This window comes from Poecile atricapillus, chromosome 12 (genome assembly GCF_030490865.1).
Source record: "Poecile atricapillus isolate bPoeAtr1 chromosome 12, bPoeAtr1.hap1, whole genome shotgun sequence".
In the NCBI taxonomy this organism is placed as follows: Eukaryota; Metazoa; Chordata; class Aves; order Passeriformes; family Paridae; genus Poecile; species Poecile atricapillus.
The window spans coordinates 3,114,261-3,257,911 of record NC_081260.1 but is presented as its reverse complement, the minus strand read 5'-3'; the positions used below and the strand labels follow the sequence as shown (position 1 = coordinate 3,257,911).

Sequence of the window (143,651 nt, the reverse complement as noted above, 5' to 3'; positions counted from 1 at the left end):
ACACAGCTCACACAGCTCACACAGCTGCACACAGCTGCACACACACAGCTGCACACAGCTCACACAGCTGCACACAGCTGCACAAGTTCACACAGCTGCACACAGCTGCACAAGCTCACAATCTGCAGCTCCCCCATCTCGTGTGCTGGTCACCTCCTCTGCCTTGGGGACAGCTGCAATGCATCCCAAAGTGACATCTGCCACAAAACCTCCCCACTCTGACAGCCTGGCAGGGTGAGGAAATGCAGGTAAAAGGGGTGGAAGTCAGAGGGATCCTCGTGGTTTGGGTTCTCACCCAGTTCTGGCTCCTTCTGCCTCATTTCTGTGGCACCTTCTCTGTAAATTTGTGCTTCACACATTCATAAATTGGAGATAATAATTTTTGCCCCCAACACCGCAGAGTTGGGGTTATGCTCATTCTTGCAGTTTCAAGCTACTCAGGTGAGGCAGGACCTGTAAACTCAACACAGCCCTTCCCAAACCCCCAAGCAGTGGGCACAGGGACAAAAATGCACCAAAAGCTCCACTGCCCAAACGCTTGGGGACTACCCTGAGGGTCTCAGCTGAAAGGTGGCACTTGCTTGTGCTCCAGACAGGAACCCTGGCAGCCCTCACCAGGTAACCCTCCCCAGGAGGCACAAAACAAAAAAACCACATAGAAATAGAAATAGAAATAGAAATAGAAATAGAAATAGAAATAGAAATAGAAATAATATAGATATATAGAAATAGAAATAGAAATATCATTTAAATAGATATAAAATAAAAATAAAAATAAAAGTAAAATTCAAAAAATAAAATAAAAATAAGATAAAAAAGTAAAAATAAAAGTAAAATTAAAAGAAAAAATAAAATAAAAATAAAATAAGATAAAACATCAAAAATAAAAATAAAAATAAAAATAAAAATAAAAATAAAAATAAAATAAAAATAAAAAAGTAAAAAATAAAAAATAAAAAAAGAAATAAAAATAAAATAAAAATAAAAATAAAAATAAAAAAAAATAAGAAACCCCCAAAAACCAAAAAGAAAACACAAAAAAAACCAAAAAAACCAAACAAAAAAAAAAAAAAACACAAAAAACCCAAAAAACTCATTGAACCCCCAGAAAACGACAGAAACTCCTAAGCTGCCCTGCTCACGTCTCACTCCATCAACAGGCAGCGCAGCCTTGCAAGCACGAAAGAGTTAATCCTCGCCTGGCAGAAACTTTGCAGCGAGCGGAGCTCAGAGCCTCCCTCCCTCATCCCCTGCCTGTTGCCCGTGGCTGCCGGGGGAGGGCTCTGCCTCCATCCCGGCTCCCAGCTCCGAGCCCCTTCCTTCCCCTGCTGCCTGCGGGGACCCAGCGGTGCTGCCGCTCTGCCGCCAGCCCAGCCCCGGCAGGGAGAGCCCGGGACATCAGCAGCAGAGGGGAAAAGTGCGCTGGGCTCAAAGGATGCTGTCCTGACTCCGGCCATAAGGCAGCAAATCCCAAAAGCTGCGGGATGCTCCCGGAGGAATCGCCAAGCTCGTGGTCTGAAGCAGGGACTGCTGCCTGCTCTGAAAGGTAACTGAAAAACTAATTTTATTCTTATTTTTATTTTATTTTTTCTTTGAATTTTACTCTTTGAATTCTCTCCTCTCCCCACGCACCGCCACAGCCAGCACTCACGCATGTTCAGCATGGGAACAAAACATCTTCTCTGCCCCTGAAAGAGGAGACTCAATCACCCCCCTGGCTCTCTTCTACCCCTCAAACCCTCCCTGGATCTGAGGGAGAAAATGCCAGCCATGGGTGGAATTGATACTTTCGATGTTTTCTTTGCGTTTCCTCAGTGCTGATATTTTTCTGGAAAGGTGACCTAGGCAGAGCACACCTGGTGCTGTGTGTTCAAACCCAAACCACACTGGCCAGCCAGCTGGATGCACCTGAAGGAGCTACACAATAAATTGTTCCATTTTGTCCCCCTGACCTGTTGGTAAGGACCAGAGTGGGAGGAGAAGCAAAGGGGATCGCAGGAAAGTTGCCTGCACTTTCAGAGATGCTCACACTGAGCACGGGAGTAGAAGGAAGCAGGAGGGCAAGACAAAAACATTTCTTGCAGCTGCAGGATCAGTCTCTACTGCCTGTGTGCACTGTTTGGGGGAAAATCTTTTCTTTCTGCTCCCCTGTGACCTCCAAATGTGCAGAGCAGAGCAAAGCAGGGGTCATAAACCCAGACCTGCAGCTCCCCACACCCTGACAGCTGCAGTGGGAGGTTGGTAATGTCAGTGCCCATGAAGTTCTGGCTGATGAATTTCCTGGCTCAGCGACACACTCTGGGAAAAAAACCCTTCTCCTGTTGTGTATGAAGGCTTCTATTTTCATTACAGATTTTTATTAAATGAAATGTGTTGGGTTTGGGTTTGGCTTTTTTTAATCCCTGATTTAAAAAAGCCACAAACTGATAAAAAAACCCCCAAGCGTCTGCTGGGAATCAGTCTGCACCCACTGAGCACCAGCAATCACTCAGAATTGGAGCATTGTTCAGCCAGAGAATGACTAAATCTTGGAAACTGAGATCACAGGGAATGTTCCTGTGTCCATGAACTTGAGGGCTCCTCACGGTAACCAGTGAGGTTCTGCCTCCACTAATCTGAGTCATACACAGTTATAGTCTGACCTGCTTCACACACAGAATTATTGTGTGCCGCCTATTTTCACACCATGTTGGTCTCTACAGTCATTCAGCTTCTATTCCGTAAAGGGGAGTGTACAGGATCTAAATCCAAAGAGATGTGCTCAATGGGATAATTGGTAGATTGAAAAGCAAAAATCTTTGGGGTTGCCTGGAGCTATTGAATTATTTCTGGCTCATTTCTGGAGAAGATGCAGTTAATGTTGCAGCTTTCAATAGTCTCAATAGTTGATTGCTCCTGACAAATCTATAGTTGAGCCTAAAAAAACCCCAAACAGTGCCAGCTACCCATTGCTAATACTTCTTACTGCTCCTTTTATCAATAAATGCCCAGCTGAGCTTTACTAATTCAACATCTTGGTTTGTAGTTAATTATTGAACTTCAGACAAATGTCCTTAGCATTCTGCAGTCTAATTTTATGAAGGATATAAAGCCATTAGGCTCTGTGCTCGTTAAGGAGAGAAAGCTCTGGCTTTTTCTCTCAGTAACAGAGCAGATGGGATGGGCAAAGACATTGCTCTGTACTTTAACTCACACAAGTGTCAAATTCCAGACTGGTTGCACTTCATTATCAGCAGAGAAATCATATTGTAAGAACAGAATTTAATCCAGTTACCTTCACACCCTCTATTTCCCACCTGCTGTGTAACATGAGAATATTCTTCACGGGGGAAGAATTTCCATTTATAGATTCCAAGTGTGAAAAATCACAGTTATTGCCCTGTAATTGAGAGCAGAAGAGCCTGGCTGCCCTGCCCATACCTCTGCACCAAATTCTCTGCCAGAGTTACTGGCTCCAGAGAAACACTGAGCTTGCCCAGGGCAGCTCAGAGTCCCCTGCCCACACAGGGACTGCAGGAGTCAAATCCCCAGGCCACTTTCTCAATCAGCAATTTGGGCCAGTTTATTACTGAGCAGGATCTGGTCCAGTTTATTCCCCAAACTGGATAGCTCTTACCTCAAATGCTTTGGCACTGAGGAAGGAACTGGGAGGCAAAGTGTTTCCAAGCTCCCATGTCCCTTCTCCAAAAACTCAGCAAATCAAATATTTCCTCATCACAGGAGCCAAAACAGGTCTTTCTTGCTTGTAGTGCAAGTTTGAGTCCTTTGAAAGTCAAAATCTTTTGCAGCAATATGTCATTAGGGTGAAATGTCACGTGTCAGAGCTTTTATCGTATTGACCTAATGTTTCATTTATTCTGATTATCATAGTATATTACCATGTTAATATTATTACTCTTTTTACATCTCATGGAGGTTTATAGGCAGTGGACATTATAAATGATTGCATCAGTTTGTTCAGTGTTTTCATTTTTGTTTCAGCTAAAACCAAAATTCTGGTCTTATCAGAGCAGAACAGGATGCTTTTGTACATTTTGAATGCACCATTTACAGTGAAATTTCAGCATTTTCATTTTTTGTTTCCAGCTGGAAGGACTGACACTGCTAAAGCATCAAGATTCCCCCAATTTCTGGTAAGTTCTGCTGCCAGGAGGTGAGGGAAGTGTCACATCCTGCAGCAGAGTTGCTCCAGGGGGACAGGCAGGGCTCTGGACAGCTGCCAGGTGTAATTTCCCTTTCCTTGCCTCCTTTGGGCTCAATTCTCTGTGGATACAACTTTTCTCTAGTCTCTCAGCCTCCTTTGGGCTGAATTCTTCTGGGATCCTCCCTCGTGGGGAGTTCCACTTATCTCAGTCCTTATGATTGGAAGAAAACTCCCGAGCTCGTTAGAATCTTGTTTCTCGTGTTTATTAACAGGTGGTCACAAAACTTAACAGGTTTCTCTAGGCTGGTTACACAAGGTTAATCTTTGCAATTTGGTACATTTCCTTCTTCTGATGGTACAAGGCTTTGTGGCACACTCCGTGTCTGATGCACAAAATGGCCCCAAACTACGCAGTTCTTTTATCTTTATATCTATTTTTACCCAATTAACAATAGACATGTATATTATTTTTCTTAATGACCCAATGACCCATCACCTCTGTGATGCACTGCGGCATTTTCTATCCAATCGCTTACTACTACCCAAAAACCTCCAGGAGAACATGAAGAAGAAAGAAGAAGGGACAAGGGACAACACCCTAAATCCTCCATCTTGTCTCCTGTTCTCTAAACTACTTTTTCACCCAGTGATTTAAGAAACTTTCTAATCTACACACTTACACTTTTAGCTTTTTCTATTTAATTTCAACATTTGTTTTCATGTATCACTATGAAAACATGCTCATGAATTTCATATTATATGAAATTCAGTGTTTTCTTGAATCTTAGAACTAAATATTAAAAACAAGGGCACACAGTCTGTATCTCAGACTCCAACACCAGGTGCATCCAGCCTCAGAAAATGAGGGTGCTGATACACAATAAATGAGACACATGGTGAAAAACACTGATTGGATTCATATCTCCCTCTCTGATATCTGATTCCTCAGCCTGTGGGGCCTTCTTGTACCCTCAAGTGATGTGTTACCAGAGGACATTAGCAATTAGATTTGCATGGTGCTTTTTCTAAAGTTAAATACTCAGTGCTCCTCCTCATCTCAAAGGAGCATGAGCAGGGTTTTCTTACCTATTTGCTCTAAAGATTCCACATCCAGGCTAGGCTGTTTTGGTACCTGGTGTCATTTCTCTCTCTCACACACACTTCTTTCCCTTTAGGAAATCGACTTTTTGACCGTTCCTAATGAGAAACTCAGAACTCCATACTCCTTACGCCCTGAATTAGGAGAGAAGAGATCCCCCAGAGGTTTGGCAAAGCGGAGAACAACCTTCCCCAGCTCACCCAAGGACAAACCACCTGCTGTGGGAGAGAGAAGCTGGCAGAAAGCTGATTGCTCAGTCTGCCTGGAGAAACCAACACTTGCAAGGACCAAAGCTGTGCAAACCTTCGCAGCTCAGCTTGAGAGCAGGACCAAAGCTTTTCACCATCCAAAGGAAGTGACCTACCAAAAGGAGACCCAAAGTATTTTTAGGACGGAATAAAAGCCAGAAGGAAGTGTAAATCACAAGTGTGATGCTCGTTGTCATCATGACAGAAATGTGCAAAATGGTTTGCAAAGGCCTGTCCCTCGCAGTTTGCTCAAGGGTGTGAGCAGCAGCCTTGGCACCGACAGGATGGAGCATCTCTTGCTGAAGCCATCATGCCATCTGTGCTAAGTTCCCTCTCCTGACCTCCTTTGTGAGTCTGGTGAGGGGAGGAGGCAGGAGATCCAAAGGTAAATGCAGAAAATGGACCAAAGCTGACAGAGAGCAATGACTGAGATTTATTTCAAGTTCCGCGGAAACCTGACGGGCCGTGTCCACCTTCCAACTCTGGCTACTGAAGTAGACACAACAGCAGACAAATATTCTGGCCTCTACGTGTACGTGGGATTGTTCCTCACCCTCCTGGCTCTCCTCCTGATCCTGCTTTTCTCCATGCTCCTGCGCCTGAAGCACGTTGTGTCCCCCATCACCTCCCCAGAGAGCACCGAGAACGTGCAGCAGTTCACAGACGTGGAAATGCACAGCAGGATCCCCACCACTTAGGGAGCCCACAGCAAAGAGGGCTCCGTGCCTGGGAAAGGTGTTTTCTTCAGCAAAAGGTGGTGGAGAGAAGCTCTGGCTGCCTGTTGAGCCCCACGAATTCCTGCAGAACCCTCAGCAGCATCTGGAGAGTGTCACTGGCTGTTGGCACTACAGGCAGCATGTGTGCAGCAGCCTCCATAAAATCAACGTTACAGAAACGCACTGCTGTCAGGGAAGGCTCACACCCCTCTAAAAACCTTGCAGGAAATGGGAAAAGCCACATTAATGACAGCCAAAAGCACAGAGAAACACAGCAGGATGTGTCCTGGAGCCTGTGCTTGCTGCCCTCTCTCTCTGAATCAACAAAGTTCAAGTGGTGTGAGTGGGAAGAGCCCACGGGGCACGCAGAGAAATTGTCAGTGGCTTGAAAATTCTCAGGCATTTCTCCCATTCAAGAAGGAAAACATGAAATTGTTCTCTTTTTTCACTTGAATGGCAATTTGGAAATTAAACAACGGATTTTCACAAATATAGAAATGTTTCATCACCCGTTGAAACTCCTTCTTTCTGACATTAGAAGCCATTTAGTGAATAGTTGCACACCAGATATCAAAAAGAGACAGAACTTTAAAGAGGAAAGAGAATAAAGCCAAAATTTAAGGAAGGTTTAAAATAAAAAGACGCAGCAGCAGCAGGAAATGAAAATAAAAAACTTAAAAGACACTCTACCTCTTCCTTTGTCCTCCTTTACATTAACTGGGATGAATATAAACATTTTTATGCCTTTTAGGCTCCCCAGTATCACTCAGTAATTAAAATGCAGTGTAAGTTTTGGGAGCCCAATTGACATTGCTCTCCTAACAGACTCGAGTTCATAATAACAATAATATGTTCTCTTATATCCATATTGGGTTTTCTTCCTTTCTTCCAAAGTTTTTCTCATTTTTTTTCCTCCAAGGAAAGCTGAGGAAATGCCCTGGCCTGGCACTGCAATAAGGAATAGTGGGAACAGCTTTGGACACAGAGAACATGCAGATGGAAAATAAACTCACTGAGCACTGAAAGATATGATTGGATTCAAATATCCTGGTGGAATCTCACGGGGGAAGGAAATGTTTATTTGAATTTATGGCACAACAATCTGACCCAGTCCTATGAGTGACATACAGAGGTAGGCTTTGCTTCTGTGGATGGAAAAGATGGAACCAAATACAGCAAATCACTCCTGGGAGAGCCACTGCCTCTCACAGGAAAACCTTCAGTGAATTGTTTCATCTCTAAAGGGCAGGTATTTTACACAGCTAATACTCTTTATTACAGTCTAGGTCAGCAATAAAACCCCCTGGATGTTTTCCACATGTATATACACTCTTATTTGCCAATTCTCCTCTCTCCAAGGGCTTGGAAAGTGTAAAGTCCTCACACAAACCCAGTGCAAAATTAGAGAAGACACCATCACATGGACCTGTGATGGTAGCAGGAAAATTTTCTTCAAATGCTCTGTGTACAAGAGAGTTTTTGGTTACCTTTAGAGCTCTGGGTGAGCTGCTTGGACTGGGAATATCTGGGCTTTTACAGGTGGTTGCCAGGGGGGAAGCAGAATGACAAGTAACATACACTGGATCCATGGGCAGGACCACTGCTACTCCTCACTGAGGTATTGAGTACAAAACCAGTTAAACATTGCTTCTCTGTACTGACTAATTCCTTTTTACTTCATTAACCCCCACATCTGTGAATGACAGAATCCCAGAATGGTTTGGGTTAGAAAGGACCTTAAAGACCATTTTGTTCCACCCCCTGCCATGGGCAGGGACACTTTCCCCTATCCCAGGTTCTCCAAGCCCCATCCAACCTGGCTTGGGACAGTGAACCAGAACAGTGATTGTGTGAGGAAATACAGCAAAAGATTCACTCTCAGCAGTGTCTCTCTGTGCCATGCTTGGCTGTGTTTCCCTGGAAAAAGGGCAGGATTCAGGTTATCCTCCATGGGGACAGCACCAGGCAGGATGGTGGCTGAGATTGGCTCCTCGACTCTCAGTACTGCACAAGAGACAAAATTTTGTGTGATGATCAGGGTATTAATCCAACTAAGACAGATGGCTGCTGAGTTAGTCAATGACATTTAAAATGAACAAAAATCGAGCTGCTCAAATTGGTTTGGTATGTGTCATTCATGAGGCAGCCTAGCCCAGGCTCAACATGTGATTTACCCTGGAAAACTCCATTCAAAAGCTACAACTTACCTAGACCAGGAATGTTCTAACATACTAAATCAGCAACTAAACCACATTGGCTTCCCAGCACAACTATCTGCAGAAAAGCCTTATGTCCAAGAGTCTGCAGGACAGACTAGACTTTTATTGGCAGACTTTTATTGATATAAAATATCAGACCTACCAATGGAAAATGACAGTATCAAATTCTGAGTGCTCTGATCTCAGCCAAAGTGGCCCCTGAGGTACATGTCAGGAAGGACTGAGCTTCTTTCCATCACACCAAGGAATGTTAATTCAGAAGACTCTCACAACACTTTAAAACTTATTCATTATCCTTTAAATAAATGAGTAATCTATATGTCAGACAGTATCTTTGGGCAGACTGGGGATTTTTATATAGTACTCTTATGGAAGTGAGCCCTATCTTCTCACACGAAAATGACAAGTTTTTCTTTCTAAAGCTCCATTTCACATAAAGTCTCTGTCCCACTTGACACACTTGAGGCACTCAGGGTGCCTCATTTTTCTGTACAATGCCAGTATATTTTAAAACACTGAGAAGAATGCCTTTCCCCTCTTCTCATTACCATTTGCAGTGTCTCAGGCCTGAGGGATGTCTGGGAAAAGAGACTGTTGGGATGTGTTGGATGTGTTTGGTGAGTGGCCTCTAGTGGAGTTTGGCATCCTTTGGCTTTAAGAAGTGGTTGTTGGAATTTTGCACAGTTTTGCTCATTCTTGGAGCACTGCAGCTCTCACAGCCATGCCCTGCCCCTCCTGCAGGCCGTTCCCTTCCCACTTGTCCATCTGCTACAGAAAATGGGGGTTTTTCCACATAAATAAAGAGGCACAGTGGTAGCAATGGTGAGTGAGTGACTGCTCTGTGCGTTCCCACCCGTGGGTCTGAAGGACCAGCTCACAAAAAGGCTCAGCTGGTGCCACTATTCCAAACCAGCTGCTGGCCATGGGGACTGGCTGGGCAAGAAAACCCTCCACCAGCCTGTGTATTACCTAAACCAGCACGCTTTGCCCCATCCTTACTCCCATCAGATATTAGAAACAAACTGAGTATTGAGTAAATTCCTCGCCTCCTCCGTGCCACCTGTTGTTCTGATGGAGCAGAAAACGCCCGAGCATCACCGCCCCTGGAGAGTGGAGCTGTGAGGCCAGAGCCAGCCTCCTCTCACCAAAAAACCACCAATGCTCCCAAATCTCCCAGGATTCCTCGTCTGGGAGCTGTCAGGAGGATGGTGGGACTCCCTGTGAAAAACGAGGTTCACATATTTTTCTTATAGAATTTAAAAGTTTAATAGAAAGACAATTAGGAGATAAAAATAAAGTATACAGATACGGCCGGGTGTCTCTGCATTCACCTCACTGACAAAGGATTGTCCCTTAAAAACAGAACCCTACTACATATCCATAAATTCTCATATGTGATTCAAACTTTCTTCTTAAGGTTTGGATGTTTCTTTAGTTTTTAACTCGCCCCCTTCACAATTAATCAATCTTCTTGGCTCCACCGAATTTCCTGGTAACAGAAATGCAATAAATTCCTCCCCCAGAGCTCTGGTCACTGTTGTCTTCATCTGGCTGAGATAATCTAAGAATAGAGGGGGTCTCTAACCATCTTTTTCAGTCTTTGGGTTATACAAACAAAAGCAGTTTTTGTTTTAATACAATGTCATAGCTTAACATATATGTATTATACTACTATTTCTAAATTTCATCAATAACAGAAATAAAGAAAATTATATTAATACAGCTAAATTTTCTAATCTTACACGTATAACATTCATGATAATATTTGCAAAAAGCCGATAATATGATATGCATTTATAACATCCCCAAATCATCCAGGATTAATCTTTGAGTAATCTCACCCACATGATTTCCATCCACAAGCATGAATTTTCTGTATTAACAGACCCTTTAAGTATGGAGCAGAAAGGGTTGAGATGCAGAATGTCAGAATAAACGTAAATATTTTCATATCCTCTCAGGGCTGAAGGGAAAAACTTGATTTTGCAAACAACATAATTCAGCAGAAGATCAACCTTGATCCTTGATCCTTCCCAAAGGACCTTTTTTGATTTTACTTGAAAAAGAAATAAAAAATGTTTGAAACCCCAAAATTACGTGAATCACCTGCTTTGCTACAGGCTGGGCAACAAGTGAGGTGAAATCATGGAATGGTTGTACTTGTTTTCAAAGAAAATACATCTTTGTGTTGTGTCTACACTCCGGGTTAATTCTGCTATGGAAAGGAAGTTTGCTCACAGTCTGTTCAGGTGCCCTGCAAAAAATGGGCAGTTGTACAATGCAAATGGCATGAGTAAAAATTCCATGCAGATATATCTGGGAAAGGGAAATCCCAAAGAGTGTTTTGTTGGTACATGAGCTGTAGACTCAAATGTTGACATTTTGGTAGAAAAATAAAGCTAGAGATGGTGAAGTCTGTTCTGTCTTTGCAGTGGGCTCAAAATAAGACTACACAGAATGTTAAGGGAGAAGGAGAAATACTTGTGGATTGGGGGAGGTATTTTCAGTTATGGTTCCTGACACAGATTTCACATTTGTTCACAAAAAGGAGCTGCATGTTATGCATTCCATCTGCCAAAAACCTTACCCCATAAAGCCCTCTCAGATCTTCACCTTCCTCAGGCTTTTCTAGAAGGTTGTGAAGTTCCAGCACGAGTAAGAGCAGTCTTCAATTTGTGGTGTTCACTCTGAGGGCACAGATATCAAAATAAAGCCTAAAAACCCCACAATGCTCATTTGGCTTCTTGCACACTTGCTCTCCAGAATGTGATATATGAACATTTCCTCCTCAGTCCTTTCATTATCAAGAATAGTTAATGACTGATGCTAAGAGTGAAAAAATAAACTGGATTTGAATTTTGATGGATTGGGTTTTTCAAAGGTAGTTAAAATTTCTTCAGCTGAAGGCAAAAAAGAATTTGTCCAGCTGTAGTCAAAGCTAAGTTGTGAAAGCAGATCTGGCTGCAAGAGGGAAAGGTCTGTGCAATTCATATGTAATTAATAAATAACCCACTCCTTATACACCCACCTGCATTTCATGGCTATGTAAACTTGTCAAACAAATGATGAATAATTCAAAAGACCTTCTCCTCCCTTCCTTCTCCTCTAGATTTATTAACCCATTTTCAAAGTATAATTTGATCAAGCTAATAGCCACAGACTTCCTAAGCCGACTCTCTCTGCATTAATTCTCTCTGCATGGCCATAGTCCTACTCTCACAGTACCATTTAATAAAAATCAATTACAAGACAACAAAAGGCACCTGAAAGCCAAATGAGAGCTCAGCAACATTCTTTGATGCTTGAAATCTGTTCTTCTCTGCAAGCAAGAAATTTATCTTATTTAAGCTGGGCTGTTGTCCTGAAGCCAGTTCCTCTTCAAGTCCTCAAACACTGGCACCACAATAGCTACTGGATGAAGTTTATTTATGGAGTTTCATGAAAAAAAAAAAAAAAAACAACCAAAAAAACCCCAAAACAGAAAAAAACCTCACCCACATCCCTACCAACAACGCTGAAGGATCAAGTAGGACCTGTCTGGGATATTTCTGTGTGCCCCACGTGTGAGCAAACAGCAGGCAGAGGAACTCTTCCTCACAATGCAGGGGAGATTTGGAAGCAAACTGGCCCTGGGCTACCCTCTGAATTGTGTGGGCAAGCAAATGCTGCATGGGAAACTCTTTACAGGACAACACAGAGCCATGAGCTGGATTTGAGTGTACCACAGGCTTTGGCATCCTCCAGCTTCCCATTCTTCTTCCCATATCAGAAATCTGTCTTTGGCCCACAGCTCACAAGTGAGTGTTTCCAGTTTACTCCTTCTACTTTAGCAATCCTAATTCAAACTAATTCATGCTCACAGCAGTTAACTTTTTGTAATATTAGTCTGTAACCTTTAGGTGATAAGGATTTGTCCAAGTTGCTGTGGCATGACCAGTAATGCCCCAGGAAGCTCAAATCTGGGCCAGGGTGAGGTTGCTGCAGTAGACTCAGTGGCAAATCTTACAGCTTGTCACTGCAGAATCAAACTGACGTGGGTTTGCTGTTGTTCACAAATTTTTCATGCTTTCACACCTTGGGAAGGCTCCCAACAGCCCTTTCAGCACTGACTGTCAGGATGGGAACACCACACCAGTTTGCACTTCATGTTGGCACCTAGAGGGGAAGAAATGCGACTTCTTCTTCTTCTTCTTGTTTGTTTCCAACAAAACAGAGGAAAGTGGGAAGCACCCTGAATACACCTGTTTTGGGCTAATGCTGTGCTGAATTTCCAAGCTGTTTATTGTTTCAGAGCATGACCAGCACTGAAGGGATGGGTAACAGATAACCACAGCACAGCAGTAATCTCCATGTGCACTTCTGCAGGCTTCTCAGGAAGAAAGAAACCCCTAGGATCAGAGTGCTGAGGCTGCTTTTCCTTTATTTGACTTTTGCTGGTAACTATCCATCAATTTACTATAGATACATCATTGTTCTGCTGACCTGCTTCCCTCCACTCACACAGATGAATAACAATTTGCTGCAAGGCAATTTGGAAAATAAATGCTGACAGACTGAGTGTATATTTAGCCTAGGTGAGATTTTGTTCTATTTCTACTTTCTCAATGAATTTTGCTGGCTTAGAATTCTTAAAACATCCCCAAAAGGAAACTCCAGTGCCTTCAAGGCTCATGCTGGACAACAGCAATTACAAAGAGATTAGGAAAAGTTTATCACACTTTGAGGTAGTAGGATGTCTTGAAGGCCTTTCTCTAGAAATCTGCTTTCCATACCCATGAGCAAGTGATAGTTCAGACATAAAGCTTGTAGACAACACCTTTACATTTGGTGTCCCTTCTGCCACTTAAAAGCTCAGATAAGCCTTTCCATCTTATGAATACTGATTAGTTTGGCATCTTTGCCTTTTATTTTTTCATTTTTTTTTATCCTCCTGAGGAAACTTGAGAACACAAGAATTATTCATACTTCAAGAGCAGGGGGCAGAGTGAGAAACTTATCATGAAAACTTTAGGTCAGGGTGTTCAGTTTATGCAGGCACACAAGTACCCATGACACAGAGAATATTAATCCATGTGAGGTGAACAAGGCCAAGGAAGGTCTGTTGTGGATGGATTTGTGACTGTAGCTTTCTCCTGTTGTTTTACTTATGATCCAGCTGAATCCAAACACAAGAGCCACACAGTAAATCACAGGAATGAATCTCAGCAGAATGCCAGTGATGTTCATAGGGAGTAAAAATACACGTTAGGATATATCAGAGCAAAAAGCCCAGTCATTTCTCACTTTAGAGCAATGTGACCTCCCTCACAGCAGGCAGCAGACGCTGAGGAAGCAAAAACAGCCAAACCAAATGCAGCAGTCCAAACTGCACAACCAGCCTAGGACTTGGGAATGCAAACAGACCATGAGTCTGCTTTTTCTAGGTATGACATGCTTTGAAAATCTTTTTGGACAAGCAGCCCCTTCCACTGAGGTCAGATACAGCAAACGCAGCTTGGCTGTGCCCAGCTCACCTCTGAACATTCCATGTGCTGCTCCTTCCATCACCTTGGCACATCACTGGGACAGCCACTCACAGAAGAACACAGGAAACTGAGAGCAAGGATTATCTAGATCATTTTTTTTTAATGTAATTTAAAGGTAAAAATAAGGAGAAAACTACCAGCTCTCCCTGCACTGCTATTACGTGGTTTGAGTTCAGTGTTATTGAAGCAGGAAAATCTGAGAGTTGCAAGGTTTTGCCTAACAGAGACTTTGTGTTTCTGGGTGTATAAATCCTTTCAGTGGTTTCCTTGGAGGAAAGGCAAACATGACAAACAAACATCTGTACAGCCAGGAAGCCATGAGAGCTGTTGTCACTCCCTCAAGTGATTAGATCCAGTTGTACCAGGTTTTCACTTCCCAAGGTATCATCTTTCAGCAGTAATCATCATTTGCTCTGGGTTTTTTTAGCAGACCAATCTGTAAATAAATGCAATCTTGCTCTGGGGAAGGCTGTTTCTTCTTTCTTGTAAGTGAGTCTGAAAGATCTTTCACTCAGTGTTATGAAGTATGAACATATATTGCATTCAATTGAAGGAAAATAAGAGTTTGGATTCAATTTCACCAGACAGCTGGGGAAGGCAATTTCAGTATTAAACATTGCCTCTTTATTTAATACTGCTAAAATATGAGTCTTATGAGTTTTAAACTTATAAGAGAACATCAGTCAAAATAAAATATGTGTATGTGGAGTTTTCATCCCCGAGTGACCATGGCCTAATCTTTGTGGTTCCCATCCTCTTTTGTGCCAAAGAAGCCATGCAGCTCCTTTCTCTGCTGACTTTTTTGTTACTCAGCAGTCTTTTAACAACCCTCAGCAGAGCCTTGCAGCTTAGTGAACCATCTCAGAAATCCAATCAAATCAATGCTGGAACTTGGGCTGAAGAATAGGACTGAGAGTGAGGAAATCAGAGTCTTTTCCTTTCTTGACCACAGGCAAACCATTCTGGGATGTAACATGCCTGGTGACAGGACTCCTGGTCTCATTGTCTCAGAATTTCTTAGTGGTGTAGAACATGTTTGCAGCCATTTTCTTCCCGAGTTTCTCTAATCCAGCAATATTCCTTGATTGTATGTCAATAAATTGACAGTAATATTTCATAGATCAGTCATTTTATTTAGTACAAGCCTAGATAAAGTATGAGAGGAGTTTATACAAACTATTACATATTCCTTCTTTGTCACCCAGGCTAGCCCTTCATGTTTTTCTGGGTTTTTTTGTTTTCTTTTTTTTTTTTTTTTCCCCTGTGGCTGGCACAGGCTCTCTTTATCTATTGCAAAATTCATTATAATTGGAGTTCTTTAAGATTTTTAGCATTTCTAGGGGGAATTAGTTCTATACAGAGGAAGGGTTTATCCGTTGTGGGATTCATACCATAATTAGACAAAATGATGGGCTAAGTCCCAGTGGAAAAAGCACATTGTAATTGGTGTTCATTTTTGTTACATAAACCCATGGAGATCATGCTGGTTCCTCCTATTGCAGCCACTTCTGAAGCACAGAGTTCAATTTAAACCTGATGTATCATTATTATCTAGAACCCACAAATATCTTCAAGACTTTCATCCCAGTCTGATGTGAACCTTCTTCCTCTGAGCAAAATAAAACTTAAGATCAGTTTAAGGCATCTGCATTACCTAATCTCAGCAGCCACAGGTTAAAACCAGCCATGATTTGCCTCCTGTTTGTTCAGGCATCCTTGAAGTCAGAACAGAAACACCTGGCATGGCACAAATGATATTTGTATGTCAGAGTAAGGCACAGAGAAGAATTTCTTCCAGCCTGCACAGCGCCTGGAACAAGAAAATAGCTGATGACAACTGTTGGAGTCTGAGACACAGAGTGTGTGCCCTTGTTTCTGATGCTTAGCTCTGAGATCCAGAAAAACACTGAATTTCCTACAATATGAAATTTATGAGCATGTTTTCATGGTGATACATGAAACAACTGTTAGATAGAAAAGCTAAAAGTGTGAGTGTGTAGATTGCAGAGTCTTCTTAAGTCACTGGGTGAAAAAGTTAAAGTTTAGAGTTTAGTTTAGAAAGCAGAAGACAAGATGGAGGATTTAGAGTGTTGTTTCTTTTCCTTCTTTCTTCTTCATGTTCTTCTCCTAGAGGTTTTTGGGTAATAGTAGGTGATTGGATGGAAAATGTCACAGTGCAGCACACAGGTGATGGGTCATTGGGTCATTAAGAAAAATAATATATATGTGTTTATTGTTAACTGGATAAAAATAAGTATAAAGATAAAAGAACTGCATAGTTCAGGGCCATTCTGTGCTTTCAAAGCCAAAGTGAGCCACAAAGTGAGCCACAAGGCCATTCTGTACCATAAGAAGAAAATGAACCAGATTGCAGTGAACTGAACTTGTGCAGAAAGTTTGGAGAGACCTGCCAAGTTTTGTGATAACATCCCAATAAACACAAGAAACAAGATTCTAACAGGCTTTGGAGTTTTTGTCCTGGCCTGGAGGACTGTGATAAGCTTGACTCCCCATGAAGGAGTATCCCAAAGGAGCTCAGCTCAGAGAAGACTGAGAAATCCAGAAGTGGAAAAAAAGTACAGAAGAAGTGCAGCAGAATCAGAAAGAGAAAAAATAAATGAAAAAGAATTTTTTAAAAAAGTTACCACAACCACAGAACAAAGGTACCAACCCCCAAGAGCAGATCCTACTGAGTACAAACAAGATTTTGTGGAAGATAAACAAAAATATTTAAATGTGTTTATTGCATCTAACAAACCCTTAATGAGGATGGTTGTTGTTAAGAATTAACCAAATATTTGCAATTAGTTTATAGGTGAAAAATACCAGTCTCACAAGCTTTTGCTATTACCTTGGTGATTTTGGAAAACAGAGGTTGTTCACAATTAAGCCAAGTCACATCAACCCCAATTGTTTCAGAGGAACAAACCAGTGCTCTGTGTACATGCAACTCCTCCAGCTAATTAGCACCTTGGGGTAGGGTTGTTCATAAACAGAAAACAGTAAGGGACCACTGTATCCCAGCAGTACCTTGAGTAATACCAATCTCAGAATCAATGAAGATTTTACCTGAATCCTCACCAAGTCACTGCCTCACAAAATAAAAAATAAAAGTCCAGGTTCAGAGAAACCAAAGGGAATGACTTTGCCTATGATGACAGAAATCTAAGGCCCTGGAGGGACATGGGACACTCCTTCAGAAGACACTTCCTTTTGATCTTAGGCATGAATCATTTCTTTAATATCAAGCTCATTACCTCTGGAGAAATTAATTTATTTTACTAGTTACGCCAGAAGTGTCAACATACAAGTGTGGGTGCTGCCAGGCAATTCCATCCCTTTGATAAGGGACAGAAAAGGAACATTATTTGCTTTGTGGAAAGGCAGTGGGTCAAGGTCAGCAGTGTCAGCAGCAATCTGATGCTGTTCTACACAGCGGTGACCCAGCAGCCTGCAAGGGTCCTCAGTCCAATTTCTGATGGCCAGCTGCCCATACCCACCCTGAAACCTCAGAGCCATTACCAAAAGGATGAAACATGGACCATGCTGGGAAGTGGGAAGAATTTTTCAGCTTTAACAGTTCCTCCTTCCAAGCAAAGCCCATAAAGCTGACCTGTCTGTACATCTGCCATGCTTTACCCCACCTCTGGGCAGATTTAGGGCTTCAGTGTGCCCTCAGCCAGCAGCCCAATCTGGGATACACTCACAAATCAAAAAAGCAAAACCAAGGCCCTTCACTTGGATGGATTTAACCATGAATCACCATTTTATGATGGCACAGTGACAAGAACAGTGTTTTGTAACAGGAAACGTTGGTACACAAAGCTTTGCTTAATGAACACAAACAGTCAGCAGCTGAACAGCTCTTGGTTTCAGCAGGGAGAGGGAGAGGGAGAGGGAGAGGGAGAGGGAGAGGGAGAGGGAAAGGGAAAGGGAAAGGGAAAGGGAAAGGGAAAGGGAAAGGGAAAGGGAAAGGGAAAGGGAAAGGGAAAGGGAAAGGGAAAGGGAAAGGGAAAGGGAAAGGGAAAGGGAAAGGGAAAGGGAAAGGGAGGATTACTGTGGATGGAAGTACAGGTGGCCATGCATAAGCATACTAAAGGGTGAAGCAAACAGCACTAATTGAGTTCAGAAGGTTTCTCTAGAGGCAAGATAATGAAAAATATTCTTGTTTTGACATTAGTGTGTGCAGTAATAATAGCTCTCCCAAATGTAACACCAAGCTCAGATTTAGATCTAAACCAGTTCAGTCATACCTGGGATGAATCTGGTCCAATATTTCCCAGTGAGTTGTAGAATGATGATTTATTTTAAACAGCTTAATGTTATCCTGGAATTATGACACAAGAAATCCTGAAAGAAGATTCGCCAGTATATGTTGATACCTAAATAAGAGGATTTATTTGTAAAGTACACATGCACACACACTCAAAATAATTTTCCAGATGTAAATATTACTTTAGATCTCTCTTACATGTCTCTCTCCATATATCCTTAGAACATTAAAATATAAAAGCCACAATTTTTCATCTTTGTGAAATTCACTGCATACCATTAACCTCCTGGTTTGCCTCTGCATAAAACATTTCTAGCATTTCTGGTGATAAAAAGACAGCCATAAACAGGAAATGCATTCAAAGATGTTTCTGGTATTGATTCTTCTCAGTATACACTGTATATCATGCACACAAAAAAAACTGGTGGCCCAGAGCTGTTAAAGAATCTCCAAATTGAGCTCAGTGGTTTTGCTGAGTATCTTGTGGCTGCTGTGATCCCTGATGTCTAATGGAAACTAGACTGCTTGTAAATAATAAGCTATCATCTTGTTAGCACAAACAAACAGCAGAGAGAAATGAATCATGACTGTCACTGCTTTTAGCACCCCTACTGCTGTTGCAAAGCAGCAGGGGATGATGCAGAGGGCACAGTTCCTCTGAACAAGGAAGATTCAGTCCATGAAACATCACTGGGTTTTCAGACCTTGATCTGTGGCTGTGGATCGGCTGGGAAGTGAACCTCGAATGCTTTCACTGTTTTGCTTTGGTTCTGAGAGGCAGCTTGGCAATTAAAAACAGGCATTGCAAATGGGAAGATGCTAATGCTGTGCAGAAGAGATGGAGCAAAACGGAGCCTGCAGGCTGGGTGCCCTCACTGCAGCGAAGGCAGGCAGCCCTCTCCTGGTATAAACACCACTGCTCACGTCTGCCCAACACCCCTTTGCCTTTCTGGCACAATTAGAGCAGCTTTTCATTAATTGCAGAGAATATTCAGCCAGCCCACATCTTTCCAAAATCCATTTACTTCATCAGTGGACTGACTTAAGTGTCTCTGAATACTTCAGGAGAACAGTTCAAACTGTTTACATAAATTGCTGCTGTCTCAAGCCAGCTCCTGGAGAGCAACAGGGAAATGGACAGAAGTGAAATTTAGTCTGAGTTCACACGGAGTTCACCTCCTTAACCTATTTTTATGCTGCATGGCAAACAGAGATATTTGTATGTACTTGCATAATTGAGATTGTCTGGGAAAAGGAATTCAACTGACTTGAGTTCCTTCCTAAAGAACTAAAACTGTTGGTTTACTTGAGCATAATATTCTAATTTCCTTCAAAAATGCACATCAAAAAGAATAATTGAAACAGGAATTCCATCTCAGTGCTTGTAAAAATGCATGCAAGGCACCTCAGGATTTGATTATATTTGCACCAGCACAAGCTGCCCTCAGAGAACAAAGCTCAATTGATTTCAGGGAGTCTGATTTGCCTGGGTGAAAATGAATTTTTAATAGATTTGGTTGTCAGAGGGATTAAGTAGGAATATGAAGCGGCAGGGTGTTCACACAGTGGACTGCTGTGGAGGTGTTTGCTGGTGGCCAGCAGGCAGGAATGGTGGCGAGTGTTTTCCACAGACAAGGAGCTGTACTGGCACAGGATCCCAGAGAAGCTGAAGGGACCAGCTGCCAGGAGACATCACAACACCGAGTTCCAACACACCTCCAACTCCCTCCTACCTCTGCACACTGGCCTGCCTTGCCACCACTCTTCCAATTATTTCCTTTAATCTCCCAATAACCCAAACACTACTGAAAATTGCCAGCTTTGAGAAATGTTATTTGATATGAAGCCCATTTTCTGGTTCTTCAAGGCAAGAATTTCATTTGTGACAGAGAACAAGCAGAGGCCTCGAGCATCAGTAAGGATCCAGCTCCAGGTACAAATCAGCCAAGCCACAGTCCCTGAAACAAGGATTGAAACACAGCATGTGCTGTCTCCCAGGGCACAGGTGCCCTCCTGCTTCACCTGAGAGCAGAGGCCAGCAGCACTTAACTTTCATAAATGAGTGAACTCTGAGCTTCCTGGAGCTCCTGTTGCGATGAATCATTACATTGTTTAAGTACAAAGCAAAGCAGGAGTAACAAACAGATACATAGTTATAGATCTCTAACAAATACTGTTTGTGTCTTCAGGGCCCTAAGAGTCACTGGGTAGTTTTCTATCTCCTAATCAGAATCATAAAACCTAAAAACTGTGATTCCAAAATTCCAGAACCAGGGGCTTCAAGGCACATGATCAAATGTGGCAAAATTCAGAAAAATCCATGAGAGCTGTCAGATGGTGGACACTCCTTCTGGCTGAGCCACAGCCTCCTCTTCCACTCCACGGGAGATATTTAGTCAGCAGAGTTCCTCCGTGTGCTTTGGTGTCTGTCTGCTGCCAGTCAGCCCCGAAGAGGAGGTGATCCAACATCTCCCTGTCCCCAGTCAGTCTGAACCTTTGTGTATCCACCTGTCAATCCAGCTGCTAAATAACAAACCCACAAAGAGACAACCCAAAGGATGTAGAAATGGGATGAAATATTTCAAAGTATACTATTGACATCTGCCTGGCAAATTCTACTCTGTTATTTTCCCAGGCCAAGCATCTCCGAATCACAGAAATGTGAAGGAATTATTATTCCCCAATAGATCCTCCATCTGATTTTCAAAGCTCCCTACACTAACAAAACTATCAACCCTCATAGGTACAGCACTACATCTCAATGACAGAAGAAAAGGAAGCAAACATTTTTTCAGTTCAAATTTATATAAAGCAAATAGTAAAGAGAAGTAGGACTATCTTTATTCTTTTTGCACATTTATAAACATAGAAAAAGTACTGAAATATAACATAAATTTAGTGTGGAGAAATCCAATTGCTCTCCTGTGCCTCATGTCATCCACTGCAGCATTATATCACAAGCCATATGGAGAATCAATCTGTGCACAAAATACAAGGGAAAGGAAAGTCAATAACTAGCCAGTCACTGGCTTTTTTCCTTCAAAAAAAATATCAAATTTTGTAGCCTTATACAGGTTTCCTGCCTTCCTTTTGGTGTATATATTTTAATGATTCATTATTTGATACACTGTGGCCCATGCATTTCAGGGGTCATCAGAGCTTTATCTCCACAGCTGTGAGGCTTTAGATTTCAAGAGCAAACTGAAGGCAGGATGTAGTTTTCAGAAACAAAAATGTGAGCTGACTAGTTTATTTTTATGTACTTTCTTACCCCTGAATAATATAATTACTGAGCTTTCTGGGCAAATTATGGTAAGCTGAACTGAATACAAAGAGACAGTGCTCAAAACTGAGCCACCAGAAACATTTCAAATACCAGCTAAGGAGAAGAAGGGAGGGATATGTCATTCCTCTCTCAAAAGAACCAGCTTGCACTCATGACATCTTCACTTTCTCACCCAGATGTTGTCACAGGAAGAAAATATCAGAATATAAATTATGCCCTCTAAAGCACAGATGGGAGCAAGCTCTCACAAAAGCCATCTTCCATTTCAGCCCTTTCCTAGCCGCTCCCTGGGGTGCAGGACCACATTATGTCAGATTGAGCCCCTGTTTCTGGACTGTCCCTGGTAATATCACACAGATACTGGTTAGAGAGGGAGAGTTGGCACTGCAGAGAGACTGCCCAGCCCAAGCAGGGTGAGGTTCACACAAGGTTTGCCCCAAAAGCTACAGGCTCAGAGAACATGCCTGGAGTTTGTGACAACGAAGGGGTGAACAGAGGTGCAATCCCCCGATGTTTAAGTCAGTCTAAATCCGAGGTACCACAGCTCTGTCACCTCCCTTGTGCTGGTAGTGCTGCTTCTGGAGCTCAGTGAGCTGATCTAACTGCAAACAAGTCACTGGCAGGTCAGTTCTGTGAAGGGGATCACTGTGTGGTTTATCTGCAGGAACACAGGGCAGAGGCAGCAATGAAACAAGGCACAGCACCAAGCCTGCATTACATGACCTCTACCTGCCTTAAAACTGCACAGGATCAGCTCCAAGTAGCTCATTTTGAGAGTGATCTGTAGTTCTCACAGACTACAGCATAAGCACTCATGGGCAAAATTCTACTTATGCCCTACACAACTTCTAATTAAAACAGCAGGTACAAATTAGCATGAAACAGTCCCTTAATGGATGGTTTTCCCTTTTCTCTTCTGTTTAAAATCACCCTAACAAGCCTGATTCAATCTGCAAGTAGAATGTATCCTCCAGTGAAAACTCCAACACAAATTTAAGTCACTGCAATTTTACATTTGAATATTTTTTCTTCTAGCCCCTATACAGCATGAAGCTGGAAGTGCAAGCTTCGGAGGACACTGATTTTCAGTGACACATGAAGAAAACCAACCAAAATACCTAGCATTTAATTATCCTGTCCTTTACCAGGCGCTGAACCTCATCTCCAACATCTGAAAAATTCTGCGTTTTCCTTTCATCACAAGTCTACCTTCTTGTCCAACAGCTGTCAGGGCCCTGACTGCACTAATAGGTTCTAATTGCCCAGACCAGTTTCATCTGGGGCTTCCACTCACAGTCTTGGACAGGGACTTTATTTAACCTTGGGGTTTAAATAGAACCATGGTTTGGGTTGGCAGGGACCTTAAAGTTCACCTGGTTTTAACTCTCTGCCATGGTCAGGGACACCTTCCACTATCCCAGGTTGCTCCAAATCCCATCCAACCTGGCCTTGGACACTTCCAGGGATGCAGGGGCAGCCCCAGCTTCTCTGGTCACCCTGTGCCAGGGCCTCAACGCCCTCACAGGGAATAATTCCTTCTCAATATCCAGTCTAAATCTGCCCTTTTTCAGATTAAAGCCATTCCTCTTTGTCCTGTCACTCTAGGCCCTTGTCCAAAGTCCCTCTGCAGCTCTCTTGGAGCCCCTTTAAGCACTGGAAAGGATTCTAAGATCTCCCTGGAGCCTTCTCTTCTTAGGGCTGAACACCCTGAGCTCTCCCCACCTGTCTTCCCAGGAGAGGTGTTCCAGCCCCTGATCCTCTTTGCCCCCTCCTCTGGACCTACCTAACCATGTCCTTCTCATGCTGGGATGACAGAGGTGACTTGTGGGTGTCTTTGCTGCTAATTCTATTCCTGAGCTGCTGTTTGGGTTTCCTGGGTTGACATTGTGTCCATGTCTTTGCTGGATGGTCACCAGACCATGCCGTGTTGGGGAGATCTTTACCTGGCTCGCGTTGTGGCCACACTCAGCTCCCAGATTCCTTTTCCTGAGGGACAACAGCAAGAGCTGGATAAGGCTGGGCAGAGTCACTAAGTCACTGTGTCTTCAGGACACCAGTATTGTTTTATTCCACTGCATTTTTCCTCCAGAAAGTCTCTGCTGTCAGCACTACTTGCTTTAATCAAAAAATAAAGCACATTTCAGCGTGGCTCATTATGCTAAATGAAAACAACAGGGGGCTAATGAGCATTGTGAACAAGGCATTAGCATGGCAATCAGAGGTATCCTCAAGACAGCTGCATCCTTCTTCGAACACTGTATACACAACTGTGTATACAGTTGTGACCCCATCTACTGAATTTAATTCAGGGAATAAACAGATTTAAATATCTAACTTTGGTTTATCTTTGTAGCATTGTGCATTGTGTTACTTACTATTAAGAAACAAAACTGCCGGCTCCTTTTGTGGAACTCTTTAGGGGTCATTCTTACTCTTCAGTGAACAATGTGTGTTAACACATTTAATATTCATAATTTTGGGATAGAAGTTAAAGTGTTACTCCCCCAGTCAGTGTCGTGGGAGGCTGGGGACAATGTCAGTCTGTAAAGGGAAGGTGGCTGTGGCCCTGCTCTGGCAATGGCAGTTCTGAGCACACCCACACCGGCTGCCCGCGACTTATGTGGCTCCCCAGTGCTGAAATAACACGTGGACACCAAAACTTTCCGAATCCCTTCTCCAAATTTATTTCTTTTTTATCTCTCCTCCTTGACAGTCTAAAAATATGAAACAGTCTTGCCTACCCCTCTAAACGCTGCCGGACAGTGGGCTCGTTAGCGCGGCCACCACCCCCTCTGGTGTGGCACCGTCGGGGAGAGCCCCACCGCGCTGTGGCACCTGCCTCGCCTGGACGGAGCCAGCGGGACGAACCGGGTGGGGAAGCACCGGGGAGAGAAGCGATCGTAGTAACAAGGAAGGACGGGGAAGGACAGGGAGGGACGGGGAAGGACAGGGAGGGCCGGGCCCATGGGGGAAAGGGGCGTTCCCGCCCGCCCCGTTCCTCCCCTCCCCTCAGCCCGGCCGCCATTTCGGGAGCGCAGCGCGGGCGCGCGGCGCCCCCTGGCGGCCCCGCGGCCGGCCCGTCCCTCCCCGTCCCGGCGGCCATGAAGTCCGTGTTCGTCACGGTGGGCACCACCAGCTTCGACGAGCTGATCGCCGCCGCCGGCTCCCCGCCCGCGCTGCAGGTCAGCCGGCCGAGACACCGGCTCCGGTTCCGGCCCGGGCCTGCCCTGACGGCGATGGCGCCTGCGCGCCATGAGCTGCTCCGCCCTCCCTGGCGCTGAGGGGGCCGGAGCGGGGCTTCGGGGGGTCCCGCGGGGAGAAGTGTGAAGTGTTGGTGGAGGAATGGGAGGGACGGTGGGAAGGGGAGGGGGCAGCGGCATCCGGGCCGGGGTGGTTGGGAGCTGGGCACACCCCTCACACACCCTCCCTATCCCCGCCTCATCGCCTTATTCCACTCCCGTCGTCCCCTCTCCATCGTCCCCCTCTTCTCCATCCCTCTGTTCATCCTCCCACCCGGCACCTCCCCATCATCCCCAGCCCCGTTATCCCCTCCATCCACCCCTGCCGTGCCCCGCAGGCGCTGCGGAGCCGCGGGTACCAGAAGCTGGTGCTGCAGGTGGGCCGGGGCGCGCTGCCCCAGGCGCAGCCCAGCAGCAGCTCGGCCGTGGCGGTGGAAGTGTTCCGCTTCAAGGACTCGCTGGCTGAGGAGCTGCAGAGGGCAGATCTGGTCATCAGCCACGCAGGTACAGCCCCGGCTGCTTCCTCGGGCTGCGGGAGGTCGAGGGGTGAATCTCTCCGGCTCCGGGGTGGGCTGGCTGGGAGTGCTGAGGTCCACAGCCAGAGTTGGGTTGTTCAAGAGGCTCCCCGGTTTCAGCAGCAAGTAGGGGGATATTTCATCTCTCACCATGTTTTCTGTTTCTTTCTTAGGTGCTGGTAGCTGCCTGGAGACTCTAGAGAAAGGAAAACCACTAATAGTAGTAATAAATGACAAACTGATGGATAACCATCAGCTTGAGCTGGCCAAACAGCTCCACAGAGATGGCTGTGTCCTCTACTGTAACTGCAGGTATGGGGCTGCTGTGGCTGCTCCTGCTGGACAAGAACATTCAGTCCATGTAATTGCAGAACTGAGAATGTAACAACGAAATGTACATCCTTCTCTGTAATCTCCATCTGGATACTAGATTTTCCAGAGTGAATACATTAACACTAGGTAGTAATTTACCACACTTACCAAGCCTTTTGACCATGGCCTCTTTTAATTATTTTTTTTTCCATTTGAGGGTACGTGTATTTAGATTAAAATAAGAAAAACACTTGAATTCAGGGAGATTCATAAATCAGATATTATCTGGTTAGTAACTTTAAGTACTTCTGCTTTTCAAGTACTTATTCAGGCTGCCCTTTTAACCAAGCTTCCTGAATCCACCATACCCTCTGACAAGGGGTGTCACAGATCTACTGCCTGTCACTTCAGGGGAAAAACCCAAATGAAACAAAACACACCAAAAAAACCCACCCCACAAGCAAACAACACATGAAAAAATCCCACAGTCACCAAAACCACCTAGCTCCTTTTTTTAGAGTTCATCCTGACTCCTGTTGGGTTTATTTCTTCTCCAGGTTTTGACTGTGTCTTACTGTTTTCTCTTTGCTTGTGACTGGCTCCACTCTTAAAATAACAGATGACTTTTAAACTGAAGGCAGAGAAAATGTCACTCCCATTACTTAGTCTTCATCTTGTTCCTTTGCCCTGCCAGCAGAATTAGATGTTTCAGAAGAGCTTTCTGAACAGAGCAGGCCTGGCATTCCTTTACACTGAACAAGTTTCTTAAACTCATTATCTTGGTGCTTCTGTCAGCTTTGGAATTTTTATTTCTTTGTGTTGGGCGGTGCCAAGCATTTGAGCCTTATTTGCAGCCTGATAATAGCAAGTAACAGATTGACATAGCTGTTCTTTCTGGCTCTCTGATCAGGGGAGAACTCTGCCATGTGTTCAAATAGGATGGATTTCCTCCTGTGCTTTATGGAGAAGAGCCTCAGATCTTGTTCAGACTCCCAGCATTGCAACCACAGAGGATTAAAAAGTTTAAAAGTTTGAGTTTGTCTCTGCAAGTTGATAGAGAAGTGTGTTCTCAGCAGTGCTGCATACAAGCCAGTGCTGGCTGGGGCTGCTGCTCTGTGCATTCTCTTCCTTTCCATACAGACCCTTATTTAATATTTCCATGCTAAGGAATTATGTATGGATGAATAGAAAGAAAATTGTATTAAAAAAATCCGATGGGATGGATCTTTCTTCTTTAATTTTTGCTTTTTGTCTGCTTTTACAGCACTCTTGTGGAGACACTGCAGTCAATGGACTTGTCAGCTTTGAAACCTTTTCCTCCTGGACAGCCAGAAAAGTTTGCTTCATTCTTGGATAAAGTTCTTGGGTTGCAATAAACAAAATGGAGAAATAAAGAAGTTGGAATAAAATGTCTCATTTCCTACGCTTAAGATCTAGCAACTGGGCCAAACACTCAAAAAATAGATAATTTAATATTAACTGAGATTAAATGGTTCCATTTTAGTGCCAAACTCGTTCAGCTTTATGCTTTAAAGAGTACAATGCCAACAAGGGGGGGGAGCATGGACAGATATTTTTATCACAAAAGCTGCACTGGGATGGTAATTCCAGTGATGAGGACAAACAAAACTGCTTCTTTACAGGCATGGCATGTGTACAATGGCCTCTTGACCATTTTTGTCAAGTACAGGCGGAAATAAATTGTCTTTGTTAATGTTCCTGTGATGTTCTGTACATCCCTTCGGCTCTTGTTTCATGTGTTTACAGAAACACTGAAAAGAGCTTAAAAGTGAGAGATTTAAGCTTAAAAAGAGAAGAAGGCACATGTGGTGAAAAAAGTCACAAGCAGCTGCCAAACTGCTGCCCTGTGTTTGGGTGATTTACCCACAAAGTAAAACAGGACAGGAATGGGCTTGGCAATACAATTTCTCCTTTTGCACGGTGTTAGCCCATCCTAACCCATCTGTTTGGACTTCTCCACACCCAGTGTTTCCTATTTCGATTACATGTAAGGAAGAAATTCTCCCCTGTGAGGTGGGCAGGCCCTGGATCTCTGGAAATGTCCAAAATCAGGCTGGACAGGGCTTGGAGCAGCCTGGGATAGTGGAAGGTGTCCCTGCCCATGGCAGGGAGGTTGAAACTGGATGAACTTTAGGAACCCTGCAAACCGAAGCCATTCTGGGATTCTTTGATGCTGATCAGAGCTTCTCATTTAAAATATTGATAATGATGTTGATGCTACATTGATTTCTTCAAGTATTTTGAAAACCAAAGGGGGTTTAAAGTTTAAAATGTTCATGCATGTTCTTAGGCTTCTAATGTTCTAGAACTTTAGATGTGTATAATTGGTGCTAATTGCCTTTCCTACAAGGACATTATTCTTTTTTTTTTTTGGGGGGGGGGTTGCTTTTGTTGTTTAAAACAAGAAAATTAAACTCCTTAAAATTAAACTCAATTAAATTGGCCCATCTAATGTCTAAGTACAATTTTTATGAGGAAATTGAATGTACATAGAGGCATCCAAATCAAGCATAAAGGGCTACAAGTGGAATAAATTAATAAATCAGGCCGCACAGTTGTGCAAGGATCAGTTTTGCCAATCCCCCAAAGTTCACCCCAAATACTCGATTAAAAGCGACTAAGATTTTTTTTTTTCCCCACGATTTCTATGGAGTTATTTCAAACCCACTGCTAGAAACTGCCCTGGAGGCCGGAGCGCAGCGGGGATTTCGGATGACCATGGGAGCGATGTTCGGGCGGTGAAGGTGACGGAGCGAGCTCAGCCAAGGCAGGTGCGGGAGGAGCCGCTCCCCGCCGCTCGGGATGCGCTGCCCCGCCGGGAGCCGGCCACCCTAAAAACCGGCCTCAAACAGTGTGAAATGGCCCCGGCGGGGGCAGCTCCAGCGGCGTGCGAGGGGCTGGAAGCCGGGGGCCCGGGGCCCGGGGCCGGGAGGTGCCGCAGGTGGGCCCGGTGCCTCATTAGCGGCTCCTCATTAGCGGCAGGCGCGCGCCCAGCGCCTCGCGCCTCGCCCGCGTCTCCGCGCGCGCCTCAGCCGTCCCGGCCGGGAAGATGCACAAAGGCTCCAAGAAGTACTTCGGGCAGAAGTCCTTCAGTGAGGTGGCCATGGACGAGTACCTGGGCAGCCTGGGGCTGTACCGCAAGATGACGGCCAAGGACGCCTCCTGCCTCTTCCGAGCTGTCTCGGAGCAGGTGCGCAGCCGGCCGGGCTGGGGGGCAGCCGGGGCGCCTCAGGCCCGGCCCGGGCTGGGGGTGGGCCGGGGGTGCCCCCGGAGGGCTCCGGGACACCCGGCCGGGTGCCCAGGGCGAGGTGGTGGCAGCGGGGATGGATGGGGATGTGTGGGAATGTGTGTGGGGATGGGTGCGGCCGGCTCCGGGAGCTCGGGTTTCCCGCAGCCCCAGGTGTCCCCAGGTGTCCCCCAGCCTCGGCACTGCCGCCTCTCGTGGTGGCGTTAGTCTGGAGAATTCGTGCCTAACGCCCGGCCTAAATTAAACTCTTGCTGTCTTCTCTTTCATTACCGTTACCTTTCCAGCTGTTTTCATCTCAAATTCATCACGCAGAAGTTAGGAAAGCTTGTGTCTCGTTTATGAGGCAGCACCAGTCGAGGTTTGAATCCGTGAGTAGCGTGTGTTCTGTATCTAAGTTGGGTTTGTGTGGTTGGGAAATGCTGTGGGAGGGGGTCACAGTGGTCTAGCACTGAGAACACCGTGCTTTGCCACTCTCGGTGCTTGAAGGACAGGAGAAATGACACGGTGGCTGCTTCCTTACCTTGAGTTGTGTAAGTTTTATTTGACTTTGGTTCCACAGTTCCTGAAAACGAGCAAGTTACTAAAATCTACACAATGAGTAGGATGAGTTTTTTGTGTGTATTATCTGTGGAGCAACCACTGCAGAATTTAGGTGGGAAATCTGTAGGATTTTGGAGTAAGAAACTAACATCAAAAGATGGTGGGAAATCCTGGAGTAATTGACGTAAAGTGAAGTTTTGGGTTGGTTTTGTCTGTGGCAGTTTGTGTGAAGTACAGGTGGGTGCAGTGTGGGTTTGTAGGGTATTGATGTGTTTTTTGAAGGTTTTTTTGTTTGTGTGTTTTCCCTGTAATCACATTTAAGTGCTTCATCTAATCTAGGACAGACTTGAGTATTGCTTGTCCTTAATTTTTTGTTTTAGGATCTCTTGGAGTTGTCACATTGATACCCCAAATTATTCTTATGTTCTATGTGTCTTGCCTTCTCCAAATCAACAGCTGGTAGCTGTTAAGTAGTATTTAGGTTTAATTTTAACTTTGTTTTCTAACTAAGAGCCTAAGTTTTTATATTTGTTTTCTTGTTTTGTTAAAAGTATGTGGAAGGCTCATTTGAGAAATACCTAGAACGACTAGGAGATCCAAAGGTAAGCCTCATCTAAGACTTACTAAGAGATTTAAATTTGAAGTGACTAGAACAGGAAGGTGTTTAGGTAATTATTTAAAATGTGGTTATTTGAGTTTGTGGAGCTTTTTTAGACCCAAATATTGGGGAATCAATTGCATTAGTTATACTAAGGGTGAATAAACTGTGCATGTAAAAACAATACCAGTTTTAGTGGGGAATTTGCATGGGTTCAAAGGAGCAATCTCTACAGGCTGGACAGTAAAAGCTTACTCACAACTGTAGTTTTTCTGTAAGAAGAAAAAAGCAAAATATATGAAGTATACCTTAAATTAAATGTCTGTCAAGCTTTAAAATCCCATACTTCTTCCTTTACTGTTCAAACTTCTATTTCTTTAGTCTTTAACCAGTAACTTTGGTGAATGCAGCAGCTTCTGCAACAAATGTGGATTTAAAAAAAATTAACCTAAAGTGATGTGTTGGAGCAGCTCTGGCAGCAACTCAGTCTTACTAATTATGGGAACTGTGGCCACCCCATCTAGCAAACCCCTTTCCCCTCACTCTCCCCCAGATCTTCAGTGCATTATTTCTTTAACAAACTGATGAGCTTGAATGGGTATTTTAATACTACAGAAATGTAGAATATAGTTGTTGATGTTTAGATGCCTCTGTTATCTCACATAATCTCCTAATCTTGTATAGGAGAGCGCTGGCCAGCTGGAAATAAGTGCTTTATCAATGATGTACAAGTAAGTACCCCTTTCTTGAGGTTTGTTTTGTTCAGAACTTGGTGTGGGGGTTCTGACCCCAGAACTTTCTTTGTGTTTGCCCCTGAGAGGTGAATGTTTGCAACATGATGAGAAATGCTTTCCTAAACCTAAACTTAACTGACATGTAAATGGTGCTATCACAGCTCCTGTTCTGACGGGGATCAAGGGCAGGGTCAGTTTCCAGAGATGCTTATTTGTTATCTTTTTGCTGCTATTAAACTTGAATGTCAAGTGTTTTCTTCTAATGGCTGAAGACTGGAAAATGGGGGAAACCAAGGAGCTGTGTGCAGTGGAAACACTGTGTGGTAGTTAAAAGCATGACTAAAACTCATGTAGGTGTTCTTGAAAGCTCCAGAAGTGAGGAGTATCTGCCCTACCTGGTGTGTAAACACTGCTATTTATTTCAGAGGTAACACAGAACTATCTGTAAAAAAGCAATCTGGCTCTCTAGTGGTATAAATTAGAGCCCACCTTTTGCAGGCTCATTCTGTCACAGTACTAAAGGAACAACTGAACCCTGGCAAGAATTACTAGCTCCCTGCACTGAGGTTCTAGCCCTTTTGCAGGGTGCCTAAATCACTTAGACTGAATTGTCTCAGTGTCTGAGCACTCTTCTGTAAGCATAAGTATTTGACTTAATCTGTGAGTAAATATCATGAGTTTTCACAGATAATTTTTATTTTCCCCTCAAGATGGATTTGCTCACCTGGCTGTTGCTTTACAGTAGCATTCATTTATCAGAAGTGCTTTGCTTGATTTTCCTGCAAACCAACAGCTCTGAACTTCTCCCAGGGAACTTCTTCACAGCATGCTTCTACTGAAAGTGTGCTCTTGCAAGTCTTGTTTTCCCTCTGCTTACCTAGGCGAGACTTCATTGTGTACCGGTACCCCGGGAAGCCACCCACACATGCTACAGACAGTGGCTTTGAAGACAAGGTCAGTAGACATGAGGGCAGTTTCCTTCTGTTCCTCTGCCAGTCTGTTTTCTTACTTTTCCTGAAGCTGGATGAGTTGTGCAATTTTTTCCCCTGAGAAGGGGAAGTTAATGGGAGGGGATGACTGTAACAAACAGGTTGGTTTTTGTGACCTACAAACTGATCCCAGTTCACAATGGGAGCTATTGGAACAGCGTATCTACATCAGAACTACTGCTGGGGGCAAAAGGAAGGAGCATAAAGGACAAATACTCTGTATTACCTTGCATCTGACCCCTCTGGTGCTTTCTGGAGCTGTGTAGACATGGGTGTACAATAATGTGGCTACTTCAGGCATGATGCCAGTGGAGCTGCTGCAGTGTGGATTTCAGTGTGGGCTGCTAGATTTGCCAAGGTGGCCAGTCTGCTTTGAACCTGTGCTGCTGCAGCTGTTACTGAGCTGTTGATGAGCATTGCTGTCTTCATTTACATGTGCTTCATTCTTTATCTACACAGCTTCCTGTGTAGCTTAATTTAATTCCAAAATGAGCTGAGTTTAAAAATCAAACAGCGTGGTCTAAATCTGTGTTTGCCCTCCAAGGCTTTCCCACCAGAGCTCTCATTAAGTGTTGGCAGCTGTCTGTCATTACAGTCTGAGTTCAGGCAGCAGCTCCTTCTGGTGTTGTTCCTCCTCACCACAAGAGGAGAGCTTGTGTTGGCAGAATCCACAGAGCTCACAGAATTAAGAGTCCTGGCTTTCTGGGAAGCATCGTGCTGACAGCTGCCTCAGGGCTTCTGCCCATTGCAGCTGCCTGTGGTTGTGTGCCAGAAAGCTTGGTGGGACATGTTTACATGGTGTGTCAATGCATGTGTTGCAGAAAACATCTCTTCTGCATCTTAAAAGCAAGGTTTTAAGGGCTAGAGAAGTAAATGCACTTCTAGTCTTTAAGGTAGAGAAGGATGAAATGTGCCTTTCACACTTGGGACAGTGTGTCTTGGGGTGCTGCATTCAATGGGTTGTGTTTATTTTACCCTCTGAGCAAATGGTGGTCTTGGAAACAAACTCCTGTTTCATGTTCAATACAGCAGGATGTACAGATGGTTTTCTTTTTTCTTTGTATGATATAAAGTTACTTGGGGGCTTTACCTAGATTTCAATTTTGAGCTGATGCTACAGCTTTTTCATATTTATATAGAGAATATTTACTGTTTTTCTGATGAGTTGATGTCAACTGTAGAATGAAAGGATGGTAGAATTTGGGATTATATCATTCCAGCCTTAAAACTTTCTTTTTTTTTTTATTTTCCCAGATTTTACTGTGTTGTTCCAGTAACGGCCATTATGACTCTGTGTATACAAAACAATTTCAGGAAAATGCTGCTGTTTGTCAGGGTAAATTTGAAATAATTTTTCTGTGGAAGAGAATTGTGTGTTTTCATATCTTTAGAGGCAAGTTTCAACTTTCAGGTGTGGGGAGAAGAGAAATGGAAGCTCACTTATGGTATATTTTTATGCATAGACTAATTTTTTACCTCTTAAATGGGTGTAGGGCCAAATGACTTCCAGAGGTCCCTAATTCCCAACTAAGTTATGATCCTGTCCTTAGCTGCATTTGATGTCACTACTGTCTTGTAACAGTAGATAATACCTGAAGATCTGCCTGATGAAACCTGCAGGAGTTCTTATGAAATTTATATTACCAAGCTTTGTGTTGGTTTGTTCAGCTGTATTATATGAGATCCTCTACAAAGATGTGTTTGGTATGGAAGAGGAAGAATTAAGGTCTGCAGTTGAGGTGTTTCGAAGTAGATCCAAGAAGAACAGAAACAGTGCTCCTGTAGAGAGTGAGGATGCAAACTTTGGTTGTCTCCATGAAAAAATGCCCAGAAATCCATCTGAAAAGAGGTAGTGTGCTGGGAATGGGATCTGGTAAGAGGGAAGCAAAAAAAAAAAAAATACAAAACCTTTAAAACCTTGCAGAGGACAATTTTTCCAAGTTTCTATGAATTTTTATGGAATATTAACTCTTCCTATGTTATGACACAAACACAAAGCTCAAGTATATCATGGAAGAGAGTGTGCTTTCCTTGGAAGCTGGAAAGTGTCACATAACTGAATATCCTCTGCTGCAGGCTGTTATAGTTCTGTGTTACTCTGTAAAATGACAGCTTATTTGTAAGTAAAATTGCTCCTTATTTGTTATAGCTTTATTATAATTTTTATTTTACTCTTGTAAGCCTCCATAGCTCTGAAAGGCTTGAGAGCTGCCTCCCAATGCTTGCAGACAGCATTGGTTTGATGGTACCTGGCACAGAGTGTCTTTTTGTACTTGACAGTGCATGAATTCAATCAGTGGGATCACTTTCATCCTTTCCTAATGCAAACAGTAGCCCTCATTAAGGGTGGGTTTTGGAACAGGCAAAGGTCAAGTTCTTAAAACTTGGAAAAAGCTTGTCCTGCACTGCATTGCACCTTGCTGATGTTTAAAGCAAAATGTGCCACTTGATGGCACCATGGTGCTTTTTCAGGTTGTATGAGGAGTTGGTGATATTAATCCTCGCTAGAAATCATGTGTTGGAGCTTTTGTAATCTTATTTTTAATTTTTTTTAGACTGGATGATTGGGATGGCAACGATACTGACAACCCACAGGAAACCAAGTTCAAACAAGGCATTGAAGAACAAAAGGTTTGGCAGTTTGGGAAAAAATCCTTATGGTTTTTTTTTTGGGGTTTTTCTGTTGTATGATGCCACCCTTGTTAGGGCTAAATCCTCTTTACCACTTTCTAAAAATGTGTTTTTGACAAGTGGATGGCTTATTTCTTCCATCTACTTGTCTTTTGGTTTTGCCTTTGAGTTTCTTTTAAATTGAAAATGCTCTTTTCCTTTCTGAAATTCTCTAGTTTTTCTCTAGCTGATTTTTATTTCCCCCAAAAGATGGAGCTTAGCAGATGTTTCCTGATTTGCTGTTTATTTTTCCCAGAATGTGGTTTAAATTAGTTCACTTTTGTCTTTGACTGTAGTATAAATTGCTTCAAAATACTTTTAGAAGCTCTACAGAAGTAGAGTTTTCAGATACAATAACTGAAGTTCTCACCAACTTTTGAAGCTGTGGCTTCATTGAGCTGGTTGGCTTCCTTTGATTCCTTTTGAGTACAGAACATGCCAAGTGTTACTCTTGAGCCTGTTCTGCTTTCCAGAGTCAGTTTGCTCAGCACCTGAGTGCCTGGATCTGTTTTCAGACTCTTGAGTTTTAGTTTTTAGGGAAATACAGTGGAAGTGAATATTTTGGAAAATAGCATCTGTACTTTTTAAAATGGTGCACAGATGCTGGCAGGATAGAGACTGCTGAACACATGAAATGCACTTCTTAATGCTCCATTCCAATTCTGTTTTTAGCCTCCAGAAAATCCTCCAAAGATGCCTGTTCCTTATAAAGTGCTAAAAGCACTGGACTCTACCATCTATCGAAATGTGGAGTTTGATGTTTGGCTGGACAGCAGAAAAGGTATCTTTGGAAAGGGAAAAGCCAAAAAACCCTTCCTGTAGTAGGGTTAGCATTAAATTTATGCATTTAAGTCCTGTCACCTGTTTCTTCAGCTGAAATGTGAAGGGCACAGGTGAACCCAGCACATAGCTGTAGGTAAGATACGTTCTCGATTTCCTGTCTGGCATTCAAAGTACAAAACACCCAGCTTCTGATACAATATAATGGTACAAGGTTGCTAAAAACTTGATCCCTGCTGCTTATTGATTGTACACAGGAAATAGGAGGATTCAAAACAGAGCACAGAACTTTCTTGCCATTCTGTTGTATTGGAAAGCATTCAAATGTGAGGTTTTTGTTACAGCATGTGTGCAAAGACTTCTTTTTAGAGCACAGTTTTGGCCCCAGAATTGTATAATAATGAAGATCTTAAATTTAGCATTGAGATCTGTCAGATGAGTTTTTCTCCTGCCTCCCAGCCCTCTTGGGCTCAAACATTCTATGGAGATTTCATGGTTCTCATAGCTTGGGAAAGGTTGGCTGCTTTTTGGCATTCACTGTGGCTGATCTGTAAAGCAAGAAGTTACCAAGAAAGATAAGTTTTTAAGTGATACTTGATGTCTGACCCAAAGTGCTTTGCATGCTGAAGAACTCCAGCATTTTACCACGGCGTAATCAGTAATGAGGATCATTAAAATTCTTGGAACAGAGTGTGGTAACCAATTATCTGTGTAGAATACTGACGTGCAGAGAAGCCAGGCAAGGAACAGAGGTAAAAAAAAGCTGAAATCTAACAGCAAGGAGACTTTAGGCAATGTTAGCTTTTCCTGGATGACATTTCACATTTGCCAAGTGTCAGCGGAACTCTGGCAAGATAAGAGATGTCCAACCTTCTTAATTCCAGGATTTGTATTAAATGCAGGGTTAGCTCAGTGCCACCACAGAAGCTGCAGTGTTGTAGTAGTGCTGCTTGCTGCATTATCTGGCTATTCCTGGCCTCATGTGACTTAGCCTGGTTATGGTTTATTGCAAGAACATCTAGAGTTACTCCACAGTTAACTATGGGGAATGTTGGGGTATGCACAGGAAAGGATTTAACTCAGTTGGCCTGAAAATTGTAGTTGGATGCTGTCGTGAAGTACTTGTAGGATGTGTGAAGAAAGAATGGTAGCTTAAAGGCTTTTTTCCCCCCTTTTATTTATTTATTCATTTATTTTTAGAGCTTCAAAAAACTGACTACATGGTGTTTGCTGGGAGACAGTACTATTTAGGAGACAAGTGTCAGGTTAGTACTCAAAGGAGACCCAGTTATGATCAATTGTTAAAACTACTTTAAATAGACTATGATAAACCATGAAATCATTTGATTTCATAGAATTTTCTTATGCTTTTCTCATTCTCTTCCCTGTAGATGTTCTTTTAAATGTAATTTCTTTCTGAAATCTACCTTTAAACTTGGTAGTGTGATAGAAAAGCAGTTTGGGGATTCATTGTAGACCAGTCATCCTCATTCTCTGAGTGTGGAAGTTCCAGGCAGAGCTCAAAATGCACAGGGGGATGCTTTTGATGTAGCTGTCTTTAGATTTTTTTACTTGGGCCAAGCAACAATTCTGGATAGTCTTACCTCTCTCAACAGTGAAGTAGCAAAATATTTTTATAAAATAAAAAGGGAAGAGCTAAAAAGGGAGGATTAGAATGATCTGGACAGGAGATGCTGAAAGGAAGGTCAGTTTTTTGTCTTTTGATTTTGTATGTAATAAAGGCGGGGTGTTTTTTTTATCACTCTTTAAGGCAGTGCTAATGATTCACTCAGTGACTTCTCACTGAGCAGGGCTTTCCTTTTCCTACTTTACCTTCTCCTCAAGTTCTTAAGCAGCAGTCTTCCTTGGTACTTACCTGCTGGACACAGGGGATAAAAGGAAGTTAGGGAGCAGCTGTCTTGCCTCTCAGCTGTTCACAAGACTGATTTTATTTCTTTTTATCTTCCCTGAAGTTAGTACTGTGCTTTTGGTTGCAGTTTTGAAGAAGTACTTGAGACTCCTGGGCCAACTCAGTAACATGGGGCTGGTTAGGAGCAGCCTTTGCCATTAGTGGTTTATGGACAACATTCTGATGCAGTTTGGGGTTTTTTAGAGCTTCCCTTGTTCTCTCTCCAGGTGTGTCTAGAACCAGGAGAAAAGTATTACAATGCTCATATCCAGGAAGTTGGACAGGATAGCAACACATTGACTGTATTTGTTGAAGAGCTGGCAGAAAAGTAAGCAGTCTGGTGATGACTTCAAGTTTCAAGTCTTTCTGGGGCTTGTTTTTCCTCTTGGATTTCTAATGACCAAAATCATTACTGTAATGCTTTCTGTGAAATCTTGCTACTCTTCCTTCACTGGAATGTAAAAGTGATCTTTGCAGTTTGGGATTAATTCACAGAGAGCAAATTACCCTCTGCTGTTTGGTTTCTCTGGAGTTTTTATGTTGTACCCAAGCAACAAAATAATTGGTTCTTCTGGTGAGTGTAATCACTTTCTCCCCCTTGCTGTTCAAACATTCACCCTCCTCTGAAGCAGGGATTGACAACATCCTGCAAAAATTCTGTGTTATCCCTTGCTTTTAGGTGTACCGCTGGAGGCACACAAATGCAGGCAGGGGAGAGAGACTTGACCAAGGAAGTAAATGTTGTTCAAACTAAAGCCTAGCTTTTCTTTTCTAATTAAACAAGGAGCAGTAATGTGTTCTTGGTGCCAGAGAAACAGATTATTTATTTTCACAAACTATTTTCCTCTGTCTTGGTGTTGCTTCAGCTTATGTTGTTGTGTAGAATGTATCCCTGGGGCACTGCTAACGTGGGTGTCCTTCCTGCAGGCACACAGTTCCTTTGGCAAACTTAAAGCCAGTGACACAAGTGGCTCCTGTCTTTGCTTGGAATATGGCTCACAGCAGAAGAGGAGGAGCTTATCAGAAAGCAACAGGTGGACACTTCTCAGGAATAGGTTTGTACAAGGCTTCCAGAAGCATTCCTTCCCTGGGGAAGTAGGGGAGGTACTCATGACACTTGGAACTGTAGCAGACTTTGGGTATGGGAAGCAACTTAATTCACCCTGTGATGTAAAACTTGGCCACTGTGGGGGTTTGATGGAAAGGTCTCTTTCAGACAGTGATGGATTTGCCTTTGCAGAAGAGCAAATCCATTGAAATACAAAGCAAATTTGGTATTGCTCAAAATTGCCCAGGACAAATTGGCCACTTGAGAACCATCTAAAAGACCAGTGAACCAGAGAACTTGTCTGATCTGGCATTAGCAGAGATACACAGATGGACCAGGGCTCCCCCAGTCACTTAAATATGGATTCAATTGAATTTGAAGGAGGAGTTGTGAGGGTTTTTTACTTTTAAAAATAAGCCTGCATAGAAAGATTTTAACACTGAGCTGGGAAGCTAAAGCTGGGAAGGTAGTCCCATGTCAGAGAACTGTATCCTCATCATGGAGAATTCCTGCTTGAATTTTTTAAAGAAGGGTTTATAGCTTCCATATTTGCAATGCACTTTTTCTGGACTAGGCCCCTGGCTTTCTTTTCTATGGGTTCAAATATTAAGGCTTCTCTTTATCATTTGTGACCATAGCTCAGGTTTAAGGTGTAAATCTCTTTTCTGTCCTCAATGGAAACTGCAGAAATGGACATGAAAACACGGAAGAGGATGCTGAAGAAAGTCCGTGGGAAGGAAGTGTTCATGGCTGTGGCTTACAGCAGGGGACAGCCAGTGCTGCCACCCCGGCTGCAGCACAGTGCTCCCTCAGGGCGCTTCCCTGCCATCCACTGCTCCCAGGGAGGGGCAAGCATGGCACCCTATAAACCCTATCACCCGCAGAATCCTCCCAGGCACCACCGTGAACCCGGGATGCCGAGGTAGGAAGCTTTGGAAACCTGAGTTTTCACTTGTTGCCTGTTTGATTCTGGCTGCAGACTGGTTAGGAGTTCATGCTGTTCAGGTAAAACTGCAGCTGAGAGGCACTTCTGGTAGTTGCACCTTTTCCTCTTTAAACTCAAGGGATCTGCCTGATTTATAGACAGGCACAGCATGCTTGGCCCTCAAACAGCATTCTACCCCAGCCCAGGGAACAGAGGCTGTCAGAGTTGTGACAGCTTCTCCTGCAGGTCCTGGTGAGCGACAACAAACCTCTTCCACCAGCAACTGCTCTGCCAGGCATTGGAGAGGATGGTGGGGCATGAATTGCCTGTTTGCAGCAGAGTGTGAAAGAGCAGGTTTCTTGTGGCTCTGCAGAAAGAACCGAGCTAAAACCGAGCAGCCAAAGGCAGGTGGAAGCGCAGGTGGTGCCGATTGCTCACCTCCTCTCTTGTTCCCAAGCTCGTACAGCCGCAGCCGCCGCCCGCTGCCGTGTGTGAGCAGGGAGTACCAGTACGGCTTTGTGGCAGGGGCTGCAGAGGAGCCACAAGGGCCAGAAGAAACTGTAACTTTCTGTGAAATTGAAGGGGACGATGACACCGCTTTTCCTACTCTGCATGTGAGTTATGAACAAAGGGTAAGCTGAAGCCTCTCCTAGAGAGAGGAGGCGGGGGAAACTAAATGCACAGTGACTCTTTACCTAAATATACAACAGCTTTTTTTGGTTTTCTTAGAAGAGTTAGCAATGAATGCATTTTTGACAGTGGAAGACTGAAATTAGCCTAGTTCCTGTAAAACCTGCTTGAAACCTCAGTTTTTCTACATATTCCCCTTCTTTTTATTCTCAGTAGCAACACTTGTTTGCTTTTAAGCATATTTTCATAAACATAATCATGTTTCTCCTTTCTACTGCAGTTTGAAAACAAAACCTTTCCTTCCTGTGCATGTCTGTCTAGCTCTAAATATTGTGGGAGAAAGCTTTTCACTTGTTTGCCACACTATAATTTATAGTTTGGGTAGCAAGATTCAGAAACTAGGTAGTGATAGCCTGGATCTTTTCCTGTGAATTTGTAGTTGTGATGTTTTGGATTAACTTGTTGTTCCTGACAGTTTCTCTTGCTACAGAAACAGAAAAAAAATTACAAACCTAGACTTTTCTTAAAGCAGTCCTTTTGTTGAGTTGTAGATAAATTGGCAAAGTGTACTCTTAAAGTTTAAAATGCCTTTTTTTTTTCTTTATCTGTAGTCTAAACCTATTCCAAGGCTGGTCATGCTAAAAAAAACCAAACCAAAACAATTTATACATAGGTATCTGAATAGGAAAACAGATTTAAAAAAAACAAACCAACCTGGTGTGTTTTGAATTTTTTTGCTGTGTTGAAGCAGTGAACTTAACTAGTGTTAAACTTGTATTTAAATGAGGCAGAGAGAATGTGCTTAGGGCTGTTTCAGCACCAATCATTTTTTCTTTGCTCTGATGTACTAGATCTGTAATCTTTGCTCTGATTTTTTCCTCCATGAGTGCCAAGGAACAAGGACACGTTATCTTGCAATTTCTTTTTTCCAACACGAAATCAATACAGCTCAGTGGCTTTTTCTCCCCCTTTGCTAGACTTGCCTGCAGCTCCTAATGAATAGGTTTTCATGTTCATTCAGTGACTTTATTGTCAATGCCAAAGCTTTTTCTCTGTCTCTTCCTTGTCTTGTTTAGTAAAGGAATGTGACATTTCCTGGGGAAAGATGCATCTCACAGAGGACTCTGCCATGCTGCTAGAGGCCTGGTGGGAGAATCTTCTGACTTACCACCTCTGCTTCAACCTTGGAAATCTTTCAAGCCTCTCTGAGTACTTTATCGATCTCATAGTCACCAGTGCCTTCTGAGAAGAGTTTTGAGTGTCACCTTAGCCATCACCAAAGAGTGAATCAACTCTTACTCGAGCATCTCAATCCTATATTCCTCCTTCAGAGAACTGATCTTTGAAATTGGGGTGCAGCCAAAGACTGACTTCAGTGCAGCAACGAAGGGCATGTAAAGCATTGAAGGAGTGCTGTGGGCAACCTTGGGATGTGCTGCTCCCTGAAATAGTCAGGGCTGTGTGTGTGGGTCAGCCTAGTGCAGACACTGCTGTCTATGCCAGCAGCCACCTTTTGGTTCCACTAATTGTGACTAAAGATGATATTTTTCCATGATCATCAGTGTTAGGATGGTCTGATCTGCTGCTGCTGTGGGAGGAATGCTCTAGAATGAGGACTGCACTAATACATGTTGGGGGGTAGCAGCCTTGTCTGGGATCTGCTCCCTCCTTTGCAGCTGTGTTAGAGCTTGGGATCAAGCTGGCTGAGTTCTGGGAGGGAGCAGCTTGACTGCATGGCACAGGACAATGGTAAAGCTTTGAAATTCCCTTAAGTATGCATGGCAGAACAGAAGGGAAAGGGAAGAAATGTTTGTTGCTTTGGAGTGGACACACAGATGATGCTTTGGTTGCAGCAAGCTGGGTCTGCCAGCCTGTTTGTGTGTGTCTGTCTGCAGAGCATGGAAATATTTTAAATTGTTTCTAAATGTGTGCTTCTGGCTTGGCTTTTCAGAGCCACAGTAGCCCTGCTCCCATTGTCCATGGTCCAGGGGCATTCTGGGTAGCAAGGAGAGGTCCAAACTCTGCTCCATCTAACAAGCAGAACCTGAGTGCCTTAGAGGATGAAGAAGCAAGTGAAAATGGTGAGTTCCTAAAGGATTGCTAGGCAAAAAAAAAAAAAAAAAAAAGCTTGTCAATGTGTTTTTCATTGTCAAAAGTAGATTCCTTACATCTCCTAAATGAGACAAAATGAGATGATACTGAAAGCAGGTTATTAATAGATGCACTGAAATGTAATTGCAGTAACTGCAGCTTTAAGCTTTTATGCTCCCCCCTCTTTTTTTCCTCTTAATGAAAACTTCCTGTTCTCTCTCCCTTCTAGGGAAATTTCATGAGGAATATATTTATGCACCTCCTGGTAAGTAAATACCTGTTCAGAATTTAGTGATGGAATATTTGGTGAATGTAATACACTCAAATTATGGCCCCTTTGTAAGTTTGTGAAGGATTAGATTTAATGCAGCTCTTTTCAATTAATTTTGCCTGTATCCTCCAGATCCCAACTGTGAAACTGCAACAGTGTTTAGTTCAGCAGAACCTACAGCAAACCTGGTAAGTTTTACTCAGACTGTTCAGATTTCAGATCTTTGAGGTGTGTGGCATTCATGGAAGCTGTCCTTGGATGCATAGTAGGCCAGAGACTTAATAATAAAAGAAATTAAATTAGCATTCCTTTATATATTCACCATCCTTTTTCTCCCTGAATGATGAGGTTTTTATCTGAGTCTGCAAGTGCAGTCTGAATTGCATGGGATACATTAATGATTTTCCTTCTTTCCCTCTGCAAAGAGAGTGTGTATTTGAGTGTTGTTTACTTTTCTTTCTCTGCTCCAGAGAGCACTTGCTTTTATCAGGCCACCCTTCAGGTTATACACCAGTTAATCTTAGTCCTTCTCTGTGGGACTGGAGAGATCTCATCTGTGATAGAACTTATCTTGGCGTTTTTAATTTTTTTTTTTTTTTTAACTTGAAACTAAATCTTTAGTCACCTGCTGCTCCACAGTGGGTGTGAAAGCAGTCCTGAGCGTGTCAGAATAAAACTGTTTAGCTGAGCTACAAAAGACACTCTGGCTGTATAATCCATAAATTTAAAAAATAAAAATAGGTGTGGTGTGTGTGCCCTGTGGCTTTTTTTGCCACTGAAAATGGACCATGCTTTGCTTTGGAATCCCTTCAGGAAGAAGGGCCAGTCTTGGTGTCACCTCAAGATGAAGTGGTTTCCTACAGCTATCCCCAGAAGGTAGTGTCTGATACTCTGAGTTGTATCTCACACTTCATTGTGGTGGCCCTGTGCAGAGGTAGCCACTCTGCTTGGACTGTGACAGCTTGTGAGGACCACCCCTCACAGCCTCTGGCAGCAGAAAATGCAATTCCCTGCAAATACAGGCAAAACAGAAGATGCCTTACAGGTGTCTGCAACTCTAAATGGGTATTTTCAAGCCAATTTTTAGAGAGCTTTGATAGTTAGTGCCTTTACAGCTAGAATTTACAAGCTGGTTTTGTGTGAAGTGAGAATTTTTGAAGTATGTGGTATTTTCATAGTCTTTGTCAAGCCAGTTGCAGAGGCAGACTGTTGAATACTCTTGACTCTTTTCCAGGTGTTGGTGAACTCTGCAACAGTTTCCACCTCCACAGATGTTTATACTGCTCCAGCTACAGGTCTCTCTTCAAATTCTGCTGCCTCCACTCCAGCCAGTGTCATAACAGCAGCTCCCCCACAAACAGCAGTTCAGCCTGTCATAGTATCTCCCTTTTCTGTGGGGAGGCCAGGTAGAGTGTACAGACTGCAGCTGTGGACTTGGATTTCCAAGTTTTCAGTTACATTTTCCCTTCCCTTCCTCCCCCCATCCACAAGTGTTAAAAGGCTTAAAAAAAGAGTGTCACTTGCTTTGGTTTAAAATTTTGTAGTTGTAACTTGGCAGCTGACTTCTTGTTTTGAAGGGGCTGTTGCCCCAAAATTTTTATGGGAATTGGAGGTCTCTGCTTTGGGTTCCCTGCTTGCCACCTTTAACCATTAATGCCAAGTGTTTGCTAGAAAATTATTTTCAGAAAGCAGAATTTAGTGCAGCTCTCTTTACCTCCCCTTTCCTACAGCTAATTTTCTTCTTGACTTGAGGTAGCAAACCTCTAGAATACTTTCTCTACCAGGAGAGTCACTGGCTGTAGTGTTTTGGGGTCCAGTATATTTTTGTGACCCTTAGTTTCTTCTCTGCAAGATCAGGTTTGTGGGTAGTCACAGGGTGCACTCTCTGCTTTAGGTTCTGTATCTGCTTTGCTCTTGCAAAATGGCTGTTATGAAAAAATTTTCCTTCTTGCAAAGAGCACTTCTCCTGTCTTCTATAACTTTTCATTTAGCATCTAAAAAATTTCCACCTTCCATTCTGCTCAGTTCTGTCTCACTTATCTCTTTTTCTTTTCTATTTTGCATGAGAGTTTAGTCAGCATGGTTCTCAAAGCTGTCTGCTCACTGGTGCCAACCTGCTGCTGTGTTAGAGGTGTGGGCCACCTAAATGAATATTTAGAAGTTGTTTGTCCAGAAAATTTTTGTCCTGATAAGTCTCAAACCTTCCCTTGTTTTTGTGGGCTTACTGTCACACTTTGGAGGTTTTGAAGTGATTAGTCTGTCCTCTGTTCTCTTACATAACTATCTGCCCTAGAAGTCTGTCCTGCCTTCTAATATGAAGAAATGATTGAAAAAGACTTTTTTCCTGTAACTGGGATATACAGCTTGCAGATAGAAGTGCAGTTAAGGCTTGAGAGATTGGAAAACCTTAAAATTGAAGGTTCAATTAAATTGAAACCTTTAAAATTTACTTTTAAAATTTCTTCTGGACACATTTCAAAGTGATTGCTGAACAAAACTTTGTTTGAGCCTGTATTTAGGGGCAGTGAGGTGTCAAAGTGCATACTGAATTGTGTAACTTAACACCTTGCTTGTTTGTCATACCATGGCAAAGTTGACTTTTTGGGTGACATTTGTTTCTTTCCCATTGTAGCAGTTTCTTCGGTGCCATTCCCAATTTATTCAGCTCCTCTTCCCCCTGTGAGTGAGGTGGGAGAAGCCAGTGCTGTTCTTCCAGCTTACTCTTGTGATCCCAGTGGCAGTGATTTGCCTCGAGGTAATGATGGTGCTTTGTATTTTTATTCCTGCTGCTCTCCAGCACATTTCTGACTTGTGTTCTTCTTGAAAGCTTAGCAGAACACCAAGTGAGAATACATAGTGAGAAGAAATGGCTCTCTGCAGCTCGCAGGGAGTGAGAAATAATATTACAGATACTTATGCTAAAACATTTTCATTCCCAGTCTTGAACAGCAAGTTTGTATCTGACTCAAATATTTGATTATTGCAGCTCTGGACAGTATCTTAAATAAATGAAAGCACAGGGAGAGGGTGTTTGGCCTGTATCATACTTGTTTGTGGCAGAGTAATCACTTTTCTGATAACTGATTAATATAAGAATTGTGTATGTATAAGTTGTGCTGTTGCACATCTCAGTGGGGCATTTTGGATGTTTTCCTTTGTGGCTCCAAGCTGTAATTCTGTGGTGTTACAAACCAGGGCTGAAGTGTGGGGTGAGTTTGTTCCCTGGGTGTGTAGCTTTGTCAGACACTGCCATCAGCTGGGACATGTCTAAGGTCCACGTCAGCTGTTCAGGAGTGAGAGGGCAGAGACCAAGCCTGCTGCTTTCACAGAGCTGCTGCTGTGCTCTGCAGTGACTCTGCTGTCTCACCTGTGCCCTCAAATCCAAGATTTGTTACTCTTGGCTGTTCTGGCTCCCCTGCCCTGCTGTGGTACCATCACTGAGCCCATGCACACATCACAGCTCCTGCTTTCCAGCTTTAGTGAATGCTCTTAACTGAGGCTTTCCCCACTTGGGAGAATGGAGTGTTAAGTGTGCTGACAAGAATCTGGAGTGGATGTGGATTAATAACCTCTCCAGACCCTGCCTGCAGCTCTTCAGCTGAGTCAGTCCACATCATATTGGCCCTGTCCTCCTTGGCACAGACTGCAGGAATTTTAAAGATTGCTAGTTAATAATATTGCACATAGAATTTATGTAACACTGCTGGAGTATAATCTATATGGCCTTTAAGTCAAGAAACCCAGCAGGTTTGGAGTAGGGCAGGGTGAAGTATGTGGGTGTGCTTTGCTAAAGACACTAGGCCTGGTACATATGGGGAGCAGGACTTGTCAACAGACTGAAGTCCTAGACCTGGGAGGAAATTCTGCTCTGAGCTCTAGCATTACTTGTATCTCCATTTATTCCAGTTTTCATAGCATCTTGTATCTTGTCTTAATGGCATTTAGGACTTGTTGAGTGTGTTTATTAACACCGTGACCTCAGGTGTCCTGCCCTTGCCTGCTGCCTTGTATTTGAAGGAGCTGTTGATAAAGCCTGCTTGAAATTGTTGTGTTCCACAAACACTGTGGTGGCCAGAGCTTCCTGACAGCACAGTAAAAACACTGTCATGAGATGAGATTTTTATCAGGCATCAGTGTGGTCTTTATATTTTCTTGTCAGGAGGGGCAACTTTTTTTGGCTTAGCTGTTGCTTCATAAGGTTTTACTGAAGTTGAACTTGATTTCCAGACATCTAAAAGAGGAATATAAACAAAAACTGATCTCCTACTGTACTGGCTTCTGCTCCATCATTCCACAGATGTCAGTATTTCCAATGTCAGTTTGTCACTTCAGTCTCCCAGCAGTTCCTTTGTACTCTTATCGCTGCTATGGGAGCAGCTGTTTCATTCAGCTCTTATGCTTGCTTTGCATAGATTTGCATAAACAATTGAAGAACAAAATTGGGTTTTAAAAAAAAAAAAAAAACCAACTTTTTCCAGGCATAGATGGAATTTAAGCTCTATACTGAGAAGTTTGTATTTGTGTAAGCCTTTGGAGTATTTCTATTATTTTACTGGCTGTGGTCAGTGTTACAGCCAGACCACCAACACTTGTAGGAGTCAGGATCTGTGTGCATTTCCTAAAACAGGTGCATGGATTGTTGCTCTGATAGATGGGCTGAACAGTAGAAGAACTGAGAATTGGCAGCAGAGACAGAGGAACAAATCCTCGTGCATTTTAAAATTCTGGTTTGCTTTGCTGTTGCTGTTGCCTTCATGCAGCAAAACACAGCACAGAGAGCAGGGCTGGGAAAGATGTGGGAGATGGGAAGCACTGCAGAGCCTGGTCTAGGGCAGGGTGGGTGTTTGTGAAGATGGAGTACAGTAACTCTGGAGGTGTTGCTAAGTTGAATCCTGTAGTGGCTCCTTTTGAGTTGTCTCCCTGCTTTCCCTTGGCTTTAGTACAGCTGAGAGCTCAAAGTCTGTGCTGTGGAATAGGTCACTTGCTCTTCCTGAGCCTTCAAAGCAAATCTGGATTGAAATCTAAGAAATCAGTTTTTCTCATGCACATGGGATTAAGCACACACCCTCTTTATTTATTTTTTTTTTTTTGCCCTTTCAGTGGGTCAACTTTAAAGGTTTAAAGCTGCCTCACAGTTCTTGGGCAGTTGGAAATGTGTTTCCAAGTTCAAAACCCTGTCGCTTTTGGAGAGAGGTTTCAAAGTTTCTTCACACACCTGGGACTGTTCCTCAGAATATCATTTACCTGGCTGGGAAAAAATGGTTCAGAACAGGGAACACAGAATTAAAAAACTCTGCAAGAAAGCAGGGAACTGAGTACCCTTGTGAGGAAGGAATATGTATCTTATTCCTGCCTTTATTGAGTTTTATATAACAGTTGGGGAGCCCCAAAACTTGGTGAGAAGGTCTTAGGATTGCTCTGTGTTAAGTCCTAGTTGCTTAGACAGTGTGGAGACTTGTAAAAAAAACAAAACTGAGTTCTCACTTGAGTAATCAAGATGAATAAACCAAAATTAAAGCTAAAGTAGTCATTGAATTAAGTAACTGGTCAGACAAATGCTCTGCTATTGCACAAATGTCAAGCTGGATTTAGTTAAAGATAAAACTAGTTTAATAACTCTATTGAAGATGCATTCTTTATCCTTGAACTTTTAAAGAAAAGGTAGTGCTGAAATACTGTTATTCATTAGGTAAGAATAACTTCAAATAAAATGTTCTTAATGTAAGTTGCTTTTGCTTCTTGGTTTATATTCCTCTGCTCTTTAATGTCCTATCCTTTAATTTCAGATACAAAGGTCTTGCGGTATTATTTTAATATGGGATTGCAAGTAAGTGCTTTTAAAATGAATACAGTAAATTGCTTGTAAAAACTGCTGGGTTTCCTGACAAATGTACTTATGTATTCAAAACTTTCAAGTGTCCTAAATATGTATTCTGTGCTCTGGACTATTAATATGGATGGACTTTCTTGGTGGAGATTAAAAGCCTGGCTCAGGAAGTGAAGTTCTACCTCAAAATGTGATGTACACCATATTAATTGTTTTACTGTGGGTTGTGGTAGTGGTTTTTTCCTTTTACTTTTGGGTTTTTGCCTTTTTTTTTCAATTTTATATTTTGATGGTGGATAAATATTCTTTCCGTGAAGAAAAGGGAAGAACCTGAGCCACTCTAAAGAGAATTTGTGTACTTAGATAAGACATCACAGGCCAGTTAGGGATGTGTGGATGGAGTCCCCCAGGAGCTGTGCAGCTGAGCTCAGGCTGGTTAGCACCATTTCTCTGTGCTCTGGAAATTTGCTCTGCTGAAGCATTCTCTGTAGCAGTAGTAGTGTCAGTGCTGCTGCTTAGGGAAGTGAAAAGAGCAACATGAGCTCCTTCAACTGAAGAAATGGGGAAAATCTCTGAATATGACAAAGTTAATAAGTGGGAATCTTCTTCCTCTGTAAAGGCTTTTGACACAACAGCAGTGTGGCTGTTGCTGCAGGTATTGCAGTACCTTTTCTGGGAGGCTGTGTTGGTTTCATGGGTTTTTTTGTTTATTTGTCCTAAAGGGCTAGGAAGGGGAAAAAAAAAGCTCAGTTTTTCCCTAACTTTAGACTTGAAAGTAGCACTGGAGAGTGTGTGGCTGTCTGCATAACCATGTTTTTCCTTTTCCTGCAAGTATTGCCATCAGAGCTGTTGGCCTTCCATGATGTACGTGCAGCCAGTGCTGCCTCCGTCTCCAGTGGAAGTTTACCCAGCATATGCTGAGCCAGCTCCTGTCCTGGATCAGTCAGTGCCTCAGCTCTTCCCTGATGCTGGGCAAGCTGAAGTCCACCAGGTTCCCTTGGAGGCATCAGCAAATGGTTTGTATTTGAGTAATTCTGTGTTCATGCTCATGAAGGCCTGTGTAAAAAGGCCATCAGTGTGGCTGAAGTGTGTGAATGTGCTTTTTGTCCTGGTTTTTTAAGGTAACTTCCAAAACACAGAGCCTCCACCCCTGCCCTACGGGCCAGTGTATTACCCAGTGGTGTCAGACCCCTTCTGCCAGCAGCCTCTGCCTGGCTTTGACTCTGTGGTTCCTGCCTACCGCTACATCGGGACCTGGCATCCAGTAAATCCTCCCCACGGAAATTCCCCACCAGTGGCGAAGGCTGGCAGCTCAGCAGCACCGCCCCAGGTCGGCTACATGGCCTCCCCCAACCCTGCACCTCCTGATGCACCTCAGGGAATGTAAATCTGGGAGCTGGAGGGCTCCTTCTTGGATTCTCGTTTCTTGTTTGCCAGCTCTTGTTAATTTTGTTTGGTAGATGTTATCCTCTCTTAGAGGAGTTAAGTCAGTTGGTCGAACTCTGTTCAAATTTCATGTCTCTCTTTAGGTTTATGCTACTGATAGATGACAAGATGTTGCTTTAGTTGATTAGGAAAGCATAGGAGAAAAGCACTGCAGTGCAGGGAACAGCTTGGATGTGAGTAGAAGGAAGTGTGTGAAAAAACATGCTGTGACTGAAGGCATGTTGTGTGTGTCTGAGGGCTTGCACTGAACACTGAAGCACCTGGTTCTTGCTGAAGCACTGAATCAGGCTGCCATCACAACTCAGGTGAACACTGGGCACAGGGTCATTAGAGGGGGATAATAATGTTTAAAATAAGTTGACTTTTCTCAGAGTTTGAAGAACAAAGCTGCTTTGCCTCTAGTGGCTGCATATTTGTAATAGGTGTTTTCTTCTGTCTGGCTTCATAGGGCATAGGTTTCATGGCTATGGAAAGTGTAAGAATAATGTTTTGATCTGTTGTATATTGTTGTATATTTGTAAGATTTGTTTTGTGAAGGCTGTTGCACATATGGTGGTGGCTGTGGTGGTTAATTTGCACTTTCAGCATGAAATAAAAGCATTAAACATGTGAAAATGAGTGGTCATTTATCACTGGCAGGTAATGTTGCTGACAATTGGCTATCCCACAGCCTGCACTGAGGAAATGCACTTGTGTGGGACAAGGCTGGAACAGCCTTCTGTGAGAAAGCAGTAAAAGCATGGAAGTAGAATAATTCCTGATAATTGCACCTTTTCCCCTCTACACTCAGGCACAACATGCTTGGCCCTCAAATAGCGTTCTACACAAAATTTAAATCAGCTCTGTTGGCCCATTCTACTGTTTGGTATTTTTTTTTTAAATAATTTTTCCTTTCTGTGTAACTAGGTGGTAGTAAAAAGGGGATTAAGTGCAGAACTGGGAGGGGAAAAATTGTATTTCCTTTGGTGTCCCTTTTAAGTAACCCTGGAAGCAAAACCATAGTAGGAAAAAGTGACTTGTTATATTTTTGTGTTAAATTCATGCAGCACTGTTGGTGTTGATAATGGAACTCTGTAGGGGGAGGGCTGCAAGCTCAGCTTTTAGTTTGTCTACTTCAATTTCTAATTGCTGTACATTTAATTTGGCAATTTAATAATGGCTTTTCAAGATGGAGCAGCCAGGTAAAAAGTCAAAGTGAGATGAAAAATGACCTCTGAATGGCTAATTTGATTATGAGCTGCTGTGCTGTTTTTAAAACAAAACATTTACACAAAATTGTTTATGAAATAAGGGGTGGCCTTTGTGTTTCTGCCTCTGGAGGAGCACTTGACTTGGACAGATGTTTTTTGGAGAAAATACCATGAGGGTTTTTTCCTTTTTCTGTGAAATAGCATTCAGAGAATGCTAGCCTAACCTCTTAAAGGAACTAGTACAGCCTGTGATTTATTTTAAGGACTTCAATGTGGCACTTCCCTGAGTACAGTCTCCATGCTGGAGTCATGGAATTGTTTCCACCTGTCTCAGGTACCATCTGTCCCTATCCCAAGCAGTTTCTGTCAGGCACTGAAGGGAATGGAATATTTTCCCCTTGAATTCTGCCTCCTTTCTTCCTCTGTCACTGAGACAGCCTTGCTTTTATCTACACACATGGTTATCACAGCAGTGTTGGTGTTTTGCCTTCTGGGATTAGTCTCTCCCTAGAAGTCAACTTTTTTAATTGGAGAAGCTGGTAATTCTGGTAAAGAGCCCTGTTCTTTTGGTTTTGCATACCCATCTAGGACCAGGATTATTCACCATTAGCCATGGCTATTTTGGCCTTACTGACCATTTTGATACACATGAAAATTACTTCAATTGATAGAATATGTCATATGCAGACAGGGAATTTATTTATGGATTTGATATAGAGAAGTACCTCTGTGACTTGTTTTATGTAATTTTTGCCAGGGCTTTTAAGCCTTAAAATCAGCTTTTCGGACTAGAAAGTAGGGGCTGTGGGGAGCAGGTAGCAGTGTGTCCTGGAGCTGATGAATGCTGTCCATAGAATGAAAATGTCACCTCTTTATTAACAGCAAGAGAACTCAGAATGGTACAGAAATTTAAGTGATTGCTGGAGTCTTTTATTTCAATTCTGTTTCTCAGAGTTGTGTTGCAGTACAACAGCTCTGCAGCACTTTTCTGAAACAGCTGCCAAAAAAGCCACAGCTCTGCCTAAACCACAGCTGACCTGCTTTGTGCTTCAGCCCTTTCCTCAGCTGGAGATTGCCAGCCCTGGCTGCAGCATCCCTGTACTAACATTATTCCTGGGTTTGTAGCTAATCAGCCTTTTCAGGAGTTGTAGGATAATTCACAGCAAAATTACAGAGTTCTGGGGCTTGGTTTGAGATTTGACTTTTCTTATATATATTTATTTGATTTTTAAATATTATATTTTTGATATTTATTTGATACTATTTTATATTTTTGTATTTGATATTTATTTTTCCTTGTTGGGATTTATGCATGTTCCAAGATGTGGGCTTGGGGTCTTTTGTTTTTTTTTTGGAGACCCCAGTGTCAGATGCTTTTCCAGACCTCTTTGGCACATGTTTTAGTGTGATTATTTTAGTTTGATTATTGCTGTTACAGTTTGGTACCAGGCCAATGCTCTGGGTTTTTCATGCCCAGCAGAATTGCTGTGATTGGGGATATTGGGATACAGTTTGAAGACATAACTGTAGTTAGAAGAATTAAAAAATCCATGAGTATTGAATTCTATTTGGAATTTTTTTCCCCTGTTGTTTTTACATTCTTTGCTCTTTGTTGGACTTCCTGAATCATATTGCCCAACAGTAAATTTTTAAAGCAAAGATTTGATCCTGGAACATGGAGGTTTTTTTGTTTATTTTTTTGTGGATGGCTGTTCAGCCAAGTTTTCACTAGTCATGCTTGCCACCTCCTTTCCTTCACTGTGTTTTTATAGATGAAAGGCAGGGGCTGGAATTAAATTGACACCTGAAGGCTGTGCAGGCTTTGGGAACTGGCAGCAGCATGGAGCTCTCCCTCCCTGTGAGCCCCAGAGCCAAGCCTCTCCTTCCTGACAGAGGCCACAGCTCAGGCTGCACACCTGGGAGAATTCCTTCATGGAAAAGGTTGTTAAACACTGCAAAGAGCTGCCCAGGGAGGTTTGGAGTCTCCCTCCCTGGAGCTATTCAAGGAATGGCTGGATGTGGCACTCAGTGCTCTGGGCTGGGGATCACTCACAGCTTGGACTCATTCTTTGAGGTCTTTTCCCTCCTGAATGATTTTGTGATTCTGATGAACACAGCAGTGACCACCCCCAGGTTTTGTGCTCTGGGCTGTGGCTTCTCTGGTGATTAAATGTTTCAGTCTGTAGGGTGCTGTGAGCCCTGCTCCAGCCTGGGTTTGCTGCCTGGTGCCAGACTCCAGCGTGGCTCTGACATCCCTCAGTGCCCCAAGCCTGGAGTTTGGCAGAGGTGTCACCCCAGGGCCAGCACCAGTCCTGCACTGCCAGCCACAGCATCGCTGCTGGGGCACCTCTCTGCTGGAGCTGTCAAATCCATCTGGTACTGGAGATAATTATGAATTCTGTAGAGAGACACCATGCTGCTTCTGCCTGCCAGCACCACTGGGCTGTCCCCTGCTCCTCTGCTGTTTTCCCCCAAACCCATTCCTACAGAAAGTTAGTTTGTTTTTCTAGCTCCATTGGCTTTTTTATTTCACCCTTAGGTTCCATTTCTCTCAACAGCACTGCTGGGATACCTTTTATAAAATTACACCATCAAAGGCTGCATTATATATGGAAGATACTCAACATATCAATCCAGACCCAGAATTCCAAGTAACTGCCTTTTTTTTTTTTTTTTTTTTTCTTCATAAGGGAGGAAGATAAAACTGTTGAACCAGGACTTTATAGCTTTGAAATAAGATCAGAGATTAAATTTTGCAGGGCAGGCCTGTATCTAGAAGCTCCTAGTCCCTGCTGCTTAGCAGATTTCACAGTCAACTGGGCTGCAGCATGTAGGAAACAGCTCAGGCACAGGCTCAGAGCAGCCCAGTTGACCTCAGGTGGGATGATCTGCAGCCTCTGAGGCCAGACAGGGTGTTTTGCTCTTTATGGCAATACTTTTATTCCAGAGGTTAAACCTTGCCTTCCCTGCAGCAGCTGAACATTTTGTCACAAGCTTTGGGGTGATTGTGACCCAAGATGAGGGTAAGTCTGTGCTCAGAGCTGTGATGAGGGCTTAACTTTGTTAGCTTAGGGAAAATTTAAGAGAATGTGGAATATCACCTAATGATAAAATTGATGTGCCATCCAACTCCCTCTATCCTTTCCTTTATGTATTTTTTCTATTCCCTACCCTCCCTATTCTCATTTTCCATTCAATTGTAGACATGTGTTTTCGAACTCTGTTTAAGCCAGCACTTTTTCAGTATGTCATAGTTGAAAGCACAAAGTGTTTATTTTTATGCTGGTGGTGATTATGTGAATGTGTGATTTGTATAACTTTTGAGGAAGTGCGAGTAAGAGGAGATAAAATTTACTGCAAAGCTTCTCCACAGAATGGGCCAGGCTGGGAGGGATCTGGTGCAACCTCCCTGCTCATCCCAGGGTCATCCCAGAGCACAGGATTGTGTCCAGGTGGTTCTGGAATATCTCCACTGCCTGAACTTTGAACTTTCAGCTTTGTGATGTGAGTGGGAATGTGCACATCCAGCTGCAAAAACTCCTTGTCTATTTAAAAAAAAATTTAAAAAGGTGAAAAAAATTTGGTTTTTATGTGAATATTTAAATTTCTGCAACTGTGGATGCCTGTGGTCCTGGATTTAGTACAGCTTTTGCCATGCTTGGTGTTAATTTGTGTGCCCACATTGAATCCCTTGTGCAGGAATCTTCTGCATTCCAAGGAAAGGAATATTGCTGTGGTTTAACTTGTGGAAACTCTTCCTTTACTGGAAGCTTCACCAAAAGCCTCTGGTCAGAGATGGAAACCTTTTGAAAATTACCTCCAGGACTTTAATGAGATTTGCTGGAGGACAGCTTTCCTTAAGCAAATTATGTTAATACAGTTACAAGTTGTTGCTTAATGACTCTCTTACTCTATTAGCTGTATTGCTAATTGTGTGGCCATGCAGTTGTGCTGGTCTGAGGATATCTTTGGGGAGTAAATGAAAATGAAATTACACTTACTTAGACTTTTCTGTGCACGAGTAATTGTATTCATGTGGTGAATTTTATTTACCCACACTTCTAGTGGGTTGCTATTTTCTGTTGTGCCCAAGATATAATGAATATTTTGGGTTTGTTTGTTGTTGTTTTTTTTTTTCCCCAGCAAGGTGTTCAGCTCTTGCTCAAATTTGGGACACCAACTTCACTGGATATAAGCAGGACTGTGAGATATCTTTTTTTTTTTTTAATTAAAATACCAATAAAATCTCCATAGAATCAGAGCCCTTAAATGATCACTGACAGCCCTTGAGAAGTCTGTGCTGAACTTTTTTCTTAAAAACTCTAAAATGTCAGATCTGTTGCTGTTCATAAATGTTTATTATCAATAGGCAGCTGGAAATGTTACATCTGAAAAGGTAGAAACACCTTGATTTTTCCAATAGGCTTACATTTTTGGGAAAAAAAATTAAATGCTTTTTATTTTTTATTTTTTTTCAGTTTACAGTTAAGCTAAAAATACACATAAAATAAATAATTTTATTTGTTATGTACATTGTTTAGTTTTGTACAGGTTATACGAGGGTCTGACATGGAGTCTGCACTACGGATGGAAGAGATACAAGTAGAAAAGTACATAAAACTAAGCATCTGTTTTTGCTTTTTGCTCTTGCCCTTTTCTGCCCCTTTTCTCCAGGGGTGGCTATTACCACTCAACTGGCAGATTCTGAGGTCCCCAATCTGTCTTTGCATACACAAAAGTCTTACAACATCTAAAAGCTTTTTAGCCTGGAAAAGGCCCCTTTGAGTTTTTAAGCAAAACTAAAATAAAGAAGAAGGGAGTGGGAGGGTGGGGAAAAAAAGCCTCACCTTTTTTTATTTCACGAAATAAAATGGCATTTTAAAATATGCTCGGGTGTGAAGGCTGTTTCTGTGGTTGCTTTTTTTATTAATTTAGATTTAATTTGACAATAAAACTCAATTTGCTAAAAAAACTTTTCAGAGTCAGCCCAGGTCTCCAGGGCTCCCATATAGAAAATAGAATACTTAAGCATCTGCTACTGCCTTTTGCTTCTCAAAATCTTTAGCCCTGTAGCCCCCAGACCTGCCTTATAAACACCTTCAGTAGTTTTTAAATAACTGTACAATAGCCAGAAAAAATAGCTAAGACCCAAAAGTGCCCCCTTGCTGAAAAACAACATTATTTATAGTCAAAAGGCCTCTTGCTCTGTCAACTAAAGGGATCACAGTGTTCTGTCAGCTCCTGCACGGGGCACGTCTGAGCCCTGGGCACAGCATCTCTGCCAGCCCAGGAGCTGCTGCTGATGTGGGAATGCTTTCAATGGGAGGGGAAAAGAAAGAAAATCCCCCCAAAAATCCCCCAAATGGGCCATGCTGAGCAGGGATGGGGACAGGCTGCACTGGTGTCTGCAGTGGGTGGGTATTTGATGGAGAAGGGGCTTGGGCTGCATCTCCAGAGGTCTCTTCCAACCCAAACCAGGAATTCTGTGTGGAATGAACGAACTAAATCAAAAGTTGTGGGTGGTTTGAGTTCTACTGCTGTTCTGGTTGGGGGTTTCCTTTTTTGCTTTGCACACCTCAAAAAAACCCAAAGAAACAGAGCCGGTCAAAGTGTTTCCCTGAAGCACAAAATGCTATCAAAGGTTTGGAAGATAAGGATCAAACACTTTTGCTTTTTAAGTGTATTTCTTTAGATGAAACATGTTTTCTTTTTAGAACAATGGTTCTTGGTCATGAATTGCCTTCAGAGCAGTCGTTGGTCTGGGTGGAGGCAGTTACATGAGTAGTATAGAAATTTCTCTTTTTGTAAAAAGGGCCTGAAGTGGGGAAAGAAGAGTGAAAATGAAAATTAATCAAATGATAAATGTTTAGGAAATGTGCTGATGTATTAGCCCAGAGTATTCTCTATCTCCTCAAACAAAAATTGAGTAAGGGAGTGGCTTTATAGCTGTTTCAAATCACACACTCACTGAAAACTGCAGATGCTGTTGGAGGACAGTTTATTTTAGATGCTTCTCCAGAGAGTGGATTTATTATCCACCACAGTCGTGCTGATTCCAATTAATTTTACCATGACATTAATTAGAGTGCCTGATGCTTCCAGCACACCTGGGAAGGTGTGACCAGCCCTGGTCTCTCTGTGCCAGAGGGTCTGGAAGTCCCTCTTGTGAGGAAGAGGTCCCTGCAGTGCCCCCATCCCAAAAACAGCTGCAGGAATTCTGTTAAAAAACACCTTTCATTAACTTTAGGCAGCCCTGGTGGCTGGGATGGTTCTGATTATTTTTTGCCATCCTCTGGGTGTGGAATTGCAGCAGAGGTGGGAGGGGGTTCCTGATCCTTTGGGAGTCAGCACAGAGCTTTCTCTGTCTGTGGGACAGGGCTGGGTGCTGCAGGAGGAGATAACTGCTTAAAGGAGAGCTCAGCCAGGAGTTCCACCAACACTGAGCCTCCTCCTGGCTAATGAAATATGCTTTTCTTTGGGATTTTGGCCCTTTGGAAAGGGAAGCAGCAACACCAAAGCGAAGCTGGGAAGGGAAGCGGGACAAACACGTAGCAGTGTGAGAGCAGTGAGTGCTTGGGTGGTCTCCAGCTGCTAGAAAACCCAGAGGTGATTCAGATCCTTGCTTTCACTGTTGCTAACTGTCCAAATATCCCTGTCAATAACATCAGGTCCCCAGTGCAGGGACCTGAACATGCTCCTGTCCCTGCCAGGGAGCTCAGAGTCCCCTTACCCTGCCAGTCTCCTCTTAGAGCTCCTCTTACTCAAACCAGAGCCCTTTGTCCAGAGTAAACACTAGAGAATATTGTACAGAGAAATCTGGGTGAGGAGCCCCCTCCCAGGGGTGCAGGGGACAGTTTCCAGCTGTCCAGGTTGTTGTTGGCCACACTCTGCTGCCTGGGTGGGTGTCCAGAGCTGCCTTCCCTTCTCCGGGGGCAGAACCAGGCAGCAGGGCCACCCTGCTCCACTCACAGCCTCCCTTTGCCCTCCTGTGACACCCAGGTGAGTTGTCCTTGCCAGTGATGGGGTGAAAAGTGATTATTGCAGAGGTGATGATGTGAAATTTTCCTATAGCCCTAGCCCAGTGTGTGGGTGTGCACCAGTGCTGAGCTGCCTGTGGAGCCCCCACCCCATGCTTAGAATCCTGTCATACCCACCAATTTTAACCTCTTTAAAAGGTAAGGGTTTATATTCGTCCATTAATATATTTATTTAAATACTCTTAATATTTACAGTGGCTGTTTCTGCTAAAAATCATGTTACATGGGCTGTCAGGAAAGGGATGGAACACAAATACAGGAAGGTGACATTTCGGGTGAGGCATAAATCACAAAAGCGAAGGTGTCAGAATTTAGGCTTCCAGGGTATGCTGCTCCTGCTCTCTGTCTACTGCAGAAGTCCCCTAAATTCCCTTCATGGGGAAACCATGCGAGTTTCCTACATGGAAAATTATCGTAACAGACATACAGTTAAATCCTAACCTGAATTAGTTGTAAGAAAATAAAAGTACATACTACTGCTACCAAGATTAACTACGTACTGTATATAGCGCCTTTAAATTTGAAAGTGCTTTTAAATAATGAACTAACCCCCCCTGCGAGGTAGGTAAGTATTATTATCCCTATTTTACAGATGGGGAAACTGAGGCATTCGAGAGGCTGAGTGACTTGCCCAAGGTCACGGGGGAGGCAGAGGCAGAGCAGGGAGTGGAGCTGAGCTCCCTCCTGGCTCTGACACTGCCCATGCTTCCTCTGAGGGAACACAGGTACAAACACGGGAATATTTACATATTTACCAGCAAGTGAGCCATGTACAAATGCAGTTATCCAAATAACCTGCACAGATAATTCAGTTAATTTCTTGTTTCTGAAGCAATTTAGGTAATCTCTGACCTGAGTACAAACACCTCCCAGCTCTATTAAATTCTTAACCCTGGGTGTTATTTGTTATTTTTTTAATTGGTGATGATGTCCCATCCCTGGAAGTGTCCAAGGACAGGGCTTGGAGCAACCTGGCCTAATGGAAAGGGGGGTTGGAACAAGAACTTTGAGGTCCCTTCCAACCCAAACCATTCCATAATTCCATGACCATTTGCAGCTGTGCTGCTTTAAAAAGCCAGGTGAAAATGACACTGGGATGGGAGGCGAGAAAAAAATGCAACTTCCGGAGCAAGAAACCTAAGAAAGGGCAAATGGTTGAGATCTCTGTTATTCCTAACTCCAAACTCCTTGCATATATACACGGAGCCTTCTTGAAGCCCACAGAATAAAGGCCAGGTGTGAACCAGCTGAGCCAAGGAAAAGTTTAACTCCTCACAGGAGAAACTCAAGTGTTCCATCAGCTGCCCTTGCAGAGGCAGCACAGGGGTCGCTCACTCTGAAGGAAAGAAGAACTTTCACTAAAACACCTTTTCTTTTTTGAGCAATTGAAAGCAGAAAAATACTGGTGAAGTTTCCCAAATACTGTGCTGCAAGTGAATTAAGCAAAACCTGGGTTGGTTTTTTTTTAATCAAATGTTATTTTTCAGAAGCTACTTCAATTTTGCTCCCCTGAAGCTCCTGTTTTAGCATAATAATAATTCACCAGCTGCTCCAAAGTCTATTGCTATCAACAGGGATGCATAGATGCAATCAAAGAGTATTTTGCCTTTTGGGGGACCAATTTGAGTTTTGCAAACTCCTGGACACATGTATTAATCACAGCCAAATCAAATATTTGTGTTGAATTCCAAAGTCAGCTCGTAGCTGGGAGCAAGGAAGGATCTCAGTCATGAAGCAAAGCCCAGGGGAGCCCTGGGCACGGAGCCACGTGAAGCATCTCCCCCTTCAGCACAGCACTGGGGAAGGGATTTTTGCATTTTTGGGGGCAGCACTGCAGAGTTAATTCCATTTCTTTGCGTTGTTTTTACCTGGTAATGCATTCGAGTGACACCACGTGAGCATCACCAGCGGCTGTGTGCTTGTTCTCACTGAACACTTAAAAGCCTTTCTGCTGTCCAAGGATATAAACCCAGTTTCTGGCCCAATTTCAAGCCCAGTTGATGTAATCTGCATAACTGTACTTGAATTGTTTTCATTCTTCCTCCTTACCCAGGAAATGCCACAAAGATTCTCTGGCCCCACATCAAGTGGAGTTCACAGGCTGCGCTGTGGGTTGGGGGAGGCATCAAAGGATTCCAAATCCACCCCCCTGCAGCAGCTCCTGCTCGTGTTTATCTTTGCAGAAACCTGCTCAGTTTGGTTTCTTGACCTGTGGGGCTCTCACTGTGAGCATTTCCTCGCTGGGCTCTGGCTGTGGCTCTCCCCTGTCAATGGATTTGCTCCTCCAGCCAGGGGTGCCCGGTTTCTTCACGGAACCATCGGCACGCTGCTCCCCACCCTCAGCATTTGCAAGTCTCCTTGTGTACCACCAATGTCAGTCTGCTCAGCCTTCCATGAGGGAAGAGGAAATGTGGTTTTCAAAGACAACTCTAACCCTGCAATTAGTGTGAAAGCCTGAAATCTGTTGATACAAAAATGCCTTTCACTCTGCCTTAACTAACACATCCAGAGGCTTAAATATTTGGGGTTTTTCACTGCCTGCTGGTAACAAGGCTGCTGTCATTATCAGCGAGGAATACAGAAATGGTTTTGAGCCTCTGCTCCTTGCTGCTGATTTATCTCAGCACCAGGGCTGCTCTGGAGCCACAGAGGTCTGCACTGAACCCTTCCATGATTTTGGGGTGTTGGCACCTCAGCTCTGCCCCAGGAGCTGCTGCAGCACTCACATCTCTTCCCTCTGTGCTCCATTTCCTGGGTGAAGCTGCACAAGTGCCCAAAGGAAAAACCCCACGAGGGGAGATTTCCCCCTCAAGAGGAGGGAGCCAGGTTTCAAACTGGGGCAGAGAATCCAGCTGCAGGTGCTCCAGCATCTCTCATCCCTCTGCTCCTGACCCTCCGTGCTGCCGGCAGAGCTGCTCGTGCCCCTGGCTGGTGAGATCTGAGCCGCTCCAGGGGCAGCTGGAGATTTTCCAGCATTGTGTTTCTCCAGAGGCAGCTCCCAGCCTGGTTCTCAGGTGAGGTGACTGCTGGCAGCCAGCCTGGGGAAATGCTGGAGCTCACACAACCCTCTCCAGGGAGCAGAGCCCTGCAGGAGGGCAGGAATGAAACCATTCCTGAGCTCCTGAACACCTCTGAGGTGGTGCTGAGCACCAGTCATCTGTGTTTCTTAGCAACACAACAGTAGAAAGTTAAAAAATTAAAATAAAACCCCCTAAAAATCCCTGTTAAGAACTGAACCATCTTGCCCTTGACGGGGGTTGTCTTTCTCCCAGCTCTTGATGCTCCTTGGCACAACAGCAGTGACAGTGCTAAGCCCTGTCCTGCCACTCCCACAGCTGGGGAAATAATAAATAATAAATAATAAATAATAAATAATAAATAATAAATAATAAATAATAAATAATAAATAATAAATAATAAATAATAAATAATAAATAATAAATAATAAATACACCACCTCCTGCCACAGTCCTTGTTGTTGCACCTCGGAGAAGGACCTGCAGAGCTGTTCCACACTGCTGGTGCTCAGGGGATGCTCTCCCTCAGGAGATGGATTTCCCCCTGAAGCCTGACACCCATCAGAGAGGCAGCAAAAAGTGAATGCAGCACTGGAAGTAAAATTAGGAATTGCAAAATAAGGGCAAGGCTTAGAGCTGGGTTTTGGTTCAGCCTATTAGAAACTACTCTGAGGTTTGAATTTCAAGCAGCCAGGGTTGTTTTGGGTTTTCTTTTCAGTTCATCTACACAGGAGTTGGAGGCAAGGCCAGGTGCTGGCTCCCACTGTCAGCCTAATTAGAAGGTCCTTCTGCTCCCCAAAAGGGATTTTAGGGAAATAAGCAAATACGTTAGCAACAAAAACATGTTCCATGATCAAAGGGGTCTCATATTCAGTAATAATTTACAATATTGATACAGTGGCCTGAAAAAACAAGCACAACCAAAAGAATCAGAAGTCATATTGCTAAAAGGAAACAAAAAAAAAAATGCAGTTACAGGTGGAAAACCTTTTGAAAAATATTTTCAGAGTGACTCTCAGCCTCCTGCTCAACAGCTGTCTGTGTTGATGAGGAAAGCTGAGCAGGATGCAGAGCTGATGGTGTTGGACAGCAGCACTGAAACCCAGCTGGGGTGGGATGATGATGGGAGCACTGGAGAAATCCTTTCCTCAGCCACCTGCATGCCTGAAGTCTGTGGGGTTTGGGAACTGAGACTGCATCCAAAGGGATTCCTGTGGTTTATGGCAACCTTATAAACGGTGACACCATTAGTTTAGTATTAGTGAGTGTAAAACAAGTAAATTAAAAAAGGTGCAGATGGCTATAAAATAGGCCATAACATAAGGAGGTTTACACTTTTTTTTCACCTGTGGACAGAAAGGAAACAGTGATGCTGAACCAGATGAGAGCAAACCGTGACCAATACTTGGCTGAGTTTTCCAGCGAGAGTTAAGAGAGCTTTGCTCAGAGCCGGGTGGTAACGTGATCCTCCTGCCCGTCTTTCCACTGGTTTATAAACAAGTCACAGGCCTCTCCCCATGAATCAAACACATCCTCTGACGAGTCTATAAGTTTGGAGTTAGAGGAACAAATACTGGAAGCACAGTGAAGGGAGCTGGTACAAACCACAGGGCACTCCTTGCTCTGTCCTGAAAGTCTCGTGTTCCCACTGTAGGCCACCTCATTGAGGTTAATTTCACTTTTGGAACAATTCTCTTCTCTCTCTCTGTCCATGGGAGAATATTTAATGTCTTTCCACATGTAATGTGGCTGAATGATCCCGTCTGAGATGGTGTACATTGGTTCTGAGCTGGGCTCGGGGACGTGGCCGTTCATCTTGGAGAAGAGCAGGCCCAGTCTCTTGAAGGACTCCTTCTTGGAGCTGGAGAGTCTCTGAACTCTGTTCCCGTTTCGGACAAAGGAGCGCTTGCTGATCCCGTTGCTTTTTGGCTTCTCTTCCACCATGTTGATCCCAGACATGGTTTTAATCAGAGCAGAAACGTTGAAGTCCTTTTTTTTGTTGGCTACATTGAAAGACACGCTCTTGGCTCTGGACTTTTCTCCAGCGCCGTCCTCGTTTGTTTCATCCTTTTGGGACACCTCTGTGCTGCTGGTAGAGTAACTTCTCCTCTGGAGCTTCCTGTTGCCTAAGAGGTCAAGAACTTCATAGCGAAAACTGGAGATGTCCTGTTTTAATTCCTGGGGCAAGAGGAGACAGGAGTTACTGCCAGCAGCCCTATCTGACATGAAGGAATGATCACATTCCCTGGGGAGAGCTGTTCAGCTGTGCCAGTGGCTGATACCAAATCACACAAGGACATCACATCCATGTCCAGTGTCACACAAAAGTGGTGTCTTGGCAGTGCTGAGATTTGGGGATCTCACAAGGATTCTGTCCCCAAAGGCTGGGGACTGGCCCTGTTGATCAACCCCCTCTGCCCACCCCCCGCACACCCCAAAAAGTCAAAGAAAAGGAGTTACAGAAGAGGGAGAACAGCTGAAATATGGCAGGAATCATGTCTAGCTGATAGGCCCAACTTTAAATTGTTGGTGAGTGCTCTTAATATCCATCAACCCCAACCCATTCTTTGGCTCTGTCTGCACTGGGATTGGGAATGTGACATTGACTCAAATCACGTATTTCATTCCTACTTTATTCCATCTTTTCCAGTGCTTCTGTCTGCGTAGCACATTGTACATTAAAATATGGGAGGTGGTCATATAGGAGGACACTCAATAATAACTCACTCTGCCCACAAAACCCCACAGGCCCATCAGATACATTCCCAGCTCCAGCCACAATCCTATTTCCACACATCACAAATCACCTTAACAACTCAGTGTGAACTCTGCAAGCGGCTGTTTGAATTAATAAAACAAATGATTATTGAGGAATAATAAATTACCTTGAAGTTTTCTTCAGTCAAACCCTCGTTGGTTTTGGACGTTCTTATCATTGCAGCGACGTATCTTTTCACAAGATTTCTTATCACTTCCTGGAATAGGAAACAATCCAAGTGATTCAATTGCTAGCTCAGCCCAAACTCTGCTCTTGCTGCGTTTCCCTGAGCTCTTGCCAACAGCAGCTGTCCTGACTCTGCTGGCTAAAAACCACTCACCACTAGAAACAAAATGCTTCCTTTGAAGCAGAGCAAACCTTGGGAAGCGTTGATACAGCTTCCATCTTCTGGATGCTCAGTTTTTAACTAAAGGTAAAGCAGTTGTTTTGTACTGGGGTTTGTAGATGTACAAGTCTCAGAGAAAAAAAAAATTCTTGGAGTGCTGTCTCCAAGCAGTTCTTAGATGCGCTCTTTAATCTCAGCTGCTGAAAGGTTTGACAATTACCAATCTCATGTGTGCACTCTGCGTATCCTGACAGGATAAATTTGGAATTTCAAGGTGGTTTATCAAGAATTTGAAAGCCAAGGAGGCTACTTGAACAATAAATAATGTGAAGAACAGCCAGGACCCCACAGGTCAGTGGACATTCACCTCAAACCACATCTGCAGCTGCCTGGGTGTTCCCTAAGGGCAGAAACTCCTTTAAGGGTGGCTGCACCATCCATGGGCGGCACTGGAAGGGCCAAATCACACCCTCAGTGACTTCTCCAGGGACTCTCACTCCTTCCTCTGCGTTACCTGTCTGCTACACTCCATGGTTTTATTGGATGAGCTCCATTTTGCTCTGCTCCCATCCCTCCCTGATGGCTTCACAGAAGCAAAAACTGGTGCCTTTGAGCTTGCACATTTATCTGTGCCAGCCAAAACACACCCAGGCTGTTTGTGCCTGTTGTGTGCAGGGAAGAGGCCACTCCAAACCTGCCCTGCATCTCCCCCCCTTCATAAACAAGTCTGAGCAACACCAGGATGGTGTCTGCACTGAGGCTTTGCTGGGAGGTTTTTAAGAGATCCCAATGTCATAGCCGTAAGCTGCGCTGTGAAGTCAAAAGGCACCATATGTCAGTTGTCAAAGGTGACTAATTATGTTAACCAGCAACTTCTGATAAAAGTGCTCTTCAGAAAGCAGGAGATGTCTTAAGCAAGACAAATTACTAATGGCTTTTGGCAGTGGAGCCTAACGTACCACCTAACATTCCAGAGAATTTTTTTCCTTCCAGCATGCTGGCATAATACATCCCACTGAATTCAAGGGCTGAAGCTGGTGTTTTTAATGAAGTTTCATCCTTTTGTAGGTTGAGTTTAATGAGTACTTGATGACAGGCGGGCTGAGAATAAACAAACCAGCAAGATTCAACAAAGGAATCATTCCTGCTTCCTGAGCTGTCCCAAACAAAAGAATACCCCAACCACAGTGTGAGTTAGGGGTGCTTTAAAAAAAAGAGCAAGAGAGGAACAATTCAGGAGTGTAAAAATGCTGCAGAAATAGTTTTAATCAGGATGTCCTGGCAGCCTGATGGCAATGGGGATGTGACCTTGACTTCAGCAGCCACACTGACACCTGCAAGTTTCCCACTATTCCAGAGGGGCTGAAAGGCAAGGACAGATTTACTGAACCATCCAGTGAGGAAATGCTTTAATCCATGATAAGTAAAATCCTCTTAGAGGACCTACACTTATCAAAATATATTCTGGAATCAAGCAAGAATTGAAGTATTGGAAAATAAGGAGGAGAAAGAAACAGCAAGTAAAAACTTTATGTGCCCAAGAGAGTTTACCTGGTAATGTTGATTCTGAATCAGGTTGTCAGCGTGTCGTTCCTGGAAAGAGAAAGGCACAGAGGTGTTACCTGTCCGGTCCTGTCTTTAGAGCTCCTGATGGCTCTGAGCAAGTTATGACCCAGGAACCCTCTGCTGATCCCCCACGACCCTGAATATCCCCAGCACCCTTCCAGAAACCAAGCACAAGCTCCTTACTGTGAATGTTTTGAGGTTTTCGTGCCTCTTCTGTTCATTGTCAGAGTCGTCACCTGGGCACAGCTGGTTGTGGATCCACTTGCAAAGGTACCAGACCGACTTGGGACTGGGGACAATGTTAAAAGGAGGGGGCAGAGTGGCGCCTTCGTCGAAGTAACTCATCCAGAGCTTCGTCCGCGCAAACTTCCACTCGATATCCGCGTGGTCCTGCGGGAGAAGGGCAGACACCATCAGCAGCTGCGGGCAGGTGCTCCTGGAGCCAGGCTGAGGAGGTGAGGTGTGAGCAATGAGGGATTTCTCCAGCTGCAGACAGAGCAGTGTCACTCCTTACATCTCCCTCGCTGCGGGTGGGCGTAAAAAAAATTGGTGTGAAATGTAGCTGGAGTGAAAAAACACCAACCACTGAGGAAAGAGAGGAGAGCAATACCCCAGCAAGGAGAATTCCACGTGCTAGAGGCCAGCTTTGTCCTTAAGAGGTTGTACTCATTAGTTCACCAATGCAAGAAGCAAGAAAACACATTTCTTATTTTGCTTTTTGCTAGCACTTTTATTATCACAAACCTTTGTTCTTCATGTCTAAATCCAATGAATTCTCATATTCTTCCCTGGGAAAAAGGACTTCCATAGTGGTTTTTGATTTGTTTTTTTATAGCCTCCATTAATTCTGCTCTTATAAGGAAATGGCACATTTTATGTGTGCCATATTTTACATCTTGCCTCTGCATTATCCTTAGAGAAGCCAGGAGACATTTTGCTCTTAGGCTGGTGGGATTTTTTGCATTTATATTATCACCACGATGGCTTGCCGTGCCCTAGTGTTTTTCATCTCAACAAAGTGCAGGTGGGAAGTTAACACCATCATTTTTCAGCTGCACAGATAGACACAGGGTCCCCAGGAAAGGAATGCTGAGTTATGGAAGAGACTGACCTTACTGACTTCAAAATCGCTGGGTTTGGGGAGAACTCTCTGCAATTTAGTCAATTTTTAATGATGATGGAGCCAACCCAATAACACAGTGCCTATTGCCTCCAACATCAGGGCAGAGGCAGCTCCCTGCAGCCAGAGATGCTGCAGAGATCCAAAAGAGAGCTCGTGCTGCTTTGTGCTAGATTGAAAGTTGAATAAAACACCGCTGTTTTGTTCTGCAGAAATTCTGACATTAGAAAATGAGAAAACCAGAATATTTCTGACATGGCAGAAAAGGGAGGGGAGTAATTTGTGCTGAGCACAGCTTACAGCAGCATACTGAGCTGAAACCGTGCATCTGTGTGTCGCTGCCACCGCCGAGGACAGCGCTAAGCCAATGGTTGTGACATTTCAGCCGCCCGGCATTTGGTGTCTGACACCAGATTAAACCAAAACCACGATGATTCAGGCTAAGGAACAGCACAAGGTGGGAGGAAAGGACAATGCAGGACTTTAATTTCCCGAGGAGATTTCAGGGAGGTTGGAACAAGCGGATTACGGAGCGAGGGGTGCTGGGCTGCAGCAGGAGGGCACTGAGGTGTAGGACAGGGAGTTTAATAAAATATGGCTGAACATCATGCCCAAAAAATTACTACACTGGCTCCCTGGCCATGCTCCAGCGCCCTGACACGGGTAAAATATGCTCACATTTTGACAGTGAGGTGCAGCTGAACTCCATTTTGGTAATGTATTCAAATTATGTGCAGCCCTGGATTTAGAACGACTGTCTCAGCGGCCCGGGAGCACATTAATCTCTGCAGATGGTCTGAACCAGCCCAGAACATCATTGTCCCCAGCCAGTTTAGCACAGAGGCTCTTTGCAAGCCACAGGGAGACTCAGAGGTGCAGCCTGTCGTGCCCCTTTTTCCTCATACCCCATCAGACCCCAAAAACAGGCGAGCTGCAGCTTTGCTGTGAAGTGTCACGAAATGAAGTCCTGGGTAGTAAAAAAAAAAGCAGTTTGTAGCAGTAGGAGTAACTGCCACCATGAAAACACACAAATAATAATAATAAAAAAAAAAACAAACCAAACCCAACATCAACAACAAAAAAACAACTCCTGCTTGGGATTTTATTTTTTGTTTTTTAGTTCATTTGTCTCTACCTGCCAGCCCACAGGACAACTCCTGTGTGACAGCTGCCCCCAGGAGCAGGGCTGGCTGCTCCCTGCCCACACCTGAAAGCTCCCTCGTGCCCATCTTTCCACCTGAGCCTTTCCAGGTCTGGGCAGCTTGAGCTGAAACGAGAGGAGGGATGGGCACTGCAGGCCAGCTGAGCCCAGAGGGACCAGGGAGGGGGGAGAGCAAATCCCTCCCAGAGAAGGGGCCTGAGCTGCACTTTCTGTGCTCCACTTGGATATGAGATCATTTCTCATGGAAAAGATCATCAACTAAGATGAAACCCCTAAGATCATCAACTCCAGCCATTCCCTGAGGCTACCCCTAACCCTGTCCCCAAGTGCCAGACCCACACCCCTCTTACATCCCTCCAGGGATGGGGACCTGGGCACTGTGCCACTGCCCTGGGCAGCTGTGCCAGCGCTGGACAATTCTTTAGGAAAAGAAATTTTTCCTGATATCCAAACTAAACCTCCCCTGCTCACTAGCAGGAAAAGCCCAGTGGCAGCTGCATTTTGTAGGGAAGAGCTGCATGAGCCCAGGGGTGAATTCCTCAGCTGAGCAGGGACTACAAACACCTGGCAGCACTGCCTGGGGCAGCTAGGGAGCCCGGAGCTGAAGGAGAGCCAAAGACTTGTTTTGGATAGAGATGTAGCTTTTAAGCTCTTTGTCAACACAGCAGGAGGTGTGAATGTGCTACCTTGCAATTCCTATTCTGTGATAAATCCAGCCCTCCCCTCTACAAAAGTTCACCAAAGGCTCGGTGTGGGATCAAGAGTGGCAGCAGTTTCCTTCAGCACATCATAAAAGGGCACATCCTGAGGAGATGGAGTTTGGCAGTGGATGCTGGATGCTGCTTGAAGGGGAAGGTGAGGCAAATCTCCACCCTGGGGATTGCAAATTTGTTTCTGGGAAAGGAAGGAAAAGGCTTTAAAAGCTTTTCTGCACAAAGCAGGGTTGTTTTGGGGTTTTTTGTGCGATTTTGTTTGGTTGTTTTTTTGTTTTTTACTTTTTATTCTTTAATTTTAAAATAGCTGGATGGGACACTTCATCCCTGGAAGTGTCCCAGGCTGGGCTGGACAGGGCTTGGAGCAAGCTGGTCTCATGGAAGGTGTCCCTGCCCATGACAGGGGGTTGGAAAAGGTGATCTCAGCCCAAACCATTCTGGATTCTGGGACTCTGGGCTTTCCTCAGAGCTGTGAAGCTTAGCAAGACTTTTTTCCCTCAGGAAGTTTTGAGGCTGGTCTGAACAAATCCCTGTTGGTCTGAGAGTGTCTGTGGGTGAGGCTGGGGGATGCTGGCTTCACCCCACCCGTGTTTCTTCCTGTGCTGTCTCACTCAACAAGTGCACTACAACCCCTCTTAAATGACAGACCAGACCCCCTGCACAAAGCTCAAAGTGTCTTTTCTTCCCTTCTCTGTTCTGCTGCTGCAAATTCCCCAGGGTTTACAAACTCAGCCTGTCTCAATTACTCACCTTGATGTTTTGCAAACCTGAGCAAATCAGATGAGAGCTCCTGGCAGCAGTTTTGTGGTGGAAATATATAGCAAAGAGACACTTCAGTTTTACTGACAATGTCTTCGTGTGCCAGGAAACCACCATTTTCTTGGTTAGAGCTCTCCTTAGTGCTGTAAGCAATAAAATCCCCACACAAAGCTAAAGCTCCCCAAACTCTCCTCCCAGTGCTGAGTACCAAAAATCAGCAGCTGTTCTGTAGCCGGTTCAAAGCTGGAGCAGCTGGGATTTACAGCCTTGCAGTGGCTGGGAATGTGGCCCCAGCAGGTGTGCCCCAGCTTTGGGCTCTTCCCCCAGTCACTGCTGGCCAAGAGACACATTTTTGGGAGCTGTCTGAGTGTGAGCAGTGATTACAGAACCCTCCCAGACCTGTGCTGTCTCATGCACTGCTCTCAGATGACAACTCTTTGGTAACATTTATAATAAGCTAAAACCGCACATTTCACCAGCTGTGCCAGCGTGACCTTGTTGCTTTAGGAATTTTAATCTAAATTGGGATTCGCTGTCCTCTCTCTGAGAGCTTCTGTCTCTCTCGCCCTTGTTCTTGTCACCATTTTCTTTCAAGCACTGTTCAGTGTTTCAGCTATCAAACACTCTACACTTAAGAGGGCCGAGCCCTCAAGCTCAAAGAATACAAGAACTCAAAGAAACCAGCACTCGGCTTTGCTGGGAGGAAAAAAAGCCAAAACCAGGTCTCACTTCCTATCACAATGTGAATGTGTCATCCTGGCCACATAATCCTCTTGCAAATCTCTGCCATTTGAAGTGAGAATTAATCTCCCACAAAGATTTCCCTGTGGGATGGCTGAAGCCATTTCACTGTAGCAGTTGCAAATATTTTCTAATTCAGTCAAAGTGATGTATTCACAGATGTGCCAGATTTTAAATGATTACCTGCTACACTAATTATCCACAATAATTCAGGCATTAATCTCTGTCCTTATCTCTGTGTAGAAAATGTGTTGTTTACAGTTTCTGAGATGTTTTCTATAAAGATTTCCATCACCCTCTCCTCCTTGGGCCATACAGGTTGGATCATACTTTGCTAAATGACAGCAGTGAGTCCTGACCCAGCAGGGGAAGATGCTGTCAGCTTTCAGCATGAGCTGGATACCTCTGCCACAGCCTGCAGGTTCCTTCTCCTCTCCATGAGTTCACAATTCCAGCTCCCCCGTGGCTGGGAGGCTGCTGGAGGGAATCACTGAATTTCCCCTCTGCACACAGGAGCTGAAGCACATCCCGTGGAAAGCCTGTGGCAAGTCAAGGTTTAGATTTTAACAAGAAATTCTTTGCTGTGAGGGTGGGCAGACCCTGGCACAGGGTGCCCAGAGAAGCTGGGGCTGTCCCTGGATCCCTGGAAATGTCCAAGGCCAGGTTGGACAGGGCTTGGAGCAACCTGGGATAGTGGGATGTGTCCATGCCATGGCAGGGGTGGAATGGGATGTTTGAAGTCCCTTCCAACCCAAACCATTCTGTGAGTCTCTAAAACCTAAACCTGAGCTGAGGGTAATGCTCAGCAGCCAGGCTTGCTGAGATCCTCAAACTTTTCCACTCTCAAAAAAAATCCCCGGACCATCAGTTGCTCCAGCTTCTCTCTGCCACGTGGAAGTGCCCAAGGGCTCCTGCCCCTTCCTCTGGGAAGTTCCTGGGATGCAAATCCCACAGCCACATGAAGGAAGAATGTAGAAAGATCTCCAGCATCGCTCTGGCTGGCACGAGAAGGGCTGTGTGTGCCTTCCCTGAGTTTCATCACACAGCAGGCAGTGGGCTAAGCTGGAAATCAGGCTGTCAGATGCAGGTATCGATGGCTGTGACAGTGCCCTGGGGACCAGGCTGGAGGAGGGATTGAAGCTTTCTCATTGTGCCAGGAGTGCTGGCAGGAGCTGGAGGGATTCTGCAGCAGGAGCAGCTCTCTGCTGCTGTCCCACCCCAGGAACAGCCACCAGCAGCCCCACAGGGTTAGGATGTGCCCAAAATGTACTTTTCTCTAGGAAGGGAGGAGGAGATGTAACATTTACCTTGCAGGCTACTGAGTAAGGGAGCCTGCTTGCCCCAGAGGCACAGGAACTTCAGAGGTGCCTTTTTTGCTGTGTAATTAGCGGGGCTGCAAAGCGTAGGAGAAGTCATTAAGCTCTATTTAATACATTTCTCTCTCCACGTGCCTCTTTATTGCTCTGCGCAAAACCCAGAGCAGGAAACAGCACAGAAAATGTATCAGGGCTGGCTTTCCAGCAGGCTAGCACAAAAAAGATGCCCTTGTGTGTCCTGAACAGAAAGCACTGCAGAAAGAGGGTCAGGAGAAAATTAATCTTCACAGAAACTCCACCCAGGCAAGTCTTGTGCTGCTTCAAAGTTGTTAATTTTGTAATATGTGTCAGGCAAACTGAAATAACATCAGCAGAGCTCGGGGGTTTTGTGACAAGCTCAGAGAAGCGAGCAGCAAAAATCCGAGCAGGCTATTTGACGTAAATGGTGCTTAACATTTTTCAAAGGAAAGGATGTCATAGAAAGAAAAAGTCTGTGAGAAAATCAGGAAGCTACAAAGTCAATTATTGCATAGGTAATTCAGCTGCAGCTGGCAACAAATGACTTTGCTTTCAAAGCTGGGGATGACATACTGAAGGGTAAGAACTTAATAGGATCAATCTCAAAAATAATACAAGAAAAATTGCTAAAACAGGACAATCTAGCATTAAGAAAAGCAATTAGAACAGTGAGGGGATGAGATAGAGAAGAGATGAAAGAACTGACGAGCACAAGGCAGAGTCCTGGGCAGCTGCAGTGGCTCTGAGGAGGAGCTGTGACAGTGCCTGGGACACCCAGCCCTTGGCAGAGGAAAATAAGGGAAAACACAGCTGGAGCAGCAGGCAGGGCAGGAGGGTGGAAAGGGAGAGCAGCTCCCCAGGATGCAGCTCCAAGAGGGATTTTGCCTCCAGCACAGAAAAAGGAGCACAGGCAGGTCCCGAGGAAAAATTGATAAATAAATACTAGCACTGGGAAAGAAGGAAAGTGAATTCTGGGACCAGGATGCAGGTCACTGACTTCAGGCAAGAGCAAAAGGCAGACACTGTTTGCTTTCCTCACTCTTAGGTGAGGAAAGCAAACAGAGCACAAGGGAGAAAAAAAACCTTCAGATCTAAAGTTCATATAGCAGATAAGCCATCACTGGGACTGTGAGCCTTAAAAACCTGAGAGCTGGGGGAAGATGGCAGAGCCTGTGAATGAACACACTGCAATGGAGGAAGTTAGGAAAAATTTCCTGGATTTTGCAGTGTCTAAGGCCCCCCACTTGGGAACGGCCAGAATGCCAACAAGGCACAGCACAGGACCTGCATTTTGTTCTAAGTTGGATAAGGGAACCCCATCTTTGGAGCACAGCCAAAGAGGCTCAGGAATTATGGAAATGGGGTTGGTTGCAGTGGAAAAGAAAACCACAAGTGGCTTCTGAACATGCCAGGTCAGGCAGAGAGCAGGGCCATCATTCCCTCCTGGGTGACAGAGCTGTCACAGGAGCTGTGGCACTGGCCACCCCTGCCCAGAACCGTGGCTGCTTCTCCCAGCCCCGGGGAATCAGTTTGTTTGTACTTGGAAAATGCATGCTTTAGCATCTCTGCTATTTATAACTTCCATGTGCAGAAGATATTCATAATTAAAATTTTTATTATGGCTTGCAATGCACTGCATTCCACGGTGTATTTAGGTTATATATACATATATAGATATATATCAAATACTTTTCATCTCCCACCAGCATCTTGGATGGAAACAACGATAGCTAATGAGAAGACCAGGGAATATTATATTGGAGAAAACACAGAGAACTGGGGATTGTGCTGGTTTTAGTGCAGTTAAATTATGGGAACTGACATCTTTTTGTTTCCGCAGTCATATTCCAGTTAAGTTCGGTTTTTATTTTAATAGTCAAATAAATCGGAGCAGTGGGAAGGTCATGCAGAGAAGCAGCTCTCTAAAAGCCTCAGCAGGAAGAAACAATGAGGAAGATCTCACCAAGGCTTTGTTCTTCCTGCCATCCATTCTCTCTCCTCCATCACTGCCTGATAAGAGCCTCTTTTCATGCTGAAGGTCAGAGAGATAAGGGGCATCTGTGCTGATAATGCTAACTACCCCCAGCCAGGTCAAAATCAGGTAACTCACAGGTCCTGGAGAACTGAGCAGGCATGGCTGAGCCAAAGTGTTTGAGTGCTGATGACTCTGTTAGTACTAAGGCAAAAAATAAACAAACTTAGCCTCATTTCTACTCGTCCTATTTCCAGAATATTGTCTTTGATTTTTTTTTTTTTTGATTTTTTTTTTTCTGCATAGCCAGTCAGGCTGGGATTTGATCTTCAAAGGTCCTTTCCAACCCAAGCCATTCTAAGAGTCCATAAAGTTATCACTGCTAAGGTTATGTTATCTATATAAAGTTATGCTAAAGTTAATGTTATCATGTCTGCATTACACTTGGAGATCCTGCTGGGCTCAAGAAAGTGCCTGTTCCTCTCTGAGCAGCCATTCCCAAAGCTCAGGAATCAACCTCAGCTCTCTCTTGTGGCTTTAGGGTGCTCAGTCTGTCCGTCCAGCCACCTACTGCTGGTGGATGGGAGCCTTGGATTCTCTGCTGGACACAGCCAGGATGATTCTCTTGCACAAACTTGCCCTGGAAGGAAAAAGCGCTGCAGAATTCACCACTTTCCATTCTGTGTGCAAAGCCCTTGGTCTGACCCTGCCTCCTCCAGCTGAGTTGCTGCAGGTGCTTTTCAAAGGGGAAGGACAAACCATGACACTCCTCCGCGTCAGGAGAGCCCAAAATCCGTCCTGTGAGTCACAGTGTCCTGCTGAGGACTGGAGCAGAGCACTGGGAAACCAGGATGGAGCAGCCTGTGGGGTTTGCAGGGGGTTCTGGAGGCTTCACCTCCCCAAATCTCCTCAGAATTCCCTCATCTCTTCACAACCAAAGCCAGCAGGGAGCAAGTTCCTCATGTCCCACTCCCTGCCCCTCACCAGAGCACAACTCTGTCCGTGTATTCAGGCACCAAGTGCTTCAGTGTTTTGCTCTTTTATGAGAGGCCATAAACTGCCTTTCCTGAGCAGAGGAATGGAGCTGGATTTCATGTTTTACTGAGCCTGTAAAGGTCACAGCAGCAGAGGGAGCAGCAGGTGCCCAACACCTCTGGAAGGCAGCCTGCTTGCACCGCCACTTATAAATGCAGCGCCTGAGCTTAGCTGCCAAAAACTGAGTAATTGCTCAAAAATTAAAAAAAATCCTCTGTCCTGACCATTTAAATACATCCTTGAGCCGAAGGGAAGGGACAGATCATAAAATGCATGAAATTGCTCAAGTCTGGAAGTGAACCTTGAGCTGTGCAGATAGCGCTGGCTCAGGAGAGAAGTCTCTGTTTTCGCCTACCAAAAAGCAAGGGGTTGCAGCTGAGTGGGAACAGGACCAGCAGACAAAAACAGACAAGGAGATAAAGCACCCAGGTTATTATTAATCATTTCCCCATTTAATTAGGAGTGGTTGTGTGTATCCTCTTTAACCTATATGATCAACATCAACTTATTTGCAAGATTGCAGCGTGTTGCAAAATGAACTCCGTGAAGCACTGGCATCTAAAATGACGTATTTCAGAGAATTCTTAGTAATATAGCTGTTTCCATTGTTCAGTACCAGGGGAAAGCTCTTCCCAGATAAATAAATCCCTTTTAGTATTTCACTGCTTTTTCCTCAGTAATATTCTTCTTTTATCTTTCACTTTTCCTCTTTTCTACTGCCTCTCTAACACGAGTCCCCTCGATGCAGAAGCACAAGATAATGCTAATTGAGCTTGTCAGGCCTAAATAAAAGATGGGATAATGCAGGAGGCTGCAACCTATGTGGTTCCATCTGGATCCTTCAACTTCTATCACGTAGCAGGAGCAAACCTTGCTGTGCTGCTCACACGTAATGGGCAGAGAGTTATTGACCTGTCAGGCAGGGCACTGGGGTGTTAACTCCACCAAAAAAACCCCAGAGCCCAGCCCTGAGAATTCCAGAAATAAATGCCAGCCAGCTCCTGGAACATCTTAAATCAGCCAGGGCTCATCTATGGATTGCAAGCTCATCTTTTTTCACTCGAGTGTAACATTTCTGCCCCCAATGAGCCCCAAAGCAGTTTGGCCCTGGTGGTTTTCAAGGGACACATAAACACCTGTGGTTTCAAAGATTAAAAGCAGCAGAAAGGCTGAACCCCCTGATTCTGCTGACAGTACTCACAGGAGTGGCAGGGCTGGATCCTGGGATGGAGAATGAGCTTTGTCTGCTGTAAGAACAGAAGATGCTGCATGTGAAGCTGGAGCACATCGAGTGCCTCTATTTAGAGGCTCTGCAAACACCAGATGAATATTAACAACGTGATTCAAGTCCATGGGTTACATGTAATTAGGCCAAAGCCAGCAAAAAGACAAACAGTTCTACACCTTCAAATGAATCCTTTAGCTTGCTAACAAAAAGCAATTAAGCTGCCTGCCAGTCTGGAGCGAGGCTCCAGGGCTAATTCCACACACAGGCCCCTGGCTGTATGGGAGCATCCCTGCACACCACTGCTGCAACCTATTTCCCTTCATTTTCCAATAAAAATCTGCTGGGAGTCCCCCCACACCCAGGAACGAGGTCCAGAGAGAAGGACCAGCCTCGGGAATCAATCCCACTGCTCCAGAGGTGGGCTACAGCTCCTCAGGAGGGAACAGGGAGTGGGGGTCCAGCATTTCTCCACGTGGGGGAATGGAACAGAAATCCTGAAATGAATCATGAAATCATGGAATGGGTTGGGAGGGGCCTTAAAGCTCATTTCATGCCCACCCCCTGCCATGGGTGGGACACTTCCACTGTCCCAGGCTGCTCCAAGCCCCGTCCAGCCTGGCCTGGGACACTTCCAGGGATCCACAGCTTCTCTGGGAACCTGTTCCAGGGCCTCTCTATCCTCACAGGGAAGGATTTCTTCCTTATGTCTGATCTAAATCCACCCTCCTTTAGCTGAAGGCTGCCTTGTCCTGGCTGCCTGTCCAAGTGTCACTAAAGGCACTAAGTGCAGGAGAATTTCCCATTTCTATTCATTATTGCTGATGCCAGGGATGAGTTTTCAGAGCGCAGTAATTGAGATCTGGGTAATTACAGCAGTGCTGTGGAATAAAGAAAAGGTGTGAGTGTGTCACCTGCACCTCAAACACGGCTTCTGCACATGGGCAGTGACCAGCAGATGTGTGTGCTGGTCAGCAGGAGGCTCTGAGGGCCACAAAACCGAGGGACAAAGCTGGCAAACCAATGAAGAGCCATTTCATCCTCTTTCCAGAACCTCCTTGTTTCGCTTGCACCATAAAAAAGCTTCAAGAAATATTAATCCCAGCTTGTATTGGCAACACAACAAGAGCATAACTTCATTTTCTGCTGTATTACAGAGCTAAAAACCACCAACGGCTTAATTTCCAGGAAATTCAAATTAATGGTTCTGAAAGGGGCCTGGTGAGATGAACATTTCCTGATGCTTTACAAGAGCTTGGTTCTGAGTCCAGATTCTGCCCTCACCTCTGTAGGGGAAACACCACCACCCCAAAATCTGTCATGTGCCACTGGGCAGCTGTTGTATTTCAAACTAAGTTTGTTGGTTGATAAAATTCCTCCTTTTAAAAACCTCTAGGTGGTAACTGTGCAGGCTGTGCAAGCAGAGGAACATTTTCTGACAGTCCTGAGGGTCACAAATCACAGTGGGGAAGAGAATTTCTGCTGGTGGTGTGAATTAAAGTGGGCAACAATTACTGCTGAGGGAGTTCAGCTGGTGCAGGGAAGTCGAGGAATCCGTGTGCTCTGCAGATGAAGGAAAGTTTGAAACTACCACCTGGGGGAAATCCAAAGTTATCTTGGAAACAATGTAATAGAGAGCTGAAAAATCTTTATGTTTCTCTGTGCCTTCATTTTCAAGCTATCTAGTCTGCAAAAATTGAGAAAATTCCATGTCTAATATCCCTGTACTTGCAGTCAGAGTTTTATTTATTTTCTATCTGCACATGCCATTTCTGTTTAGTGCACACCTTTTGTTTTGCTATGCAAAACATTTATTTTCTTCATTCTCCTCTTTAACTACTTGTGTTAATCCTCTCCATTTAATTTAATCATCTAAAACTGCACCCTGAGTTTGGTGCCCAGTGCCCTGATTCCTCCAACCCAAACATTGACAGCTAAATTTATATTTAGACACGCACTAACCTCAGAAACACCCTTAAAACTTACTTTAAAGCCTGCAGTCTTTTGCAGGAACAGCTGTCTGAGATGAGCTACCTTGAAATGACATTCCAACCAACAGGAGGACACAAAATGCAATATACAGACCGATTTTACAACTTTACACTCTCTTCTGGAGCCAAGCCATTATCCCAGCATCACACACGGACACACTCGAGGCCGCAACACCTTCACACATGGACCCAGAGGGAATTTTTCTCAGGCTCACTCTGGTGTAAGAAATCCCTGAGGCATTAAGCATCCTTGTACTTTTATCCTGGAACATCTGAAAGCTGCGAGGGCTCACATCTCTGTTTAATGTGCCAGCGGTGGGTGGGTCGTGCCGCAGAGCTGCTGTGCACAATTTATCATCCCAAGTCTCCTGCACAGCCCTGGGTTGCTGTTCCTCCACTGATATTGCTCCTGCTGCTGCAGTCAGAGCTGCTGGTGCACTTCCAGTGACTAATCCTTGCCTGATTCCCCAGAATATCAGGGGTGTGGCCACAAGGAACAAGCTGTTAGCAAATACACGTGAATTCCCTGCAGTGCATACCTGCACCCGAGGGCACCCCCAGGACCCTCTGTGCCAGGGAACACCAACTTATCCCGCTTATTTTGAATAAAAATTAGCTCCTGGCAGGAGGATTGTATGACTTCAGGTGCAGCCAAGTGGCTCTGATGGGAAACAGCCCATAAAGTGTCCTCACCACCCACTCAGTTACTTTCTGGCACTTACAAATGATGCAGCCACCTGGCCACTCTCACATCATTCCCTTGTCCTTCCTCTCGTGATTGTGACAAATTCCTCTTCCCATCCTCGGGTGACGTCTGGGAAAGTATTGAGATGAGGGAGCTGGCGGTGCATAACATCCCAGGGCATCCTGTGCTGCTTGTATAAAACATTCTGATCTTCCCATATTGAAAAGGCACAAAATGGATGGAAATTTGGGGGATTGCATCTGGATTTTGTTTGCTTTCTTGGTGAAAGATGGTGTCTGCCATAACCAGACTATGGTTTGGCATAAGAGAAAAATGGCCTGCCTGAAAATAATCGATATTGAAACTGCTTCAGGGCACTCCTGGAAGTTTGTATTTATTGAAGTCTGAAATAGCTGAGGAAAAAAAAAAAAATTATGGCAGAAAAGTTCTCCCTTCTCTGAGTCAAGAAGCACTTGAAGCAGAGGTTTTTCTCTTTGCTCTGCCTTCCACAGACAGCGGTGTTTCCATTCTGTGTGCCTGCAGTGCCAAATTCAGCAGGCAGCCCTCATCCCCAGCCTGGGGAGACAGAGAAGGAAAGACAGCTCAGATTCTCCCTTCCCAAACCTCGCAGCACAAACTCACATCTGAGCCTGGGAGGAAAGCTGAGCTGAAGAATATCTGCTACAAATGCATTCTATTTGTCCCTGCAGGAGAGGAGGGGAGTTTGCATTGCAGCAGCGCCTGGGGCTCATTAACAAACGGGATTAATGAAGATGTCCTCACCGCTCCACTGCAGGGGAGTCAGATGCGCTCTCATCTCACTCCCCTCCGTTTTATCGCTCTGCAGTGATGCTCCTGGATTTCTTGATGAAGATCTCCACCCCACCTCAAGGACTCCTTTCCCCTCCTTCCCCCCTGGAATGCTGTCATTCCCGGGTATCCCACATCATACAAACCTCAGGAGGAAGAAATGCCCAGTCTAGCACCCAGCCCGCTGGGATTCAGCAGGGGGTGAACCTGATTAGGGGAGGTTAATTAACGACCCACATTTATAAAGCTCAACGTTTATTAACGGCTTGTTTTCTTCGGGGGAGAGATTAATTGATGTTTGCCCTTAGAAGACACAAGAAGGGAATTTTTTCCCGGAGAGAAGGCATGCAGAAATGCAGCTTCCAAACCCAAATGCACGGGAATAAAGATTGGAAGTGACTGCGTCTTGCCTTCGCAGGAAATGTCACTGCTCTCGGAATCGACTGCAGGCAGACACTTTTAATGACAGCCAAGTCTCCTGTAGCATTTCCAGTGCCATTTTCCCGAGTTTTGCCTCGGTTATCTGCAGAGTTCAGTCCTCTACCCCCGGGTCTATCAAGGTTTTCTGATGGGGCCGCTCCCAGCTGCTCCAGACACAAAACCATGAACACAACAGCGCTCTCTGGAGCGCTCACTTCGGTTAATTGTTATGATGGGTCCCCTCTAATTCATGTGGGATTGTGTGGAATGTGTCATTGCATCACTGGAATTATTCAGGGGAAAGAATGATGAGTGGTTTGTGGCCCAGTGAATAGCAAATACTGCTATTCTTATGCCAGTCTTAGGCTTAGGCTTTGTCTTAGTGACAAGCCTATTCGATTGCAATAAAGGAAAGGGAATTGGAGAAAATGGCCAAGGAGAGAATCTTTGTTTTCTGTCCCCCATTCCAGTCTCCCTGGAATGTGAGGAGTAGCAGTGAACAAAGAGAAAGCACTTGAAGCATTGAAACAGACTGATAAAGCAGCGATGCCTTTGTGATAAACTGCTTTTCTGCTCATCTGGAAGGTCAGTGGTCCAGTTTTTCTCATACTTTTTACCATGATAAAGATCAGATGTCCAAAAGAATCAGCAATTTGACGGGTCTGCTCTGCTTGACCAAGTGAATTTAGGAGCCACTTGAATCAGCAGATAATCAACAACAATTGTGGAACCTGTTCAAGAAAACAACTCAATATCCCCTCTGTGCTTTGGCCAGGAAAGGAGCTCATACACACATTTCCCAGCAATTTGTCCAGGAATGTGGAAACGGAAATAGTAGGAGAACTGCTGCTGGTGCTGTTTTTGCCCTGGTTTATCTTCTAGAATAAACCAAGAGTCACCCAAAGCTGAGGAAGCCTCTGCTCTGCACCAAGGGACCAGTCAAGGACACAAACAACTCCCCTCACTCCTGTTCTGTTTCCAGAGGATGCAGCAGTTCATCACCTCACTGTCTCCAAACCCATCATGTTAGTGGCCTTGGGGAGTGGGTGCCCACTGCTTTATCTGAAGTACTGTGCACACAAGATTTTGCTTCCTTCCACGCTGTTCCTGACCCTAAGAGCCTTTAAAATGCAGAGCCACGCTGCTTTAGCTTTCAGTCTGTTGACAAATTTAATCATCAAGGTACAGATTGGCTTTTGGGTACACAGAACGAGATTACAGTGGAGAAACCAGTTCTGAAAATTCAAATGAAAGTTCGGTTTGATAATGGCTCTACAGCCCCAAGCCGCCTCAGCTCAGATCCATCCTGCACTGGGATTACTCAGGAATCTCAGATTATGGTTTTACAGCCAGGAGACTCCGGTGTTACAGATGGACACGATCTAATTTCAAGTGGGAAGACTGTGGGAAAAAGAAATTGCAGGGCTGGGCTCCTGACACACACGGTTCCACATGAGAAAACAGAACTAGGATAAAAAAAAATACACCACAACACCCACCCCCCGAGTTAAAACCAAACATCCAAAAGCAGTGGGAAGCTTTCCCTTTACACACCCGAGGTGGTCAGCAAGGTTACTCCACAGGAGGAGACAGGGGCAGATCACAGCCCATGAGCCTTTTCCAGCTAAAAAGCATCACAGCCAGAGCAAAGCCTCCTCCGCAGGCATGATTCAGGCTGGTGAGCAGAAATCCCAGCTACCTGCTGGCACAAACTGGGGGCAGCAGACTCCAGCATCCCAGAGGGGACCCACTCCAACACGGGGAGGAATAAGAGCAAGGAGAGAAGGAGGGAACTCACAGCAATGAGCTGGTAGGAGTTGTTCATCATGGCTATCAGCATGTTCAGCAGCACAACCAGGGAGATGACGTTGTAGGTCCCGAACATTGTGGCCCCAACAAATTCTGTGAATTCGTGTCTGGCTTTCACGTTGGTGACGTAGAGATTGAGCAGCCCAAACACAGACCAGAAGAGTGACTGGAGGGTCTCAAAAAGCCTGCAAATGTACACAATATTATATTTAATGTAATATTATATTTATACAAAATTTTTACAATTTACACAATTTACACAATTTATAATATATATATATATTATAAGCACATTATTACTTCATATAAAATATATTAAGTAAGAACATCTTAGCTCAAAACACATCTAAACCATGCCTTACAGCCATCATTTTTGGCAAGATTATTTGTAAAAGCCAGTAAAGGAAAGCAGAAATGTCTCTGTTTCTTTTAACCCACAAGTCTCCACACACAGGGAAAAGGGGAATGCAGCAACAGGTTACACACTTAAGAGTTCAACCAACTATACCCTGGCAGTAAATTTCTGTGGTTTGTTTTTTTTTTTAATCCTATGATGTTAGCTGTCTTTTATGGAGCAGCAGACTCCTATGATGGTAGGAAAGAAAAGTACTGAAGAAGACAGTGGGAACTTCACACAGGAAGAAAAAATCTGATTTTTAGATTTTTAGCTGGGGGGTGGAAAATGATCTTCACTAAGGGAATACACAGATATTGGGAAACACCAGAGAGCAGCCACACAGCATGGCTTTTTATCCATTCCTGGGGACACCCTGTGCTCAGCCAGTGACCCAGCAGCCAATGCATGTGAGAGCATTTGCTGTCTGTCCTTGTGAGATGCAGCGAGCACAACTGCCCTGAGGAACCCAAGGCTCCCTTTCCCACTCTGCACACATGCAAAGAACAGCCAGGATATATTCCATTTAATTAAAATTGCCATGCTGTGATACTGCTGCTATCTATAAACTCTCCTGGTTAATCAGTGCCTGCATCATTAAGGTGTCTGCAGGATAAATGCTCAGGGAACCCATCCCCGAGTACAGCGTGGCTGAACAGTGCACAACAAGGCACCACGAGGTGGGAGATGGCAGAAATCACAGCCACCTTCACCTTTTGCTCTGATGCAGGCTGAGAGTTTGCAATTGCTTCAGCTGCTGTTTGCAGTGCACCTGCACAAAACTCTGCCCTGTTTGGAATATACCTGCACAAAACTCTGCCCTGTTTGGAATACACCTGCACAAAACTCTGCCCTGCTTGGAATATACCTGCATAAAATCCTGCTCTGTTTGCAGTGCACCTGCCCAAAATCCTGCTGTGCCTGCAGTGTACCTGCCCAAAACACTGCTCTATTTGGAATATACCTGCACAAAATCCTGCTGTGCTTGCAATGTACCTGCCCAAAGCACTGCTCTATTTGGAATACACCTGCCCAAAATCCTGCTGTGCCTGCAGTGCACCTGCCCCAAACTCTTCCCAGTTTGGAATACACCTGCCAAAAACTCTGCCCTGTTTTGAATACACCTTCCCAAAATCCTGCTCTGCTTGCAGTGCACCTGCCCAAAATTCTTCTGTGCCTGCAATGCACCTGCCCAAACTCTTCCCAGTTTGGAATACACCTGCCCAAAACTCTGCCCTGTTTTGAATACACCTTCCCAAAGTCCTCCTGTGCTTGCAATGTACCTGCCTAAAACACTGCTCTCTTTGGAATATACCTGCCCAAAATTCTGCTCTGTTTGGAATAGATCTGCCCAAAAACACTGCTGTGTTTGTAGTGCACCTGCCCAGAAACTCTGCCCTGTTTGGAATAGATCTGCCCAAAATCCTGCTGTGTTTGCAATGTACCTGCCTAAAACACTGCTCTATTTGGAATATACCTGCCCAAAATTCTGCTGTTTGGAATACATCTGCTCAAAATCCTGCTGTGCTTGCAGTGCACCTGCCCAAAAACTCTGTCCTGTTTGGATTACATCTGCCCAAAAACACTTCTGTGTTTACTCTGCACCTGCCCAAAAACCCTGCCCTGTTTGGAATATATCTACCCAAAATCCTGCTGTGTTTGCAATGCACCTGCCCAAAACTCTGCCCTGTTTGGAATATATCTGCCCAAAATCCTGCTGTGTTTGCAGTGCACCTGCCCCAAAACTGCCCTGTTTGGAATATATCTGCCCAAAATCCTGCTGTGTTTGCAGTGCACCTGCCCCAAAACTGCCCTGTTTGGAATATATCTGCCCAAAATCCTGCTGTGTTTGCAGTGCACCTGCCCAAAAACTCTGTCCTGTTTGGAATATATCTGCCCAAAATCCTGCTGTGTTTGCAGTGCACCTGCCCCAAAACTCTGTCCTGTTTGGGATATATCTGCCCAAAATCCTGCTGTGTTTGCAGTGCACCTGCCCAAAACGCTGGTGGCTCTGAGTGGTTGGTGCAGCAGCTCCCACCCACCACGGGCAGAGTCCCTGGCAGAACCTGCAGCCACGGCTCAGTAATGACTCAGATGAAAGAGAATCATCACATTAATTCAGCTGGAGAGTTTCTCTTCTTTTGAAGGCTTCCTTCCATAGATGAACTAGACCCGACCCCACGGAGCTGATGAGATCATCCCTGGTCTCTCTTTGCTTCAGCCACAGACGAGTGACCTTTCACAGCCACGTCAGCTGCGTAATCAGCAATCTAAATAATTGCTCTATTTGGGCATCTTTGGTTTGGCTTTCTAAAATATGGCATTTATATCATCCAAAAATGACATTTATATGCCTGTTTAGGAGTTTCCATTTTGGCCTGAGGTCAGCAGATGTTTTCAAATGAAGCTACTAGACAAACCAATATGAATAATTCAGATGCTTTCCTTGACACACCAGGAATTTGTTCTCCCATCATCTCCGGGCATTTGTTCACATGTATCCCTAGGTCTTACATGTGGATTTAGTTTATACTTTGTGGATGTATCTCATGTTTTTCACTGGCCAAAATCATAAAGATGCTTTAAAGCAAAAAACCTTTCTCCCAAAGCCCAGGCTGTTTGTTAGGCTTATTAAATAACAGAGGGAGTAAAATAAGGATTAACCAAAGAATGCCAAGCATTTCTTTGCTAGAAGTGGTGAAGTGCTAACTGTCTTTTAAAATATTTATAATATTTTTACTATTAACAGCAGAAATACTGCTTTGGCTCAAAGGAGATAGAGGTTCTCATCATTAAATGCAATCAGTTCTAGAAGTGATCAGAGCGTGGTTCTGGATGAACTGGTGTCATTTGGGCTCAGACTAAGGCCAGCACATTCACATGTGGGCATGCAGTGCCCTTGAGGAAGACACCAAGTGGTTCCTGCAGCTCTGCACAGCAGCTTCAGGCGCTGTGTGCTCAGTGTTTGGTGACAGGACAGCTCCACAGCCTCTTTTCACAGTCCATGTTTTTGGGGAGGGCTCCCACTGCTTTGGAGAAGCAGCTGTAAAGAAATAGAATTTTGGAAATTGTGATTGAGAGACTCTTGTGTCCTGCTGAGTGTATTCTGAATCCTAATCAAACAGAAGAATTCTCAAAGCTCCAGCACTCTCCATGGCAGCTTGGGGAAGAGCAAATTCCCCCTCTGCCACAGGAAGCTGGACCCAGGGGGAATGGCAGCGTGACCGTCCAGAGAGAAGGACACAGCAGGTGTGACTTCCTCCACCCCTTCCTCCTCTTCCTCACTCTCTTCTCCCTCCTTCAGTCTCCAGCATCACAGCTATGAACATATTTTCCAATCATCTGCCTAAGCAGCAGGCACTCTGTTTTCTGAGGGATGGCAAGGCCAAAGCAGAAAACCTTAAATTATTCATGACTTCCCCTCCTTGCTGTCACCAAGGAATATTACTTTTCCATGATCTGTGCGAGCAATGCAGAAAATTTCCTCACCAAGAAAATGTTAAAACCCACCCTTTGGGAGCAATAGGAGAGTAATGTGGCAGTAAATAGGTGTCACACTTGACACGAGCTGCACACACACCAGGGGCGTCCTCTCTGCTCCCCCTGCAGAATTAGAGCTCATTGTGTGAGCCCAGGAATGCTCGTGGGAATCCAAGAGCACTGATCCAAAGCTTTTCAGATTTATTCCTTGAGGTGAGGAATGAACCACGAGCAAATTCAGGGTCCCCAGCTCTGGCTGGACTGGCTCCAGCCCCGTTTGCTTCCCCCCCAATTCCAATATTTGGATCTGCAGCTGCTCCTTCCCAGCCACTGCCCCACACTGTGCATCTGCTCCCCAGACAAATGTCAGCTTGTGCTGGGGGTGTTAATAACGACCATTTAAACTTTTAAGAACGCATTAAATAAATTTCTTAAGCGAGCCTCAAACAAAAAGTACCTGCAGAGTGTTCTGTCCCCTGCCAGGAGACCTCACTCCTAATGGATCCCCTCCCACTGTGATTTTGTTTTACACAAACCTCTGCCACAAAGGCTGAGCCCCCTCAATTTCCTTTCTGTGCTACATTCCCTTGGCAGGGGGTTTAAATGAATGTTAGGGTGGCAGAAATTGTGGTTTGTATTTAAGCTGATCTACACACTTTCTGCTAAGTGCTTCTTGTATCATTTTTAGCTCCCAAGACATTACATCTTCTTACAGACTTCAGGATGGTTGGTTTGTTGCTTTGTTGTTTTTTTTTTTCCTGCTGGCCCAATGGTCTTTTTCTCCAGCCAAATCCTGCTGTTGTTTTCTCCACTTACCTGACACAATGAAATCTGTAAAAATACAGGTTTGCAGTGGTGGCAGGCCCAGAATGCAGAATTGAACACATCTGCTCACCACAGCTCCAGAGAAAGGCAGGATTTGGTACTGGATTTTGTAGGCTTGACCCTTCCTGAGGTAGAATTTATCCCTAAACACACACACAGTGCTTGCCAGACCTTCCTCCCTCTGGCTGCTGCATCAATGTGGACACAGATCAAGGAATAGTATTTGTTATTTAATCCCTCTGCAAGGGCAGCACGACACATTTCTGGGCCATGTGAGGCGACTGAAACAGAGGAAAAAAAGTCTGAAATCTTTAATTCTGTTTCTCATGAGCACAGTGCAGGTCAGTTCACTTCCCCCAGACAGAGATGGGTTTCATGAGAAAATTCCTGCAGGCTGTGGTGTTCCTGCTCTGCAGTGGGAAATGCACTGGCACGTGGCTGGGCTAGCAGCTCACCATGCTCCTGAAGGATGGGCTCTATCCCATGAAAATTCCATATTTCCTTTAGGAGAGAGCCCACAGGACAATGCTGGAACCTTTCCTCTTCCAACCAAGTCATGTGGCCTGAGCCATCATCTGTTTTTGATAACGGTGCAAATCCATCCCAAATCCTTTCTTAACCCCAAGCCTTCAGCTGACAGAGGGTGGAGAATTATTGGGCATCATGACAAGTTTTATTTAATTTAGCATAAAGTGGTGGACAACAGTTTTGTTTTGCTTGTTTGCAGGGCGTGGGCCTTTTTCTAGACCGTGCTTTATTTATTTCTCCTGCCATTGTGAGTTAAGTACTGTGCAAGCAGAGAGAACAATCGGGTGGGGGCTGATTATTATAATTATTTCTACTATTAGTAATTAAAACAAATACATCAGCAAGACAATTCATGTCATTTTTCAGCATGTGCTCTCTCTTTCAGCTCTGCCAGCTGTCCTCACAGCAATTTCCATGCCAGCATCTCAGTAAAGTACCAGCATTCCCAGCAAAAAAAAAGGTTCTGCTGAGATTTTAGTCTGCAGGGAAATCAGAGAAGCCTGCAACATCATGTTAAAATCTAGGTCTAGGTTAAGTTGTTGTTGTTGCTGTGTCACATTATGTATTCATATAATTAATATAATTAATACAAATAAATAATTGTATTGATTTAATATTATATTATATTATATTATATTATATTATATTATATTATATTATATTATATTATAATGATCTAATATAATTATTTCTTAATACCTGTTTCTAATAGGTTTATCCCTTACTCCCTTCATTTTATTCAGGTTCCCCTCCTTTCTTCAGTAATTAAGCAAAACAATTAACTGTGGCAGAACCACACTTCCTTTCTCAAATATACTGAAACTGTGCCTGGACATAAAATAAGATTTAAGTTGCAGGATCATGTAGGGAAACTCCCTGGTCCAGAACTTAAAGGTCTCCCCCTGGCAGACATGAGGGTCTCTGTGACAGCAGAGCTCAGCAGAACATCTGCCCCCCTTACCTGCCACCTTTCCTGCAGAGCCAAGCACCTCACCTGGTCTTTGCAGATGAATAAATAAAGGCTCTGGCAGTGCAGTGACAGCAGCAAAGGCAGGGGACACAGGGGACAGGGCAGGCAAGGCTCAGAAGCAGAAAGGAGAGGATGTCTTACGTGGAGAAGGCATTGTTCTGTTTCTCACATCGGATCCCCTTGCAGTTGTTGGGTTCCTCCGAGGCACTGGTCTCATAATAAAAATAAAGCTGGTTCAGTCCATTGGCAAAAGCCAGAAGCACCAGGCAGTAGATAAAAAGGAATTTGAGGATGTCTAGCAGCATGCGTCCCAGAGAAATCTGCAGGGGTCCCAGGTGTGAGTTGGCTGTAAACAGGGAGATGAGACGCAGGGAACTCAGGATGTTGGATATTGCAAACAGGGCTTCAGCAATGAGAGTCGGGTGCCACATCTCCCACTCCTCCCTCGGCCGAGAACCGTTGTACTGCAAGAAAGAAAGGAAGAAAGGATGGGCTTGTAAAAGTGAGCTGTGTTCTAATGACTGAGGCAACTCCCAAAGTCACACCTGAAACTTCTTCTCTCTTTGGTTCTGCTGCACTTCTCGCAGCTGGAGTTCCCAGTCTCTGAGCTGAGCTCTTTTGGGATTCTCCTTCCTTCACGGGGAGTTCTGCTTATCTCAGTTCTCCAGCTCAGGGACAAAACTCCAAAGCTCCTTAGGATCTTGCTTCTCGTGTTTATTAGGATGTTATCACAAAACTTGGCATGTTTTTCTGCACAAGTTTAATTCACTGCAACCTGGCACACTTTGGGCTTTGATGGCACAAAATGGCCACAAACTACACGGTTGTTTTATCTTTATATCTATTTTTTACCCAATTAACTATAGACACGTTATTGTTTTTATATTTTAACAAATAAGTTTTTTATATCTACTTATGTAACTAAAACTGTGACTAACTTTCAACCAATCACTCTTTGTGCTCTTAAAAACTGCAGAATCATGGAGTAGAAGGATGGAGAGCTAAAAACTACACCTTTTTTCTTCCATTTTTACTCCATGTATTAAACATTCTAAAATCTATATTTTTCACCTCAGTGACATACTAAACATTCTACTACTTTCTACTTAATTTTTTTATAAATCCTGGTTTACCCAGGGATATTTGGAAGCCCTTCTGTCAGTGACAAATAGGATTAATACCTTTTTGGAGAATAGGACAAAGAGAGAAATGTCTCTCCATTTCTGGATTCCTACACACACCCACTGATTCTCACCCTTCACAGGTAAATCCTAACCAGGTCCTGTGGTACAAAAAGGACTTTTAACTCCTGACATCTCAGCAGCTGTCAGACTCTCAGTCAGGAGCTGACTTGATTAGGGCAGAGATGAAGGTTTAATGATGCTTTTTTATGAATTCTGCCTACTACATTATGATGCCTTGGTGGTGAGAGAGTGGGACCAGGTTTTCTTTAGAGGCTTTGGGTATTTGGCCGTTCTTAGCCTAGGAAAAATGAGGATTTTTTAAAATTTGTTTTACTTTTGAGTTCACAGTCTGTGGGTTCCTTATATCCATGAGTTCATACACAACCTCCTTCTCTTTCAACATTTAAAGGGGCTCAGATCTGAGCAGGTTGCAGGTGTAAATTTCCAATTACTTTTGTATTTCTTCCTCCTAAATATTATAAACACATTATAAACACTGCACATTCCAGGAAAAATGGGAAGGAGGGAGGGATAAGGAAGGGAAGAAGAGAAGCAGTGAAGTATTGGATGCTTTTCTTCCCATGCAATCTAAAAAAAAACAGTGCCAGCAGCTCAGAACCAAAAGGCTTTCTTCGTATTAATTTTCTTATTAGTTAATTTGTCATGGCAATTTTAGGAGAGTTGCTAAAGCAGAGGCCTTAATTACAGCTGAAACACTGGGTACAGTTGAGTGCATCAATTACAACATTAACTGGGTTTGTAATGTAACTGTAAAAGCAGAAGCATTTTCTCAGCAAAGTGCAGCCAAATGTGAACAGGTAACACAAAAGAGCTGGTTCTGTAAAATGGAACTGTTCTGGATCTGTAAAATAAAACTCTTCTGGTTCTGTAAAATGGAACTGTTCTGGATCTGTAAAATAAAACTGTTCTGGGTCTGTAAAATGGAACTGTTCTGGGTCTGTAAAATGGAACTGTTCTGGGTCTGTAAAATAAAACTCTTCTGGTTCTGTAAAATAGAACTGTTCTGGGTCTGTAAAATGGAACTGTTCTGGGTCTGTAAAATGGAACTGTTCTGGTTCTGTAAAATAGAACTGTTCTGGGTGTAAAATAGAACTGTTCTGGGTCTGCACAGTGGAACTGTTCTGGGTCTGCACAGTGGAACTGTTCTGGGTCTGTAAAATAAAACTGTTCTGGATCTGTAAAATGGAACTGTTCTGGGTCTGTACAGTGGAACTGTTCTGGGTCTGTAAAATGGAACTGTTCTGGTTCTGTAAAATGGAACTGTTCTGGATCTGTACAGTGGAACTGTTCTGGGTCTGTAAAATGGAACTGTTCTGGTTCTGTAAAATGGAACTGTTCTGGGTCTGTAAAATAAAACTGTTCTGGGTCTGTAAAATAGAACTGTTCTGGGTCTGCACAGTGGAACTGTTCTGGGTCTGTAAAATGGAACTGTTCTGGGTCTGTAAAATAAAACTGTTCTGGGTCTGTAAAATAGAACTGTTCTGGGTCTGTAAAATGGAACTGTTCTGGGTCTGTAAAATAAAACTGTTCTGGGTCTGTAAAATAGAACTGTTCTGGGTCTGTAAAATGGAACTGTTCTGGGTCTGTAAAATGGAACTGTAAAATAGAACTGTTCTGGGTCTGTAAAATAAAACTGTTCTGGGTCTGTAAAATGGAACTGTTCTGGGTCTGTAAAATGGAACTGTTCTGGGTCTGCACAGTGGAACTGTTCTGGGTCTGTAAAATGGAACTGTTCTGGTTCTGTAAAATAGAACTGTTCTGGGTCTGTAAAATAAAACTGTTCTGGGTCTGTAAAATAAAACTGTTCTGGGTCTGTAAAATGGAACTGTTCTGGGTCTATAAAATGGAACTGTTCTGGGTCTATAAAATGGAACTGTTCTGGGTCTGTAAAATGGAACTGTTCTGGTTCTGTCTGTTCTGGGTCTATAAAATGGAACTGTTCTGGGTCTGTAAAATGGAACTGTTCTGGGTCTGTAAAATAAAACTGTTCTGGGTCTGTAAAATGGAACTGTTCTGGTTCTGTAAAATAGAACTGTTCTGGTTCTGTAAAATAGAACTGTTCTGGGTCTGTAAAATGGAACTGTTCTGGCATAACGACAGTGGCACAGAGAATGGAGTCAAAGATATTTAACATCAAGGAATAATTGTCCTTTTAACATTTGTCTCCACTCATTTAGCATGCATAAAAAGGCAAAACTGCACTCAGAATAACACAGCTAACACCAGAACCAGCATGTTCAGGGCTCCTAAGATAATTCTGGTACCTTTGAAAAGGAAATGGTACCATTATCAATCACACTGGCAGACGAGATTGCAGAGACTTTCTGTTTCAATCTGAAGGTCCAATACACAAGCTCCCAGCTTTTTCAAGGGCTCAGCAAAAAGCAGGTTGATATTTCAAACTATCCCTCTGTATGAAGGAGATGAGACATGATACAAAGGCATTTCAGCATGACCTTGGATTGCTTCTGACATTTCCAAACTGTTCTTTATTACATGGACATCATGGCCTGAGCCTGTTAACTTGATTTGAAGATGGGTCTTAAAATGCCTACAAACAGGCAGAGAGGTTAACTTTTTGTGGATATCCAGCAGTGGGGGTGGGTGGGTGGGATTTGAACAGTTATTCCCAATTCTCTTCTGCAAGCTGGCTGGACACAGCAGCCATGGCCTCTCTGCTAAGGTTTAGCACATAAAGGTATGGGAAAAGGTCTTCTGTGTCCCACACCTCTTTTGAAAGGAATATTTAGGTCATTAAGGTCATTTTTTGGTCCTTTAGGAACGGATGGTATCTCCTCACTTGGCAAATAGCATCTTCAGAGCAGCTTGGCATCACAGCTAACAGAGAAACAGCAGATTTCAGAGTTATCTACCCAAGCTGGGTATCTGGGAAGGCTGGAATAGTTTGGTTTGGTGTCTGTTCAAACGATGAAACACAGCAGAGATGTACACAGAATAGTGCAAATAAATTACACCGTGCTGTCACATTTACCCTTCCTCATTACATGCTAATTCAATGCAGCAAATGAAAACTGATTAAGAAAGTATTTCCACCCTATAATTAACCTGAAGATTCCATTGGTATCAGACAATATCAGAGCCAGGTCTTGGAACCAGTCAAATCAAGGAAAAAAAGAAAAAAAGTCTTCATGTAAAAACAGGGATGGAAAACATTTAGTGTCAGTATGCAATTTATTTTTTCTGATATTTGGCAGAAAGTTAAATGTCCATGTAATCCTTTGAAGTTCTAAGAAGTGTTAGAATGTGGTATATTGGCATATATCCCAGCCTCTTCCAGCTCAGGGCTGTTCTATAAATAACAAATCATATTGCAAAATGTTTTGAAGCCATTATCAACGTTATAAACCCTCACATTTTGGAGCACACTGCAACCCCTGATGACACAGGGCAGAGGGAACTTCTGTCACCTGGTGTTTCAGAACTGCTCCCACAGAAGATTTCATGCACCTCTCAGAACTCTCTGACACTGACCCTCATCAGGAGCTCACCTGAGGTTTAATCCAAGAGGGTTTGATCCAAGCTCAAACAGATCTATTCCTGCAAACCCTCCTTTGTGTGCTGGCAGAGGGGGTTTTGAGGTTAACCTGCCTGTTTCTGGGGCTCTTGCAGGGAACACAAACAGAGCTGTTCCTCCTTTGTACCTGTGCTTTGGCTGTGATTTTAAATCCTGGTGTGTGACTGCATAAACCCGTGGATGCACAACTCCTTTAGTAATTTGTGTGTGAGAAAGAACCAGATTGTTAACATTTTAAGATTTGTCTGTGTATTTTACCATTTCCAGCTTTTTTTTTTTTTTTTTTTTTTTTTTTTTTTTTTTTGTATTGCTTGCTGTTTAAAGACCAACCTTTCAAGTCTGTAATTTCCTCCCTGGTTCTGAATGTTGGGAGAATAAAAGACATAATCTGTTCCTGCTTTGATGCTGTTACAGAGCTGCCTCTTCAGGGAGCAGCAACCAGCTTAAAAGCTTTTCCCTTTGAAAATCTGACTCACCAGGACTGCAGCCTTCAGGATTTTACAAAGGCCCCATAGCAGGGCTGTTTGCATTTTGGAGTCAGTGGGGCTTGGTGAATTTTCCTCCTCTTTCCCCCCTCTGACTAAACAAGGGAAGTGCTTGTCCTGGTTATTGGGAGCTGGGCTGCCAGAATCAGAGACCTTGCAAAACTGGGAAGAGCAGGAGTGGCCAAGGAGCAGATCCCAATTATTTGATTTACACCTGAGTAATTCCACTGACTGCAGTGAAGCTGCTGCTGATTCATACCAAGGGAAGAAGTAGGCCAAGCACGAAGCTCCAGCTGAAGCCAAAGAGAGCTGTTGCATAAGGAATTTTACAGGATGCCTTTTGTGTCTTGTCTTTGAAAAAGGGAGACAGAAGGAAAGTGCTTCAGGCCATCCCCTGGCTTCAAACCCTGTGCATTTGCTAATTTGGAGCATCAGAAGTTTATAAATGTGGAAGGTACTTTTGAGGATGAGCTCTGATGTGCGCTCTCACCACAAATGGAACATGACAGGGAAGAACCCACGGGGTGTTAAAGCCCCAGCTTGTCATTTCCCTGCCCACAGGTTACATACTGAAGAGTAAGCTGACCCCTTTATAGCAGATTATCAGATAGAATCCTCCTGGTAACAGCCTTGCTCTTCTCAGTAGACCTGTCACAAACTGCTGATTACTGATCTCCAGATCTGTAGGACTACAGGTTACAAAGCTTGGCTCTAGAAGAGTTCAGGTAACCCTATTCTTGTTATCCCTTTACCATTTTATTTAAAAGCCATGTTTTCAACTATGCCATGTTGAAGGAGGTCCAGTGCCAGCAGAGAAAACAAAGTGCTTTGGCAACTCAGTAGCTACAAAAGGCACAGAAAGTGGAGAAATTTCTCCTCAGTGCGCAAATAATCTATTTAACTTTTAATCAAAGAGTCGGAATGAACCGAACGGAATGAACAGGATGTTCATTCTCCAAACAAAATAATACGCTTTCCAGGTGAATTTTCAGAATTGGGCTGCTTGAAAAGCTGCTATTTTCTTTGCTGTGATTTTGATTCGAACACTTTGTACCCTGTGTACTACAGCTCTCACCAGCACATCACAAATTCCCTCTCCCAAGTTACTGTACCTTGACATAGGCAACAATTTTAAGGGAGATGGTTGCAAGATAGAGGGAGTTCATTGCAAAATCCATCAGATTCCACCAGTCATGTACGTACTCATTGAAGCCACCATCCCACATTTCCTTGATTTCTCCCCAGATGAAACCTGTGGAAAGAAAGGGAGTTCATTGCTGTGACAAGGCATTATTTGCCATTAAAGCTCTGTGTATATACCTATCATGGAATACCAGACAATTTGAAATTAACAGCTTGGAAAAAAAAATGCCTGATCCCTCTCGCCTTCTACAAAGTACAATGCTGCTGATTATGAGACATTTTACAAGTCTGCAGGGAATGCAGTCTGGAGAGAGCTGAAAAAGACCTTGGTTTCCTACCCAGGGCTCCAGATATGCACATGAGGAGACTGCCTGAAACACATGTTATTTATAACCAGTACGAGTGAATTGGCTCAGCTGAAATTTGTTCTACGTGAATAAACTCTTCAAGCAGCTGTATTGGGTATAGTTTCTAATAGATTGTCTGCTCTCACAGACACTGTGAGCAATTCATTGCTCTGTTGGACAGCACTGATTTTCCCTGACTTTCTCTAGCAACACCAGAACCAGCTTCTGCACGCCAACACAGCTCCTCCCTGACCTGCAAATATCCCACCAAAGAAGAAAGAAGTGGATCCATTCTCTGTGCTCAGCCCCTGTATTTATGCATCTTGCTGTACAAAAAGCCCACAGGGATTATTTGTGAGGAAAGGTAAGACTCAGCATGAAGCAGGGCACTGCAGCCTGGCAGTGACTCACCTCGTGTCAGATATGGCTCTGGGGTTTGTGAGGTGTTTGTTTCCAAGGATACAGCCAGAACCCATCATGTCAACTCTGAAATGCCTTCTGGTGATAATTTTTGGCACTTGCTAATGCTCACTCTACCTCCTTGCAGCTGAAAGGGTGAAGGGCAGCTTCTGAATTTCATCACCAGACTGCCAAACCTGCCTGACACAGTTCTGATTATAAGTAACTTCTGTGTCCTTTCTTGTAGAACTGTTTAAGTATTTTTGAAGAGTCCCATTATAAAGCAAATGGCAGCTCCTTCATGCCCTAAATGCTTCTGAAAATATCTTTAGAGCCCCAGGTACTCTGAATTTCCCACTTGGCATTATCCTTGAACCAAGACCGGAAACGTGTGAAGAAGAAACCAAACAAAACAAAAACAATACAAAAGTTCACCTCCAGGTGCATCACCAGTATAATTCACCCAAACTGCTGCCCCTGCCTAACCACAAGATACTGCAGCAGGCACCGATGTGCTGCTTGCAACTCAACTTTAAGGACCTGGACGTTCAGTCTGAAGAGCAGGTGAGGTTGCAATGAACTTCTGCACGCCCCCAAATATCAATCTGAGCTGCTCAGCTGCCAGCCAGCAGGTCAATGGCCACACAAGCAAAATGTCAGGGCCAGCCATGTAATCTTATTGCAGCTGCCTGCACGTCTTTGCACGCACGCAAACCCATAAAATAAAATAAATCAATGGAGAGGAGCCTGTTGAAGAACTCATACACTGTATTTATAGTGAGTTATCGTTGCTGGTTTCTATAGCTACAGCAATGCTGTGTGTGCCTGTTCTCTCTCCTTTTATAGTGGAAAATATTTCGTAAGTAATAACCTTTAATCTGGTGAAACTGTTCTAATTTCTCCATTTAATAAACAGTGATACAATATCTCTATTTATCTGAAACAAAGGAACTCAAGAACAGACAGCTGTAAGGGGTGCTTTTGAAAGGTTTTTTTAAAATGGATTATCCTTCTTTCATCTGCAAATCAATTTTACTGAAATGCCTACCATTTCCCTCAATTTTAACCATGAATTTAAAGTGAAGATATCACCTATGCTCAGAAAAGACATTTAACCTCCTGAGCTTACTCTGAAGTTTCTACCAACACCTGCATTTTCAGTGCATAAATCAGCTTCATCAGACAATGAGGCTGGTGCTTGAGCTGTGCAAGGAGCACAGTGCCCTGGGTCACCATCCAAAGTGATTTATGAAGATGTTTGCAGCTCTTAACTTTTCTTCCTCATTTTCCATCAGCACTTTCAGGTTTGGCTCAGGAGCAGCTGGGTTTGTTCAGCAGAGCCAGCCACAGAAACAAGGAGCAGCATCCCGGGGTCACCAGGAGAGGGGAGCCAGCAGGTGTGGGAGAGCAGGAGAGCCAGAAAGGTTTGGGAACCCCTGCCCATGAGCAAAGTGCCTGGTGACATTCCCAGCTCCCAGGGGTGCCACACACTGGTGGCACAGCAAGGGACATGGGAGCTGAACCACAGGAGGGATCAGGATCCTGATGGAGCTCACAGGTTCCCATTGCTGCTGTGCTGGAGCTCAGTTTGGGAAGGTAATTAGTCCTCTCTCATCAAAAATTCATCCATCTGGCTTCTCTGCTCCTCTCCCACCTCATCCCATCTCTCTGCCTCTCCTGAACACCCTGCCCTCAGCACACAGACACCTCCTGCTCTCCCCAGCTCTGCCTGCCCAAGCCAGGCTGGAATAACAGCCTCACATTTAACTTCCAGCCAGTCAACACTCCCTCCTTCCCCTGCTGCTATCAGAGCACTTGATGCTGATGTGGCCAGTGATTATCAGCAGAGACTGAGCCTCATCTTCCCCCTCCTGCATTCCTGCAGCTAACCTGGGAGGAATGAGCCAGGCTGGTTCCTGCGCTGCAGGAGCAGCTCAGGGAGAGCAGAGCCAGGCTCTCAGCACTGTCTGTCCCCGTCCCAGCAGCAGCAGTGGCACTGTGTGTGACCCAGGGGCTCATTCCCAACCTGCTGCTGTCCCCCAGAGCTGGGGGAGCGGGGAGGGAGCCGCGTCTGCCGCGGTTTGCTCGGGTCATGTCTAAAGGTACATCAGATGGCACAGAACAGCAGAGCAGCCCTGGGCCAACAGGATCTGCTGTTCCAGAAGGAGCCCAGCTGTTGTGTGCAGTTTCTGGAGCTGGCTGCCAAATCTCTTCACATGCTGGGCTTGGGGATGAGTCCCCACACAGTTGCCATGGGTGCGAGTCAGGCCTTGTAGCTCAGCGTTCCTGGCTGTGGGATTTATGGGATTTACCTAAAACCCAGGGCAGGATCAGGTATGGGATTTACCTAGAACCCAGGGCAGAATCAGGTATGGGATTTACCTAGAACCCATGGCAGGATCAGGTATGGGATTTACATAAAACCCATGGCAGGATTGGGGTGTGGGATTTACCTAAAACTCATGGCAGGATCAGGTATGGGATTTACCTAAAACCCATGGCAGGATCAGGTATGGGATTTACCTAAAACCCATGGCAGGATCAGGTATGGGATTTACCTAAAACCCATGGCAGGATCAGGTATGGGATTTACCTAAAACCCATGGCAGGATCAGGTATGGGATTTACCTAAAACCCATGGCAGGATCAGGTATGGGATTTACCTAAAACCCAGGGCAGGATCAGGTATGGGATTTACCTAAAACCCAGGGCAGGATCATCCACTCCACGATGGTGGGAGGTGGTCCCTGCATGTGGAGGTCAGTCCTGACGATGTGCTGCGACGCCAGCAGGAGCATGAACAGGAAGGTCAGGTAAGAGCCAGTGTGGCAGATAAACTTGATAAATGGCTTTTTAATGAACAGTCCCAGCCTGCTCTTGGGTGCAATCAGGTATGCCACGGAGAGCACGGGGAAAAGCAGTCCAATGGTGACACAGGTCAGGAGTTTCACTGCCCAGTGTTTCCGCCTCCATCCTGGAAAGCCGTCGTACCAAAGCGTTGCTAGCAGCTGCTGGCAGTTTGGCTGAGCAACAAACTGGGGAGGAAAAAAGAAAGAAAGATTATTATTGACTGGTACTCCACGTGCTCTCCCCCTCACTTACGTGTCAGAGCCCACACAGACCCTCAGATTACATTTGGGGCCGGCTTATGGGCTGGAAAAGCGTATTTTGGAGATAAAGGGAAAAAAAGAGGCAAGTTTCACTCTTTCTATGTAGGATTTGAGACTCCTTCTCAAGGAAGAAATTTTTTCCCTGCTTGCAGCATCCTTTTGCGGATCAGCCACTCACCACACACGCAGCCTCGTGCAAAAGCAGCACCAGGAGAATTACTACGAGCTGTTTCTCTCCCCATGTGTTGGAGCACGTTCCTTTTCAGAACAAGTCACTGTTAGCATCTTAAAAAAGTGACTGAAAGATGAGGCAGGAGGGAAAAGGTGCAAAGCTCTGGGAGGGTGTGTGAGATGGAGAATGTCTCCCAGAGCGTGTGGGGTGCTGCAATGTGTGTGTGTGGGCTGGGCTGGCATGAGACAGCAAAGAGCAGCGAGGTGCGGCCAGGTGACATCGGGTGGCAAACAGGACAGCACATTTGGAGCCCTGCCTTCACTGTTCAGGAAAGGAGCAGCTGTAAAATGCAAGGGATTAAAAGCAGAGGCCAAAAGGAATCTTTGATCTCAGCGATATTTGATACTCTGTAAGAAATAGCATTGTGATGGTGATTTAGTGCATCTCACGCATGCTGAGGGTGCAGCTCCTCCAGGATGCTCTCACACCAAACAGCCTTTGGGATTTCAAACCAAGCCATGATATTTCTGCTCAGTGCCAGAAGACTTCATGCTCCTGGTTATACCTGCACAGCCCCGTGCTTTTCAAGCCTTTCCAGACCCAGAGCTAACCAGAGATGTCTGCAAGACCAACACAACTCTGGTTTTCTTCAAAAATCTTTAGCCCCACACCAAGATCTTTTAAATATTCATTCACCACAAAAACTGCCCGGTATTGGGAGGACTTTTAAGCACAGTTCTCAGAGCATTCTAAACAAGCAGAGCACTGTCATTGCCATGCTCAAAATGACTAAACCAAGGTCAAACAAAAGGACAAATTAGTTGCTCATTCTGAAGAAGTCTTTCACTTCTGTAGGTATTTTTAGATTTTGGAAATATATATTTTATATGTCTTAGCAGGCTGTTTATGTCAGAATCAGACCATTTTTGGACTGGGTGGTTCATAAACAGGGAATGACCCCAACTAGCACTGAAAATAAGTTCTCCAAGGGAACTATCTGGCATTTATGAATCTGATGACTTCTGCATTGGCACATAATTGGTGACACTCTGCTCCAGAGGGCTTGGGAAAATAATATCAGAAGAGGGTGTGATTTGGAACCAATCAGCACATGCAGGCAGCTGCAAATGGGCAGCAGCTCCTGGGGGGATGGTGTCCCCAGAAAAAGCCAAGATCTGTTGCTTGTAGTGATGAGAAAATATTATTGTAAATTCCCATCTATGGGGAGAGCGATCATAAAATCCCAGAATCCCAGAATGGTTTGGGTTGGGAGGGACCTTAAAGCTCATTTTATTTCCACCCCTGCCATGGGTGGGGACATCCCCCACCGTCCCAGGCTGCTCCAAGCCCTGTCCAGCCTGGCCTTGGGCACTCCCAGGGATCCAGGGACAGCCACAGCTGCTCTGGGCAGGTAAGAGAAACAATTCCACAGAAACAGGAAAACCTCCAAGCATTGATTGGAGCTTGGCTGTGTTTTAACTCTGATTTCAGGAGGGTCAGCGCTTTGTGTTCAAAACCTGGAAGAAACAGAAGGTTACACTGCTCTGCTCTCTCAGGATCTCAATCAGGAGCTGTTACTGGATGTGTTCTGCAGTGACTCACAGGGCAAGAGATGCTGCTGCTTCTCTGAGATGAGGCACAACTTTTTCTTTTTTTCTTTTTTTTTTAATTCTTTTTTTCTTTTTTTTTTTTTTTGAGGGAGAAAATGTTATAAACACATTTTTTCTTTATCACATATGATAGAAAGCTCTGAGGGGAGAATAAAACTGTTTTTCCCTTGAGTCAAAGTCAAAGTCATTTGAGAAATCAAATGACTATATGTTCTTCTGGTTGCTGTGCAACTTGCAAGCCTCTTAAAAGTGCCTCTTCTCTGCCTAATAGCTCATTTCTAAAATCTGCTTTCTCAGTTGTATCTGATGTTAGTTCTTCAAATGGAGACAAATTCACACATCATGAAAGAGCAGCTTTAAAGAGCAGATTGGCAAAAGGGAATGGAAATGGAAAAAGCCATTAAATTTTCCAATCAAGCTGGTCCCAACCTCAATGAAATTTGCCCAAGGGAAATTTGAGCACACCACACAAAGAGACTCCCTAATGTCATAAACCACCAAATGCTGTGTTTATTAAAGGTAAGGCCAAGCACTCACCAAAGTAGACTTTTACTAACTTGTATTAGTCCAACTTATTAATCACAGATTTAAAATCAGTAAGCACTTGATGCTTTTATCTCCAGTAGTGTAATTGTCTGCAAAACAAAATTTCCAGCGTGCAAAAACATTGGAATTCTGAATTGCAATGAAGAAGCAAACTAAGCCACTGGTGTGCTGCCTAAAGAATTTATTGGTTTTTGGTGAGTTTGCTTCTAGGTGCTGTTAATTAAACTAAACCCCCAAATTCATTGACCAGACAAAATCACTGAATGAATTAAAGATTGTCTAGGAGTCATGGTGCTAAATCAATGCACACAAAATACAAAAATATATTCTTTTGGGTGTGAAGTACCCTGAAACTCTGGTAATATTGTGGAACTTTTGTTGGCCTCCATCATTTCAAATTTCTCCATAAAGTTAAAGAAATTTCTACTCTGCAAATAGCGGAGCAGAGAACTGGAAAAGCAACTTGACATCTTCAACACCGCTACTTACACCAAGGCTTTTCCTGAAAGTTAATTTTCCACCTAAGTAACCCCAAATGTGGTTTTTTCACATTTTTGCAAAGCCTTTCATGTGCCACAGACTGAAATAGTCCCTGTGTACATCACAGCCTTTTATCATTTCACATGAATGTACCGTGTGTGACAGGGTTTGGCATCAGTTACAGTTTCTGCACAATGAAAAGCAGGAAAAAACCTGCATTTTGTCCCAGTTTTGTGGATGGTCCAGAGTCAGAGGCAGATGCACTGCACCAGAAGCTCTGCTAAGAGAACATACAAATATCAAACACTATTTCTCCAGCACTTAACGAGCATTTTATCCAAGGACTGCATTACAGGAGCCTCCAGCCTCTACCACAAAGAGCAGCACAAGACATCACCCCCCAGACAGGGTGGAGAATGTTCTGACAGCTGCATTAGTGAAAAGAAATGTCACCAAGAGGTGGCATTTATTCTCAGTTCAGCGAATGCAGGAACTAAACATCTGCTGCTGGGTAGGGTTTGGCTGGGGTAGAGTTAATTTTCCTCACAGCAGCTGGGTTTGGCTCTGTGCAGGAAACAGGGCTGGTAACACTGGGATGTTTGAGTTATCACTGAGCAGGGATTACACACAGCCAGGGCCTTTCCTGCTCCTCACCCTCACCACTGAGGAGCTCGGGGGGCACAAGGAGCTGGGGGACACGGCCAGGACAGCTGGTCCCAGCTGACCACAGGGGTACCCCAGAGCATGTGGCATCACCCTCAGCACATAAAGCTGGGGGAGAAGGGGGAAGTGGGGGGTGTTTGTGTTCCTGAGCCACTGTGACACCTGATGGAGCCCTGGGGATGGCTGAGCTCCTGCCTGCCCGCCCATGGGAAGCACTGAATGAATCCCTTGTTTTGCTTTGCTTGCACACATGGCTTTTGCTGCACCTGTTCAAACTGTCTTTATCTCAGCCCACGGGTTTTTCTCACTTTTCTCTTCCAGTTCTCTCCCTCATCCCACTGGCAGGAGTGGGCGAGTGGCTCCTGGGGCTGAGCTGCTGGCTGGGGTTAAATCACCACAGAAGCACCCAAGCCTGTGCTTGCACAAAAAACATTGTCCAGGGTGGTCCCCACATGCATTTCTGGAGGAGCTAATCCCAAAAACAACTTCCCTGTCCATTACCTCGTTGAGCAGAACCCGTCCCTAGCTGAGGATACAGCTCACAGGGAGGAAAGATGCAACTCAGAGTCCCTCCTTGTGTGCACAGCACCCCTGTGATACCTGTGAGCAAGGTGCTCAGTCCCCTGGCTTGTGAAAATAGGGATAAATATCCTTGCCTTTCCAAGAAGTGAGATCAGCAGCTCCAGTCATAGTTGGGAAGCACTCTAGAGATTACTGCAGTACAAAGTCTTTTATTTCTCTTTCTCTTCTCTCAGCCTTGCCAGGGTCTTTGTGTAACATTTGGCTTGCAGGTGGATTTTGCTATTAGAGAATTTCATTTTCCATGTTCATCATGCTCATTGCCACCTAATCCTATACCAAGGGGGATATTTTTAAGGGGAAAAAAGCAGCTGCTGGATGGAATGTCTTTTCCTTAATAACTAATCTTTACTGATATTTTTAAGTCACCTAAATTTCACTCCTCAGGAATTAAATGCTTTCTGCATGCTGTCAAACACAGAAATTATGTTCCACTCTGCCTCCCCTCATCTATGGGGAAATCCCTGATCTCTCACAATCATAAGTAACTTAGGATCAGACACAGATGGGCTGAGATGTGAATGCCTCAGGGAGCAACTGAAATAGCTCCCTGATAGACATCACAGGGGCTGAGCACAGCATCCCTCTGCCTTTATTCTGATTATCTTGACTGCTGCCAACAGCCTCTTGTTTGGAGTTTGTTGGAGCTCTTGTCTGTACTCTTGCTGCGGATGGTGAGGGCGAATGCTCTTCATAGATGAATAACCACTAATTTGGAACTGCAGAGCTCTGTCTTAATAAGCAGGACCAAGTTCTTTTATCAGTCAGCTCCAGCAGCTCCCAGGGAGGTCACCAGTGAGAGCCAAACGTGGCAATGGGAGCTGTGAAATTACCTTTAGCTCCCACCTGACACTCCTCTCAATAGGTCAGACCAACATCACTGCAGCCCAGAGCATCTCAAACCACTGGATAATACTGCATGGTGCTGCCCCCCACAACTGAAGCTTTGGAAAGGCAGATTTTCTCAGGAACAGAGCTAGATTTTGCAGCCTGTGTGCAGTGTCTGATGCAGCAGCGTATCTTAGAGAGGTCTGTGAAGAATGCAGAATTCAAGGGAATCCTTGTCTCCCATGAAAAGCAGAAATGCCATTGCCGTCCTCCACGCGTTTCCAGGGCCACACCAACTCCTCTGCCCCCGTTCTTACCAAGAACAAGATCTGAGGAAGAATGGAAATGTGGTGGTTGCATCAGGCTGACTGCTCTTAAGGGAAATTCCAGTGGGCAATAGTCAAAGAGCCTCATTTCTAAATTAGCCCAAGACAGGAGAGAGAAATTCTGTGTGGCCTAATTTGATGCCTGCAGCAGAGAGCCAGTGAGCCCTGTGAGACCACATATTCTGGAGAAGAAATGCCAGCCTCCTCAAGTTTGCAGTGTTGCAAACAGTGGGATGAATAAGAAAACCCTCTTTTGTAGCACATTTCTTTTTAAAGTTCAACCTTGTTAATGACTGCAAAGTTATTTACATTCTGCTGCCGAAGTGTGAGCTGCAGAGGGTAAACACCTAATGGCTGTTCATCCTGTTAATTAAGTACTTTCTGCAAGAGGGGGAAAAAAAAATAAGGAGAAATCAGACAAAGTAGTTGGAGGGGGGGCTGTGTAATGTGGGGGAAAGGGACTACACAACATTCTTCATCTGACACTTCCAAGACATAATCTATTTTTTCTGCAGGATGAATATCCTATCAAAACCACAGCTGTGAGTAGCAGCAGCAAAGCACTGATGAAAATCCACATGGCAGCATTCCTGCCATGAAGGAGATCACACGGCTGAGCTGGACCAGCCCTTCAAGAAGAGCAGGTGCTACCCAAACTGCTCAAACCCTCAGCTGGTGAATAAAACAAACTCCAGATCCTCCACAGATGAACATATGGCCTCAAATTAGACAGGAATTTAGTTTAATCTGTCCTTAAAATATTTTAAATTATGATGACACATGAATCTTAACTAAAGGTCTCCTATCCATAATAGATCTCTCTGGTGGCAGCAGACATGAACTCAGCTTAAGTGGTAGCAATTGGAAATTCAGCAATGAGGTGAATGCTGACAAAAGGAAAGAGTGAATAACCCCTAAAATCCTGCCACTGTTCCATCAAAATTCGTGGGTTTAACGCCTTCAAGTTGGATTGGCTTAAATATTTTAATGAAAAGGTCCCACATATCCTAGGACAAAGATAGATGCTTGCAAATCCTGGACACCTACCCATGGAAGAAGCAATCATAAAGTCTTTAAACTTGAAATGAAATCCATCTATACCCAGAGTGCTCAAATGTGTGTTTAGCTGTGGGTTTGTATTTATATTTATGGCCTGTGTCATCAGGGTTTAGGTGCATTAAATTCTGCACTGAATCAAGACAAGGTGAAGCAGAACAGGTTCCTCTGGGCCGGACCCTGAGCAAGAACCCAACAGAACCACAACTCTTCGGTATTTATTCAAGCAGACAGCAGAGTAGAGTTGATAAATACATTCCTGAGGGATGCATCCCAGAAAACATCCCAGGATACAGGTCTCTTACAAAGATGCAGGAGCTTTGGGCTGGAATTCCAGGTGAGGGGCTGAATATGAGCAATCCACCCCACAGGGACTTAATTCCCAACACACACCTGGGTCCCAAGAGCTGAACAGGGGATATCGGGCACAGAAGCACTGGAAAAACACTAAAAAATGTGGTTTTTACAGACAAATCTATCAGCATTTCCTGAGTGCTCTTTCAGGCAGCACTTCAGGAGTTACAGATTTTTGGAAGTGGATACTGGGAGCTCTCAGGGGCTTTAGCAGAAGTGGGGAAGGTATTGACTTTTAAGTAAAAGGCTGGGCTCATTGTCTCGAGTGAATTACTAACATTTACATTAAATAAGTGGTAAGTAAAGCAAACATGAAAATTTAAAAAGCCATTTATGAGTATTTTAAAATACATACCTACTTTACCCGATTAGTGTTAATAAAAAGTCCCAAAATTAGTTTTCCTTTGCTTCCTGTCTGACCTGAGACACGTTTACGCTGAAGCTGTGTAATTTTGGATTCCTTTTCCTTTCTGCCTTACCTTCTCCCGAATGAGTAAATTTACTCCAATATCCACTAAAGAGCAGAGCAACACACTACAAACACTTCTCACCTCCTTGGGAGCCTCCAAAGGCTACCCCTGCTCCTGGGTTGTATCACCCTGGCAGAACACACGCTTTGCTGGGGGAAGTTTATTCAGCCAGCTGGGGTTTGGAGAGAATAAGAACAAAAACTGCAGTCACAACTTTGAAATGTCAGTCTGCACAAGAGCTCAGTTTGGGGGGGTGTGATGACAAAGCCATCTATTCATCTCACTTCTCCTGGAGCCACCTGTGAGGTGGTGATGGGCCTGATTGATACATGAGGAGAGAGGAGTGTGCAGCCTCAGCTCTTTTCTGAATGGAGCTTCATAACTCGCTTCTCTAAGCCACAGGAGTGAAGTTGAAATTCCCAGAAATCAGGTAAACAACAATGATCACTTCTACATCCAAATGAGAATCCATGCCCACATTTTTTCCCCAGAGTTTATTATTTCAGAGTGTTATTCCAAGTATGAAACATCATGATTTGCTCTTCTCCACTGACATAAAGCTGACTCTAAGTACACTTCAGCCCTTCAGATGTGGGGACGCTGAATGCTTGGCTGTCGCAACACACAAGGCATCATTTCTCCTCTCCAGTTCCTGTTGTCTACAGAAAGCCCATCAATCATATCCCCTACTTCAGCTTTGGCTTCCCAAGCCTCTTCTCTGGCTGGCAAAAAGACTGATGGGAAACATGAAGTTAAGGGAGTACTGTCAAACTCACTAAATCACTCTTGAACCCTGTTAAAACAGTGGCAACCTCTTTAGCTTTCAACATATTTCCCGTCTTTGTCCAAGGGATCATTAAGTGAGAGGCACAGGACACCAAAAATTACTCAAAGAATGATCCTGGCATTTTCTGCCTGCTGCACATCACCATAATCCAAGTCCTTGTCCTTGACCTACATACCAGTCTTAGGGTGCTTTTTCAAATTGGTGCATGACAAGATTAGTCAGAGATGATTTTGCTGTCAAAAGACAGTGTTCTGCAGTTCTGTTCCGTGACAGCTGCAATATGTGGCTAACCTTCATCAAGTGAGAACATTCTGGCGTTACGTGAACGATGTACCAAATAATGCTGTTCCCTCCAATAAACATTCCAGTCCACTTTGTCAAAGCACTGAACCATCAGCCCTCTGAACATTATTTCTTCTTCCAAGTTCGGAAAGGAGTTAAGATTTAAGTGCCACTTGTCCTAATTTTTGTAACACGATGATGCAGCTGTACAGGTTGGATTTCTGTGACAATTTCCCAAACTGAACAAAGAGATTTGGCAACTGCACAAGCCCGTAGAGGAGGGGCTCTGAGTCATGCACCACCAGTGATCAGCAGGGATGGCTCTTTTAGAGGTGCAAATATAGACAAATCTCCTCACCTGCCACCCCAAATTCTGCCTCTGAGGCTGCTGATAACAGCTCAGTTAGTGCCACGTCCACAGGAGATTTTCTGAGGTGGTGGAATGCTGCTGGGATGGAGTTTGAGAGAAAACAGCTTCATTTAGCACAGGCCTCTGCTCACACAGCAGATGGGAACACGGCTGCAGACAACAATGAACAAATGAAAGGATGGCTGCTGGAAAAGGGAAGGTCACATTTGGACACTCAGTGCTTTTGAAATCCCCGAATTTATGTTCGGGTTTGTGGCACAGGACAGACCACGCCGTCCTCACCATGGGCCACACTAAGAAATATGGGTGTTCCAGGTGACTAAAAACCAAGAAAAGCTTCCACAAGGAGCAGCTCTGCTTCCCTCACCTAGTCCTAATAAAGATCTTTTCACGACCTGATTTCCTTCTAGAAATCTGGAAGTAAAAGCCTCTTTATTACTCTTCTGAGCTGTGCAGGCTCAAGCAAGACTTTTCATTGTGCCTTTAAAGAGCACAATACAAATATTCAGCCCTGTATCATTATTCCTCCAGGCAGTATGGCAAGAAAACAGACAAACCCACAGGAGAATAACTGAGCTTTGCCTGCGAGCAAAGAAAGATCTGTGGCCATCCATCAAGATACCTGAACGGCTTTCAAAACGGGTAAACAAGGTGCAGGCGACGAGCTTTGATTTCCACAGACCTCACACTTCATTTTTCATGCATCTCTGATATTTTTATAAGCTCTTTTTATGCACTAAGTGAAGTGCCCTCAGAAATTTCCCAGGTTTATGCATGCTCCCTGGAGAGGGATGCTGTGCTTCTGACTGCAGCCACACAGTTGACAAGAGTCAAGACACAGCGGAAAAATATGCGACATGGCAGGAATGATTATTCATTCACTTCAGAACTGCATCTCAGGAGGTGCTTGTCTATGTAAATGTCCTGGAAAAAAAAATAAAAAATAATAAAAAAAAAAAAAAAAAGGACTGAAACTGTTGAAGCTTCATCCTGAAGAGAAAAACGGCAAAGAGCACCGTTTTTAAATGAAAAAAGCAAACAGTTCTACTTCTGTCCTTTCCTGCCATTTGATGAGAGCACAGTGAGGAAGAGAGACAGAGGTTAAGGGTTTCTGAGATGGAATTTCTCTCTGCACTCCTTTGATCTAATTCTGTGGACATGCTAAGCAAGACAGTAATAGATAAAATAATGGGGGTTTTTTCTGAGTGCCTTGCATTGTGTAGACATCTTACAGACACATAAACTAAACCTGCCAGCACCAGAAAAATGCATTAAAACCCCCACTACTGTGATGTTTCACTTCATTTTGGAGATGTGAATGACCTGTGGTGGAGAGCAGGAAAGCGGGAATAAGCTGAATGTGTATTGCTGTTCTTGTGGCTCAGCAGAATGTTAAATATGAGCAGAAATCTGCCCTTTTAGACCTGACTCACTGCTACACTATGGTTGTTTTACATTATTGGCAAAGAAAAAAAGCTTAAAGGACATCAAAATTCTCTTTGCATGCTGCTTCTGCCCTGATTCCCTCACCCAGCCACACACCCTGTACACACAACTGTGCTTTACGAGACTGGCAAGATCCTAAGAGATGACTTTTCCCTATCTTTTCTTAGAAATGCAAACAAATTAACAAATGCAGAGCTAATTTGGTGCTGGGAGAGCACAGTGAAGACTGATCCTCAACAGCTGAGCTGTGCCTTTTCCTATTAGGCCCTCAGTACCCTTTCTCCTTCCAAAATTAGTCATGAATAAAAGAAGTAGAAAAGTAATAATGTGAAGACAAATGGCACACACGCTACAGAGCGTTTATGAAAAGCCTGCTGGTCTCTTAGACCTTAATTACTGTGATCCTTGGAAAATAATGTCTTTAACACTGGACTGAGAGAATTGATGTGGGGTCTCACTCATCGTGTTCCACCGTGCTGTCCTCATTTTCTCCCTCAGGTTTTGTGACTGCCATGCAATCAGATATCTCAGCTATTAAATCCTTCCCATCTTCTAGAAGAATGATCACAGTAAGTTGAAACTGAGGACACAACCATGCTACACTTGACATGAGAAGAGAGAGGGAGCTTGAGAACATTGCACAGCATGTTTTTACCACTTACTGCCATAAAATATACTGCAAAGCTACCTTAGGGCATATTTTAATCTTTCCTGCGTAATTGATTTTTTTTTTCCCTCTTCTGTGTAAACAGTCATTTACCTTGGATTTACAGGCTTATTAAAAACAAACAGGAAAAGCAACAAATTTATTCTCCATTGTTTTGGCCCTCCTCCAAAGAAGAACGGTCTTCTTCCTCATGAGCAACATGTTTCTCAGTTTATAAAATATTTAGGTTGGGTCCTGTTTGGGAGTAGCCAAAACTTGCACCTCCCCAAGGGGTTTTTTGGGAAAAAACAAAACAAAAACCAAAAGATAATGGAAGATTTTTTTTTAGCCTTTGGAAAGACAAACCCCATGATCTCTTCACCCATCTCCCCTTAACAGCTTCTCTGAAAAGAATCTTGAAATTGACCTTATCTGCCTGACTAAGCTGAAATGGAATCATTTCATATTTTGGGTAGAAATTTTCAAGTTTATTTCATTCAAAAAGAAAAGAAAGCTGCAGGAAATTTGTCTGAAATCAATATGAAATTACACATTCTTTGTGCTGAATACAAAGAACTAAGAACTGCAGTAACAATTGACAGCCCAGAAAATAAACCAAGTCCACATTGGATTTTTCTCTTAGGCTACCAGAGATTTGACTTTTATCTTTGGCAGTGTTAAGGTGTAAAAAGCTTCTCCACCCAATCCAATCCCATTTAACATTAAGACATAAAAAGCTTCAGCAGAACAAGATGATCTACTTTTAAAAGTCTGCTGTTTTTCTCCGCAGAACTGTCTTGCATGAAAACCAAACCAAAATTTTCCCTCCTGTCCCCACAAAAATTCTCTCTGTCTGATACTCTCCAGTCAGGATTAAAAACCATTTCTCACTGTCTCCCTGGCAAAGGTTCCTACTCACTTCTTCAGAAGCTGGCAAGGATGTTTGTATCTTGCCTGATGTTTTGTGTTGTGCTAATTACCATTATAAGATGGCCTAATTATTATGATAAGAAAACGCCAGCCACCCTTCAGGGTTTTTGTGAATAACCAGGTGGGATGACAGGGTTCAGTAGCTGCTTTCCCAACCTCATTCAATCTGCCCCTGCCCACCAGAATTCCACCTGAAAACAGAACTGAGTTTAGCTGGCAACACAGAGCGTATTTGCTGTCATTTTTAGGCTGGAACTGTCATGAATATGTCACAAAACATGGAATTTGTCCATATGCTTGGAATTCAGTCAAATACGCCCAAAAAAAAAAAAAAAGAAAAAAGATGAAAACTGTCAAGAAAGCAAGCAACGATTAAAAAATTTAAAATAAAAAAGCTTCAGGACTGTTCAGCACATTTCAAACACAGAGAGCTGCTTCGGATTTGCAGCTTCTGAGCGAGAACACAAGAGCAGGCACAGATTTACACCTGGATGCCACCAGTGACACAGGGACCAGCAGTGAGCTGCACACAGCAGCGCTGGGGCAACCTGGAGCTTGTGGCTGCAGAGTCTGACCCTGCCAGGCCCAGAAAAACAGAAGTAGAATCTCTGCTCCTTCTTAGATTCCATGAATATTGACCTGATTACCTGGGCTGTCCTTCTCCAGAGTAGCTCTTCACTATTGTCCACGTCCCTGAAGCACTTGTGGTGTTACCCAAGCGCGTCACAGAGCAACAACCACAACCTGAGGTGACACCAGGGAGCTGACATTCCCCCAGAGCAGCCCACTAAGGGCAGGAAGCTGCCAAGTGCTGCATCCCAGGAAGTTTGGGGCTTTGGCTCCAGCTTATTGCATGGAGGGGCTGGCACTGGGGAGGCTGAAAGGATGAAAGGAAATGTGCATCTTTCACCTCTTGGCTGTTTGTACCTCGGAGGACACGTGCAGCCCTGCAGGGAGGTGAAAGGGATCACACCACGCTGGGTCACTGTTGGATGTGGGGAAGACAGTGAACACAGGAATGTGACAGGATCTTCTGCCACTCAGGTGACCCTCCAGACACAGAAATATGTAATACACATTGAAATTCAGTTCCTCAACCAAGCAACTAAATTCCTCCTTCAGATAACCTGGAACATCGCCGGCCAACAGCAATATATCATCTCCTAAATTCTGTCTGGATTTGGAAAGAGAAAGGAAATCCAGAGCCAGCTAATGAAACTCTTGTCAGCATTCTCCTGGGGTTCATGGCCTTTATTGAATCAACTTATAAATCAGGGCTTCTGAAAGGCTCTGTGCCCTTTAGCTGAAGTACGGCTTCCCTCTTGGGAGCTACGGGCAGGAGTTTGAATTTCTGGGAATTGCTTCTCAGTTCCTAAAACAGAGATGGACTGAGGATCAAGAGGTGTCACAGGTGTGAAGAAATATTTGCAGCACACGAGTGTTTTCACAAGAACTGCTGGTAACTTGGAGACCTGGGGCTCTGGGAGTGTTCCCAACCTCTCCTGCTCTCTTTAGCTGCTGTTCCATCTCTGGCCCTCTGGAGTTAGTGCTGAATGGGTGCTTGGAAGTGCTTGGTGGCTGCAGGAGGTGAATTGTGTGCTGTATTATTTCCTGCACTCCAGCCTTCAGGAGCCAGGCAACCCCTTCTAGCTTCGGGTTCCTGTACAAAAAGGGAAAAGCTTTCAGAGCGAGCAGACCTGGAAATGTCTGAAGGCTGCTCTGTTCAGGGGCATGGGTTACAATGAGATGGGATTCAAGTAGCTTTGGGACAGAAATTATTGCTCCTGGAGAAGCCACAGCCCACTGCAACAAGTGCCAGTCCCAGACCTCAGTTGTTGTCAGATTGACGCTGTCACCAAGGTGCCCCGAGCCTCCTGGTTTGTGCCTAATCCATGTGCACATCAAAAAACCCCATCAAAAATCCATGTACACTCCACAAACCCACAGCAACTCGAAAAATTAATTATTTCACCCAATACCTTCACAGCTAGGCGGCTCTTACCTCTTTCTGGTGATACTTTATTGCTACCTTTAGCTTTGCCAAATCGTGACATTTTTGGGGATCCAGCTCTTCGCTTTGATCATCCCTGTGATTGAGAATGATCTCCAGCTCCCGGGAACTCCGTGCTTGATCCAGAAGGTCCTTAGCAAAACGCTTGCACTGCTGTGAAAGCTCTTCATATTCAGCCTTGAACTCGTTTTCCACCTTGCTCAGCTCCTTCAGCTCCCAGCCCAGGCGGAAGGCGGTCAGGATGGGATCCTCGCTCGATAAGGCAATCAACGAAGGGCTGGCTAAGGCTTTGTAGATGTTCAGCCTCGACCTGGAATGCCTCAGGCTGTCCACCTCGGAGCTGGAGACACATTCCACACAGTTGCACCTGATCTGGTGTGGGCGTGGGATTGTCACCCGTCTTTGGACAAGCAGTTTGATGATCTCGTAGTTGTTGGTGTGAGCCGCCAGCATGATGGGCGTGATGTCCGGAGTGAACTCCGAAAACTGGGTGTCCATCATCAAGGTTGGAACCTGCATGGAGGCATAAACCACAAGGGGAAAAAAGTCATAGCTCACGTGGAGCAGCAGAATTCAGCAGTCACTCCTTCACGCTTTTGGAGGGATGTCATAACAAAACAGGGTTTTTATGATGCCCTCCGTGCTTTAAATGCTGTTTTAGGCTGGCTCATCTGCACACTGCTGTTCTGGCAAAACCATTTTCCCCCAAATCCTGCAAATCTGCCTCCTGACCATTCGTTCCTAGTCTGGTGTAAAAGCCAGTCCCATCCCCATCCAAATGCTTTAGATGTGAATCTGGTCTGAAATGGGTATTGGCTCATATGCCAAATGGAAGGGGGGAAAAAAAAAAAAAAAGAAAAAAAGAGGGGGGAAAAAAAGAAGAAAAAAAGGCCCAGGTAATTCCACAAAAAGAAAGAAAAGTCTAGAAAAGAGTGAACACTGAATAGATTTTCATTACTACCATTATTTGCACTATATGTCTGCATCAGCAGACCAAGAACCCAAAACCAAACACACCAAACCCTGGTCTGCAGCTCGGCAAAACTCTCACTTTTGCCTACTGTTTTTATTTGAAAATATTTTTCAGTGTGAGGATACATTACATAACTGCCCTCAGAAGAGACTTGTGGGTTTTTTTAAAAACGGATCTGAAAAAAACTAAATGTAAAATTAATGAGCCATAGTCCACTACAAATAAGCCACTCCAGGGTGTGCATTATTCAGCTACCGCTGCACTTCTCAAAAGATGAGCTTAATGCACACCCTGTTGTGTCTTATTACTATATGCAGAATGTAAAATTAGATGGGAATGCTGTTACATCACAAGCACCCAGTGTGTTTCCATTTGCAGGCAGGCAGCTCTCTTTGTTGTGTGTTAATCACTACTCAAACACTCTGTTCTCCACCACTGGCACATCCCTGCTGCTGCAGGGGGCACGGTTGGGCTGGGGGAACAGTGGGCCTGCTTCCCTTTGGGAACGTCAAAGGCATCTCGGAGATGCCAAAGGGTCCTAGCAGCAGCAAACCTTCCTCATTCTGCCTGAATCCAAAAGCAAAGCAGTGATGGAGGAGCATGAGGTAAGAAATCCCTCTGTAGGATACACCTGATGAGACCTCCAGCCTCAGAATCTGAGTTTCCCGGGAGTTCAGAGCCTGTAGAGCACTAAAGAGCCAACACTGATCAAGGAACCCTGACAACAGCGTGACAGAATTGTTCGTGCCAGACAACAACTCCCAAAGGTGCTCACCACAGAGAGGTGCAGGGTCAGCCACGAGAGCAGGGCTCACTGGGTGGCTGCAGGCATTTTGGGGAACAAATCTGCTCCCCTGGATGTGGCACACGAGGATTTAAATCCCTGGCGACCCACAGACACCCAGGTGTGTGCTTTGCCAAGCAGGCTGGTCCCCACAGACGCAGGAGGGAGAGAAAACAGTCCTGAGGATTTGCTGTAGGTCATGGAGGGCTTGGTGTCTCTTAGCAAGGCTGGATAAATGTATCTTAAGATATCCAGTAACAAATGGCTGAAAGCAGCTCTCTGTGTAAGGTCTTGCACCCTCTTCCTTTTCCTTTGCTTAGCTCGTTTAGGTAGTTTGTTAAATGTCAAGAGAAAGGTGTGGGGTTTTCTTTTTTCTCTTTCTTACAAGCTTTTATTTTTTTTTTTTTAAGACCTGATGCTTGAATATAACTGCATTTATCTTTCTTCCTGCCCTTTTTCAATCAGTGACTGGCTGCTGTACTCAGAACCTGTGCCTCAAAGGAAGAACGCTTTTCCTCCTCTACCACTTCTATTACTGTCAAGTTTAATCTTGTTTTTCTCTACGGAAGTTATTGTACCCAGGGCTGCAAAAAAGGATTTTCAGCTTTACACAGATGAGGAATTCATGTTGCTTGGAACATGAAATGGGCGCTTGAGGAGAAGGTAGTGATGTTACAGGTGGGGATAGCACTAATCCTGTCTGCTCCAGAGGCTTTCTAAAGATGGATCTGGGACATTCAAAATGCCTTTCCCAAGGTTTGGGATCGAATGAAGGGATCTCTCATCCCTTATTCTGGCTTTATCACCCCCAAAACAGAGCTCTGCCTCATGAGGACTCCAGCAGGGGCAGGGAAGGCATGTTTCCCTGGGCAGCTCACAGTACTTTTAATTAAAGCATACAGAAGGAAATGGTGGTGCTGAGACACGGAGGAGCAGATCAGTGCAAAGCCTCCTCTCTCAGGAGCTGGAGCTATTTCTGGGCAGCAAAACAAACCAGCAGAGCACAGAACAGGGACAGTGTGACCAGGGCCTGCTGTGGCCTCTTTTCTGTGTCTGCCTGGCCCAAAGGCCACAAATTGGCCCAAAATTGCCTGTCTTGTGATAAATATTTTTGTTGTCTTCTCACACAGTGTATTCTGATAACCTGCATCCTAAACTATGCATTTTGGACCTGTGACTCTGCAAAGCCTTTGCCCAAGGGCTGTTTTGTCTCACAGCAGAGATCACAAACAGCGCTGATATTCCTCCTATGATGCTCTGCCCTGTTGAGTTCCTGCTCAGATCAGCTTCTCCTGTGTCTTGGGCTAACTTGCAGTGATGGAAGCAGAAGAGGAATAATTGATTCTACCCCAAGGGCTCTGCTGAGCTCTTCCAAGGTTACTGTCATTAAGTGACCAGAAAAACAAAACTCTTTTCCATTAACCTCATCACCTGACACCAGCTGCTAACCCGAGTCCTTCAGAACCTCACTGCCACCACCTGCACGGGAGCAAAGGCCTTCTCTGCAGTTCATCTTGGTTCTTTTCATTTGAGAAATTAATGCTACCATTAACAACAAGTGACTGAATCCTTGTTATCATCTGCCTAGACTTAATCCTCATAAGGTGGCCTGCTTACCCCTGTACCACCGCTGCTCTGAAAGATGCTGCAGTGAGTGAAAAATCTCTTTTATTTGAAAAGGAGGGTGAAGAAACAAGCTTAATTCATTAAAAGGAGAAGGATTAGCTCACATAAAAGTGCTGTTCAGTACAGCTAAGCCCTCCTCTGAATGGAAAAAATAAGTTTTCCAGCAAAATAGTGCACTGCTGGAAAGGAGCTCCGGATTGAAAGAGAGCAGGAATCTCTGCTGTTAGTCATGAGTACAGTGTAAGAGGAATTAAACTACAGAAGGGAAAAAAAAAAGGAAAAAAGCTGGCACTGAAGATCTGGTGGCCTTGTTGTAGGTATTTTAGGAGTTTTACTTTGCATTTAATCTAGTTTGGTACCTGTCCCTGGAGCAGGTCCTCTGGTTTAGTGTTGTGTAAAAGCAACCCAGCTCAAATGCATCAAGACTGCTCAGCAATGTGAACCACACAGCAAGAAATGGGAAAACTAAGGAGATTCAGCTCAAAAACATTCTCCTCAACCAAACTAACAGACAGATGGAAATGCACCTTTTGCCTTCTATGGATAATAATATTTTGTCTGCGAATAACTCAGAGTGTTTTTACCTGTAACATTTGGAACTGCCCTGTTTTCAAGCCACCTGCATTTGGTAAACTCTCATCTCCCCTGGATCAGTGCAATACATTGTAAGTATAGCCATGATCAACTGTAAATACATTAATCTGCATTCTTTTCAGCTTGTATAACTTTTTTTGACTCAGCTGTGTGCTATAGAAGATTTTCTAATTGCCAACATAAACTTGTGCAAGCCTCAGTGGAAAGCTACAAATATAACACAGCTTTCTTGTGAGCTCTCTTCAGGCACTGGAAGCAAACCTATGTGGGACCCTGGGAAAATGGCACATGGCTGTATAAATTTATAAAATAAATGCATTTATTTTAGGTGAAATGGTGGTGTGGGCTTCACTAAACTCAGCATCTTAACCAGAGATGCCTTGAGACACGTCTGGTATCAGAGTGATGCCAGTATTTCTGTTAATAGGGAGTTCGTGTTTTTTCTCTCAAGAGCAATTCATTGACTGAAAAGATGTCATTTGGTTAATGAAATATAATGAGCAACACAAACTGCTATCTAAAAAAGTCATGTAGTTTGAGGGCTTTTGTGCTGGTTGTTAATGATCTTTGTAACTTTGGCATAAGGCTCACGTTGTTGTAGATGTACTTATGGGCAAACTCTGCTGTTATTGAAGTGTTCCACTGATTCCAATACAGCTGTCCCAGAATACCCAGCTGAAGAAAAGGCTCTTTCTGGTCTAAAATCTCCTCAGTGACTTACAAATGTGCCTGTAAAAGCCAAATAAAATCTCTGCTCCTCAGACTGGTACTGCAAAACAGTGAAAATTAGTACCTTTTAGTGCCCTGTAGCAAGCCAAATGCTGGTACAAGGTTACCAGATGGTGCACATTAACACTAAAATAGGTATCTTTGAATAAAAAAAGCATAGAATCATAGAACTGCTATTAACTGTTAATTAATGTAATACACTGCTACTGAAAGAAGGTGAAAAAGTAGATCTGTGATATCTGTATAACCAAATATCCTTCTCTGCAACCAGCAAACAAAAGCAAAATACAGACAGACCTGCTCTAGGCTCTTCCAGTTTTAATTTGGTTTCTTATCCATGTGTTTAAAAATGGAGGTAGGCCCAAGGGATTAGTTCTCAGAGCAGAACTGAAACCTAGTGCACTTGACAGTGGCAGAACTGCATCAGAGCTTGTGTTCAGCCATGTGTTTAGGAAATGCAGCACAGCCAGAAAGATTGTCAAAAGATGTCACCATTTGTGGCTGATGCTACATAATAACTTCTGCTGGGGATTAAAGAAAAGAGGGATTGGGAGAGGAGCCTTTGGGAGGAAAGGATTTGGTAAATATGCATTTTAATGGCCTGTGGCAAGTTCCTGCAGACAGAGCCCTCTCTCTGTGTCTCTGTCTCTGTGTCTCTGTCTCCTGAGCCCTCTCCTCTCTCTGCAGGAGATGCGATGAGGCACTTGATGACGAAATGAAGGAAGAGTGCGGTCAGTGTGGCTGATCCTGCGAGTCACAGAGGGACACTGCCAGAGAGTTACCTCGTGTTTGAACCTCTCCTGCTGAGCTGGAGCAACCTGAGCTCGCTTTGCCCCGAATTGCCATGCCCTGATGCACTTGAGAGCCCCAGAATCCAGCAGGGAGCTTGGCTGGTGAGTGCCTATCCCTGCTCAGAGTGGTGGTGTGCCTCTCCTGGCTATGGCTTCTCCTCTGTGAGGAATGTTTTACCAGCCTTGTTGTAGTCCTAGTTTATCACATATTGTGTGATGTTATCTCCAGGGAACCTTAGCTCCATCCTACACCTGCACAGGCTGGGGCTCACTGAGTGGGGACACTTCTGCAGGTGGAACAAACACAGCACAAAAGCTCAGGACCGTCACAAATCCAAAAAATCCAAAAAATGAAGTTGATGAAATGGTCTAAGTGACTAAGACCCATGGGTCTACCAAAAATGCAATATTGTGCATCTTCCCAAAATGCAGAGATTCCCTGGCTGCTTGCTGGAGCTTTTTCCTGAGACTGTGACAACAACACAGGTGTAAATCCAGGATGACTGACAGAGGAGTGAACTGAATTATCTCCTCAAGACTGCACAGGAAAACTAGCTGGCATATTCCTGATGGCTGGGGTTTTTTTTCCCCTCATTTGGAAACACAAAATGCTGTTTGTTTGGGCTTTTTCACCTTTGTTCATTACCATTTTAAGAGCTATTCTGTGATAGGAGCAGCTGTTCTGAGTAAAAGTTATTAGGGTTTATTCCTTATTTTTAATGCTGGTTTTAAGCTTTGAAATTAATTTTATTAAAGAGCTTGCTTAATCCAGTCTTATAAATTTCTTAACTACTCCAGGAACTTTGGAATGTTGCTGCATCTGAGATATTTTTCATTTTACGGATAAGCTTTCCCCTGAACCCAAACCCAAATGAAACAAAGACAGCCCATGGTTATCTGGAAATTTGCAGGCTCTGCCTTCAAGGTAGTCTTTATTTTATTACAGTTACTATTTTCTAATATTTTTCAGGCATTATTCTGGGAGGAAGAGCTGTCCAGCTTTTTGATTCATTCTTCTTGGTCTCTGTATTATCTATTCTTAGTGGTAACAAGGACAAGATGTGCTAATATAGGTTAATAATCATGCTATCTACAGCCTTTTAGATCATCTTTGTACATAAAACATCCCTTCTTCCTGTAATTTATCACCTTGTGCGGATGAGAGATGTTTCATTAAGTTTAGGTGAGGTAATATCTTGCTAACAGGGCTTGAAGAGGGAGGGCTTTTTCCTTGGGTTGTGTTCATATTCAATCACATTCCTTTAGAAAAATAAAAAAGTTAAATCAGATTGGATCATGAGACAGTGTCAGGGAGAGGAATGAATTACTGCATCTGGCGCCAGCCCAGCGCTGCCTGATGGTGCACAAAACACATCCTGATGCTCACAGACCAGGAGGTTCATTATTCCCCATTTTGACTACTAAGCTTTGCTTTTGGCACTGCTGTTTTACCAACCAAGAAGACGCTGTGAGCTTCTGAAAAGACCCCAGAGTCTGCAACAGCAAAGAAATGGCAACCTAGACAGGTGGCAGGGGTTTGCACGAGGAAAAAAAATAAAAACTTGTGTGGCTGTGATCTTCCTTTATTCCCACTCAGGCAGCAACTTCCTCTGATATTCTCAGTGCTAGGGAGTTGAAAGGCTCTAGGTAATGCTGTGCCCCTGATGCTGCAGAGCCTGGCACTGCCTCATCATCTCCTGCCTGAGGAGTACTTGGAGCACACTAGCCCTCTCTCCCTGCCCTGAATTAAGTACCAACAATTCACATGGCCCTGAGCCTCTCCAGCAGTTTTCCAGCATCCTCCCAAGGCAATGACAGAGCAAAGACCTTGGCTCACAGCGTTCCCTCGCTGCAGCAATTCAGAGACAAGAAATACTGCTCCCAGTCAGCGCCTTTTTGATATTCCACCACCGCTGCCACCAAAGGGCTGCCCCACCAGGCAGTGTTTTGCCATGGGATAGCAAAATACTGCTCATACTGGGATAAACAAGCCATAAATGTGACTGTGCCAGCCCAGCACAGCTCTGTTCAACAGCCAGGTAAGGGCTGAGGGACTCCTGCTAAGCTGCCCTGCAGTTCCTCCCAGATCTTTATAGACCCCAGAGCTTTGTTTTGGAGGAGCCTGTAATTTGTTACATTCACTTTTCCCACAGAGAGAAGCTTCCCTTGGAAAAAAAATGTGTTATGACTGTTGCACCAGGAAGAATCTCCCACAAATCTGTATCAGAGTATCTGAACAGCCATGTCAAACTTCTGGCTTTGGGGATTCACACAGACTAGAAGCAAACACGTGCTGGCTGATGCCAGGGGATGCTGTAATTGGGGCTTAGGAGCAAAGGGAGGTGGGTACAGTAGGCACATTCATGGATGCTGGGTAGATAATATGGTTTTTTGAAACTAAACTCCTTAATCCAGAGGTCTACAGAGAGCCCAGAAGTTTACTTGTGTAGCATCACAAACAGGATTTTTTTCCCCCTATAATAGTTCATCCACCCAGCTGAATCCTGAGAACCCATCTCATCTGACTGAAAATTCACTGTACAGTGTGCCCAGAGCGGGCAAGTGCTAAGAACACTCCTACAGATCAGTAAAGACAATTCTCTGGGAAGCATCTTGGGTAATTCCTGACTTCTCACCTGTCTATACATTCAATTACAAGCATGGCATGTTTGTGCACGCTGTGATGCAGTTCTTGGCTTGACCCCCACCAGCATCCTAGGAAATAATCACAGACTTTGTGTTGACCCAGGAGAAGGAGCCTGTGCCTTATTGCCACTGTCAGAAATCTGCTATCTGTCACTGCCTTAATCCTGATGCTGCTTGCTGAGTCCAGGAGATGTTTCACCCCAGTTCTTTCTCACCTAGATTTAAGATTATTTGGGGACCGAAGCAATGGGGAGGGAGGAAGGAATTTCACAGTTAAATGTAATCATTAGCTGAAGTTATCTTTGATTTCTCTGTTGTTTAGTTTAATTAGATGGAATTCATTTTGAAGGCAGCCACCAGTGTCAAAGGCATGTTAACCATAACTGTGAATTATTACTGCATCAATAAAAATAATGAAAAGCTTGGGTGCTAAAGGAGCCATTAGGCTTTGAAGCTGCTTCTCTGTTTTCAGACATGATCCTTCTTCCTTATTATGCCTTTCAAATACTTCCACACTGAGAACTTGTGGCCATATTTTTCTTAATTCTATTTTCTTATTTCTGTTCTTCAGAACCTCCTCTTGCTCAGGAGTGTTCCTAACCAGGTTCAGCCTTTCCTTTTCACTTTGGACCCATCCTATCAATGTTGAAATGACTGGCTCCAGTCACACCCTGTTCCCCTCTGCCTTACAGAGCTCCACAAACACAGCTCAGAACTTCCACACAATTCCTTGATACAGATGCCTTCTCCTAAACCTCTCCTCTTTCCAACTGCCTGAACAATCTGGATTTTACATAGTGAGATTTTTGAGAATTGAACTGGTTTTTTTGACTCAAACAGTCCCATCAGTGGCAGCACAGGGCTGGCAGTGAGCTCGTACCAGCAGAATCAAGGGCTCTCAGTGGTAAGGGTTAAACTTTACCCTGCTTTCTGCACACTGGACAAAACCCCTGTGTGAGTAGGGAAATTAAGCTAAATCACATTGTGTCAAGGAAGTTACTGGATTTGGGTAAGAATAAAGTGGTTTAATACAGCCTTCATTTTCTTTTTCACAAAAGGCTGTTGATCTGTGGGATCTGAAAAAGATGAAGGTGGATTTTCACTCATCACCTCACCTAAAAGAGGATCTTTGAGGTCAAGTTTTAGGTTCACTAACACTATCCAGAGCAGCAGTCTTCCATCCAACTGATGATTAGCCACTAAGACTGAAAACTTGCCTTTTTTTCTCTCTAGTTTCCTCCTCACAACCATACCCTTGCAGAGGCTGTAAACTCCTTTTGGAATACATATGGATCACATTGGTTCAGAAGGCCTTTGGACCATGGGAACCATAAATCCTAAGATCCCTTTTTCCCTTTTCATCCTCATTATTGAGGAATTGCATTTGTAGTCCCATCTGTGAAGCAGCTTAATTTGGAGCCATCTGCCACGAGAGCAGATCGCTAAGTTTGCCAGATACCAGAGAGATGCTCGTACCCTTCCTTGTGTAAACAGCTGATGTCAGCTCTGATTGTTGTGAAGAAAAGCCACCGTGGAGGTGCTTAGAACTGGAGTAATTGAGATGACTGATTACAGCTCCCTGAAGAAGGAAGGAGGGCTCAGCAGGCAGCACAGACCATGTCCTGCCCTGGCAGGAGGACACAGAGTGGTGACGCACCTTCAGGGGGCTGCTGCCACCGCTCCACACAATTCACCCAAGCAGCTTGCAATAAATGGGCCTCCAAACCCCTCATCTGGAAAAATTTGTACTGATTTCAACAGGTTTCCAAGTGTCAGGAAATACAGCTATTATGGTAAATTGAGGGTGAATCAAATAGGGGGGGAAATTGGGAGTTTTCAGACAGAAATTTCCTGCTTTTTGCTGGCGAAGGTTAGGCACAGTCTCCAGCTTGGCTGAAAACATAACCCACTGTATTGATGTTTGTATAGTGTAAAAAACCCATCTGATAGCACTTTTAAGAAAAGAAAAAACCTAGCAAAATTCAAAGATCAAATAGATTGAAAGACAGAAGATTTCACAAGGTAGGAGAATTCATTCAATAGGCTTCATATACACATTCTCCTGCTCGTACAGTAGTTCTGAATTAAGAAAAAAACAATAAAGTTCCCAGTTAATTCCAACCCCACAGGACCCAGCCAGATCTCTGTTTTTGCTGTGTGCCTTCTGCCTTGTTTTGCCATTGCATGTACTGGACCTGTCCCATGCACAGACAAGTTTGAATTTTAACATTTCCATCCCCAAAGATAAAAGCCCGGGCCAAATTCGATACTACATCTGCAGGTGCTAATTTTTGCTATTTCAAGCCTATCCCTGCTCTTTCTGATGCTTATTTGGTGGTTTGTTGTCTTATTTAAATGACACTCATCACTTAGGATGGATTGCCATGCCAAGTACACCTGTATTACTCCTCTGCCACTGTGCAGTACAACATCAGCCTCTGCACCACCCAGAAAATCAAACAATAACTATCACAGCTCCAGATCAGGCTCACTTTTATTTCCTGGAAAAGGCATGTTTGCTGGCTACAAACCTCTGCAGGAAAAGCCACTCTCTCACACCCCCCTGGTTCCACAAATATTACTTTGTTTTGTCATTCCTCTTAATATTCATGAATAGGCTGCTTGATTTCCAAACCCTGTCATGAGTTTGGGAGAAAAGCTGTGCTATGGTTTAAGTGATCAGCTGTGGGACTGGTCAAGGGGAAATATGGTTTATAAAAAGCTTTGAGGAGTAATTGAAGTAAATTATGTAACACTTGGAAATTAAAAGTTAACTTGTAAAAATCACAATATTAGGGGAGCTCTTTGGTTACTGAAGAGGAGGATGGGTCGCTCAAGCCTGGGCTTTACTCTCTCTCTTGGGGTGAAGCACATCAGAACATCTCTGTGCTCTTCCCGTGGTTGCACCATGGTGACTGTGTCACTGACCCCAAAATCTCCCAACAGCATCTTTCAAAGCAGCTGTAAGTTTATTAGCATTATCCTGCCTGTAAGTGGTGAAGCCTCCTCCCCAGCTTCACCAGCAGGCTCAAAGCTCAGCACCCAAAACCACAGCTCTGAATTTCCTGGACTGGGCAGCACAGATTTGAGGAGATCTCAAAATAGCCCACAAACCTCGCCTTGGAGATAATAAACCTAAAAAGAACCACATCTACTCGAGCACATCACTGCTAATCTCTCCTGTGCTCTGCAGCAGCCTCTGGAGCGAGGTGTTCATGCTCCCAGCTCTCCAGGCTCCACATGGAAACACAGCAATTTGCTCCTGGCTGCAGCGGGGTTGTTATAGTTACAGCTGTGGCTTACCCCTGCCACTGTCTTCGCAGGAAATGGTGCTTCAACAGCAGCTCTAGCAAAGGTTTGCAGAATAATGACTCATAAATATTCACTTAATAACAGGATCTGAGCCTCTGAGCCACCCAACCCCTTCATCCATCCATCCATCCATCCATCCATCCATCCATCCATCCATCCATCCATCCATCCATCCATCCATCCCCCTCCCCTTACATCATCAATGAGACCCTGATTCTCGGGCAGAAGGAGCACGGCAAAGGTCACTACGTGTGTTTGAAAGGTTTTTAACTTCTGCTCCCTGAAAAGGTCACGGTGCAGGTGGAGAGCAGAGCTCTTCCCCCTCGGGCAGCTCTCAGAGCCGGCTGTGGAGCTCTCCTGTGGCTGGAGAGTGAAGCTGGTGAGTCTGCAAGGGCCCACGGTTTTCTGCCTTGTTTTGGGCATCTCTTCCCCTAACCAGCCCCAGCCACTGTAAGTCCACGAGAGGCTGGAATGAGACAGCCTGTGGGAGTTGCTGTGGGGATTGTGGCACGCTGATAAGGCTGAAGATACACACCCATGAAATGGATTTATGCTGGATGATGCTGCTCAGCTGCTTTCGAGATGCAAAGACAACAATTAACCGAGCTGATGTGAACAGACGCAAATAGGAACAGCCAGAGAGAGACACCAGGCTTTGGGAGAGAGACAAACAACAACAGGCAGCAGGAAAATGGAACCAACAGGTTCTCCCAGAGCCCAGGTTCAGCTGAATGAACATTTAACATGGGGCAATTGGAGGATGCTGCTCCTGCACCTCTGCCCAGAGTGCAGCAGAGACAGCCAGTCCCTGATGGCAAACACCGAGCCAAGAAGCTCTCCCCACACAAACTGAACCCTCTGCACATTTAATTAACAGATTACACTAAACCTAATATATAAGAAGTGCAGTGATACTGTCTTACAAATTTCACAGCCAGACAGAAACCTTCCTATCAGGTGCGATTTTTTTTACTACTGGAACAAAAAAGCAAAAGGGTTTCTACATGTTTTAGAACATGTAAGTAGCTGATGAGGACAAAGCTGTGCTAATCTGCTTTATCAGGTGCTTTTTGTGAAAGCAATAAGGTGTGGGGTTCCCAAAGGACCTTTTGAGAAAGGGTCCAGCAAGGAAATTAATGAATGTATATTGATACTGCTGTGGAATTAGCATCAGGAACCTGTGTTCAGAAACCCCTCCTGTAACAGCTTTGTGATTTGACAAAATAACCAACTTTGGCCCAGCCTGTCTTATCACTGCACATGAAATAAATGTTCATCAGCAAATAAATCACCATCACTGCATGAGCAGTCAGTGAAACAGCTGAAAGGGAAGTCCAGTCCTGCAGCCCTCTACCAGCAAACATTTTCTTCAGTCTCCAGAAGAGCCTGAACCCCAGCCAGGGAAGTTAATCCGAGTTTGTTCATAGAATCTTGCACCAAGCCAGTGCTAGTTTAAAATACACTGACGAAATCTGGTCTTGTAACAAACCTGGTAAATAAAGCTGAAGCTGGCACTGCATCTTTTCTCCCCCACACATGCTCTCCAAGTTGTAAACCCTGCAAGCAGATACAATTCTAGCTACAGAAGGAATGCTGGCACAGAGATAACAAAAAATAGAACAGGCCTTCTATGAAATGGATCACTGAACTAGAGACACTGGAGCTGAATTTCAGCTGTAATTTATCAGCCTCATTTCACGGACCTCTGTCTCTGTCCAGTTAAGGCAGCAGAGCTGTGGATTTGAGTGGACACAAGGTTTGGCATTCAAGGGATGTTACAGAAACCCCCATGAATCCCACCATTTGCTTCCCATGACATTTCAGGAGAAACTTGAGACCTGTCATTAGCCTGCTGTAATCAGTAGCAATTCCTCATGCCACTGAAAAAAATCTGTTTTCCAGTGCTTTCTGTCCTGCTGAGCTGCAGGATGCTCAAATTTCTCGAAGACCAAGGAAAAAATGGCTCATTCTTAATGGGTAATCTGTATTTTGCTACTTACATTTTGCCAGACTAAAACTCAGTACTAACATTTCAATTCTTAGGTCAGACAGAGGAGTTTCATTACCTCTCTAGTTTTTAAACCACACATTAGAATCACATTGCTACAAGCATGCACAATGCTGCCATTTCTAGATAATAAGCTGAGCACTCTTGAATTCCACCAGGGTTGATCCTTATTGTTAAAATGACTATTGAAAAACTATGTGCTAAGGGGCCATTGCATTGAAAACATTTTCTTCTATGATTGACTGGTACTAATCTTTCACATGCAGAGGGATATGTTCCCTTCAAAAGGAGGCCTGATATATAAGGATTATCCAAGTTTTGGATGTTCCATTCTAAGCAGTGAATACACAAAAATTATCAGTGGTCAGCAATGTACATAAATTATTCTAGTTATTGGCAGTAGTGGTTACAAATGAGAAGAAAAAAAACCCAGAAAACAAAAAACCGTTGGGATCATGCAAAAGGTGACACTTGAAGTGATAGGATTCAGGATTTTCCACAAGATCCTTATGTAACTTAGGGATGGTTTTGCAGCTAAGGATCCTTCCTACAAGTCACTGCTGTAAGTTATGTCCTGCCTCAGCATTTCTGCCCTGGAGCTCTCTGGAGAGGGAGACCAAGAGGATCTGTCTGCACTACGAAGCGAAGAACTGAAACCCAGCAGGCTGCTTGCTTGCTTGCAGTTGTAAATAAGCTTGTGTGCTTTGAGGATTTACTTATGAAAAGCAATTCCACTTAATATCAGCACAACAGCGTGGCAATAGTTCATATTTACAGATTGTAATATAATTTCAGAGAGCCACAAATTCCTTTGGAAAGTGCTCATCTATAAATCAACCTATAAATCAGTGTGTCCACAAACACTGTGGGGCTGGAAAGAACACTGAGTGAAAGAGAAAAAACTGGGTGTTTAAGTCAGGCAGAACGTGTTTGCTCAGGCTGGAGAATTACCATCCAAACAGGGATGCTCTGGGCATTTAAAGCCATGGAACAACAGCAAGGACTTTGCTCTGAGCAGCAGCACTTTCCCTAAGGCTCAAAACTGAACAGGAACACTCAACCAACCTGTTTTTCACCACTGGGCTTCCTGTAATTGAGCAGCAGCTCCACAGCTCCCACCACCTCCTTCCGTATCGCGTAGAGCAGAGCATCCCCCACGTAGACGCTGTGGCTCAGCAGCAGCTCCATGATCTCCAGGTTCTCATTCTCTATGGCTATTAGGAGGGCACTGCGCCCCAGAGGATCCATGCAGTTAATGTTGATGTTGTAGTAGATCTCTGCCTCCTGCAAGGCATGTTTCACACTGGCATAGTCCCCCTTCTCCACAGCACTGAGGTAGGCTTTCTCTTCCGACGAGAGCTCTGCCTCCGCTCGCACGATCTGGAGTGGGATCCGGTCTCGGTACGGGGAGAAGTTGACCTTTTTGTAATATAGCTGGGCCATGGTTCATAGTGACCAGGCAACCTGTGAGGGAGGAGAACCAGGCATCAGTGACAGCACAGCTTCCAAAGGGCCATCACGGGAAAAGCTCCCCATCCCTTTTTAAGATGTTGTATTCTTACCACCCCCCTGAGCAACCCCACCTTAAAGGGAAGCACCAAGGGACCACCACGACTCACAATGACAGAAACTCAGTATAATTTTTTACTGACAATGGTCAAATAAGAGTTTTTTAGGCTTCAGACATTAGCTTGGGCCTGTGTGAAACTCAGTCACACAAGGTTCTCACTCTGGCCTGAAAAATCATAAGGAGGAATCCAAACAGTCCTTGGAGAGGGAAAACAACCTCTGCAGGTGTTGTTTGGATCCTTGTTGTTTACTTGCAAGAAACAGTCAAGGGGTGTTGTTCCCAGCTGCCCAGTGATGGTGATGTGTTGGTTTCATGGCCAATGAGAGGTTCACCTCTCAGACCTTCTCAAAACTGTCTATAAAAGGAGATCTGGAAGAATAAAACTTGCTCTCCTTTGCAACCAAAGCTAAGAGAGCCTGTGTGGTACTTCACTGTTCCTAATACAGTGTGACAATTTTGTATCATGTTTAAACACTGAGCTGTTGATGTTTTTGTCTGGTCACAAGTGTGATCTGGATGTGTATGGGTAATCTATCACATGTAAATAGGTGCATTTCTCATTTTTGCTTTATTTCCCACTCAAGGTTCTTTTCCATTCTTCCTTTTCCACTACCAAGCCGGGTCCTCTGAACTGTCAGTGATGGGAGTTGCTGATTTACACCCTCCTCTTTACAGTAATAGGATCATTTTGAACATTTTTGCTGCTGCTTCTCTGCTTCCATCTCTTAAAACAGTCTTTTATTTTCCCTTAGTGTTTACTCTTTGACTAGGTCACCGTTTTATTTTTAAAGCTTGCATGTTTTAAAACATTTTTTCTCACTCTCCTCATTTATAAATAGGACCTAAAGACAGGCTGATGTAGAAAGCTCCCACCCTTGCTCTCCAAAGGCAGCGATGTTGTTTTGTGGTCCAGGAAAACGAGAAGTAAACCCTGCCCTGGAACAAGTGCAGCAAAATTGAGGTTCCTTCTCACACCTCAAGGATCCTAGCAGGTGATTGGAGTCATAGGAAACATGGGCTGGGTAGTCACAGGTAAGGAAAAAAGGAACCAGTCTTGTCTCTCTCTGCTTGGCATTGACAAATGACGCCAGGTCAGCACCAGGGGCCACCAGCAGCTATAACTAATTGGGCAACTTATTCCATCTTCTTGCCCAAAGCTCAACAGCTTCCTGCAGCAAATTAGCCAGAGTTTTGGTCCATTTTACTGCTGTATCCTGGGGGCAAAGGAGGTGGTGATAAAGGGTAATGAGGAGGAGGCTGCAGAGCAGAGCTGGGGTTCTGCAGGTACCACCCCCGGCGTGCCCGAGGCAGCCGCAGAGCCTGGCTGCATTTCTGCCTCTCCAGAGTGGGTGGATCTGAGCTCCAGCCCAGCTGACACTGCAGAACAGTGGGTGGCTGTAGCAGACAGCAAAGCTGCACCTTCCTGGGGAGCCAGGGATCTGTAGCAGCCGGTTTGGCACCTCGGGGAATCTGCTCGCTCAGGATCTCCTCCGAGTGCCAGAGAAGTTTGTGTTTGTTACGTACCCAGAGATGCTGTCACTCTGCTCACGTGTCTCTCTGCACAGGCAGAACCACAGAATCCAGGGGTTCGACCTCAAGACACACAGAAAGGCACTGGAGGCTAAAGGACCCATAATGTGAATAGAAACCATAAATATATTGGCTTATTTTCTACAGGAACATCATTCCCGCTAAAGGTTTTCGAACTAAGGAAGAATCTCAGTGACCCAGAAGCTTCAAGTCATGTAGAACTCGGATTTTGAAAACACCAAGGGTCACAGGTCATTTTCAAATCTTGTTTTTGAAAAACTTCTTCCTCTGGGATCCAGCTAATTCCCACTGAAACACTGACAGGAGACAGAAGGATGCAGCACAGGTCTGGTAACAGCTGAGGACCAAAGAGATCTTTGGGAAAGTAAAGATGGGAAATGGGAAAATTCCAAATGGGAAGGGAAATATTGTCCTTGTGTGACAGTCTGGCTGATGGGAGCAGGGAACACCAACCAGTGGGACTGGTGCCAGAGGACAGCAGTCACTGTGTAAAGGTCTCCTGGGGGAATCTGTTGGCTCCAAAGAAATGAGGGATTCTGGCAACAAGTGCAGCTGCTAAAGTGGAATTGGATATTTTTCACTGCTCTTTAGTTTAATTGGACTTTTTGTAGATGGTGAGTAACATTTGCAATGAGTTATAACAAATGTCACCTTATGAAACATCATGCCAGCATTGGATCCCTTTCCTTCCCAACAGTTTTGTAGAAAGAAAAGAAAGCTCCAAGTGCCTTAACTCCTCAGTGAGATCTCATCTCCCAGTACAACCCCAGTCCAAAGAAAGCTAATAATGTTAATACCTCAAGCATATAGGAAGCTGCAATAAAACCCAACAGGAAAGACTCACAAAATTAAAGATCTTCCTGAATTCCTCTCATGCCAACACCTGCATTGCCTGACAAACACGTGCTGCTGACTGGGTTTGGAAATAATACCGGGCAGGATTAAAAGAAAATAATAAAAATGTCTTGCCTGGAGTTCATGGGAGATTTCAGCAAAACCTTTATCTGTTAAGCTGCCCCTCAGCCAGAGATCCTGCACAATTTACAGACAGACCCTCCAAACTTGATGTCTTTGTCAATAAAAATTATTCAACAAAGCATCAGTCAAACCTGTGGATGGAATGAATGAGCACAAGATCTCTGCTCTAGCTGCCACCTCTCAGCACCTCCAGTCTCCCAGGGGCAGCATGTCTGGGTGAAGCAGACAATTCTGGAAAGCCCTAAACATTTGTATTTCCCAGACTGGTCCTGTCTCCTGTTTAACAGTTAAAAATTACAAAAATATTGATGAAATCCAGGTAGAAGAAGGGGAAGGCAATGCACAGGTGCTGCCTAGGGAGAAGCAGCAGTGACATTCCTGAAAGGTAGCAAAAATAGGAACACAGCCACACCAAAATTTTGGAATCGGTGCAGAGAGCCTGAAAACATGTGTTTTCCATATGAATTCTCTTCACAGAGAGGCATTTTCTGCTACCTGGGTTACTCTTTGGGGCAAGGAAGATTCTTCCCAGCCTATGCCTGACTGCAGATGCCTCAGACAATATCCTGGCTAATGCAGTGGTGATATCTGCACCACAAACAGGTGGAGAAAAAAAGAGAATCCTAACAAGAGAAATATAACAAACTATTCAAGGCAGCAGGACTCAGCACTCAGTTTGGACTATCACCTCTCTTCAGCAGAGACACCCTTCTCCCTGAATTATTAGTCCAAATCTCCAGGTCTTTTCACTCCTGTGGTGCCTGGCACAAGAAATCAGAGTTTTAGCCCCTGAAAAGCAGCCATACCTGGCAGGAACATCTGGCCTGGTTTGGGGAAGGAAAATTTCTGGCCTTTTGCCATGAAAAATTCCAAGAGTGGTCACTACAGAAAGTTTTTAGGGTGTGCTGGAGTTGAGCCATCCCTCAGGTCCCAATTCCCATCCCATCCCAGGGGAGCCAGCATGGATGAAATGGGGTGAGCAGAACCGAAGGGGAGGCAGCCAGAGGTGGGTCACAGCCACGGATCACCAGGGCCATTATCAAACAGGACCCTCCTGGATTTTATTTGCTGTGATCATCACCATGAAGCTGATTCAGAGGTGGAAAAGCACCCTTGAACAGAGGCAGCAGAGATTCTGGGAGTGTGGAATTTAGCTGCCAGCTGATGTGAGCATCTGCCACCCCGAGGAGCTGATCAAACACGGATGTTGGACACGAGACCAAGAGCAAAGGGTTACCTTTCCTGCTTGCTGGGACTCTGTATCTCACCTGCCAGGCTGCTCAGAGCACGGCTGGCTGTGTCCTCACACCAACAAAACTCAGCAAAACTCCGTGTGTGGCTTTAAATGGCACCTCAGCTTCTCGCTCACACCTGAGAAGGGTTTCTGTGCAGGAAAAGCCACCTGCATTTTCCAGTTGTATCAAAGAACTGATCCCTTGCAACACACCTTGCTTCACTGCTTCCCCCCATCCTTCTTGCCAAGGCTGTTTCTTCTTTTTAGTGTTTCAGGGAGAGCATTTTCCTCATTTTGCAATTCTAATCTGGCCTCCAGGTCTGGAAATCACGGCCCATAACTGCGAAAATGGCCTGACTTTCATCGTGCTCACACACTGCCTGCTCAGTACTATTGATCTTTTTAAAAAAGGTTATAAACCTGAGCTATGAAAGAGTCCAGAAGGGCCACTTAGGTAAATAATATTACATGTAGTTAATGGACCAATTGAATTTGTGATTGGATCCTTCTTTTAAGCGCTCTAGATCTTATTTACTAACAATGCCTGGCTGAGCACAGTATGAGGAAATAAAACCGACTTTGTAACGTTCTGCATTTCCCTTCCTTCAGCAAAGATACCCTCTTGTTCCAGAAAATTGCTTTTTCCATGGAGTTCAGTGGGAACCAGATTACAGCCCTAAGTCTCGCTGCCTCTCATGATGTCTTTCACCACCAGAAGCCAAATCTTTTTTCCTGATGCCTTTAAATGTAAAGAGAGCCATGACTGAATAAATGTATGACCTCAGATGTGTTTTAAAATTATAAAATTTCAGTGACCTTCTGGTTCTATGGCTGTGTAAATTCCTTTTAGCTAAAGCCCCATGATCTCAGAAAGTTTATATCCAGCACATAAGTTATATTAAATATATCATTGACTGGAGTAAGTGCTGTCCAAAACTTGCAGGGCTGCAGTACAACACAAAAATGAGAAACTGACAGCTAATAAAAATGGGGATGAGTAATCCACTTTCACTGCCCAACATGGGAAAAAGGAAGAGCACTAATAGCATATGTGATAAAAACACAAGGCTGCAGTGCCCCCTGATTCACAGTGGAGATATGTCCTTAGAAGACACAGAGAATAATTCCCTATAATATATTTCTCACTCATCATCACTCCAGGCTTAGTTAAGAACACATAAATTCCCCGGGGTACAGCACAGAACCTTCCAACCCAGCAGTGTTCGTAAAGAAAGTCAACCTCAAACTTCAGATTACAAAGTTTACAGACACCAGGAGAAAATTCTCTTGCAAAATATCACCATTTGACTCAAGTCCCAACTGCAAATCCTAACTTCCTGGGGAGGGTGACAATTATCAAAGATATATATGTCGGATTTGGAAAGGACAGCTCTTTGGTAGAAGTCTCTTCCGCTGCAGAATCAATTGATGAGTCACAACCAAATGCATATGGGGATATATATACGTGTTTTTATATGTGTGCATGTGCTTTTTATATATATATATATATATATATATACATGTGTGTGTGTATATATATATATATATATAAAATATAAGCTCTTTGCTGGAAGCTTCAGCTTTGTCCCCTTGCAAAGCACTGAGGATTCACCTGGCTCATTCTGCTCAAGCTCCCTTTGCAGTAGGATGTTCTCTACATCTCTTCTGCCAGGCAGAGCACAGTTCATGGATGGAGAATTTGGGCTGCAGACAGCCTGAGCAGAAATCTCAAATGCTTCGGGCTCCCTCAAGCCTCCTGCATGGCCAGGAATGGGTTCTGTGTGCTTTTGATCCACTCCAGGGATGGGTTCTGTGTGCTTCTGATCCACTCCAGGGATGGGTTCTGTGTGCTTTTGATCCACTCCAGGGATGGGTTCTGTGTGCTTTTGATCCACTCCAGGGATGGGTTCTGTGTGCTTTTGATCCACTCCAGGGATGGGTTCTGTGTGCTTTTGATCCACTCCAGGGATGGGTGGGTTCTGTGTGCTTTTGATCCATTCCAGGGATGGGTTCTGTGTGCTTTTGATCCACTCCAGGAATGGGTTCTGTGTGCTTTTGATCCATTCCAGGAATGGGTTCTGTGTACTTTTGATCCACTCCAGGGATGGGTTCTGTGTGCTTTTGATCCACTCCAGGAATGGGTTCTGTGTGCTTTTGATCCACTCAAGGGATGGGTTCTGTGTGCTTTTGACCCACTCCAGGGATGGCTTCTGTGTACTTTTGATCCACTCCAGGGATGGGCTGCAGATTTGCCCAGCAGAGTTTCACACGGCATTGATGGGGTGTTAACGATGCTAAAATTTCATCTGAGCTCCTCAGCCACGCTGGGCTGGGGAGGGGGAGAGCAGCCATGCAATAAAAACCAGCTGCAAACTAGATTCCCCTGCAGAGAGGAGTTCTCCCTGCACCTGCGAGAAGGAAGCAGAGGTGCAGGACCTGCAAATCGAGACACAACTTTGGGAAGGATGACAGAAAAAGCCTCTGGTGTAGAGCCAAATGCAAAACTCCTCTTTGGGAGACACAGGAAGGGGAAATACTGACCCAGACATGGAATATTTCAGTATTCAACAGAAATCAGTCTGGGCTACTGAAATGATTAAAATTACTTCCTACTGATGGAATGGCTGCAGAACATGCTTTTAGCTACTATTATAATAAAGTATTTACAGTCTGCAATTCTCCCACTTTTTTTCCACACAGCCATCACGCAGGTGGTAATAAATAAAAATGTACCATTGTGTGGAGATTAAAAAAAAAAATTTTAAAAAAATGGAATATATTCATAGTGTGTATCTTTACAAATGGGAGCAGAACAGAAAACTCATTTTGTCTGTCTGACGTCACTGCTCTGTCCCCTACTTGTTTGAGATGGGCTAAGTATTCATTTCCTACAAAAAAGAGATGTCGAGGGAAGTGAGAAATACTGTCAAGCACGCTGCCCTGTTGTCTTATCTGCTAATGCAGCACTAATGTAGCATGGCATCATTATCATCCCCAGCCTCTGTGTCCACTGCTTCTGTGCCTGCTGCTTGTGATCTCTGCCTGCTGCACCTACCCAGCAAGAGGCTTTGGAGTTTTATTTTTCTTGTTCTTATTCTGGCTCATCATTTCTTCAATCAGCAAAATAATCTGGGAGCATTGTCCTGGGGAGAGCTGTGTGGACCATCAGACCTGCCTCAAGTGACCCAGGCAGACAGGAGGGAAGAGTCCAGATGATGGCACAGTGGCCAGAGAGAGGAAAAGGCAGTGGCAGCAAGCTCTGAGCTACCAACAGCGACAGTTCAGGCTCGTTTTCTCATCTGGCAATGAGTGGATTGATCAGTGGCTACCAGCTCCCGTTTCTGAACAAGTTCTGCTGGGCTGGTTTCGTTGGCACCTGTGTGGAAATAGAGTTAGCACAAGGAGCATCCATCACCTGCAGCCCTGCTCGGAGCCTCCAGGGTCACTGTGCTGCAGGAACTCCACCTCGGGCTCTGTTCTGGGTTTGTTCCCAATTCTGTCATTCCAACCTGACTGGAGGTTCTTGGAAGGAAGAGGAGAACTCCTGTGCTCAATTCTCAAAGGAATGCTTCCCAGTTGCAAAAAAAAGGCTTTTTTAAGCAAACACTACGTTCACCTGCAGCTCCCTTTGGATATGAAAAAGCACAAAACCCGTGAATTCTCTTTCCCTGAGTTAAATTCTAAACCGTGGTAAATACAGAGAGATTAAAAGCCAAATTCATTGCATCTGTGGGACACTGGGACAAGGAATCTCTGCCCCACAGAGAGCAAACACACCTTCATTTCACAGTTGTCTGAACAAAGGGGGGCAAACAGAGAGCTCTGCGTGGGCAAGGAGCAGCCACCCTGCTCCCATGAGGGTGCTGCTTGCTGGAGTCTGAGACACAGAGTGTGAGCCTTTGGCTCTGATCTCTGCCTCTGAGATCCAGGAGAACACTGAATTTCACACAACATGAAATTTTTGGGCGTCTTTCCATAGTGTTACCTGAAAACAACTGTTAAAGTCAGATAAAAAAGTTAGAAGTGTGAGTGTGTAGCTTAAAGATTAAACATTTAAACATGATTTTTCACTGGGTGAAAAAGTTAAAATTCAGAGTTTAGTTTAGAAAGCAGAAGGCAAGATGAAGGATTTAGAATGTTGTTTCTTTTCCTTCTTTCTTCTTCATGTTGTTCTTCTAGAGGTTTTGGGTAATAGTGAGTGACTGGATGGAAAATGTCACAGTGCAGCACACAGGTGATGGGTCATTGGGTCATTAAGAAAAATAATTTATGTGTTTATTGTTAATTGGATAAGAATGAATATAAAGATAAAAGAACTGAGTAGTTCAGGGCCATTTTGAGCCTTCAGAGCCCAAAGTGAGCCACAAGGGCAGGATGAATTGAACTTGTGCAGAAAGTTTGGAGAGATCTGCCAAGTTTTGTGATAACATCCTAATAAACACGAGAAACAAGATCCTAACGAGCTTTGGAGTTTTATTCCTGACCCAGGAATAGAGAAGAAGACCCAGGAAGAGAACTGAGATAAGTGGGACTCCCTGTGAGGGAACATCCCCAAGAAGCTCAGCTCAGAGAAGCTGAGAAATCCAGGAGTGAAAAGAAGTGCAGAAACAGCACAGCAGCAGATTCTAGAAAAAGAAAACATATTTTAAAAAGTTATACTTCTGGCACTCTGTGGAAAGGGAACAAACTTCCAGACTTTTCCCTCTTCTAAAACCTTCACAGGAGAAAAAGAGATTTAATTTTTTTTAGGGGCTTCCAGACAGGGGAAGAAAAATCTGAAAAATGCAAATATCTGAAGTAGTTAGAGCAGGTGACTGATTTAAATACAGCACAGCTTGGTGTGGGGAGATTATATCTCCTTCAAGCAGCTCCAGACAATGCTGCTCATAGTCCCCTTTCCGGGCAGCTTCCTCATCACGTTGGATCCTGCCTAGCTCAGGCACACCTCAGCACTGTTATAGATACATTTTATATTGTTGGCTTTTCGCAAATATTAAAATGAATGTTATGTGTATAAGAATGAGAAATGTTGTTGTATTAATATAGTTTTCTTTATTTCTGTTATTGATGAAATTTAGAAATAGTAGTATAATACATATATGTTAGGCTATGGCATAGTATTAAAATAAAAACTGCTTTTGTTTGTATAACCCAAAGACTGAGGAAAAAAAACCAATAGATAGAGAACTCCTGCATTTGTAAACTATCTGATCCAGATGAAGACAGCAGTGACCAGAGCTCTGGGGGGAGGAATTTATTGCATTTCTGGTATCAGGGAATGTAAATCTCAATAGAGCTAAGAGGATTGATCTATTGGGAAGGGGGCAAGAGAAAACTAAACAGAAGAACACCAAAGATCCTAAGAAGAATTTATGAATATGTATGAGAATTTATGGATATGTAGTAGGGTTCTGTTTTTAAGGGACAATCCTTTGTCAGTAAGCTGAATGCAGAGACACCTGGCCGTACTTGTATACTTTATTTTTTTCTCCTAATTGTTTATTTTATTAAACTTTTAAATTCTATAAAATTATGTGAACCTCGTTTTTCACAGCACCAAATCCCACAGTCTGAGCCACCCAGAGGGTTGTAGAGCTGAGGAAGACAAACATTTCCACAAGCACAGGGTCTCTCTGAATGGATTTTGGAAGGATGGAGAGCGAGCATTACAGATTGCAGGCACCGTTTGTCTCAGTCATGGTTTTTGCACAAGTCAGCCCTGCTCGTCACATCCTTCACAGTCCTGGAAAAAACAACTGCCCTGGCTGGGGAGTAAAGCAGGGTGCTTTATGGGGAGGTGGAAATGCCATCCAGAAAAGAGAAATGTTCATAGAAAAAAAAAGTGTGAGCGAGCTCCTCCTGACAGTGATAATAAACAGAATAGGCTGCAGATAAAATAAAGAAGCAAAGCCCAAATCCCAGTTCATTAATACAGCTCAGGACAGAACCTAGGACTGCAGACTGGACAGTTTTTGAAGACCTACAGAAAGGCTGCAGGCAGGAAAATCACATTAATTTTAAGTGGGAAAATGTTGTTCTCAAGAGTACTAAGCAGGCAAATCCAAAAGACACCAAAAATGCTGCACAGACATAAAGCAGCTTGGGAGAGGGGTAAGAGTGTTATGATGCTTCTAAGGGAAGGAATGCATAGAATCAGGTTTTTTCCTTCCACTGATGCCCTAAATGGCTCCTGAATAACAACTGCAGTATAAAACTTGCTTATTCAACCTCCAGATCATTCCAATAAATTCAGAGATTTGGGTCAGAGATTTGTAGGAGTAAATATTTCTTTATTCTTTAAAATAATCTGTAATTAGATTATTTAATAATCTAATTAAAATTAAATAACAATTTAATTATTCTTTAATCTTTGCCATACTTACACTCGTGCCCAATAATAACACCCTGATCTTTTGAGCCACAGACCTAACAGTCCTTTAAAAGGACAGACAGCATTCATCCTCACATTGTATGGGCTGAAAATCTGCAGCAAAACAGGAGTTATTTCATCTTTGTGACAGCAAGTGATAACTGGGCAAGATAGCCCATAATTACAGATTCACATATATATTATATACCTATAACTCTGTAAGTGTAAACAGTTTTTTGGTGCCTGTTGAGACAAGCCCAGTGCCTGAGCGATCTGGAGTGCAGCAGTTTCATCCCATGAAAATGATGATAAAAACCAGAACTGTCCCAGATTACCAGGGAAAAACTTTATTTTAAATATTCCACAGGACTACTCTGTCACACATTGAAAAATCTGCAGGACATTATCTTGGAAATCAGTTCTTGGTCTTCCTAAGGGGAACTTCTCACATGGGAATAGAATGTCTTTTTTTTCCCCTCCAAGCCCTTGTCTGCAGTACACCTTAATGTCACTGCTTTTTCCTTTTTATATTTCCCCTCATCAAGATACTATTCTAAAATTTTCTCCCATTTTCTTCTGGATTTAATTTTGCAGTTTGCTTCCTTGCTCAGTTAAATGTTGATTCAAGACACCTCAGCTTTCAAGAGACATCTGAGGTGAGGCTCATCAGTTTCTCTTCAGAAGAATTTTATATTCTATGCTCTGGGGTTCAGGCTCAGCTACAGTATAACTGCAGGGGGTTCATGTTTAAATTGAGCTGCATTCCTTTGGCTGCAGGAGTGGGCCTAGGAAAAGGAAATGCACAAATCCATAAATAAGGTTTGGCACGATTTCCCTGCTCTGCTTAATGCCGACATTTGCAAGCCCTGTTTTCCCAAACCTCTCGCTTCCAAATTCCTGCACCTGCTAATTTGTTAATTCTGTTTTCACTGAGTTTAGAGTTATGTATTCTTAATTATGCTAATGAAGAATAAACTACTTAAAATATTAATGTTTTGCAAACCTTAAAAAGAAAACAGTTAACAAATATCTTGCCCCTGGGGTCTGTCTTAACTCTTGGATTCACAGACCCGTCCAAGGCATTATTTTTTCTCTAGAGGAGATGTCCTGTCCTCCCTTTCTCTTTTCTACTCACTCTCAGGTCTCTTCTGATACAGCCTCACTTTCTCCTTTTCTGTCTGACCTCTGTTGGGAAGAAGATCTCACAGTTAAATGAAAATCACCCCCAAGGAGTGATTTTCAGATGTCTCAACCAATTTTCTTTTTCTCTCCTGGTGTTGATCTCTCCCCTCCAAGGCTCTGTAAAGGCTCCTTGCCCTGCTGCCTTCCAGCCATCCTCACAAACAGTGTCTGGAACCTGCTGGGAGTTCCTGGGGTACCCCAGAGCTCTGTCCCCTCCTGTCCTCTGTGCATCCCTCAGATGCCTCTGCCAGGCAGGAGAGTTCCAGTTCTGGAATGAGGCAGGAGCTGAGCTCTCCTCCTCACCCACCCACAACTTCACCAAATCCTCCTTTGCTCTCCTGAACATTGCTTTGCACACCTGCTTTATGCTCTCCTGGCTCCTGCCTAAACCACGGGTCAGACCATGGCAGGCACAAACCAAAATTGTGATTTATTGCACATCAAAGCAGTGAGCACTGATCCTGCTTAGAAGAAAGCTAATTCACTTTGAGTTCACCCAAACCACAACTACCTGCAGAACGGCCCTGGCTGCTAGGGGTTTCTTCCTATCTGTGCACTCCGGATAAAAGCTGTGCTTTTTATGCTGCCAGTCTTTCCTGAACGTCTGTGTGGAGCTGCTAAATCTCAGATTACAACGTGTAGGATATCGTTCTCACCATCTCCCTGACAAGGCAGCATTGTTTCTTACAGGACAGATGGCTCACAAGATACTGATCTCTGCCAAGGGAGCAGCACTGCACTGTCTGCAAAGTGGCTCTAAAGTGACTCTGAAAGCAACTGTTTTGGCATTAAAACTGAGATTGAGGATAAACGACAGCAAGGAGCAGGCCATGGAAGCAGCATCACTCTCAGCAGAGAATCAAGGAGCTGCTTCACCCCAGGAGAGCAGCTTTCCCCAGGGTTGTGTGCTCCCCTAACTGCTCACAGTCTGCACGACTAGACTAGATTACAGTCATGCCATGCTTGTCACTTCCCTGGGAGTCTAGCCACACTTGCTGGGGTTTATTTTCAGCCCTCAGCTTTGGGAGTTCAGTAATTATATGGGAATGTGTTCTTCTTGGGGGAAAAAAAAATAAAAAAGAAAAAGTTTCTAGCCTCTGGGGTGTGAAGTAAAGAGTGTGAGTCACAGAGTGAACTTCATTGATGCAGAAACCAGACAGAAAGTGTCCCAAATTCTCTGGGTTTAAAAATCTCTTAACTTTAAGACAAAGTTCCCACATTCAAGATGTGGGACAGAGAGGGGAGAAATGGGCCCTGGAGCCCAGGGACTTGGCAGCACTGGAATCACAGAAACATAAGAGCCATAAAACATCCTGAGCTGGAAGGGACCCACGAGGATCAAGCAGTCCTGGCCCTGCACAGGCACCCAAAAATCCCACCCTGTGCATCCCTGAGAGCTCTGTCAGGCTCAGGGCCATTTCCTGGGAAAGTTGGGGATGCCAGATCTTCTCTGCTGACCACTGCACGTCCTCTAAAGTCCTTTCCTGGCTGGAAAAAGCCCCAGTTGTGGATCCCTGCAACAAGGGATGTGTCTGTGCTCTGCTCTGGCAGCAGGTCAGGGCGACAGTGGCATTTTGTGCACTGACTCAAGCCCACACACCTCAGGGATTGCCTGCTCTGCTATTTATAAAGCTAAAAGGGTGTTATCACTCAGCCAGCACAGCGCAGAAGCATCACTGGTGCTCTCCATGAAGGCAGTTTTGTAAGTCCATTAAATCATTCCAGCCACATATCATCCACCCTTGTTCACATGGAGCAACAGAGGATCCCTTTGACTCAATCCAATAAAGCAGCCACCAATTTAACACCACTTTTGGCAGAGGAGAAATGCATTTCTGTGCAGGCCTACTTAACAGCCAAGGCCTGCTGAAGCTTCTCTGCTGCAAGACACCTCTATTACTGCCACACTGAGCTTAAAATCAGCTGAGAAAAGATGTTGCACACTTTATTTAAGCACAGTCATAACTTTGGCTACAGGCAGAAATGCAGAGTGGATATCACCAGGCAGGCACTGTTTTCCAAGGGCCCTCCTCCTGCAAATCCCTTGTGCCTACTGGTTGGAGAGCCCTGAAAAACAGGAAGGATCATCATCCCTATTTTCTAAGGAAAGCAAAGCAGGAGACACTTCCAACTTTTGACAGAATATCCAGGGCAGAAAAAACCTCATTCCACTCCACACCTTAAGCACTGACTGACAGCTGAGCCCATCGTGGAAGGCTGCAGGGCAGAGTGAGACCTCCCTGCTGATGCTCTCCCTGCTGATGCTTTCCCTGCTGATGCTCTCCCTCAAACAAGAGCAGCAGATGTACAGTGATGATGGTCTCCTCTGACAGGCACTGCTCTTTCAAATCCTCATTTTCTTTTTGTTTCCTCTTTCTCCTTCATCTGAAAGCTCCCGTCCTCTGTGGTTCTGAAGGGTCTGAAAATTCAGGTATCTGGTGCTTAGACAGCTACAGGAGTTAGCAGGCAGCTTGGAAAGGAGCAAAGGGCTTAGAGAGGTTTCAACAGTCCCATCCATCTCAGTGAAGGGTTTTAATCCTGGGGCACGATCTCTGCTGGTGACAATTCCAATCCTTACACAGGAGAGGAGATGGAAAGTCAGCAGTCTGCATTATTTTCCTTTTTAGTATCCTTCTTATCCTTTTTACTTTTATTCCTGGGTGGTGTTTGAAGACACCCCTGCCTATTTTGCCCCACCTAAAAGGAGCTATATAAATAAAACTTGTACAGGAAGTGAGCTGTGATTTAGGTGTTTACTGAAACACAGGAAATAGGTGGATGTTGGAGTCAGAGGCATAGAGAGTGTGCCCTTATCTCTGATACCTGGCTCTGACATCCAAGAAAACATTGAATTTCATATAACACTGTGAAAACAACTGATAAATAGAAAAACTAAGAGTGTGAGTGTGTAAATTAGAGACTTTTCTTATGTCACTGGGTGAAAAAGTTAAACTAGTTTAGAAAATAAGAAGCAAGATGGAGGTATTAGGGCATTGTGTCTTTTCCTTCTTCTTCCTTCTTCATCTTCTTCTAGAGGTTTTTGGGTAATAATAAATGATTGGATAGAGAATTCTGCAGTGCAGCACTCAGGTGTTGGGTCATTGGGTCACTAAGAAAAATAATTTACTTGGCATTTGTTAATTGGGTAAATAGACATATAAAAGTCCTTGAAGAAGATCTTTGTTGGCCATTTTGCACCTTTCTATCTTAGTGCACACAACTCCTTGTACCCTGTATCCATGTAATGCAGATAAAAGAATAATAAACAACCAAGTCCAAACAAGAGAAAACTGCCTCTCTCTCATCAATTTTCAGTCCAAGGGGGAAAAAGAATCCAACTGCAAATGTCCCATCAAGACAAGCATGGAATTTAAGGAACTCTGCAAACTGCTGGAGGCACCACTGCAGATGTCAGGCATCACTTGGACATGGCTTCACCTGGCATGTGTTACTTTTCCAGCTTTTGCCTGCTCAGGCTGACCCCGCTCCTGGGCTCTGAACCATGTCCTGCTGTTAGCAGAAAATGTAATTCTCCCTTCCAGGGCTGCTCCCAGAGCAGCAGCTGCCACCACTGAGCAGAGGGAGGAATGTCAGGCCAAGGTCCCCCTGCAGAGCCACCTGAGGCTCCCAGGATGGCTGGGGAAAGCAGCCATGGCCACATCAGCCCAGCTCCTCACAGATCATTAGGTCTATGGCAAAACAAGCAGAATTAAAGTGTGGGAAATGAGATTAGTGCCCAGCTCCACCCTGACTTTGGTTTCTGATGCCAGCGATGTGGAGGGCCTGGTGTCCCAGCAGAAGGGAAGCACACCCCATCACATGTGACAAAAGAAACTGTGGGTGACATCCCTGAGGTGTCTGAGAGCTTCTCTGGGCTTGAAAAGTCATCAGGACTGTCACTGGGACTCAGCAGCAGCATTTGATCCGTCCCACAGCTCCATCCCAGCAATGTGACAATCTGGGGATTCTCCCACCGCTTTTCTGCAAAAGCAGCTTTGCACACCTGCACATGTGTTTGCCCCTCTCAGCTGGTTTCAGGGTGTGTGCCTGCAAACACAACCTGCTCCTGGCTGCTGTGACAGGAACCTGCTCTGTTCCTAGGATTCATTTCTTGTTTCTTCCTATTTTCAATGAATTTCACTGCACAGCTCTCCTCTTCAATGTCAGCACTCTTCTTTCCAGATACAGAAAAGCAGATAAAGTGTCTGATTAAAAACCAGATACAAAGGACTAAACCCAGCTTGTATAGCAAGCAACTGGCAGAGATATTAAATGAAGAGCTAGGGATTTTTTTCCCCTTACTCTTTCAATAGGCATTGGCATAATGACCATGTACAGCTCCATCATTTCAAGTTCTACGGTTAGTTTTACACATTCCCTTGTTCATGTAATTAGCTGTTAGCATTCTTGAACATTGTCCATTAAATTTCATTACCCACAATCTAGTTTTGATAGAAGAACAGCAAAAATTACTGCAGAAATAATATTCATGGAAGACATGTTACATGCATCACCACAAGGGAAAACACTGGAAAACTTCCTCAAACCCTGAGCTGTTCCTAGACAGACTACATGATTGATTAAAATACTGAGTCTGATCTTGTTTCTGTCACAAATCTAAAATTAATTATTTGACTCTTTAGGATTACCTTGCATCCCTGCTAGCTTAATTACATACAGGACTTAATTTGGATTCATCAAAAGTATTCAGGTTCACAATTTCCTCAAAACCTAATTTTTCAGGTCTCTTTCTGTAACTATACTAAAGGTTTGTATTTAGTAGCTAGCTACCTCTATTTGCATGGAAAAAAAACAAACCAAAACTAATTTTTTACTCTAATGAACTAAAGCCGAATTCCTCTCAAAGCATTGAGGTTATATTCCCTGAGTCCTGTGTTTTGAAGTGCTCTGAGGGACCTGTTTTTTTGTTTGGTGTTACAGTATTTGCAGCCTGTCTAAATTTCTTCAGCTTCTTCAGCTTGTTTCCCTGAGATTTCCATTCCCTGTTCATTAATTACCTTTGGCAGCACAGCTCTGCCCTGGAAAGCCAGACTCAGCACCAACTTTCCTGTCCTCTCCAGCACTCCAGGGAGCCTTTGCATTTTGTTTTCTTAGCTGGATCTTACAGCCAGTGACGACCTCTTTTCAATTCTTAAATTCTTAAATGTCTTAAATCCTTTAGGCCAAATTTTCTATTTGCTTTCTTGACCTACCTTTGGCCCAGGTCTGACTCCTTCCTCCCAGAGTGGCAGCTCAGGCCCACCTGTGCTGATTTCTGATCAAAACCCAGTGGAGTGGATTTTACCAGCATCAAGCACCCCTGACAAGCACAAACTGCTCTTCTGGGCAGCCCCTGCAGAACAGAGCCAAAAAGCCACCTTCTCCCCAGCTTTCACACAGCCAGGCATGGAAAACTACAGCCATCAGCCATGGGCTGGTTTTAGGCAGTGCTAAGTCAGCTCTTCACCTGTTTGGCTCTGTCCCCACAGTGAGCCAGGGATGCTGCAGCCACTGCTCATCCCACAGATCCCAGGGCAAGGAGCTCATCTTTTGTCAGCCCTTCTCCTTGCAAGAGATGCTCCAGCTGGAGAGAGAATTGGTGCACTCTTAAATGTCTCAGTTCAATCCTTGTGCACGGAGGAATTTCTCCTAAAAGATCTACTCAGAGTCTCCTGCAATTAACTCTTTCCATCTCAGTTTAGTAAGGATCCCCTGTGGACCAATCCAAGTATTTTGTTTTTGTTAGTAAATTGTTATTTGAATGGACCAATTTGGATTTTTTCCCCACTGGTTTCCTCTGGATTTCCAGGATGAAGAGGAGGAGGGCTGGAAGCCACTTGGGCTCTATCCATATGATCATGGTGACTACAGCTCTTCCCTCTGTCCTGCTTTTGCTCCAATCTCTACCTTAAAATTATTAAAGGTTCTCTGCATCCCACCCTGCAGCAGTCAGTGCTGCATCTGCCCCCTCAATCTTGCTGCTCTCCTGCCATGGGAGGATGGCACTGCAGTCCTTGTCCCATCCCCAAGGCCAGGCCATTTATTCACAGGGTGCAATTTGGAGAGATTCCCAGTTGCAGATGCTTCTCTACCTCAAGTCTTTATTTTTCCTCCTGGTGCTTTGGATTTTATTTCATCCCTGAGGTGTCTCAGAACAGTGAACCCTTGCTCAGTCACAGATGATTTTATTTTCCTTAGCAAAATCAAAATATTTTTTTAAGGGTATATTCTGTGCCTCAAAACTGGTTTTGGTGGGATTTTTTTTCTTTTTTTAATATGAAGATTATTAGCCAGTTTCCCTTTATTTGTACTTTGAGTTTCCTGTGGTGCTTTT

At 44.2% G+C, this 143,651-nt stretch overlaps 3 protein-coding genes across 3 annotated transcripts; 2 read left to right on the top strand and 1 right to left on the bottom strand.

Annotated features, from left to right (window-relative positions):
• Positions 1–1,279: 1,279 nt before the first annotated feature.
• SERTM2 (serine rich and transmembrane domain containing 2) lies at positions 1,280–7,160 on the top strand. The gene is made up of 2 exons (XM_058847898.1): positions 1,280–1,546; positions 5,320–7,160. Exon 2 carries the CDS (start codon positions 5,914–5,916, stop codon positions 6,187–6,189), a length of 276 nt encoding a protein of 91 aa, XP_058703881.1. The 5' UTR covers positions 1,280–1,546; positions 5,320–5,913; the 3' UTR covers positions 6,190–7,160.
• A 17,341-nt stretch (positions 7,161–24,501) lies between these two features.
• On the top strand, positions 24,502–26,985 carry ALG13 (ALG13 UDP-N-acetylglucosaminyltransferase subunit). Its single transcript, XM_058847842.1, has 4 exons — positions 24,502–24,692; positions 25,088–25,253; positions 25,438–25,576; positions 26,841–26,985. Exons 1-4 carry the CDS (start codon positions 24,612–24,614, stop codon positions 26,950–26,952), a joined length of 498 nt encoding a protein of 165 aa, XP_058703825.1. The 5' UTR covers positions 24,502–24,611; the 3' UTR covers positions 26,953–26,985.
• Positions 26,986–61,989: 35,004 nt separating this feature from the next.
• TRPC5 (transient receptor potential cation channel subfamily C member 5) lies at positions 61,990–125,875 on the bottom strand. The gene is made up of 10 exons (XM_058847892.1): positions 125,498–125,875; positions 110,961–111,482; positions 97,002–97,338; positions 93,527–93,666; positions 87,331–87,653; positions 80,982–81,177; positions 65,400–65,606; positions 65,202–65,243; positions 63,432–63,521; positions 61,990–62,724 (listed from the first exon to the last, which is right to left on the bottom strand). Exons 1-10 carry the CDS (start codon positions 125,873–125,875, stop codon positions 61,990–61,992), a joined length of 2,970 nt encoding a protein of 989 aa, XP_058703875.1.
• Between the last annotated feature and the right edge of the window lie 17,776 nt (positions 125,876–143,651).

Bases quoted from the DNA above. Each gene is read 5' to 3' on its own strand.
- SERTM2 (XM_058847898.1), top strand. From the start codon at position 5,914: ATGACTGAGATTTATTTCAAGTTCCGCGGAAACCTGACGGGCCGTGTC.
- ALG13 (XM_058847842.1), top strand. From the start codon at position 24,612: ATGAAGTCCGTGTTCGTCACGGTGGGCACCACCAGCTTCGACGAGCTG. The intron at 24,693-25,087 runs GTCAGCCGGCCG...CGTGCCCCGCAG, and splicing joins GCTCCCCGCCCGCGCTGCAG to GCGCTGCGGAGCCGCGGGTA. The intron at 25,254-25,437 runs GTACAGCCCCGG...TTTCTTTCTTAG, and splicing joins TCTGGTCATCAGCCACGCAG to GTGCTGGTAGCTGCCTGGAG.
- TRPC5 (XM_058847892.1), bottom strand. From the start codon at position 125,875: ATGGCCCAGCTATATTACAAAAAGGTCAACTTCTCCCCGTACCGAGAC. The intron at 65,244-65,399 runs GTAAGGAGCTTG...TTCTCTTTCCAG, and splicing joins AAAACCTCAAAACATTCACA to GAACGACACGCTGACAACCT. The intron at 62,725-63,431 runs GTAATTTATTAT...CTCTTGCCCCAG, and splicing joins TGACTGAAGAAAACTTCAAG to GAATTAAAACAGGACATCTC.